At 42.4% G+C, this 144,179-nt stretch overlaps 2 protein-coding genes, 1 non-coding gene and 1 pseudogene across 3 annotated transcripts; 3 read left to right on the top strand and 1 right to left on the bottom strand.

Moving 5' to 3' along the window:
• The first annotated feature begins 28,948 nt into the window (after positions 1 to 28,948).
• On the top strand, positions 28,949 to 43,767 carry Bst1 (bone marrow stromal cell antigen 1). The gene is made up of 9 exons (XM_087909059.1): positions 28,949 to 29,152; positions 31,042 to 31,168; positions 32,176 to 32,311; positions 32,831 to 32,913; positions 36,062 to 36,138; positions 37,015 to 37,107; positions 37,996 to 38,082; positions 41,077 to 41,136; positions 43,362 to 43,767. The coding sequence occupies exons 1-9, from the start codon at positions 28,974 to 28,976 to the stop codon at positions 43,465 to 43,467; spliced, it is 948 nt and encodes a 315-aa protein (XP_087765185.1). The 5' UTR covers positions 28,949 to 28,973; the 3' UTR covers positions 43,468 to 43,767.
• Positions 43,768 to 71,560: 27,793 nt separating this feature from the next.
• Positions 71,561 to 125,178, top strand: Cd38 (CD38 molecule). The gene is made up of 8 exons (XM_087909058.1): positions 71,561 to 72,114; positions 112,431 to 112,560; positions 113,748 to 113,883; positions 116,078 to 116,163; positions 118,525 to 118,598; positions 120,416 to 120,508; positions 120,815 to 120,901; positions 123,145 to 125,178. Exons 1-8 carry the CDS (start codon positions 71,873 to 71,875, stop codon positions 123,218 to 123,220), a joined length of 924 nt encoding a protein of 307 aa, XP_087765184.1. The 5' UTR covers positions 71,561 to 71,872; the 3' UTR covers positions 123,221 to 125,178.
• LOC125387656 (U6 spliceosomal RNA) lies at positions 121,767 to 121,872 on the bottom strand. Its single transcript, XR_015002910.2, has one exon. It is a non-coding gene; the product is annotated as a U6 spliceosomal RNA (small nuclear RNA).
• Positions 125,179 to 128,129: 2,951 nt separating the features above from the next.
• Positions 128,130 to 131,522, top strand: LOC125387562 (DNA-(apurinic or apyrimidinic site) endonuclease 2 pseudogene; annotated as a pseudogene).
• The last annotated feature ends 12,657 nt before the right edge of the window (positions 131,523 to 144,179 follow it).

The raw sequence follows: 144,179 nt of genomic DNA, 5'->3' as shown, positions 1-144,179 counted from the left end.
CAGTTGGAACAAGGTCTGTCAGAAGAAGGAACGAGGGAATCACTGAGCATTCATGTGATTCTGTTAATTATGAACATTCCATATTGTGTATCTCATTCATATGTTTGTGTCCCTGTTGTGTGCCCGCACAGCCCTAGAACAAACCACATTTAATAGGTATATAACAACAACAACAAAAAAAGCCACCTATAAACTAAGGAACACCCTAACCCAGATTAGAAGGTTTATAGTCCACTAAGAAAAATAACAGCTACTCTAGACTTTAACTATTTCAAGGAATTTATTTCAGAGACTAACATGAACGAAGTAAGTGATTAGAAAATGAGGCCTATGGGTCATTTTCCCTTTCAAGGAAGCTGTTAACATTATCTCCATGTGCTAAGTGAATCATATGGTTAGAGATATGACTAACTCATGTTGAACCTTGGCCTAGAAGAGAAGACTGATTAGTGTCATGCTGTCACTGTAAGTTCCTATACCCACAACAGACGGGAATTGTTGCTGAAGTCCAGACTGGAAGTGTGGTCTCTCTGCAATCTCTTAAGGTATGATAACAAATCTTTTTTTTTTTTTTTTTTTTGGTTTTGGTTTTGGTTTTGGTTTTTCAAGACAGGGTTTCTCTGGAACCTGTCCTGGAACTAGCTCTTGTAGAGCAAGCTGGCCTCGAACTCACAGAGATCCGCCTGCCTCTGCCTCCCGAGTGCTGGGATTAAAGGCATGCGCCACCATACCACCACAAAGGTTGGATGGTGCACGTGAACAGAGCTGTGAAAGGCCACATGAAGGAATGCCTCGTTAGGTTGGTGCTTTCCCTTATCCTCACTCTAGTTCTTATAGGAAACAAACAACATGCAGTGGGCAGGGTGTCAGATGGTCTGGAAAACTGAAATATACTGACGCAAGGCCTGTTCTGAACATTTCCAGCTGTATTTTTGAAGGCTTGAAGAATTACTAGTCAGAATTGGTCAACTCTAAAAGCATATAACTTATAGTTTACTTGAATATATGACATAGTCCTTTCCCCAACAGAGTGTTCATTTTGAAAATAAGCATTGAAAACCAGGGTTGCCATTATGAAACAGAATCATAATCCTAGTACAGAACCAGAGCTGATCACCACAAGCGAAAATAGCTAATCAGGGCTAGAGAGAGGGCTCAGCAGTTAAGAGGACTAGTTGTCTTTTCAGATGACCTGGGTTCAGTACCATGCACCACAAGGTGGCTCATCTAACCTTCATGGGCACCAGGTTTGCAAGTGATAAACAGACATGCATATAGATAAACACCCATAGATATAAGTAAATAACTTTAGTAACCAATTGGCACCTGTTACAATGAGGTAAGTTGATGTAATGGTGCACTTAGGAAGAATGATGGTGCTGCCAAAAGAAAAGATCGCTAGTGAGGTAAGCAAAACCAAATGTTCTTGGGGCTTTATTTTCTCATTTTCGTTTATATGCGAACAGACTTCAAGCACACACACACACACACACACACATACACACACACACACGCACACACAAACACACAGAGAGAGAAGATCCCCTAAGTATGTACAGTATTGACTTTAATGAAGTAGCATTATTTTCCCTCTAGTTCCGACTACATAAATAAAGACATGTTTCTGTATGTATTTGTTTACTAGGACTGTCATAATGCCACATCATTGGTGACTTGAACAACAGACATTTATTTTCCCACAGTTCTGGAGACCCAGAAGTCCAGGATCAAAGTGACATCAGGCTTGGTTCCTTCTGGACCCTCTCTTTGGCTTTCTGTGGCCGCCTTCTCTAACTGTCCACACACAGCCTTTTCTCTGTAAGTGTGCATGAGGCCTGGCCAGAGGAAGTGACTCTGTGGGCATGGGCCTTACTTCCTGTATTGACTCTTCCTGCTGGTCTGCAGAGCAGCTTTGAATACTCCAGCCTCTGCGCCATTCCCACCATGATGGGCTCTGCCCTCAAACAGTAAGTCAAACCCTTCCTCATTTAAGTTGTTTCTTGTAGCCGGTCTTCCTTGTCAGACTTTCTTTTGGGCTGCCAGTCTCTAAATTAATGACATGGAGTCTTATCATTAATTATGAAAGCTTAGCCTTGGCTTAGACTTGCTTCTATCTAAGTTTTATAACTTAAATTAACCCACTTATAGTAATCTATGTTCTGCTATATGTCTTTTTATGTCTCCTTCATTCTGCATATCTGACTCCCTCATATCTCGCTAGTGTCTCCTGCATGTCTAGATTCCAACCCTGAGTTCCTCTCTCTCTCCAGAAGTCCCACTTATTCTCTCCTGCCTAGCTATTGGCCATTCAGTTCTTTATTTAACCAATCAGCATGTGCCTTAGGCAGAGACATGTCTTTAGAGTGTACAAAAAGTTTATCCCACAACATTTTCTCGTTAGGTATTTGGTCACATCAGCAATAAAAGGAACAAATACAGTATGCAATACCAGAGCTATGCTAATCTCTGAGACCCTTCCTTTCTCACAGACATCAGAGACTGGCCCAAGTGTCTTGCTTTCCTGATACTTAAGTCTCCCAGCTTGTCACTAGGAAACCACTCTGTTTTTTAGAGTAAGCACAGGACACACTACTATAGCAGGCATATGCCTACAAAGCAAAAAACAAACACATGCGATAAAAATATTTCCACAAAACTAAGGCACTCCCAGAAAGCTATTCTCAGAATCTGCCCAGAGGGCAGAACCTCCAGTCACCATTATTTCTGCCCTATTAACTTAACCCTTTTCGTAATAAACTGAGTTTTGCTCATCAACTCCCAGAGTCTGTGTCATAATACTCCATGTCCACTCACTCCCCTGCCCCCAGGACATTTGGGTGCAGTTGGGGACAACGACCACATCTGGTGTCCAACATAAGGTCTTCCTAACTACTTGAAGTAGGTATAAGCTCTCTTTAAAATCTATATAATAGAAGTTTGGGAACATGTCTCACCTGGAACATTTTCCTAATGGAGTCTCTTTTGTATGCAACATTAGTATCCATTTTCAGAACTTCAGGTTTGCATTTGCTATGATTTACCTAAGTATCATCCAAAGACCACGTGTTAAAGGTATGGTCCTGGATTCATAGTGCTTTGGAGAAGTTGAAGAGACTTTTAGAGGTATAACCTAGTAGGGTTTGTCCAGTCATTGGGGAGTGTAATCTTAAAGGGGAAATAGGAATTTTAGCTCCTTCTTTCAAGTTCCTGACTGTTGTCTGAGGTTTTTGTCCTGCCCAGTTCCCACAATTGCTAAGTTCCAAAGAATTCAAACAGAGGTCTACATTAGTTATAAACTGATTGGCCCATTAGCTCAGGCTTCTTATTAGCTCTTAGAACTTATTTTAGCCCATTATTCTTGTCTATGCTAGTGGCTTGGTACCTTATTCAGTGAGGTAGTCACATCTTACTTCTTCTGTGACTGGGTCATGACTACAGACTAGGACTTCCTTCTTCCCAGAATTCTCCTGTTCTCATTGATCCATCTCTACTTCCTGTCTGTCCCACCTATACTTCCTGCCTGGCTACTGGCCAATCAGCATTTATTTAAAATATAATTGACAGAATACAGATCATTGTCACACACCACTTCCCCCTCTTTTTAAAAACAAAAAACAAGAACTCTGAATCTAATATTCTTTGTTTAGCTTATTTCCTGACCATTAGCCATAACAACTTGTAACCAACATTTTAAACAAAGGAAAATAGCCATAGTTTATTTTGGGGGGGGAATGTGGGCATAGTTTTTTAGGCTACTTCCTGCTAGTTAGGAGCACTGATAATCTTATGGGGACCTAAAGAAAATTTAGAATTATGATCAAGTTCTGACTGGAGTATCCTGTGAGGTTTGATCATCTCAGGCAGCATCTTGAATCTATTTTGGATGTAGAACTCATCTCTTCCGATTGGAGATTTCTCAAGTGGTCTTCCTTGATCAAACCTGATTTTTCTGAACTCAAAATAAATCCATAGCCTCTCCTTTTCTGTGGAAACAAAAGCAAAACCTCTTCTCCAAAGTAACATCTTTTGACTTCAACTTTAAGTCAAAGTATTTTTAAAATACCTATCTTGGATTAATTCATCAGCATTTAAAGGAAATATCTTTGAGCAGCTGTTGCTCCTTCCTCAGCATTTTAACAATTCAAAGAGAGAATAATAACATACAATATTCAGACTCTCTGTGTATTTTTTTATCTTTATGTGGCTTTATTTTAACCTTTCTTTTATTTTTAATTTCCGACTTTTTGAGAAAGGGTTGAGACTTTTGAGACATAAGTTAAGTAGTTTTACCACTCATTGCCATCATGGTTGTAGCAACAGAGAGCTGACAGATGGAACATGTCTGTAGCACATGTTTCCCTTCTTATATGAAGGATATAGTTCATCAAATTGGAATATGGGTACTACATCATGTGCCCTTTCTGAAGGTGTGCGATTCTGTTCCCTAGAGGTAGCTCACTGATATTCAGAGAAAAAGTTTGACATATTTGAAGGCATAAAATAAAAAACTAAAGAAGGAAATAAAAAAAAGCAAAGGTCAGACTTGATAGAAATAAAAAGAGGAAGAAGAGTCAGTGAGATTACTCAGCAGGTGAAGGTGCTTGCCATCAAACCTGATGACCTGTATTTGACTGCTAGGTCTACATGTGGGAGGAAAAACTTGTCTCCTGAAGACTGTCCTCTGATCTCCACAAGTATTCCATGGCATGTGCATCAACACACCTGCACAAATAAACAAAAATTTTAAAAACTTTTAAAGATAATGAATATCAGAGCAGGGAACAGAAAACAGGAAAGAAAAATATACAGAACTAAAAACAGTAATTGCAATACAGCAATGCATGCCTCAGACATTTATGGTGTTTTCTATGTGATCATATGCAATTTCATGTCATTGGTTATATTTTTCCCACTAACCAGAAAGGAAAGATGATGTTCAAAGACAGACATTGACTTGTCCAATATCATAGAGTTAGTGAGTTGACAGTATTAGGGTCTAAATTTATACCTTATGCATTTAACCTTATGCTGAGATAATTTCTGTCTTTAGTTTTTATCAACATAGTGCAAACTTGATAATATGTGCTCTTAACTTCTGAACTGGAACCAAGGTTGACTGTTGTTAGCACTTAAGAAAATAACTCCTATTAGTAACCGAGTAAGGAGAACAAGGCCTTACTCTGGTTTCCAAAAAGGATCAAACTATGCAACAAATTTCTCAAGCGTCCAATGTGAATGATTCCTATTCCTTAGGACACCTTTCCCGCCTCCTGTTCTTTTCTTTCTTGGGATAGAATCTGGCTGTGCAGCCCATACTGGGCTGGAACTGTGGCAATCCTTTTCAGTTTTCTATGCACTGGGATTGCAAGCATGCACAACCATGCCTACCTTTTAGATCTCCTTTTGTTGAGAAAGTTTAGGAGATAAAACCATGGTTTGCTTTGTTTCAACTATAGAGATATGATATGTAGAGCAGCCCATGTTTCTTCGCAAACACTCCAGACAAGAACATTCCATTTCTTAAAGATAGCTGTGTGTCATCACACTTAGGCTTTTTGTTGGTGGTTGGTGGTTTTGCTGGTTGTTTTCGTTGTTGTTTGCTTGCTTGCTTTAACTGCTAGAATCTGAGTAGTCCATCCGCTGACCCCTGTCTTCCCCTCCCCACCTTGTTCATGCCAAGCAAGGACAGAGTAACACCTTGACCTGTCCACCTCTCCTATTATTTTAACATAATATCTTATTAATTCTTCTATTCATACATGTATACAGTGTACTTTAAAGATGTTCACACCTCTTTTTTTCTTTTGTAAATACGTTTTTTTCTTTGTTTGATTTTACAACCCAATCAAAGATCCCCCTCCCTTCTTCCCAACCCCAACTCCTACCGCCCCATCTACTCTGCTTCCACTGTTTCTCTTCAGATACAGCTGGGCCTCCCATGCACTTTAGCCAGCCATGGTATATCAAGTCACAGTAAGACTAGGCACCTCTTCTCCTATTAAGGCTGAATGAAGCAGTCTGGTAGAAGGTAATGGGTCCCCAAATCAGGCAATATAGTCATAGACAGCCTGTGCTCTCACTATTGGGAGTCTCACATGAAGACCAAGTTACACAATTGTATTATATGTATAGAGTGCCTAGGTCAATCCTGTGTAGGCTCCCTGGTTGCTGATTCAGTCCCTGTGAACTCCTGTGAGCCCAGTTTAGTTGGTTCTGTGGGTTTTCTTGTGGAGCCTGTGACACCACTGGATCCTACAATCCTTCCTCCTCTTTTTCCACAGGATTCATGGAGCTCCACCTAATCTTTGGCTGTGGGCCTTTGCATCTGTTTCCATCACTGCTGTGTGAAGCCCCTCTGATGACAGCTAGGCATCAATCTATGAATATAGCAGAATATCATTAGAAATCATTTCATTGACTTATTTTTTCCATTCGTGTTTTGCTCTATACTAGTTCTCTGGGGTATCTTGCTTCTAGGTTCTGGGCCTTAGGAGTTGAGCTTCCTCTCAGGCTATGGGCACATCATTAGTTGGTCACTCCCACAATTTCTATGACCTCTTTACCCCAGCACATCTTGAAGGCAGGACAAATTGTAGGTCCAAGAGTTTGTGGTTGGGTTGGTGTATCAATCCCTCCACTGGAAGTCTCACCTGGTTACAGGAGATGATTGGTTCAGGCTCTGTATTCCTCATTGCTTAGAATCTTAGCTAGGGTTACCCTCAAAGATTCCTGGGAGTTTCCATTGCTCTAGGTTTCTATAGATTCCAGTTGTCTCTCCCAGTACTCCCTCCCTTCATCCTCACTCTACCTGGTCCCTGATGTTCCCATCCCCGTTTCCCCTCACAGCCACTAGCAATGTCCATTCTATTTCCCCTTCCCAATGAGATTCTTACAAACTGCCCTTGAGCTCTCTTTGTTACTTAGCTTTGTTACTGGGTCAACATGGTATTTGCTCACTCCTAAGTGGATATTAGCTGTACAGCAAAGGAGAAACATCTTCTCCTTTCCTTAGTAAAAGTTGTCAACTCAATGCCAACTTGGACTTCCAATCAGAGCATCTGTTCTGGGCTGTTTGGCAGGGTGTGTGGCCTGAGGGAAGGTGGCTGGTCTCAAAGCCAGCTCAACCCAGCTCTTTTACCTTGTAGTAAGAAGTATCACAAGCAGCTAGAATGAAAGCGTGATAGATAAACTTCCTGTAAATTGCTGCATTTAGTCACTGTAATGATGAAATCTGGCAGATAATTGCCTAACCCCATCCAAAGAGGGAGGAGATGTTTACAGAAATACCCATCTGTTTCCTTTCTCGCTAGCTCTGACTGAGGTGGGGACGGACAGACAAATGGACACACACACACACACACACACACACACACACACACTTCAAACCAGAAAATATATAAAGTAGCTGTCTGAAAATTTACAAGGCTAAGAACCACGTGGGCAAAAAGGCAAGGATTCCTAAGGACTGACTAATCGTTGTTCTGAAGCAGTCATGAATGCATGAAACACTGTCACGATTCTCATCTCACCTCAGCCACGGCATGCACAGTTCCATTGTAGGGACTCATTTTCCTCAACTGCAGCCTTGGTCTGGGGAACTGCTGAGTGATAAGGGGGCACCAAAAAATTAATACTAACTAATCTTCAGCATGTGGAGAAGTGACTGTATCAGGTAAATACTAGCCTGTTCTGGGAAGTCAACCATCATCAATAAGCAGATAAATCAGTCAATGCTTATGTTATTTCTTAGTGTGACCAAGGTAACTGACTAGTTCATTCACTGTCCTAAAATATCCCTATGAAGGGGACTTTTTAAATTAACATAGTCTTTTTCATTGTATGCAAGATTATAATAAAACGGATATGTTTGGGATTGATATTTTTCTTTTAGGGGTTGGGTATAAAATTCAGTGACTTACTCTTGAATTATTTTAAATTATTTAGCCCTTGAATTATTTTAAAAGTATTTTTGTTATTGTTTCATTTATTATACTAGTTCAGTTAAGGTGGGGGCACACCACTCACATACAGTGAAACCAGAACAGGAGCCACATTGTTGTTAAGTCTCCATACCATACAAGAATAGGTTTCTATTTCTAGCTAATAAGTTTCTGTTTACTAAACCTAATGTACCCTGAAAAACATGTTTTCAACCAGCACCGAACTCATGACCCCATGATGTATGATTGCCCTTTGCCTTACAAAATACCTTTTTAAGATACCTTGATCTATACCTGTGACTACCTGCCCCATAATGTTTGACTCCTCTTCCATTCGATGCATATTTTTGCTTTTATTCTGTTCCTTTCATTGTGTTTTTTTTCTAACAGCCAATTATTTCACCCCTGTAAACATACAACTGTTTTCTAATAATCTTTAGCTTTCCCCAAAAGGGACCTAAAAAAATCCAGTAAGAGGCTGATCTCTCAAATTCACACTTAGGGTGAGACAGCAAGCTGACCAGTCAAGGAAGCACACATGAGTGGATCTTGGAGCCCACAAGAGAAGGATGGGACTGTTTAAATGCAGCAGGAGCACAGGACATGGACCAGGGTAGCAAAGCTATGGGTCAACCAAGAAGAGGAAATCAACATTCAGGCAAGTAATCTTGTTTTGTTTTTTATTTCCACCCAGCTCTCCTTCCCCACTATAGCTATTCTTTATAAAAAAAAAATTTTTATACATATCTTACTTTCCATGTGGGTGCTTTGTCTGCATGCATGTATGTATACTGGATGCATGCTTAGTGTCCATGGAGGCCAAAAGAGGGCATCTGGATGGCTGTGAAACCACCATCTGAATGACGAGCATCAAACCTGAAGCCTCTGGAAGAGCAAGTGCACTTGACTGTGAAGCAGCTCTACTACTACAGCTATTCCTATTTGCCAGCGTTTCCATTATCTCCAGCTACTTCTTATCTATATGGTGAAGGAGGGCACTGAAGCAAGACAGCACTGTCCCCTACTGCTTGTACACTTTTCTGTGTCACACACTTGTGCTGGTGAGCGCCCCCACCCCTTTCTCTGTCTCTATCTCCAACTCTCTCTCTTTCATTTTTCTTATTTTTCTTCCTTTCTGTTTCTTTTTTCATTTTCTTCCTTTCTCTTTCCCACACTCATTCCTCTTACTGTTACATCTCCCAAAGCCCAGAGGCTGACTCCCTCCTTATAGTCTACTATTAACCAAAATGCCATATGTCCATCCTATTCTTCCTTTGCCTCGATTGTTTCCTCCCCACGTATGTTCTTCTCCTCTACTTCCCATATCACCTATACTCTTCACTGGTCTCACAGTAATTGCTTGCCTCTTCTTTTCCTTTGTATTTATACTAACATATTACTGCACATAGTATCATTAGGGGCTCTTTACTTCCTAAACAAAGCAGCACCTACCAGAGTTTGACATAGCCTGCTACTCTACTATCAGAGTGGATTATCTACTGCATTGTGATGGTTGCTGCAGACAGTACTCAACCCCTAAGGGCAGAGTGAAAATGGACTCAGCTGCCTGGAATTCCAGTCTAAGAGGCCAAAATACCATCACAACTATACTGCAATCCAGCCTCTCTTGAGCACTACAGATAAATCCACAAAAAGAGAAGAAAAAAATCTTCACTAATCTAACCTCAGATAGGCAGATCCCAGCATAAAGACACAAGTAACATGAAAAAACGACAATGTCTCCTCCAAAATTTATAAAGCCTATACTAATGACCCTGATAAAAAATTACTTATATGAAATTCCAGAGGCACGTGTTGTTATTCTAGTATATGACAAAATAGACCTAAAGCCAATTCTTTTATTATTCTTACTATTAGTTTAATTTTTTTACAAAACCTTTTCATCATGTTTTCCCTTCCCCTAAGAAACAATAGTCCTTCCTTTACCCATAGCATGATATTTGTATTTTATTTCTCTCCAAAGTGAAAGGTGCATTATGCACTGATGATAGACATAGATATTGAAATATTGGCCATATACTAGTAAAATCTTAAAACACTGAAAGGGGGTTCTGCCAACAAATGAGCGAACATAAGTTGAGAGAGGCAGTAGGGTTTAGCCAATGCTCCCTCATACAACAGTTATTACGTTTATTTCTCACTAAAAATAAATCTGACCACGTACACTTGCCTAACTACGTGGTCATCCGTGGAAAGCAATCACAGCAGACAATAATGTTCCACATAGCAGGAGGCAAAGTACATGCTGTTCAAAGTTCCTATCCACGTGCTTGCTCTCAGCTTAAGGAATGATAGCAGATAAGAAATAAGATGTGATAACCTCTATGGTACTAAAAATGCCACTGCAGTAAACTCCAACCAGAAAGCTTAAAGGCCAAGAGTATGGACCTAGCATCCTTCAGACTGCACCTCAAAGTATGGTCCTCAGAGAATCCAAATCAGAACCTTAAGAGTCTTTAAGGATGTGGCATCTGAGTCTCACCCAGATGAGTTAATGCATTTGGAGCAAACCCCAGGATTCTATAATGTTCCTTTTGTAACTAAAGTTTGAGAAGCACCATTCCAGCTACTGACGATGCTTCCATAATTAAAACTTTTCAAACCTGATAAGGTAACTGTAAGGCATACGGCATCAGGATACCATGTGTAATAAGTACAGTGCCTGGTTCTGGAAAAGCTCTCTCACCTGACTCGAGAATACAGACGTCTCCAGATATTTACACTCTTGCATAAAATGACATCATATTTGAATTTATACTTCCACACATCCTCCTGTACCCTTTGAGTCATCTGGTTAATACTCCTTTTCTGTTGCTGTGACCAAACACCAATGCTTATGGAAGAAACTTGTAGAAGTCTATTCTGACTTAAAGTGCCAGAGAGATAAGACCATCAAGGCAGGAGGCATGAAAGCATGTGGCAGGCGTGGCAACAGAAACAGGAAGTGGAGAGATGACCTTAACCACAAATGTAAAGCAGGAAGAATGATGTGGAAGTGGATCAAGGCTGTATAACACTCAAAGCCCACCCCTTTGTGATGTATTTCCTCCAGCAGGCTGTACTGTTCCCAAAACTGCACTGCCAACTGGGGACCAAGTGTCCAAATACCTGAAACTGTAGGAGACAGTCTCTTTCAAACCACCACACTTGTTTGGGAAAGAAGGAGAAAAATGTCTGCACTGCTCAGTGCCAAAAGATTCTCACCCTCACAATCCTGAGAGAAATACATTATGGGAGAAAAGATTCATTTTGGAGGCTTCAGTCCGTTGTGGGAGGGAGGGTGTCGCTCATGTCGTGGAAGCTAGGAAGCAGATAATACCTGGGTTGGTGAGCTTCCTTTTTTCCTTCTTCCATCTAAGAGAGCCAGCCTAGAGGCTAGTGCTACCCCCATTCAGGGTAAGATTTATCTCTTTGGTCAATTATACTGAGAAAAACCCTTACCACCACATATCTAGATGGGTGCTTTACTAATATCCTATTGGGTGCTTTAATCCAAGTTGACATTAAAGAGTAGCCCTTGCAGTGAGTATCTTGATGACTGCACACACAAAGCTGTATGAAATAGGATACCTCTCTTATCTTATTTGACTCTAGTATTAAAATTATAAGAGCCGGTGGAAACATTTGGATTGAACTGTAGTATTAGCTCAACACATTAGCTCCAGAATCCAACTGTCTGTGTTAAAATTCTAGCTGGCTCACTGTCTCACCACTGGCAGAGTAAATCAGAACACTTTTGCCTCCTGGAACAAGGAAATTGCTAATATTGTCCGTCCACAGTGTGTGTGTGTGTGTGTGTGTGTGTGTGTGTGTGTGTGTGTGTGTGTGTGTTTAGCTGGTTTGTTTTGGAGGCAATACATAACCCAGGCTGACTTAAAAACTACTCTGTAGTGGAGGATGGCCTGAAAGTTCTAATCTTCCTTCCTCTATCTCTGCATTGCTGGGATAAGGCATGCATCACTAAGTCTGGTTTTTAAGGAGAAAGAGACTCACTGACTTATATTGTTGTTCATTTATTTGCCTTAAATGAAATAAGGATAGCAAATAAACTTGATTACAAGGCAGTTTTCCAAGGACTTTGGAACATGAAATCATTTCTACTCACAGAGTAAGTATAGAAGTGTTGATAATATTATCACCTGGAATTTACAGATGAAGAGAATAATGGATGTCATACAACTTGCCAAAGACTGTAGCTAACAGCTTTACAGAGCTCTCCACATTACCAACAGGCATCTGTGACCTCATGGACACTTTCTACATATTCAGCCCTAGACGCGTCACCGCTATGGCTATTGCCATGGCCTACATGAAAAGTAAGTCAATGTGTCTCTCCCATTCTTCCGAGTCCTACATTCTTATGCAGTCATTGCAAGTTCAGGTAGCAAGGTAGAAAAGAATGGCTTTCTCCTTTGTGAACATATTGTTAAGAATGTCAGTGAAGGGTTGCTTTAGCCCACATGTACAGTGAAGTGGTTTGTAGTCGCAGTCACTAAGAACCCTGTAGTTCTTTGGGTCTTGAAATACTTTAAGTGTTCTGAAACTTCAGGGTACATTGAGATATAATTGTATCATTTATGGTTTGAATCTAAACTATTCTCCACAGGCTTATGTGTTGTTCCCTGATTGGTCCTGCTGTCTGGGGAATCTGTAGAGCCACTGAGATGATACAGCTTAGGTAGCAGAAGGGGCACTGGGAAGACTTCTGAAAGTTAGACCTTTCCTTGGTTCAAGTCATTCTCCGTTTGTCTCCTGGCCCACTCTCATGTGAAGAGTTCCACCACACACTCCCATCCATGGACAAAATTATTCCTGTCAATCTTGCCTTCCCCACCCTAATGGGATGAAATCCATATGAAAATATAAACAATAATAAAGTTCTTTTACCTTAAGTTGTCTCTGTTAGGTGTTCTGATCACAGCAATGCAAATTTAACCCAATCAGGAAAAAAATGATACCAGAATGGTGGGCTCATTTCTGTTACGAAACCTCACCATGTGGTTCTTAAGATTTTGGAATTAATCTGCGGGGGGGGGGGGGATTTGGAGGAACTTGAATATTTAGGCCAGAGAAGTACTAAAATGCTGTGAGCTTTGCTTAAAGAGCCATTCTGGTAGGAATTCAGCCCAGGACACCAACAGATATGTGGGCAGTAAAGGCTGCCCATTAGGTTCAGATGGTATGGCAGTTTGAACACAACTGGCCCCCATAATGTCATAGGGAGTGGCACTATTAGGAGGTGTGGTTTCGTTAGAGAAGGTAAGGTCTTGTTGCTATGTGTCACTCTGGGGGAGGGCTTTGAGGTTTCCTATGCTCAGGATACTGCTCAGTGTCTCAGTCAACTTCTCCAACACCCCATCTGCCTGTATGCTGCCCTGCTCCATACCAAAATGATAATGAACTGAATCTCTGAAACTGTAAGTGAGTCACCTCAATTAAATGTTCCTTTATAAGAGTTGCCATGGTCATGGTGTCTCTTCACAGCAATAAAAAAAACACTAAGACACATGGGAATATGGACTTATTGGGAACTGGACTACAGCCTATTCATGATATACTCTAGAGAGCAATCTGGCTACATTCTGTCAGTTCCCTAAAGATTTGAGAGAGGCCAAATTCAAAAGTAGTAGACTATTGTTGGTGTAGGAAATTTCAAGATAGAATAACATTCAGATAGTGTCATGGCTATTGCTTGTTGCTTTTAGACAGTATTTCTGTGAGCGAACAAAAGGCTGAAGGAGCAGCTTTAAACTGTGCTGTTTTGTTGTGCTTTAACATCTGCAGACGAAACATCTATACCATAAGAGAGATTCGAGCTATCGAAAAGTAGCCTATGCACACTGAACTGGGGCAACAGGGAAAGTGCCTCAAATCCCCCATGAACGTCTTTTAACAAGTAATAAAAAAAATTACACCATCAGAGTAGAACTAATGCTTATGTGAGGGAAGGACACAACTCAAAAACTACACAGAAATCCTGCAATTTAAGAAAATTGGGGTGGGGGAGAGCAGAATGTCAGTCTACCCACATTTACATTCTAGAACCCTCTGGAAGAATCTGGGTCACAAGTAAGTGAACTGTCCAAGATCACATGCCACCATATCCACTTAAATGAAGCAAGAGGAAGCTGACTCACTTTCCTGGTGATGCGACGTACAGAATTGCCTCACTTTCCCAGCAATTGCATTTGTTGTTGTTTTCCCCTAACTTGTTCATTTAATAGAAACCTTTCCAGTTGGTTTGACTGCTCCAATTTTAAAACTGCAAGTATTGTCTTAATGATGGTTGCTGCTACTTATATTGTGCTGTTTTTTGATGAAACTCTAGATTATTGGGGAATAAAGTATTAATAGATAAAATTCACCCACTTCTTACTTTATTATGACTTTAAACAATGATAGTGTTTTAATCTGTTGTTATTAAGTAAACTTCATTTATAAATAAATTACTATAAGACAAGCACAGAAATGCAAATAATGCATGGTTATATTTACATATAGATTCTAAAAAAACACTTAACTGGAAGTAGAAGGCTGGAGGGGGGAAGAAGATGGGAAGTTGTTGACCAATTAGCACAAAGTTTCATACAGAATGAAGAACAGATCAGATGCTTCATAGAATTGTGACTATGGTCAGCAATAATGTATTTCAAAATAAGTAAGAGTCAATGTCAAATGGCTCACTGTAAGAAATAATAGAGAAGTGAGTTATTTCATTAACTGATTTAATCATTCTACATTGTGTATATACACGAAAATTCTTTATTACACTCCATGAATGTACATACTTATTAAATGCCAATAAAAATAATAGAAAATAAGTCAGTTGTTGAATATTTGCAAGTTTAATGAAATTATAAACCATGTTGGTAATTTTAGAAATTATACCTAATACACAACCTTAAACTTTGACCCCACACTCACCGCCTGGAATCCTGAGTTGTACAAATGCACTTGGAGGAATGTCACAGTCCTTGGTTCTGTCACTACTCTTTCACTACACACGGTCTTTTCGACTTTATGGCAGTCCAGAGAAAACACGTGACACATCTAGCACGACATTTGACATTTCCTACGGGCAGCATTTCGCAGTTATTAAAACAGAAACTTTAAATCACACTCAACGAATCAATGTCGTGTGAGTTATATAGCCACAGTACTCTCTGTTTGTCATAAAGATCTGAACACCTTAAACATCAAGTTAGACCGTTTAAGATGCTGTATTCCAAAACCTCTGCTCACAAGTGTGACGTGGATTGGAAGCAGTAATTCTCCCCATGCACACTGAGAACAGAGGTGGACATTATCAATGTCCTATTCTATCTCCACTTCATTCACTTGAGAGGGGCTCTTTCTACCTAGGGCTAGGCAGGTAGCCAGTAAATACCAGCAGTCCCACTGGATCTGCCCTCCAAAGCACTGAGGCGACAGGCATCTTTATTTATGTGAATGCTAGGGATTTGAGCTCGGAACTCCATGTTTATGCTGAAAATGTTCTTACCCACTGGGCAATATCCCCAGCCCAGAAACTAACAATTCTTTATAACAGAAACTCAGTAGAACAATCTGCTTGAGGTTTTAGCAAGGACTCCATTCTGACAAATACCATAGCCACCTGCAGCCACACTGAGAAACAATTAATGAAGAGGATATGTTAAATGAAATGTGAGTCGACGGGATATTTTGATCGCTATCTTCTCGGCGGAGCTTCTGTATGTCAGTATAACTATACATTAATGAAAACACTAACAGCTGTACAATTACATTTTTAGTTAGCGTAATTCAAACAGCTGCAACAATATCTGAAGGAAATGTCATTGCTACCGACCAGAGTCTCAGCCACATTCTCCTGATACCGAGTCTCTCACTGAACCTCAGGTTAGGCTGCCGGCCGGCAAACCCGTCAATTCTTCTGTTTCTGGCTGAGAGAGTCCAGGATTGTTCAGGGTCCAGCCTCAACAGGGCTCACATGTTCCAGGGTAGGGGTGTGTGAATTAGAAAAATTAGGTAGGAGGAACAGAGAAACGAAAACCTTACAGAGACATAGAATAGAACCAGGAGGGCAATCTAGTGAAGACTAAACACACCCATGTTTATTTTCCATCTGCTTACATACCTCAATCATAAAGGGAGGCGGGGGTGGGGGAAGGCAAAAGACTACAGAGTGAGTTCCAGGACAGCCAGAGCAGTTACACAGAGAAACCCTGTCTCAAAACACCAAAAAAAAAAAAAAAAAAAAAAAAAAGGAAAAGAAAAAAGAAAGAAGAAAGAAAGAAAAAAGAAAAGAAAGAAAAAGAAAAATAAGATATTATAATGAAGATAATTTAATCTATGAGTTCAAGTGTGTCAATGGTATTTTTTTAAGTAAAGGTTAAATATTAAAAATTAAAAGGCTATTTAGGAATTGGGTGTTGTAGTTTACTGCTAGAGCACTTGCCTAATGTGTGCAAGACCCTACATAATCTCTAGCACTGAAGAGGAAAGGGAGAATAAGTTATTTAATAAGAACTAGGAAAGTAATCTTCAAGGCTCCCACCTAATGTCTTAGTTTTCGACCGCTGTTACTAAAAAAAATCTTACTTTCATCAAATACCCACTCTTGAACAGAAAAGCAGCTCATGTATTCTCTTACATGTTTGTAGATGTATATACACTTTAATATATAAGTGAACTAACCAAAAGTTATGCAGGGTAACGTACAATCTAGCTCATTCGCATTTTCTTTTTTTAAAAACTAAGTGCTGGGAATCAAACCCTGGGCGTTGCACATGCCAGGAAACCATCCCACCACTGAACTGCAGCCCCAAAATAATCATAATTGTTTACTTTAGCATTGCAGAACACTTAAAAGCAACACTTGCAAGCTGTAAGATTTCATAATCCAGCTTTTGAGAACAAGTTACATAACACTTCGTTAGACATATGTAGAAAGGACAGTTGTAGAGGACATTATGTTGTTAACACATGACACACAAATTTGAATTAGATATAACTAAATACTGTTAGTTGATGCAAAAATTTTAAGATCTAAAAGACCAATTAAAAGACAAGTAATATGAAGAGATAACCCAAAATCTGTGGTAATGATTTTCTCTAGTTCAAAAGAATACAGTCTGAAAGGGTCACTCACAGGATATTTAAAAAGCTGCTTTAACATTCTAATTCTTAACTAGAATCACACATGACAGCCCAGGCTGGCCACTAACTCATGAAAATCCTGCTACCTCAGCCTTGCAAATGCTGGGATTGCAGGTATGAGGCACCACTATGTCTTGATTTCTTAACTTGCTTTCATTTTATTATCCATTTATGTATAATAATAATAATAATAATAAGTACTTGCTCTTTGTACTGGGTTCCTAGTACAGAGACATTTAAGTCCTTGGCATTTCCTGATAGGAATCCTTTCATAATTCACTCTTTCAATCATCTCTGAATTTATACTAGGGAGATGACACGTGAGAGATGGATTGTAAAAGAATCTTCGGTAGCTCCAGGTTATAGACTAGTCAGTAGAATAATTAACTAAGGATATGGAGTTGGATCATTCAACCCATCCTTCCTCTCTGAGAGTAGGAGAGGGCCTTGAGACAATTGAACATAGATACTTAATAAAGCTCATGCCAAACCTTTCAAGCAGTCATATTCAAGAACTTTCCAGTTGGAGACACAGATGTATTGGAAGAGAGGCACACAAAGAGGGCATGAAAGCTTTGTACCGAGGCTCCTATAGTTTGCCCTGTGTCTTTTCCATTTGGTGTCCCCAAAGTTGCATCCTTTACACTAAAACTGTTATTTTACATATACCACATCCTTGCACTTTATCATTATATACATCATCAAACCTTTCATGGGGAGGATAACTTAAAATCAGGAAAACCCTTAAAAAAACAAAACAAAAAGTCAACAATACCTCATATTCTCTGCTGAGTGCGTAGAAGGAACTACAATCTGTTAAGGGAAACTTCACTAATTTTTTAAAGGGTTCTTTACGCCTATATTGTGTGACTGTGCTGATTGTGTGCACCTGTGCAGTACCTTTGGCGGTCAGACGCCCTGGAGGTGGAGCTATGGATACTTATGGGCTGCTTACTGGATGATTGTGAGCCAACTCACCTGAGTGCTAGGGGTCCAACTCCAGTCCTCTGTAAGAGTAGCAAGTGCTCTCAACTGTGGAGCCATCACTCCAGTTAACTATTAGTCTACAAAGAAACAAGTTTCATTATGGCGTTTTCATGTCTGTACTCTTTGCTCTCTGTGAAGGACAAGTGTTAATATTATCACATTTGCAAGTACATCCCATTTTTGATCCAGCAGGTCTAAGAGTTGGCAGCTATACTTGCAAATTTAAGAAATAATGCAACAAAGTATTATTTTTAATATCCACAGACTAGAAACTATATAAGTGACCATATATAGGGCTTTCATTGTATTGACTCATAGGGAGTTCTAGTCCATGAGACCATCTCAACAAGAAAATAGCCAAAAATGAGTATATATTCTCTTTTGTTTGTATCTACAGGAAGAATGGAAAAAATAAATAAGATATTAATTTAAAAATGGTTCCCTGTAGAAAACTAGCAGGAATAGTATTGGATGGTGTGGTGGTTTGAATGAGAATGCCCTCCTAGACTCATGTTTGACTACGTGATCCTCAGTTGTGAAACTGCTTGGGAAGGATTAGGGGGTGTGACCTTGTGGGAGGAGGTGTGTCACCCAAGATGGGTTTTCAAGTTTCAAAAGTCCATGCCATTCTGAGTTAGCGCTCTCTCTCTCTCTCTCTCTCTCTCTCTCTCTCTCTCTGTCTCTCTCTTTCTCTCTCTCTCTCTCTCTCTCTCTTTCTCTCTCTCTCTCTCTCTTTCTCTGACCAGTGCTTGTGGATCAGATGTAAACTCTCAGCTACTGCTCCATGACAGCCTGCTGCCATGCTCCCCACCATGATGGTCATGGACTTATCCTCTGTAAGCAAGTCCTCAAATAAACTCTTATATGTGGCCTTGGTCACAGTATTTTGCAAAAGCAATTTTTATAAAAGTAATTAAGGTAAAAGTGGATTAGAGGAGGGTGAGCCTTCTCGGTGATTTTGTTTTTTACATAGTTTGAGGTACGTAAAATAAATATTTGCAAGTCAAGAAATGGTTTTTAAAATCAAAGAGTATTTTGCCTTTTAATTGACACATAATGGGTATGTATTTGCAGAGTCCACACAACATCTCAACATGTGTACACAATGTGTGATGCCAAATAAATTGGGGTTACCTGGTGTCTCCTCGCAGTAAACATTCACTATTTCTTTGTGTTGGGAATGTTTGAAGTCTTCTCTATGAGATATTGCAAAATATGCAAACACTGTCAACCATAGCAACCTAACAAACTTTAGAACACTGGAAGTTTTTAAAATCTCTGCAGTGAACCATTTAAATTAAGAAATTAGCAGCTCAAGAGAAAGAAACACCGTGAAGGTCATATGAAGTTTGAGCTGAGATTCAAACTTCTGTGCCCAACTTTTTTCCAGTTTTAAAAGTGTGTGGGAAAAAAAAGTGTGTGTGTGTGTGTGTGTGTGTGTGTGTGTGTACACGCCTGGAGGCCAGAAGAGAGTGTTGGTGGATCCCTCAGAATTGGAGTTATAAGTTATTGTGAACCCACTGGATGGTCATGCTGGCACCCAACTCAGCTCTTTTGCAAGATCAGTACATGCTCTTAATCGCTGAGCCATCTCTCCAGCCCCTCTACCTTTTTTAAAATTAATGTTTTACATACCCATCCCAATTCCCCCTCCCTCCTCTCCTCCTGCTCCCTCCACCTTACCCCTACCCCACTCCCTTTTTCTTCAAAAGTGAGGAGATGACCTCCCCTGGGGAAGTCAGCTAAGTCTGTCCCAGCATCTCATTGAGGGAGGACCAACCCCCCTCCTCAAGCCACCTTTCACCCCGCCTAGGCTGAGCAAGACCTCTCTCCATAGAGAATGGGCTTCACAAAATCAATTCATGCTTTAGTTAGATACTGGTCCCACTGCCAGTGCTTTTAAATTGTAGTAAAAGCCTTCAAACAAGTCAACCAAAAGATAATATGGGTTGTGACGGAGACGCATTCATTTGTACGGACTTGTTCGTGATTAAGAAATGTGTTTTATTAGAATCATTACAGAGGAAAATACGTATGTATGTCTAGTGAATGAATTTATTCTTTATTTTAAAAATCAATGGTCGGCTTAGCCTAAAGGAGCACACAAAGCTACTGTGATTAGTAAAAACACTACAGCACTCTGGAAAAGTTAACAAGATAAACCGGATTTCAATGTCAAAAATCTCGACGATACTTGTACAAGGGCTGAGGGTTACTCTGGGATTTGTCACCCGGAAGCAGAGCAGGGTCCAGCCTGTGCCGCCATCAGCCTGCGTGGCTCCGGCGCTGTGGCACCAGCAGAAAAGCCTCCTTCAGGGGCAGCAGCGTCTCCGCCGCAGTGAGCGACCGCCTCGTATTCTAGTTTCCAGTCTCCTCAGACTCGGATCTTAAAATCTCCATTACCGCCAGGGTCTTCAAAAAGCTCTCGCGAGAGAAGGAGATATCGCGAGAACATTGCCAGCGCCTCTGGATCCGCAAAGAACTGGATCCTGCCCGGCTCTCGGAGTCGCAGATGCGCAGAACCCCAGTCCGGCGGTTCACCCCAAAGGTGGCATTTGGGGATGAGTCAGGGATTTGGGGTTAACTGTGAGGTCTGCGGCCGGGAGAGTGAAGGAATGAGAAAGGCAGCTTATGAGAATGGACCAGAAAGAGTGACTTTCCGGATTTACTCAGGGATCACTAAGTTCTGCTGCAAGAATGAGACTGCAGTCCGTACCTCAGGAGACATACACACAGATCGGCTCCTTTAATGAGGCTGAAGTTCTCTGCAGTCCTAACTGGGTCCCTGGCGGCAACCTGTCAGGAGTCTCTTGAGAAGAGGGTTGCATTCTAATACACCTACAGCTGGTGCCTGGAAGCTACTGTCTTTAAGGTTTCGTGTACGAGAACAGTATAGGAAGATGGAGGGGAACGCAAGTGATGGAGGGCAGTTTTAAGTTAGTGGTTATATGAGAGATTTGCATTGCCTTTAGGAAGGCACCAAGTCTTACGAATGCTTTAAAACATTTTAAGACTATTCTAGAAAAAAGACAGAAACAAAGCTGTGTGTACTCACCCAACGGAAGAAACAAATGTTATATAAACAACTGACATCCGTTGTCGTTTCCACCCCATCCCCTTATTTTGCGCATGAATCTCTTATCATAGTAATTACTTTTCACACACCTTTATGCTTTAATTCTTAAGGTATGTATCCTGTGTGGAGTTTTTTAAACATAGTTTCAGATCAAGAATTTTTATTCTCTTTACAACTATTTTGTTCACATAGCATTATTTTAAAGATTTGTCACGTTGTAGTTCACACTAACAGCTGAGCATATGTTTATTGACATAACAGTATCGATTTTGCTTAGTGACTGTAGTGCCCAACACTCTTAAGTACTTATTTGTTGAAATCTATAGCATTTGAGCTAGGTTATAAACATGAAAAGGATTTCAAATTGTCAAGAAAGCAAAACAAAGGTCAGGGATGGTGGTGCACACTGGGTGGAATCCAAGTCACATGCAACATGGGCAACATAATGAACCATGTCTGGAAGAAGACAAGAAAAGTATTGCACGAGAAACGATATACTCGTCAGAACAGGACTGGCAACTACATTGCTTGTGTAGCGCTTCTTTCCTATCGTGTCTGTGGTCTTACACAGTTCAAGCATGCATTCCAGAAAGTTCTGTGAAAATATATCACTAACTCCAACATGATAATTGACTTGACCATGGAAAACCTCACCACATTTTCACTAGATTGTAACAAGCATTCTTCAAACTGTCATCAATATATTATATTGAAGAGAATATTGAAAACACTTTGAAAGAAGTAAAGTAAAAAAAAATATACTATATCTCTCTTCTCTGGCTCAAACTTTTAAGCATTTCTTTCCAGAAGAGAAATTTCAGTGCTTAGGGATAAGAAACTAGTTTCATAAAAGACCTATTTGGTTTTGAAATCCAGAAATCAAGACTTGAAAAAAGCCTGAAGAAGAGAGTGACTTGCAACTTCTTCATATTCTCCGGAGATGATGACTAGCCCTGGAGTCTGTGGGCACTGTGCATTAGCACAGACAGGACTTTCCTTTGCCAAGTAGGAAGAGGTTCCTGTTGTTTCTACCTCTCATAACAACTAGCCTGTGTGAAGCGGAGTTTTCAGTCTTAACCCAGTTAATATTAAAGAGGAAAAATAGATCGGATGACATAACAAACACATGAGTAATAAGTTTCCTGTGGTCTAGATTGGGACAAGTTTGTGAGCAGATGCATTCATCATGTGACCTAAGATCTTACCCACCTTTTGCATCATTTCATAATGTAAATGTTATTTTGTTACTATTTTTGTTATACTGATATTAATAAAGTGTGATAGCTTTTCTTGTTTAATTTTGTCAAATTTCAATATTAGTAAAATCAGCTGATTTTTGTCTTGATTGAACAACAACCAACAACAAAAACTAATGAAGTTAAAGTTAAAGGACAGAAGCTTTTCTGGAGACATTTGGGATACAAAAGTAACTGGGTGTTCAATATGTCTTTGACACAGAAGAAATGAATCAGTGCTTCCTAATGTCTGTGCTTTACAAAGTAAATCTGTGCAAATTCTAGACTTCTTTTTACACTATACCCCCAGCCTCAGTATAGCTCTAGTATGCCCAAGACCCGGGATTTGGTCTACATTACCAGAACAAACAAACAGAATAACTATCTGATTTTACCCAATAACCATTATAAGAATTTGAAATGGCAACGCCTACTGTTGTAGCCTCATGACGTCGCTGATTAAGCAAATTGTATTACATAGTATGTCTTCCTCAAGTGAATTCTAACTTTCCACTTCTCCCACACCTCGCCTTATTGCAATGTCGGATTTTGCAGGCCTTATATTCTATTGAAAATGAGGATAACACACACATACACACACACACACACACACACACACACACCTGTTGCTGCTCTAAATATGGTATTAGAAAATAACTATCTGTGAATGGCAGTATTTTCATTCGTGTTAAAAATGCTCCTATAAGGAGACAACCAAAGTAATGAATAGGAGATGTCTTCCCTAGAGACATCCCTGGAAACTAAAGGCCTGGGGAGACTACTCAATGGATAAAGCATTGCTGTATAATTATGAGGACATGAGTTTGGATCTCCAGTACTCTGGTAAAATCCAGGTGTGCCGATGTCTCAGTAACCCAGCTCTGGGGGCATGTGGGATGGATGGGATGGATGCGTGGTGCGGGAGAATTATCTGTATTCTGTCAATCATATTTTAATAAAACGCTGATTGGCCAGGCAGGCAGTATAGGCGGGAAAGCCAGACAGGAAGTAGGGGTGGAGCAAAGAGACTGGGAGTATTCTGGAAGCAGAAGCTCTCTCTCAGCCATTCCTGTACAGACCACCGAAGAGACAGCATGTAACCTGCCCAGCTGAAAAAGGTATGGAGCCATTATGGCTAACATAGATCAGAATAATGGGTTAATATAAGTTATAAGAGTTAACAAGAAGCCTGACCCTATGGGCCAATCAGTTTATAACCTTATGGAGTCCTGTGTGTAATTTCTCTTTGGGATTTGCCGGCTGTTGGGGTACCGGGCGGGACGGAAACCCCAACAAGCCGGCCCTCATGTTACAGATGCGAACTGCCTAAATTACAAACGAATGTAGCTCTGACCATACTGTATTCTGGGCCAAGGTTTTTTGTGCACTTGTAAAACTAAAGACCAAGACCCGTGCTCCAGAATGAACGAAGCAGGTGTCAGGTGATGTCCATGGACTCTGTCCCTCACAAAGGAAGAAAATGGAAGGCAAGCCAGTCACCAGACAGTTCAAAGTCTACCCAGACAAACTCCGTCAGGCTCAAAGTCTAGGAATAGCCTGTGATTCTTGTCTGTGCCCTCTATACCTGTGGCTTCATTCGAAGCCACCAGTTTTTACAAAGGGTAGCACATAACTGTCCTGGAATGAACTTAATAGTCTGTTTTCTGCTTGTAGAGTTTTGATAGCACAACTGCCTTCCTCCCTCTTGCCCCCCACTTCAGGTCTATTTTTAAAACCGTTTCTTTCTCTCCGTTTCTTCAGTTCTACTTAGTGTTTCTCAGCCTAACAGTTGTAAACACTTCGTGGTTCACAATGATTCACTCCGCTGCAAGGAGAGTTGCTTTCATAGATCTTCCTGAAACAACCCTGCACTGTCTTTGTTTTCTGAGATGTGGGAGGGATCTATAAATCATACCACTCTTCAAAACATCCACGGTTAGGACTAGACTTTTGGAAACTTTTTATTGATTCTTTGCAAATTTCATATCACACACCCCAACCCCGCTCATCTCCCTATCCCTCCATATCTACCCTGTGCCCTTGCAACCCCCCCCAAGAAAAAAATAAAAATTAAAATTAAAAAAAATGGAAGGAAGAAAAACAACATCTCACCATGGAAGTTGTGGTGTACCATGGTGTCAAAGTGTGTCACTCAGTCTGCCCTTTTGGCCCAAAAAGTTTTACTTGCAACTGTTCATTGCAATGAGTCATTGGTGTGGTTCGAGGGCTCTGGCTTCAGCTATACTAGCAATGCTGGATTCTTGGACTCCTCTCAGATGTCCTGTTGTAGTCCTGTGTCGTGGAGATCCAGCCACTTTGGTTCTGCAAGACTGGTCCCTTCACATGCTCCAGCAGTTCTTAGAAGGGGTAGATGTTGGAGTGGGACAACCCAAAGCCCTGAATCTGGGACTGATGGTAATTAAGTTGGACGCCCCACCCATTCTCCTACACCCACACCACCAGGGCCAGTTCTCTTGCTCTGCTAAGGTGAGGGGTGGGGCCAGCTCACCCACACTGACCAGGCAAGGAATGAAGTCAGCTTTCCCAAAGGCTAGCCTGTAAGGGGTGGGTCTGGCTCTGCACAGCTCTCAGACATCAACATGGCCCCAGGTGGAAGGTATCCCCGACCAGGGAATGCCCCATGGCCTTTGGTGGAAACAGGGGCCACAGACATCGACCCAGACCTCTGCTGCTGCAGGACCACGGACCCAGACATGGCTCTTGGTGGTCGTATGGGCCAGGGCAACTCTGTGGCCTCAGGGGACAGCATAGGCTGCTTCCATCAGGCTGTACCTCACTGCCCTTGCATCTCCAGTTCTGCCTCTCTTCACTGTGCACAAATCATTCCATTTCTCTTTCTCTACCATTTCTCCATGTACATGCTCATCAAAGTGGTGCCCACCCCACCTGTGCTGCATGGCTACAGGCAGGGATACCTCGGGTGTCTTCTGCCCTACTTGTGCTGCCTGACTGTGGGTGGGGGCCTCTTCAGTGTCTCTCCTGCTGGGCCCACACCACAGGGCTGTGGATGGGAGCATCTCAGGTGTCCTCTACCTCTCTAGTCTTCACAGCTCCAGGTGGGCTTGTGGGTATCTCCACCCACCCAGGCCCAGCAGTACCCAGTGAACTAGTGGACATCCTCCACCTACCCAGGCCTGGTGGTGCCAGATGGGCCTGTGTGGGTCAGGTTTTTTTTTTTTCTTTTTACTTCCTGTCTTAGTTAGGGTTGCTATTGCTGGGAAGAGACACCATGACCACAGCAGCTCTTATAAAGGAAAACATTTTATTGGGGTTGGCTTACAGGCTTCCTGTTTTAGAGGTTTAGCCCATCATCATCATGGCAGGACACGGCAGCATGAAGGCAGACATGGTGCTGGAGAAGGAGATGCGAGTTCTATACCTTGATCCACAGGCAGCAGGAAGTGAACTGAAACACTGGCTATGGCTTGAGCATATATGAGACCACAAAGCCCACCTCCACAGTGACACACTTCCTCCAACAAGGATGCACCTACTCCAAGGAGGCCACATCTCCTAATCGTGCCTCTCCTTATGGGCCAAGCACCAAACACAACAGTCAATGGGGGCCATATCTATTCATACCACCACACTTACCAAGCACTAAGATAGTGATGCTCATACTTAAAAATAACTAAAAAGATAAATTGTATGTTTATCTTACCACAGTTTAAAATGTTTTAAATATATATTTCCAAATAAGAATGCCCACCCACACAACTGTCTTCTTTTTGCTCCCCAAAGTGTGTATTCCTCATGGTAGACCTCAATTTCTGCATCTTTCACAGTCTGAACAGGCTTAAAATCCCCTATGTCATCAGTCCTGATTCTGCTTTTAGTGTTTTTTTCTTTTTCATTTTACACTTTATTCAGGCAACAGGGAACCATACCTTCAGTGCTTGGCTTGGAAATCTAAAGTAAGTATACAATTTTTTAAAAATACAAAGTGTTTCCTGTATAATTGTAGGAAAAAAATCCATCTCAATTTTCTGTCACCATATAACAAAAATCTCTCGTCTTCTAGGATTCAAAAATATGCTCCTCAGTTTATTTGGGGCCCTCCCTTGCAGTATTTTTAATATTTGTATTTCTACAGTTTATGATAACTTAGATATATCCAAGATGTTACAGAGTTTGTTATGTTCTTCACTTCTTGTTGAGCCTTTATCTTTGATACCCATATTTTTATTAATATTGAAGGCAATTTAAGCCTTTTTTCTCTCTCATGCTCTTGAAAAGTCTTCCTGACTGTATAACAGTTACTCAAATATTTTCAGTATTCGTTAGTACAGCTTGGGGCCAGGAAAAATATTTTTGACAGACTAAATTGTTCTCTAATGTCATGTCAGTTGGAGAGACTCTTCATGGTCTGACTGAGACCATCTAAGTGGAATAGCCTTGCTTCTGTTCTGAAAGGAAAATGAACAGAAAGACAGTTTGGGGTGCCAAAATCTGTATGTAATCTCTATTGGTGGCATGTTTATTAATTTAGTGGAATACACACATACACACACCACAAGCACCCTCTCTTTTTTGTGTCTGAAGAGCAGAGTGAGTCTTACTCAGCTAAAGATCTGAGAGCCTTTTATTTATGGTTGCTCTGGATAAGTATCTGTTTCTTTCCTTTCCAAGCCTGAGAAGCCCCTGTGCATCTGCCAAGTTAGTTTGTGACCCACCCAGGCTACACAGTGCTTTGAAGGCCAGTGGAGGTAACCTAGTGAGATTGTGTCTCAAAATAAAAAGCAAAAAGAAGGCTAGGAATATAGCTCGTTAGAGTACTTGCCTAGTATGAGTGGTGCCTAAGGTTCAGTCCCATTAGTACCATAAATTAATAATATATAACCAAGTGAATAACTAAATAATAAGCAAAATAGTGAATGGCTCCGCTGGTTGCAAAGACACTGAGTAAAAACCTTCCCCCAAATACATCTCTGAAAATTCAAACCCCACATGATTAAAAAAAAAATCCCCCAAACTACTGAGGCAGGAGATGGTAGATAAATAAAAGGAAAATGGTTTTCAGACTTTGAAGGGAAATTATTTCTAATTTAAAATTCTACATATTCAATTCTCACTCAGATGTGTAAAATCGCGATATTTTCTGTTATGCAAAAATCTTGGAGGCTTCCTAGTAACTTCTCAAGAAGCCACAAGAAATTGTGTTTCCTAAAGGGATCTAGCGATGAGAGTACATGACACAGCCGAGAGGGAGGGCTCGCTGGGAAGACAGTCACACAGCCTAAAGCAGCATGCTCATCTTGGAACAGGAAGCAGGATATTCCCAAAAAGGAATGATGACTGTTGGTTTTGAGTGAGAAACTTTGCATGACTTACAGAGGGTGAACTGTGACTTTCCGTGCACATTGAAGCATAGAATACCAGGGTATTCTATGTGCCAGGGTAGGGAAAAATGAGGCCAGGAAAAGTCATTCTCTACCTCTTGGCACTAATCTATACACCCAGCCATGAATAATGTTCACAAGTTCATACTAATGCAATATGGCAGAGCTGTGATAACACCTTGCTGGGAGGATGAAAGTTAAAAAAGAATGAATGAGGCGAGGGATGGGGAAGGAGGGAGATGATACAACCTACTTTTCCACAGTAGAAAGCCAGAAGATGATATCCAAAGCAAAACCACATAGAGACAACCCAGACAGTGTTTAGAACTATGGGAGCCAACTGGAAGAAGAGGATGGATGGACCGATTCTGAAGAACGGAAAATACCTGTCATTGGACTGTGACCTTCTGCTTAAGGAAAAGCTAGACGGGAGAATATAGGGTTTGGGTACCACAAAAAGGGATTCAAATAAAATTACACAGACACGTACGTGCCCGCACAGGCACACACGCACACACGCACAATCTCTCATGTCCCAACAGTCTGAGTTCGCAGCTGTTTTTGAAGTAAGGTCAGAGGACTTGGCACTCCACGTGGAAATCTCTTCTCTCCAGCCCTCTAGACTGTCTTTAGGGTTACGTGGGAGTGAAACTGAGCTGGCTGAGAAGCTAACTTTCCCAAGTTTACATCTAGAAACCGAAGGTAATTATAAACCCAGCTAGGAAGGACAGTGTGAACGGGAACTGAGTTTAAGTTGCTCGGTACTTACATACTAACATATGGTTGCTCTCTCTCTCTCTCTCTCTCTCTCTCTCTCTCTCTCTCTCTCTCTCTCTCTCTCTGTGTGTGTGTGTGTGTGTGTGTGTCCTTAAAACAAACAAAATTCACCCAAGTTCTTTGGCCCTTGGGAAAGAGGACGTCTGTCAACGGTGTTGCCATTTAAACCAGAAAAGTTTTTTCCTCGTATGTATGAAACCTGCACGCCCTTCAAACCCCCATCTCCTTTGGGACCCCTCCTGGAGGTGCCTCATGTTTAGTGTCTGTCGGAACAGAAGAGGAAAGGGAATGGGGTGGGGGTGGGGTGGGGGACAGGACTGCTGCGCTGTTAGGATGAGCTTCCAGCTAGTGGCCACCTAAGGGGAACCGCCTCCTCCTCAGGGGAGAAATTGGGAGGAGCCCAGGAGGTCGCCGGCTGGTGGAGTCACCAGTTTCCTCCATGGCTGCCCAGGGATGCGCGATGTCTCTGTGGCAGTGGCTGTCCCTGCTACTGTCACTACTGCTGGGGGCGAGAGCTGCGGGAGCGCGATGGAGAGGGGCGGGCACCACACCGCATTTGCAAAGCATCTTCCTGGGTCGCTGTGCAGAGTATACCACACTGCTGAGCCTCCAGCCCGGGTGAGCGCTAAGTTAGAAAGTGAAAAGGGAGGTAGAGGGGCTTTGGAAAGTCAGACAGGGGAACGTGTGGGTCTCTATGCAAGTAATTCTCAGAGATGGGGGCCTGAGTGGATGGGATCTCCAGGTCCAGGAGGAGAGTGCGGATGAGGCTCTCCTGCGGGTGTAGAGGTGAGAGAGGTGTGCGAGCCAGCACAAATACCAGTCTAGAGGTGAATTTGAGTGTGTGTGCCTCGGCAGCTAACAGAGGTCTCTAGCAGCAACTGCTGAAGTCCGCGCCCTTTGGGAACTTCAGGTCCTCTGATATAGAGGACCTGAAGTTTTTTCTCCTTGTGCCTGAAACCCTCACGTCCTTCAAACTCCTATCTCCTTTAGGGCCCCTCCACGAGGGGTCTTTTGCCAGAGGATGTCCCAAATTTAGTGTCTGTCTGAACTGAAGAAGAAAGGGGATGGAGAGGGAGCCGCCGTGGGTCATTAGGTTGAGCGACTAGAGGACTCTGGTTTCCTCTGTCTTGCGCACATTGTGCGTCCTACTGAAATGTTTTCCTCCTTTGAACCCGCTTTTGGGGTTGATACAATGTCCCTTTCTCGTGCCATTTGTACTTAATTGTTATGCATTTCAGTAGAGAGGGAGGACGAGTGGGAGGGAGAAAGGAAGACGGAGGGAGGGAGGGAGGGACGGAGGGAGAGAGAGAGAGAGAGAGAGAGAGAGAGAGAGAGAGAGAGAGAGAGAGAGAGAGAGAGAGAACTAAGGAGTGGGGATAGTCATCTCTCACACCGGGGAAGAAAAAAAAACATTACCATTGCATAGGAAGTGATTTCGAAAGGCGGTTTGTGTCTCAGGAGTGAAATTGCCCCTGGAGCACCTTCTGCTGAGGCAGAGGAAGCCACACCCAGCACTTGTCTTCCATCCACTTCTGTCTTCCTCCTGACCTGGCCTCCTGGATCCAGAGACCCACCCTCAAGGGCCTGAACAATGGGCCCCACTCTTGTGTCTAAACGAATAGATGAAAGCAAGAGATGTGGCTCCGTGGTAGAACACCTGACAGCATGACCCTTGATCCATGCCCAGTACATCCACCACACACACACACACACACACACACACACACACACACACACACACACGGCATCTGAAAACCAGAGGCACACAGTTTATTGAAATTGTCACCTTCTGCCTTTAATCCTAGCCCTCAGGAGGCAGAGGCAGGCAGAGCTCTGAGTTCAAGGCTAGCCTGGTCTACAGAGTGAGTTCTAGGATAGCCAAGGCTACTCAGAGAAACCCCGTCTCAAAAACACAAAGCAGCAATAACAAAAAAAAAAAAAAAACCCAAAACCAACCAAACAAAAACACGAAACAAAAAAGAAAAGGAAAGGAAAGGAATTGTCAGTTTATTGCTGTACTTCCCTCTGTGCCTTTTTCTGCCTATGCTGTGAGCCTGGGAAAAAATTACTTAGACCTGGAGAGCTCAGCTTTTCCGCTCACAGTGGAAAGGCTTCACACTGCATTGTGGTACACTTTGGGTTTTCTCTTTGTAACTCGCAGTGTGTGTGTGTGTCTCTGTGTGTGTGTGTGTGTGTGTGTGTGTGTGTGTGTGTGTCTGTGTGTGTGTGTGATGTTCCTGTACACAGAGGCCAGAGGGGAACACTGGGTGTCCCGCTCTGTAATTTTCCGACTCAATCAGCGTCTAGTCCCAAAGCTAGAGCTAGCCTGGCCGACAGCAAGCCCAGTCATTCTCCTGTTTCCGCCTCATGCAATGCTGGGGTTAGAGGTACAGGCAGCCACACATGGACAGGAGTGGGTGGGGGTTGGGGTCGTTGAGTTCAGGTCCACATGCTCCCACCACAAGAGCCTTACTGTCTCCGCAGTCCTGACTGGTACTTTTGCATAGGCACCAAAACTGCACAGCCATCTGGGAGGCCTTCAAGGTGGTGCTAGACAAGGACCCCTGCTCTGTGCGTCCCTCGGACTACGACCTCTTCATCAACCTCTCCAGGCACTCCCTTCCTAGAGACAAGGTAAGGACAGCCACCTCAGATACGACCAAGAACTAATGCTTAAATTTACGCTGCGTTTTTCTGTTTCTTTGTTGATAAAAAGCAGATATATAATTTAAAATTGTACATCTCTCCGAGGTTTAGTGAGCTTGTTGATAAACTCAATAAATAGCTTATCGGAATCCTTCTGTGTTCCTGGTGTTGTATTAAGGGTTAGAGATACCAAGCAAAAGACAGTTCTTGTAGCCTTCCCAGTCTATGAAGAGACTGGACTACTGAGGACCAGATGAGACAGCCACCAGGAATTTTGCTACCTGTGCTGGATGAAGATGTGATTTATCCTGGAAGGAGCCCAATGTGCTGTGAAGAGTGAGGCATTTCAAAGCACTGTGCATTCTAGGGAGGGCATCACACGATTGCATGCTATCTTCACCACGGCTACAGCACAAGGCTAAAGCTTCTGCTTTTTATTTTCCAAACCGAGGCACAGGGAGATGAAACGCCGTGTTCAAAAATCACACAACTAGCATGGGTCAGAGCTAGACTTCCAGCCCTGGTCCCTGAATCCTTTTTAATGCAGGAATCTTACCAGTGGTACACGTATCTCAGACTACTGGGGAAATACGTCGTTACCATCTATGGCAGTGGTTCTCAACTGTGGGTTGCAACCTGTTCCACAAACTTCTGTCTCCAAAATATATTTACATTGCGATTCCTAACAGTAGCGAAATTACAATTACAAAGTAACAATGAAGTTAATTTTACTCATGGGGGTCGCTATAACATGTGGAACTGTATTAAAGGGCAGCAGTATTAGGAAGGTTGAGAAGCACTGATCTATATGTGCGTGCACTACAGGGAGGAGGGAGGCAGCGCTCTTCAAACAGGCAGTAGCGACGTGGAGAAGGGGAGCAGAGGCTGGCAGCAGGTCCCAGTTCCACGAGGAGCGGGTGCTGATTTGTCTTGGTGACAACGGCAACGTGTTGGCATTTTCTTTCCCATTCCCACTCCTGGCTGTGTCTCACCAGTCGCTGTTCTGGGAGAATAACCATCTACTGGTTACCAGCTTTGCAGAGAATGCACGCCGCTTTATGCCCCTCTGCGACGTTCTGTATGGCAGGGTTGGAGATTTCCTGAGCTGGTGTCGACAGGAAAATGCCCCTGGTAAGACTTTTGCATCCATTGCCAGAAAGTAAGGGCCCCTCTACCTGCAAATTTACCTTTGACGCCACTTATTTTAATGTATGTTCATCTCATGTAATCCTTCCCAAATCCTCTGAGGTAGGTGACATCTATAGTAATAGTTAACAATAATGGGTAGAGTGTCCTTAGCTTTGCTGTAGGCTGTTACGTGTATTTAGACACATTAATTCCAGAATTCACACATTATCCTCTATGATCCTATCATTATTCATAATTTGGCAAGTGTGGAAACTGAGGCATGGCTTGATTAAGGAAACGGCTTAGGAATGTACAATCCAGTAAGCCGTGTAGTTTCACAATCTGACCTCAGAGTTGATGAGTCTAATCAAGCAGGCCTCTACTTCCATTTCTTTATTTCCCAGAGGAGACAGTAAATGCTTTGTGCGCATTGTTCCAAACCCATACCAAATACGGAGTTAGCAAATACTTTACGTTAATGTATTTCCGACATGAAATGCATTTGTGTACTTTTCCCCCAAGGACTTGATTACCAGTCCTGCCCCACGTCGGAAGACTGTGAAAGCAATGCCGTGGACTCCTACTGGAAAAGGGCATCCATGCAGGTAACCCTGGGAAGGGCGAGCAAGGGTGGAGCATGTGTGGATTCTATGAACTGGATCCCAGGCTGTTACCTCATCTCGGCGAGTTTTCCTTTCCACTGTCCTGATTTCTCTGACTCCTTTTCTCTGCCCCACAAAGATGTGAGGGTTTAAGGAGATAAAAATACTTAATGCAGTGGCTGGTGCAGAGAAAAACGTTTGGCAAGCATTAGCTATACATCATGGGGATAGTGCGTTGTCAGCATTCCTGGCACACCGTGATTGTGTGCAGTGCTTCAAAGTCATGGTACTTCATAGTGCTGTGTAAAATGGGAGCAATCTGTACTTTCCAGAAGAGCCTGGGGCTTAGATGTGGGAATCAGAGATGTCCACAGAGTATCATTAACGGCAGAAGAGCCAGTAGGTTCTCAATAAGCTGGCGCCGCAGAAATGATCCTAAGGTATTTCAGAGGATATTGCCACAGAGTTGATGGTGGCTGTCAGGAGCTATAAAAAATGATGTCATATATAGCGTACATTCCCTACCTCAAGCATTGGAATAAAGATTAGAAATAACGAGAGTTAAGTCTATAGCTAAGTGCTGATGATTAACTGCCAATCCCACTGATCAAGAGGCAAGTAAAGGACAGGGTACTTCCGCTACTCCTCTTTCAGAAGTGGTGTGTCTTGCCTCCCATCGCCACCGTCTACTTTGCTCTCCTGGTGTTCAGTGGGTCCACTGATTGGGTGGACCTTCCACCATGGCTAAGCAAAGGACCCCCTGCAAGCACAAGGCCTCATGCGGAGCACTGTGAGCTCCTGCCAGCTCCAGTGTGAGCAGAGTTTGTTCCTGCTTTCCCAGGGCCTCATCTGAAATCCAGGCTCCAGTAGCTGCCCAAGTTTCTTATTGGAGACTGGAAGGCTTAACACTCCTATAGACATATCATATTGCCATTGTCTGTAAAAGAACTGTAATGGACTGGAGAGATGGCTCAGCAGTAAAGAGCACTGGCAACTTTCCCAGAGGACCCATGCTCAAGTCCCAGCACCCTCATGGCAGCTCACAACTGTCTGTAACTCCAGCTCTAGTCAATCTGACACCCTCACACGTACATGCAGGCAAAACACTAATGCACATAAAACAAAAATAAATAAATCATTAGAAAAGAGAGAGGAGAACCCTGTAAATAGGTACTAAAGTTACATTTGAGCTGGGTAGAGGCAGATCTCTGTCGGTTGGAGCCAGTCTGGTCTACAGAGCTAGTTCGAGGATAGTCAAGGCTACACACACACACACACACACAAACCCTGTCTCAAAGGCAAACAAACAAAACATGCACAGAAAAAAGAAAGAATTGTAGTACATGCCACCATGAGCCTGTTTAACTTTAAAGTGTATATTTCAATTGGGTTTTATTATTGGAAACTAGTATCAGTGCCTCTAATTTTTTAGCCCTTAGAATATACTAGATAGTTGAAGCAGGAGCAACGCTAGTCTAATCTAGTAGCAACACAGCTTGAACCTCATAAGTAGTCAATAAATATTCTTGTTATTATTATTATTTGTGGTGCTGGGGATCAAACTTAGGGCTTGGCACATATCCAGCAGATGTCCTGCCATGAACTACATCCCCAGGCTAAATGTTGCTATGACTTTAAACATTTCATCTTTACATCAATTAATCCTTTGAGGTAGCTGTTTGTTCAGACTTGGAACATGGATTACAAAAAGTGCAGCCGACTTTCCTAAGTTTAAAATCGTAATAAGTGAGTGAACCAGGATTGGCAAACAGCCTCTCCAGCTTCGGAGACTGAATCTTCAGCCACTGTTTTCTTTACCTTTGCTGCATGCACTCTTTGCAGGTTTTTCCCCCTGTCAGTGCTGTCCCTGTTTATGATAGAGAATGACAAGGCAGAGGAAGACAAGCGAGATCACCCGCGATGTTCCTGCCACCCAAATGCTACCTAACCTTTAATCCAGAGGTTACAGACATCAGCCTCTGAAGACTAACTCCTACTGTTCGTACCTTTTGGAAGGGCTGGAGACAAATGGCACAAACCGTGCCTCTGCTTTGGAGCTCATGGTATCAGGTGTTCTCTTAGTAATGAGCAAATCTGTCCTGTGAGGCTCAGTGACACGGAATCCACCACCGCCTATGCTTTATTCTAGAACAATCATTTAAGAGGAAAATTGCGTGCACTGAATTAGAGCTCTGAGAACAAGACTACCTAGACACACATTTATTTATCTGTTTTTTTATTGATACCAGAAACTGAGCTCGAGACCTATTTCATGCCAGCACATCTGAGCTCCACCCTCAGCCTCGCTCAATTCTATTATAGCAAAGTGCATCTTTTGTTCATGTAACCTCGCACTCTGCTTGAGTGTAAATGCTCCCTATGATGTTGCATATCCACTGTAGATTCTTGCTAGTGACATGTTAATAATCCGGACTTTGGTTTTATATTGGTACGTAGTGGGAACTGTACACCAAACCCTTGCAGTGCCAAGCTGGTGAGCACGTTTTGGTCCTGTGAACCATGCCACAGTGCGCTTGCTTGTGGTGGGACTCTGTATTGTTTCTCCAAGACAGCCGGCTTACTTTCTGCACCTGTGGCTCGTACTGCTCCAGTTATTTACATGTGACTTGCATGGGCCAATGAGATGTGATGAGAGTGACGTTTGTGACCCGTAGGCCAGGCCACCAGCTCTTCTCTCTCTCTGGCAGTTAACAACTTTGCAGGTGTGGAGGCTTCCTCTTAGCGAGAACACCAAGTGCTAAACCACCAAGAGCCTGTGGTGAATGTCCACTGGGAGCATAAAGCGAATCTTCCTGTGAAGCCCCTGCAGTGTCGAGCCTGTGTGTCATGTCAGCTCAGCCTAGCTGACAGGATGTCATACATTCCGTATCATATCCTTAGGCTGAGGTACCAAATGTGGGATTACTGAGTAGGGGACTGCAAGTAGGGCTTTCAAGGTGATTTGTTTCTTCAAATGAAACCATCTGCATCTGCATCTCTACTAGCCTTGTGAAATGTCAATGCTACCCCCCACTGAAAACTTCAAATCAAAAAAAAAAATCTAAAGCCGCTTTAAAAGTGTGCGCGCACACACACACACACACACATGAGACTTAACTTCATTTTCTCAAAAATGTATTTCTTCTTGCAGTATTCAAGAGACAGTTCTGGGGTGATCAATGTCATGCTGAATGGCTCAGAGCCCAAAGGAGCCTATCCCGTGAAAGGGTAAGAACGGCAAGACCCCAGGACTAGAAAATCGTCCAGTACCAATTTAACGCTTGCTTTTGTAAAGTCAGGTAAAGAGAAACAGTTGAGTGATGTGGCAAATGTGGTAATGAGAACCAGGCCTCTACACTTAAACCATTAAGAGCTGCAAAGACACGAGCGAGGATCCAAATGTAGAGGTAAGAAGAGCAGCCGGAGGGATATAGGTCAGCGGTGGTGCTTGCCTGGCAAACACGAAGGCCTCTGTCTGATCCCTAGAACCCAGATGAAAAATTCAGAGGTGATGACACATTTGTAATCCAAGAGCTGGGGTAGCAGAGACAAGTGGGTCTCTGGGACTCTCTGTTCCAGCCTAGCCGACTTGACCAATTCCAGGCCAGAGAGACTGGACAGCACCCAATTTTGTCCTCTGGCTTACATATGCACACACACACACACACACACACACACACACACACACACACACGCATCTGCTCCCTCACACACATAAACATGGGCATGTACACAAAATGTCAAAAGAACCCTAGAAACTTTTAGGAGGGAGGGGAGACAGGGTCTCTCTGAATAGCCTTGGTTGTCCTGGAATTCACTAAGTAGATGAGACTAGTCTCAATCTCAAAAAAATGCACTTGCATCTATTTCACTAGTGCTGGGCTTAAAGGTGTGTGCCACCACACCCGACTTTCCTAGAAACTTTTAAAATAATTAATATCCAAATAAACTAACAGCCAAAATGGAGAGTGATCATGCTGTGTTAACACTTGAAATGATCTCCCAGTCTGGAGTCAGGGCTCGATGTCAGAGAGCTTGCCTGGCATGTACACATTTTGTGGAAGAACAAAGAAAAAAAAAATAAATGTCCTCCCTGTCTTTCAGGTTTTTTGCAGATTTTGAAATCCCATACTTACAAAAGGATAAAGTCACAAGAATTGAGATCTGGGTCATGCATGAAGTTGGGGGACCCGTTGTGTAAGTTGTGGGGATTGGGGTCATGGCTATGGTAGCTGTGAGATCTTGCTTTGCTTGGCTATGATCTAATCATGGCCCTTTTGCACTTAACTTTAGGGACCTGCCAGCCTTCCGTTTCTAATGTGGCTGGTAGCGGAGGTTGACTGTTGGGAATGCCAGTGTACTCCCGGCCAGACGCCATGCTGATCTTTATGAGTGGCGTGGGAGCTCGGGTAAATGAGTTTCTTACGCATCTGTGAAGGTCAATGCCAGTTTCTCTTTTCGTATCTCTTGAACACTCAATACCCTCACCAGGGTTTTCCAAATCAGCACAGTGCTCTCTGACGAAGCCTTTGCTCTCCATGGAGCGACCACTTCTGCAACGAGGTGCTGGCTAAACGGTGAGGACCAAAACTTGGCAGAACTCCATCTTCGCAGAAACTGCCTGAGTTTATATATAAGCAAGGGTGGAACTCTTTTTTTTTTTTCGTGAATGAATGCAACTACCAATCACCCTAAGATAACTTCCCCACTTTCTTGGCTCCTGGTTTGCAAACAGTTGTACCTGTAGCTTAAATAGTGCCGTTTGCTTCAGAAGCTTGGCGATGAGGCCACAGTCAGTTTTCGGCCCATGCGGAAGTTCCAGAGGGGAGCTGGGCCAGATTCTTCAGAGCCCTGATACTGCATGGAGGAGAATATTGCCAAACCCTGCGGCCTCATCGCTCTGCTTGACTATGTAGGTTTCCCAGAAGCCACAGCTCCCGAACCAGAAGTTTCTCCGTGTTCCCTTTGAGAGAAGAACATGAGGGAGTGGCCGAAAGATCTTTGGTTGACACTGAAACAGATTTTACTACGTTTTTCTCCTTCTTTAATCTGTTTGTTTGAAAAATGCATTGGTCTGTGTTTTAGGGAATCCTGTGGCGAAGGCAGTGTGAAAATCCTGGAAGACAGACTGGAGGCCCTGGGGTTCCAGCACAATTGTATCGATGACTACCGGTAGGTGGCGCTATGCATAACCACTTCGAAAGATGAAAGCGATTCAAAGGGTTGGTTTCGCAGGAATCCACTCCAAAGGCCAGGGTTGCCACTTCTGGGTTGCCTATGGATGTGTGGGCAGGGAGAACATTTCTGAGTCCCTTTTAAGGACAGTTGGGGGATGCTAAAAGCAGAAATTTATCATTTACTTATTATCCAGCCTCGGTGGACGCGTGATGGAATTGGAGACCAAGGGCTGTGGTTTCCATATCTTAGAACACAGGACACAAGCTACTGAGATGCGCGTTTGATAGATGGGTCTTGACCATAGATAGTATGAAAAATCATAATGGCTACTGTTTGTTGAGACACTGTGACCTACACTTCATATGCCTCACGTGTCATTGAGGACTTTCCTACACAGGCATTAGCAATGTTGACTCTAAGCCGGGGTAGGTGTAATCCGTCCCTGACCTCAGAATCCCTGTCTCCATTCCTCTCTAACCAATCTCCTCTCTCTCTCTCTCTCTCTCTCTCTCTCTCTCTCTCTCTCTCTCTCTCTCTTTCTCTCTCTCGATGGGGTTTCTCTATAGCCCTGGCTGCCCTGGCTGTCCTGGAACTCACTTTGTAGACCAGGGTGACCTTGAATTCCACCTGCCTCAGCCTCCTGGTGGCTGAAAGTGAATTTGTGCACTACCCCACCTCAGCTCCTAAGCGTTCAAGCCTAATGGTTTTCCAGGGACTCGAGTTCAACTCTGGCAGGCTTTCTTAGACTCTAACGGAGTGCTGTGTGGAAAAGGCACCAGGAGCATGCTAGCGCAACACCATCATCTTGCTACTTCTGTCTTCCTAGAGACATTGTATGAGCACTACAGCCCGGCACCTCTGGATGTGTGGTCATGCCAGCCCTGTTCCGGCCCCCTTGACCCTAACCAGTGTCCTTTAGCTCGTTGTTGCTCATGCTCAGGCAAATGCAAAGCTTAGGTGCTACTCACCATCCACTTTTAAATGTAAAACTAAGCAAATGCACACTTCTGGACAGCTAACCCACAGACAGGAAAATGTCCAGATTTACATACAACGTTGCATGATCAAGTTCAGTCTGCTGCAGCCCTCAGGCATGAAGTAGACGACTACAACCGGCCCCTGGGTGTCCGCCAGACTCCCTCTTGGGCACAGCTGTCTGCTTCGGTGATAACCGCCGGCTAGATTCGTTGTGTCATGAACTAGTTTTATCTGTCTTTGGGCTATAAAACTTGTCTGTTTTTAGATGAGTCACAGAGGTTAAATGACTGGCCCAAAGTCAAAGTTGGGTTTTGAACCCAGCTTGGTGTAGTCTTGAAGCATATATCCCCCAGAACCCCCTACTAATGTCCCTTCCTGAGTCAAAGCACTGTTATTAGAAACACAGCTAAATAGACAAATCTTACTGTATCACAGCTCAATAATAGGGACAGCTGTGGCTACAGATTTCAGAGTTACCACCTCTTTTCTCTGGCTCAAGAACTCTCTAGAAAGTCTCTTTCTCCAATCACCAGGCCATGCTGTATCAGCCAGGCCAGATCCAGCAGCTTCCTCCCCGATCACAGCTATTCTGGGTCCCAGCCTGTTTTCTTTCTCTCTCCTGTGATCCCCATTGCAGCTCGCTGCTGGTTCTTGGACTCCAAGTTTCACTCAGCTCCTGATGGCTGCTTTTCTGTTAAGGTTTTTCTATTGCTCCTGGGTAGCAAAGAAGCAAAGAAGCAAAACTTCAAAGACGAACCACACAAAGGTCAACATAAATGTAGGTGAGGGTCTCCCCACCCTCAGAATTCAGGGGAGCCACCTTTTGTCCTATGTCAGCCGGAGTTCACATTAGGGTTCTTGGTGGAGCCTTATCAACCCACAGAGACTCGCTCCTCCTGGTTGGACCTGCTAATACCACACTGGATCAGACTCGATGAGATCCAATGTTTGTCTTTGGTAAAAAGACAATAACAGCTACATTTAGCTTTTATAAATATGTGTTGACCGATCATATCTGTTGTCCCAGGTACCCATGAGGCCAAGGTGGGAGGATGTCTAGACCCCAGGAGGAGTTTTAAGACCAGCCCAGGCAGCATAGTGAGGCAATACCTCAGAACTCACTACTAATAAAATGTATGTATGTACAATAGACTTCACTGCAGGGTAGATGAGTCTAAGTGGGAATCGTGGGGCAGGCACTGAATGACAATGTACCCCTCCTTCTCTCAACTCTTTCCAGTCATTGGGATAGAGGCATTCCCTTAGCCTGCCTTGTAATTCATGACTTCTATGTCACTGTTGCCTGCTCCTATTTCCTTTGCTGTTTTCCTTCCCTCCTGGGTGCCCCAGAACTTCACATTTTCTCGTTTGGTTGTACTAGGCAATTGAGTGTTCTTTGCTGGAGCCAGAGCATGGCCATCATCCGTCATGTGTTTTAGGTTCAACCTTCTGTCCAAAGTACACATCAGAAAGGTTTTCCTAATGAAGAAGGATGTGCCTGCAGAAAGGGTTTGGATGACCTAAAAGGTTCAAGGTTAGCACGCTAACTCACGGTGTTTCCCATGTTGTGAGAATGTGGGAGAATCACTGCGGATAGTTTTAGCTGCAACAAATTGTAGTTGAAAATAAGATCAACTCCACTGGATGGTTGAATAATTGAATGAAACAATCAAAATTTCTGATACATAGTAAGAGCTTAATAAATGCTAGCTTTTGTGAGAAGGGTGTTGAGACAGGGTCTCACTGTGCAACCCTGGCTGCCCTGGGACTCTCTATGTAGACCAGGCTGGCCTCAGATTTACAGAGGTCTCCCTGCCTTTACCTTCCTCCCTAGTGTTGGGATTGAAGGTGTGCACCACTCCCAGCCTACCTAGTATTGTTTATAGTGGAGTTGCTGGTGCGATCTTCAGAGATGAATTTTGTGTTTCCAGTGCTTCTCAGACAAATCATACATGTTTAATGGGTGGACGTTATTTGGGAAATCTCTTAAGGATTGTTTTCCTCCTTTAGACCCGTGAAGTTCTTAATGTGTGTGGACCACAGCACTCATCCGGACTGTGTCATGAGCTTGTAAGTAAAGGTCTTCAATCAGAACTCAGGGGAACTGCAGCGTGATTCTCCATGCATCTTCTAAGTCGCATACTGTAACATGAGGGGCCGGCTTGTTGGGGTATCTGTCCCACCCAGTACCCCACAACCGGCAAGTCCCAAAGAAAATCACACGGAGTCTACATTAGGTTATAAACTGATTGGCCCTTAGCTCTGGCTACTTATTAGCTCTTATAACTTACGTTACTCCATTATCCTTATCTACATTAGCCACATGACTCAGCTGGGCAAGTTACATGCTGCCTCTTCAGTGGTCTGTGCAGGAATGGCGGAATGCGCTTCCTCCTTCCTAGTCTTCTCCTGTTCTCATCACCCCGCCTCTACTTCCTGTCTGGTTGACCCGCCTATACTTCCTGCCTGGCCAATCAGCGTTTTATTAAAATACATGATTGACAGAATACAGACAATTCTTCTGTACCAGCTTACTACAGACTGGGTTGTTTCTTCACTGTAGCCCCCCCCAATCTCTGAGTTAGGTGGGTGCAAATTCCACAGACATTTACAAGCTGAGCCAGCTCTCCCCAGACAGCTCAACGCCATGCTTTGCCTAGCAACACTTTAGCAGACATTCCTTCTTAATCCTAGCTTTTCAAAGTTAATAGACATCCTTGAAGCAAAATTTGTAATTATCAAAAGGGTCGAGGAAGTGAACACTGTTTTTCCTTTATTCCTATGCTAGTTAGTTTCCTTACTCAAAGTAGATAGACCACTGTTTCTATAGTCTCATGTGTCCTTGTAGATTATGACATTCCTCTCCTGGTCCATGTGTGCATCTGTACATGTTCATGGATGTGCACACACACACACACACACACACACACACACACCAGACTAGATCTCTTAGATTAGTTATAGTAAATGATACTATAGATGTGACTCTGGGATTTGCTCTTTTGCCACTTAACAATATGTCTGGTAGATGTTTTTGTTATTTTTTAAGAAAATAAAATTTAGGGCTAGAGAGATGGCTCCGTGGTTAAGACTACCAGCTGCTGTTCCAAAGGACCGGCGTTTGTTTCCCAGCACCCACATGGTGTTTGACAGCCATCTTTAACTCCAAAATATGCCAGACCAACACTCTAGCATAGACACGGAAATATAGTGCAAAGAGAACAAAGCTGCATGTTTAGTTTGTGGGTGGCAGTGGGGCACACAGGAGACAGGGGTCTGGGAAGATGAACTCCAAAGCACCAATCATAACTTCTCGATAAAAAAGGAGGAAGTGTAAAAAGATGAGGGGAGGCCCTCATCCTTTCTTGCATTTTGCTCTGTTATTTCATTTTGTTGAAAATAAATGGAATATATTCAGATATTAGCTAGTTAATTATTTTAAGGCAAAAGAAGAGAAAACTTGGAGGGACCAATTTTGAATGATTCTAATATGGACATGCACTGAATCAGAAATGCAGCTGGAGTGAATGTCCAGCAGAGGGAGCCATTCATTGGCTAAAAAAAAGGACTTGCACGTCCTAAGGAAGTTGTCCAGAGCAAGTTTTTTTTTGGGGGGGGGGATTTGTTTTTGAACCAAGATAAGATAGTTTTATAACATTAAAAGTTTATATTTAATTGGTTGAAAAGAATTCAATAATTTCTGTTTCCAAAACTGTGAAGGTCAGACCTTCTTTAATTTGAATGGGATTTGGCCAGGACTCTGCTAAGTATTTTAAAGTCAGAACAGAGTTTTCTTAATCAGTTAAACTCTGATGTTACACTATTCACAACAAGGAACTTGGCTAACACTCTTGAACATCCATACAATAAGAATTCATACACAAGGAAAAATGAATTGACTCCGTGTGAACCAGCATGGACTATGTCCAAGAGGTGGAGCCAGGCAAGGGAAGCAAATTACATTCTGTGTTTCTACATAGAGGGATGTGTGAGAGTGTGTATATGTGCATGTGTGTTAGTGTGTGTGTGTACATGTGTGCAGTGTGTACGTGTGTGAGTACATGCCTGTGCATGAGTGTGTGTGTGTGTGTGTGTGTGTGTGTGTGTGTGTATGGTTTTCTTGAAATGACAACTTAAATTATTAGCTGTGATTCTCTGGGATAGGGAAATTAATAATTTTTACTTCTGGCTTTATGAACTTTCGATTCTATTTAAACATTTCTGTAGTGTGCTTGCGTGATTTTGAAAGCAGATGTCACACGCTAACACTGTCTCTGTTTCCTCATTCCTTTCAGAGCGTCAGCCTCTCTGCGGAGGGAAAGCCCAGCTCTTTCCACAACAAGGGATGCCAGCCTTGTCATTTCTCTCTTAGTAGCTTTGACTTCAAGTTCTCAAGTGTGACTACAAATTCACCAGAGTGTTCTAACGGAACCCAGTCTTGCGTCCACCCTGCCTAGATCAAGGGCTCCCACTGTCTAAAGACACTTTTTTTCTAGGAAAACAATGTAGCCAGGCAATAATCCTGTTAGACTTATGCTTCTGATGCAAAAAAAAACAAGGCATTTAGCTAGTCTTGCTTACCAGGCAAAATGTGCTACAGATTAAAGTTTTTGATTCTTATTTTGATAATAATACAAAACACAGAGACCTGGAGTATTGTATAATCTCATATAATTAAATATATTTTTGGAAGCAACTGTATTTTCTATTTTCTGTATGTTTCTGTTTTAAAAGACACAATATATGCTTGTTAAGACCTTCAGATACATGTTCAGTATATAAAGTATATACATATATAGATGCTATGCAAAGATGTGTATATAAAGATGTCTATTTAACAGCTACTTATGATAATGGAACAACTTAAAATGTCAAACACACACCTGCACGTGCGCACACACACAGAACCACTGAGGCCAGCTACCTGAGGTTTTGGCTATCCATAGAATGGAATATTCTGACTGGTGAACAGTTGGAATAACCATGGCTCATCTGTACTGGGAAATGCCACTCAGCGATCCAAAGAGGTTAGTGTTGATGTATGCAAACATATGCATGGTGTTGTGCTAAGGGAAAGAAGCCAGACCTAAAGGTTACACACTAAAAGTTAAAGATACAGAGTCTCCCCAAAGCTATGGAAAAAGAGAGGAATGTAGTGGACTCCAAGGCTGGTGGGAGGGATGCATGAGGAATGGGAGTGGGACCAAATTAAAGAAGCAGTGGGAAGGACCAAGGTCCAAGGTTCCCAATTCAATCTCCTGAGGGTGGACTATAGAGCGTAACCTCAGACCCTCCTTAGGCTGGCTCTACTTTCTCCCTCCCTCTTCCTTTCCCCTATCCCTCTTTTCCCCCATCTCTTTATCTCCCTCCCACCCTCACTGTGTGTGTGTGTTATATAATTACTTTCTAACTTCCTCTGCCTTCCATCTCTGACTCTTGATTCCTCCTCAATCTCTACCTAACTCTGTCCCTTTGGAATCCACACACAAATTGGCTTCATGAGGCTCCATCAGGGATTTTCCCTCCAATGTCAGGAGATAATAGGCCACTTGATCACTGCCATTCGCTGTGATTTTCTTTGTGGACTCATGCAGGAATTTAAGACTCAAAATTTTATGTTAGTATATTAAGAGAAGGAAAATGAATCCAACTATTGTGTTCAGACTCATGCCCTTTGGGAAGTAGATTAGAGTAGGTCATTGAAGACTAAATCCTGGTGACTCTCTAAGGGAAGAGAGAAAGGCCATGTGGTGGTATGAATGAGAATGACCTCCATAGACTCATGTATTTGAATATTTGGTCATCAGTTGTTGGAACTGTTTGGGAAGGATTAGGAGGTGGGAATTTTTGGAGGAGGTGTGTCACTGCGTGTGGGCTTTGAGGTCTTAAAAGCCCATGTCACTGCCGTGCCCAGTTAGCTCTCTCTGCCTTCTCTATGTGCAAGGATGCAAGTTCTCAGCTGCTGCTCCAGGGCCACACCTGCCTGCCTGCTGCCATGCTCCCCACCATGGTGGTCACAGACTCACCCTCTGAAACTGTAAGCCCCCTCCATATTGTTCCTTCTATAAGTTGCTTTGGTCATGGCAACTTTCATTACAGCAGTTGAAAAATGACTTAGACAGATCACACAGAAATATAGATTCATACATGTTCTCCCCCATGATAGGATGTATACTTGGGGACTCTCAGGAGAATTTGTATCATGATGCTAGAACCTGACACCCCTAGTGCTTGAGCCCAAATAAAATTTGTTTCTTTATAGAGTTGCTCCCTGAGTCGTGTTGCAGTAGTCGAAAGATGGGGACCTCCACAGTCACCTTCATCCTCATCACTACCATCATTACTATAGCTAGCATGCCTTCCAGTTTCTATACCCAGCACACACACAGGCACCTGGTGGGTCCATGGATCTCTCCTTTTATACTAGGACACTCTGGGACTGAGTCACAGTCCAGATAAAAGTGGCAAACATGGTCGGGTTCAGGAGGGTGAAGAGAACAGTAAGCAAGGCAGTGTAGAGGAACCGGGACCTGTTGCATGGCAGAAGTTCCATGTGATACAATCACCGTGGCTTATTGTAAAATGCTTCTTAGATAAGCCACGCACAGTGTGACATCACTTAATTCACTTCATTGCTATAGCCCAGATTTGCCCTGCTTTCCCTTCTCCTGGGTCTTTGAGCGTGCTTCTCTCTCTGCATTCATTTTCCCTCCTGCTCTGTCGTCAATGTGGCTGATATTACGCCCTGCTTATGTATTAGACATCACTTCTCACCTAATACCATTTATTTTTAGAAAAACGATAATGCCATTTTCTCTCGTCCCATTAGAGTATTCCTATTCTTCACTCTTTTTGTTTGTTTATTTGTTTGATTTTTTGGTTTTCTGTTTGTTTGTTTTTGTTCCTCTGTGTAACTCTGGCTGTCCTGGAACTCACTATGCAGATGACGCTGCCCTCGAACTCGGCTCCCTCTCTCTCTGTCTTCTGGGTTACAGAATTAAAAGTGTGTGCCACCACCATCCAGCTTTCTCTTCACTCTCTTTCTCTTACTTCCTGTCCCTTCAAGAAATCCACTAACTGGGTCGCTTACCACTGTCTTACTACTGCTTATGTCTTTTCCTGACTTTACTGCGTACTGGGTCTTCACTGAGGACTTACCCATCTTTGCAGCCCTGGCTTAGCTGTGCCTGAGAACTGTAGACAACCTACAAGTCTTTGCATGAAAGAATGGCTACATATGTGAGCTAAACTTTGAGAAAAAGCACATGGCGTGAGTCTCCCTTGTTGGAAGAGACCAAGAAAGGGAGGAGACAGCTTTGAAGCATGGTGAACCACACTCTTCTTTACTTATTTTGTATTTCAATAAAACGTTTGAAGTGTGTGACATTTCGTGTGTGTGTGAAGGAAGGAGAGAGAGGGGGGGGGAGAGAAATGATGATGATGATGTTGAGAATTACTGGGCCTCAGGCAAAAGGGGAAGAAAGGGCTCAATTTACTTTGGGACCAAACAACTCCTCAGAATGATCTCAGGGGTGTAGCCGCCAAGGGGTGTCCCTTAGACTGGTTTGGAGAACATAGTGCCCGATCGTTCAGGTTGCCTGGGTTACAGGGGGCCTTGCACAGTCACCCACAGCACACTAACCTGTGACTTAATTAGATGCTGCCTTTTGGAATTCTGTGGGGGAAAAAAAGCCTTTTTGTTTTCGAAAAATAAAAGCAGGGTAACATGAAGTTCACTGCCTGCTTGAAAAAAAAAAAAACCAATACAGAAAAATTGGAGAAAAGACAAAAAAAATAAATGTTATTATCTCTTAACCTATGCAATATATCACTTTCTCCTGTGTGTGCTTGTGTTTTTAAATGTTTGCAACACTAGCATCACGATGACAGTCTAACACAGACTCAGTTTCTGACTCTTGCATAACCTACAACTCTACCACTGAGCCATATGCCAGCCAGAAGGCCATACCTTTTTTTTTTTTTTTTTTTTTTTTTTTTTTTTTTTTTTTTTTTTTTGCTGCTGTTTGTTTTTCCAAGACAGGGTTTCCTCTGGCTGTCCTGGAACTTGATTTGCAGGCAAGGCTGGCCTCGAACTCACAGAGGTCTGCCTGTCTCTGCCTCCTGGGAGCTGGGTTTAAAGGCATCCAAGATTAAAGGCACGTGCCACCACCACCCTTAAACCACGCCTGTCCCTCGCCTGCCTTCCCTCAGTACCCCATTCTTGGCACAGCTTGCTGTCCATCCGTTAGCAGGTACGGCCTTCACCTCAGCACGCACAACGAAGATGTCAGCTCAGAAATAACAGCGGAAAAAAAGGCAGATCTCACTCCATAGAGAGTGGGAGACGGTGGGGTCTGAAGGGTGTAGTGGCACACTGGGCTGGGCAGTGAGGATTTTCGGGAAGTCTTACGATAATTTATGAGGTGAGTGGTGTATTTATAAGGTAAGGTGGCCTCCCCTCCCCCACCTCTGAATAAGGGATAGACTGGATATGGCTACTGGGGAAATTCTTCCCATGATCCTCTGGAAAAGCCCACAAGGGAAGGGCTCAAAACCACATGCACATGTTTCTATAAGGAAGCCGGGGCTCTCTGAGCCTGCAGATGTTCTGTTTGTGTGGTCACTGGGAAGTGCTCGGGCACCAGTCTCTGACGCTGTTTAGCCACAAAAGAGCAAGCCTGTCAGTAGACACAGAGCCACAATGGTCTCTTTGGTTACCTCCCTCCTATTTAACCCCTTCCTCTCCATCTCACACCAGGCAGTTCTGCCCCTCTTGTTTTAAGTACTAATTGTAAGAGCTCCCGACAAGGCGGCATGCAGAGTGGACCCAAAAAAGTATGAAGCATGTCTTCAGCATTGTGTAAGCGCTGGTGGTTGGTTTTATCACTACAGATCTAATTGCTTTGTAGTTGTCTAGACATTACCTGCCAGAAGAGCACACAGGTGAGCTGCTCCTTGGAGTACACGTAGGTGAAGCCTCTCCACACAGGGTCTTCTTTACTCCTTTCTTAACCCTCTGAAATCCTTGCAGTTATGATGCTGTTTTGCAGAGGAACACATAGTACCACAAAAACCCTATTATTTGGTCAAGGACACCTCCCATGGCCTCAGCTTTTCCCTTTCCAAAGCAGAGGGCAGCAAGCCTCAGTAGGAGGGACCCATCCCCGTGTTTCTTTGTTAATGCCCCAGCACCACCCTGACACACAGAGGATGGTATAATACAGACTATATATATGTATATATATATATTATATATATGTATATATATATAATATATATAATTCAGACTCATGCTAAATGAATGAATGAATGACAAGCATTCGGCCCAAGGAGAAATACTTTTGGAAGTCCCCAGAGCATAAGATGGGGAGACACTTGGACACCTCATAGAATTAAGTTTTTGTTTTGTTCCTACTCTGGTCACCAGGTTCCCTTCCTGGGCTCCCTACATGTGACTGCCTTCCCTCAAACACAACAGACTTGATAGCAAGAGAATCCCAGGACTCCAAGAGGAAAGTGTGGGGGCCCGTAATGGTGAAGATACTGAGCACGTGAAAACGCCTTCAGCTCAGCAGGGAGCCCTTCAGAGGCTCTGGTACAAGGGTACCCAGCTGCATGCCTTCCTACCACCATTTGACCCATGTACTGCAGGCTTGATGCTCAGTCTATTGACACCGCTGAGAGGTGATGGAGTCTTCAAAGAGTGCAGCCTAGAGGAGGGAGATGGGCTATGTCTTGGAGGGGATGTTCTGAGATCTTGACTTCTTTTCTCTTTTTGCTTCCTGGCGGCCGTGGGATAAGCAGTCTCTTCTATCACGGGCTTTCATTCCAGTGCTCATCGGCTCCACAGAGAAGGCTCAGACAACCATGGATGGAAGCCCCTGAAACCTTTTCTCTGATTCAAGCTGATCGTCTACATCACTTTATCATAGCGACGCTTTACTAACAAACGCAGTCTTCCCTCACCTCCGTATATTGCTGTAGCTGCCTTAGCAAACAAGTGAAACGGTGAGTGTTTCCACTGTGAGGACAGGGTCACGCCTGTGCTACGGTGACCCCTTTCTCGATGAGGGTGTGGAATGGAAGCGGATGGACAAGCGTCACTTTGGAAAGTAGTCACATTCCGCTCCAAAGCAAGCTGCACTGAGCTGGTTTTCCCACTGATGGAGGCTATTCAAAACTCTTCAAGGCAGAAAGCAGGACCCATGAAAATGAATCTCGGTTGAAGACTTTGCAGTGGCTGGAACTCCATAAACAGGCTTGCTTTGAAAGCAAGATCTCAGACTTTTCCTTCTCAGGAGACTTTTGGCACCAAGGAAGGGCAAACTGAAAGAGCGCTGGCGGCCAGGACGGAAGGATTGTTGAGACCGGGAAACTGCTTTTCAAGACCTGGCGAGGGTTCTGAAGAGTCACATTAATAATCAGCAAGGCAGGCTCTGAAGAGTCACATTAATAATCAGCAAGGCAGGTTGTGCTAATTCCAGCACAATCCCCATGACTTGAAGCCTTACTGGGTTTCTGTTTTCTTGGTAAAGCCAGTGAGAGGTTATCCCAGTAGTAAGAAATATGTATTGTTAAATTCTTGGTATTTTGTAGTTTGTCTTTTCCCTCAACGACTCAAAAGTGCATCATTTTGTTCTAATGCGTATTTATTCATGATTTCATGATTCTGTCCTTGGGAAGCTTTGCCACATGGCAGCTGCTAAAATTACCCAAATTTCTCCATGATAATGGCTTATTTATTTGGGGAAACTGTATATTGAAAAGTTGATCAGGTATGTGTACCTACCCCATACAAAAGCAGGATAGTTTACTTTGACTTCTCTCAACTTAACCTGCAGGATTTTGCATATTTTAGAAACCCTGAATGATTTTGCACCTTTTAGAAAATGCGGCACATTAATTCTATCTAAATGTTGTTTTAAAACTTAACAATTGCTGCGCAGAGGTGGCTCATACCTTTAATCCCAGGACTCAGGATTCAGAAGCAGGCCGTGAGTTCGAGGCCAGTCTGATCTACAGAGCGAGTTCCAGGACTCGCTCCATAGCTACTGGGAAACTCTGCCTAAAACAAAACAAAACAAAACAAAAAGATAAACAATAGATAGGCAGATAAGTAAATCTTAATGACTTGAGACAAAGCTCAGGCGTACGAGCGTTAAGAGCACATTAAGCTTGTTTGGGCTTTGTGAAATACAAATTTACAAAAAATCGTACCAACAGAAACCCTATTTTTTACAGTTGTGGTTACCAGTGTAATTCAGGGGCAGATAGAGCAGGGAAGCAGGTGTGGGGGAGAGGTGGGGCAAACATCCACTAATGGATAAATAACCTCACAATTAACATCTCTTTGTGTAAGTGATGAAGATGCCTCAGGGATCCGTGGAAGACTCAAGGTTGGAAGACTCAACCCAGCCTAACATCTCTGAGAGAAAAGCATTGCATAAAAAGTGATGGAGCCTGGCGAAGGTGAGGGTGACACGGCCAGAGGACAGATCAGATGCACGGAGTGCATGGGACACTAATGTGAACAAAGTTTGTGTTCTCAAATGCTGAGTCTGCACGGAACATTTTTACACTAGCAGATTTACTTAGCCCTAATCTGCTGACTTTTTTGATTGGAAATCCTGTGAGGGGTATGCAGTGCTATGGCAGTATTATACCCAAGGACATGGCATTGAATCTGGCCTGCCATTCCTTCCTTCTCCAGTGGAGTTGCCTAATAAGATTGCTGTAACTAATAAAATCATTGACTAGAATTCAGTTATCCTTAGTGCTGTAGTTTGATCCTGAATGCCCCCTTATAAGGCCTCTGTGTTAAGAGCTTGAACCTCAGGGTGTCAGACTGGGAATTTTGCAGAACTTTTTAAGCAGGGAGGCCGAGCGGGGAGGCCTTTAGGTTACTGGGGGACAGGTCTTGAGTGTGTCTGTAGGACTCCAGTCTTCTATTCTCCTTTGCTTCTTGAACACAAGTGAGGTGAGCGACTCTCTTCTGCAGCATACTCCACAAAACCCTGCCCTGCCATGGGCACAAAATCATAAGAACAATCATTCATGGACGATACCTCCTCAACTATTAGACAAAATAACCCCTCACCAAAACTCATTATTCCAAGTGTTTTACCACAGCAATGGAAAGCTAACACGATTAGCTAGATATTTTAACTTTGCACTAGGGCCTGTTCCTAGCTGAAATGGCTAGGCCAGGGATGACATTATACTTACAGCATGATACCCTTGCCCAGGTGGAGAAGAGATCTTGGTCCTTAGAATGCTATTAGGTGCTCTTCTTAATAGGCATACCTGCTGAATGGAAAAGAGCTGAGGCACTTAACCAGGGTCAAGCTACTGAAATATCCTGTTTACACCCTTGACATTCTCATGAAAAACCACTGTGCTGGGTGCTAGAATCCCCCAAGCTGTGAAGTGAGTGGCTTATAATGCATGTTGAGAGGAAAAATAACCAACAACACTGTAGAGAGTAGGTCAATGGCTCTTGTAGTGGTTTGAGGAAGAACGATCTGCATAGGTTCGTACATCTGAATGCTTGGTTTGCAGTTGGTGAGACTGCTTTGGGAAGGGCTAGGAGACATTGGAGAAGGGAACACTGGAGATGGACTTTGGAGTTTCAAGGGACCATGTCCGGCAGGCTAAAGCTGCCTTTCTCTGTCTCTCTGCTGTATCTCTCTGCCTCTGTTTCTGTCTCTGTCTCTCTTTGTCTGCTTCGTGCCTGTGGGTCATAAGTAAACAACTCTCAGGTACTGCTCCAGGGTCATGCTTGTCTGCTTGCTGCCAAGCTCCCCACCATGACATCAATGAACTCTATCTGGATCCATGAGACCCAAATTAAACACTTTCTTTTATAAGCTGTGTTGGGTCATGGTGTTTTGTCGCGATAAAAAAGTGACGAGACAGCCTGCAATGGGCAGAATCTACTTCTTTCTTGCTTTTGCATGCCTACAGGCTGTGAATGAGGTCCGTTTTCTTTCATTATTTTAAAATCACATTTAATTAATTAATTCAGTGCTTGCGATGCGTGCGTGTGTGTGTGTGTGTGTGTGAGACATGCTTGTGGAGATCTGAGGACAATGTTCAGGAGTCTATTCTCTTATTTCACCAGGCTTGGTAGCTAGCATCTTTACCCAGTAAGGCATCTTTTCAGCCTATAAGTGGGTTTTACATTTTGAAATGGTTGAAAAAAAAAACATATAAAAAACACCATTCTATGCCTTTCCGAGTCCACGAGCACAGTTTGATTGGAGTGCAGACACACTCCTTCCTCTTGCGTCATCTAGTGCGTTCTGTTAAGATGGCAATGTCGACAAGATGCACAGAGATTGGGAAGCCGCCAAAGCTGAAAGTACTCATTTCCTGCCCAGAAAGTGGTTGCTGACCTGCGGCCTAAAAGAAGCAGGAGCTTAAGAGGTTCTGTCCCATTTTCTACATGTGGAAAGTAAGGCAGGCACAAGGGTTCCCTACTGCTGTGGTGTCTCTCCAAGGGACACACAGCCAATTATTATTTTAATACTCTCAGGCTCGGCGGCTGCCATCACTGAGGAAAGCCAGAGAACAGTATCTCTAGGCTTGAAGATGCCCTTCCCCCATGCTGATCATCAGGAAATCCCCTTTAGTCCTTAATTAAGAAGAGGTTGATCAGTTGCATTTCTTCAGAAACAGACCCTGTGACAGACAGTAAGTCCACTGTGGGAAGGATAGGGGAGTGAGACAGTTAGAGCAGCAAGCCAGCGCTGCCCGTGGAACCTGCATCACAAGACAGCTGAACCTACTCCTGCTGCAAAGTTCTATAGGGGGTGGAGGCCACACCTGAGAACTGCTGCTTCTGAGACAGGAAGAGGCTGAGAGAGGTCAGAAGACCAGCCACCAGGGCATCTGCATGTCAGTGGGGAATCTGACTCCAGAGCCCCGATGAGATAGACACAAAAGAAACAGACTTTACATCAGGAGTTCCTCGTGAACCAATTATTAACAAGGAAGGTGAGTTCTAAATACACCAGTCTTTGTGGTTAAAGGTACAGACAAAGAGTGCATAAAGAAGCCTTTCGGAATACATACGGGTCACAGAGCACAGAGGCTTTATGCTTTCTCCTGCGTAAACCCCCGCAAATGATAGTGTCTAAGCAGGTAGCAAGTGCTATTGTACACTTAAAATCCCATTCAGTCTTAGCAAGTCGTCTGGATGCAGTCAAGTGCTCTTAGAAAACTTGTTTTTGAGCCGTCGGTTCTAGAAGCACAAAAATTTGCCTCAAGACCCGCCAGATTTATTCCAATGCTATAACCAATGCTTAACATTACCAGCAACACTTGTATTAGCAGAGAATCCTCTTGGAATTTAAAATTATTAAACATATTTGCACTTTTCTTGAGTGTCACTTCCAAGATCCCGGACCAATAATTATGGTGGTTTAGATGAGCGATGTCCCCCATAGTTCAGGTATTTGGACACTTGCTGCACAGTTGGTGGCCCTGTTTGGGGAAGTCATACAGCTTTGTAAGAGGTGTCTGCACCATCTCTCTCCTGCTGTGTTCTGGCATGGGGCTATGGGGTGGTCGCAAAAGCATGAACCCCGAGAGAAAGGGAGGTGCTATCACTGTGTTGTGAATGCCAGAAAGGGACAGCCCTTGATCCAGAGGGATCCACTATTCTTAGGAACAGCACCTGATCCAGAGGGATCCGCTCTTCTGTAGGTCTCTCTAAAGTGGGTGTTTATAAGCTTGCCTGGTGACAGGCAACACCAGTTATTTTTCAAAGGCCCATTGTTATTGTCTAGTATAAATAGATTTGTTTAGATTACAACCACTGATTTTTAATGTTATTTTTGGAAAGCCAATGCGTACATATATTTAAAAGACAAAAACCTTTGTAAAAACACATTTCATCTATCTTGGCCTCATTTCTGTGGCTATAGAAGAATACCATGCTTGTAATCTTCTTGGTCAAAAGACTGAGGCAGGAGGATTGCTGGAAATTACAAGCCCAATTTGGCTACATAGAAAGTTCCAAAATAGCTCATACTACAGGTTGAGACTTGGTTATAAATATACAAATGAAAAAACTAGCACACCAAAAGAATAATTTACCTGGCTCGTGTTTCTGGTGGCTGGGAATGTCAGGAACATAGTATCAGCTTCTAGTCGTGACTTCTGTTGTGCCATGACATAGCAGAAGGGACTAACCAGTATATACAGACAGAGAGAGGAATCAAGATCTCTCTTTCTTATCAGGTGCACAGTGGACGGTAACTCACTCCCACAGTAACAGCCTCCACTAACTCCCATGACATCACTACACCCCACAAGTCACCTGACATCATTTCAGTGACAAGTACGTTTCAGCATGAGGTGGGGCGGCCACAGCCAGCCTGGAGCCTCACTTTCATTACCTCTTCTGATCTGTACTTGGGCCATCCCTGTTTAAAGATTCACACGACCAACCAGGGGGTCTTTGTGAAAAATATAAGCAGATATGAACACCCATTGTTGCTTTTCACCTTTTCTTACATAAAGAAGAAGGCGTTCAGCACAGACCTCTGCACCTTGCTTTTCCTCCCATTAATGGATCTTAGAGATTACTCTGCACGGACACAGACATTTGTCACAATATTTATGTCAGGAGTCAAACAACTGTACAAACAAGAGTAATTCTTTGTTGGAACTCTCTGCTGGCCATCAATACATTGGGCAACTTCATTGTGAGCAAGAAATTCCAAAGAGAAAAGCGAAGTGGTGAGTTGAGTCACCATGGAGGGCTGTGCACCAGCTTCGGCCACTGTGGAGGGCTACATATCGCTCAAGATGACTGTCTCCATTTTTATGCAAGTCTGTATGTGCTCGTGTGTGCACTTTGTAAATCCACCTGACTGTTGCTATAAACAAATGCCTTGCCCCACAGAACGTAGCTTCTTAATTACAGCATAGACTGAACTCTGCCTACCAATTCTTTTTTTCCACAATGCTCAGTCACTGGGGATCAAGACCCATCACTCTTAAATATGATCATAGCAGACAAAAATACGATACCTCCAAATATACTCGGTATATTTGGAGCTGGTTTTGTAAGAAACTGCAGATCCAGCAGTGACTCTGGCAGGCTTTCCTTTTGTAAACCCACAGATATCAGTAAAGGAAATGTACAAAGGTAAACTCCGTGTCAACTAGAGGACAGTCCCCAGATTAACCTTTCTTTCTGGGAGACATATTTGCAAGGCAGGCGATCAGGGCATGCTTCCTTCCCATGCCACCATATCTTGAGCAACTTCCCACTTCCTCAGCAGCCCCAAGCCCGCATCTCTTTCTGTAATGAGGATGTGTTGCATAAATTACCATCTGCTCTCTTCAAGTTACACATTCTTCTGGGACTTTCAGATACCCTGTATAATTAATTGTAGCCCCCCCCTTTGTTAATTTGTTTGTGTCCATTTAATCTATCGTCCAGCCAAAGAATTCCCAGGGTGAAGGGAAGCCAGCTTACCAGCACTGTCTTTAAGGCATTACTCTGGTTCAAATCAAACACCAACCAGTTCTGCTGTTCCTGAAGATTAAATTCAAGCTCTTGAGATCATAGAATCTCTGCAATAAAAAGACCAGGAACGGGGATATGTTTGTGCAAGGATGAGAGCAGTTGACAAAAGTTCACTGACCAGAGTTAGATCAACTTTTAAAAAAGGAGATCTGAGAGATTCAGACTTAGCTAGTGGTTCTGAACCTTCACGGACACAGAGAAGGGCTGTAGCCCTATGCAAAGTGAGCATGGGGCCACAGAAATTCAGGAAGGGAGGACAGTTCCTCAGAAGCATTTGCTGTTTCTGGATTGTTGTGGACAATGATGGGGAACTCATGGCAGGATTTGAAGGAAAGCTTTAACATATATTCAAGGATAGGAAGCCTGCTATGTTCTCAGTCCACAGTTTACTAACTTACTAACTCCCCACACCTCTCTTCTCTGCCTTCCAGCCTTTGTAATTACACTTAGGGCACCTCAGACTCTTCCTGTTATCACAACTTTAACTGAACAGGATTTCCCTGTCTTTAAAAGAAGACAGATTATCTCCTTCAGTAAGTTCTAATAATGCATATGTACGTGCATGTATGTGGGCGAGTGCACACATGTGTAGTACTGGAAATTGAACTAGGGCCTTGTACACTCTATTACTAAGTTATATAGCCAGGACAAGAATTTAACTCTAATTTGTGTATATATGTATGTAAGCTTCTCTCTGTTTCTCTCTCTCTCTCTCTCTCTCTCTCTCTCTCTCTCTCTCTTTCTCTCACTCTCTCTCTCTCTCTCTCTCTCTGTGTCTCTCTCTCTCTCCTCACACATGCAAACACACACACACACACACACACACACACTTAGAAAAATAAACATGTACTTGGTTGTCTTGATGTTCTTCAGTTATGGTGGTTTTTTCTCTGTTTCCTGTAATATTGTATATCTCCCCTTTTTCTTGTGGTTGTGGGGATTATACCCAAGGCTTTGCATGCAGGACAAGCCCCCATCTCTGAGCTATAGTCCCAGCATTGCCTATCTATTTTAAAAGGTTTATTCTATTATAAAATACTTAATAGACAAAGATTGGATATCCTTAAGGTGTGCAAAGTGCTGACTCAGCAACACTGTGTGTGATTATCACAACGAAATCATTAGTGACCCCATCAGCAACTGTGTTTAACACACATTCATATCACAAATCACAGTTGGCTCCTTCATGTCCCAGCTCACTGCTCCTCAGCTCCTGATAGCCCCTATTCCCCTCTCTGACTCTTTGACTTCAGTGATGTTAAGATTCTCTAAGTAAGTGAGATTTTAAAGTATTTACCTGGCATATCTCACTTGCATAGTGTCCTCTACATTGTTTTGTGTTGGTGAAAACGACAGTATTTCCTTTCTTGTGACGGAATAATGTTCGACTGTCTACACACACCTCAGTTTCTCTAGATCTTCATTCACTGATGGTCACCTCAGTTGTGCTTCCTGATAACTGTGAACAATGCTGCAGGGATCACGGCTGTTATTCTCATTATTTTGGGGAAGAGATGTACCACACTGCTATATAGTAAAGCATATGCAATACATGAAAATTTAAAAAGAAAAGGAATAACATTTCTGCGGTTTTTTTCTTATTTTGAGACAAGTTCTTATGTAGTCCAAGGTAGCCTTAAGCTTACTACGTAGTTGAGGATGACCGTGAACGTTTGATCCTCCTGTCCCTGCCTCCTGAGTGCTGAAGTTACAGGTGTGCACCACCATAGTTACAGGTATGCACCACCATATCCAGTTTCTAATGGGACTGGGAATCAAACCCAAAGCTTTGTGCATGGGGGGAGGGGGCAGGCACGTTACCCATTGCATGCCACCCTCAACATTCCCTGACATCCAGGTTCTTGATCGCTTCTTTGCTCAGTGCTGGGAGCCGCACTCAGAGCCTCAGGCTTGGCAGGCACGTGCTGACACTGAGCCACACCCTAGGCCCTTCTGCTCTTGTAATTAATGTACCTTAAGTAATCAAGCGATGCCATTTTTTTTTCTACATGATTTTTTAATAAGTAAAGGTTTAAACATTTTAAAATTGAAATTGCTAGTTCCTTTTAATTTTTGTTACCTTTCACCTAACAACAAAATAATAGTTTTATTAAAATTCCAGAAAATTACTGTAAGAAAACTTCGAGGTGTTAGTTGCTGGAGGTTATAATTACAATGTAACCATGGCACAGCAAGAGATTGGGAATATTTGAACACAAGATAGTGATTAAATAAATAACCACACAGGACCACTCACAATTACAATTCTACTTATAAGAGACACCTAGAGAGAAAGTAAATTGTTTATAACTTTAACTTAGAATACTGGGACCTAAATTTTGGGAATTATGTTTTATACCAAAATATTAGCATTACTATTATTTATTTCTGAGTAAAGGTACATAATTTTCCCTTCATATTATTATTTTTCCAGTGATATATGAACCCAAAGTTGAAAAAAAATATCTGCAGAGACTGTCCTTGTTTAAGAAAGGGTATCTTTCTAAAATATAAGGTCAAGTTTTACTTTGACTACTAACTACTTAATAAAATAAACAGGATTTTGTAATTTATTAGGTTGGTAAAATTTTAGTCTCAGGAAAAAAATAACCCAGATATCCTACAACAGATGAATGCAAAAAGAAGCAGTGGTATATCCAACAGTGCCAAAGAGAAATGCATTCTTTGATCATAAAATTCAAAGGTGGAATGGGGGAGCTAAAGGGGAGCCTCAAGTGTATATATAGCTATGTGAGAGAAGTCTGTCCAAAAACACAGCCTACTAGGGCCGGAGCTGTCTCAGCAGTTAAGAGTCCCGATTGCTCTTCCCGAGGCCTGGGCTGGAGTCCCAATAACCCTCACAGTGGCTCAAAACTCACTGTAATTTCAGTCCCAAGGGCATCTGATACCTTCTTTTGGTCTTCACGAGTATCAGGCATGGAAGTGGCCCATAGACATATATGTAGGCAAAATATTCATACATATAAAAGACATAAAATAAAAAATTTAGAAGGCAACCTATTGTATAATCCCAACTATTATATTATAGAAGAAAAAAAATCTATCAAAAAAAAAAAAACCAATGGTCACCCAAGGTTAGGGGGGCAGCATGATTAGGTGTGCAAAAATGGGAGGCACGCATCATTTCACCTCTGTGCAACCCCATGGGATATAGGGTGACAGGATTCAGCCCGAGTGTGGATAGTAGACTTGGGGTGATTATAATATATTCATGTCTGCTCGTTAACATATTGAGGCACTTTTGTGGGCAATGCTGATGTCAGGGGTTATCGTGACTTCTCTGGTTGCTTTGACAAAATACTGAAAGAAAGCAATTAAAGCAAGGAAAGGCTCATTTTGACTCATGGTTTGAGGCAGAATCTGGTCAATCATGGCAGGTGTGTAAGGCGTGGTACACACTGCATTCACACTCGGACAAGTGGGAGAAGTAGATGCCGGGTCTCAGCCTCTTTCCTTTTTCCCTTTTAATTCAGCTTCAGAATCCACCCAGGCGATGCGTGGTGCCACCACCCGCACCCAGTCAGCCTTCTCTCCTCCGCTAAGTCTTTCTGGAAGCTCTCGCAGAAACATCCAGAGGTATGTCATTCAGGTAATTCTAATTCCTGGTAAAGTGCTAATAAATATCGGTCCCTCTAGCAGAGATTTGCATGTGGAAGGATGAAGGAACGTGTGACAATTCCATTTCCTGCTCGTTTTTGCTGCGAGTGTGGAAACCCGCCTCCACAGGACGTTCACTGCTGAAATGAGAGTTTAAACGTCAGAGAGTGAGCATGTTTGGGGTCAAAGTCTTCAGATGGGTTCCATTCGGAACTTTCTCTTGATGTGTGTTTCATTTTTTGCTTTTAATTTGCTTCAAATGTACTGGGCAGAGAGAGCATTACTCGGTGTTCCCTCAGCTATTCCAGAATTCTCCAGCTAAGATATTTGACCTTCAGCCTTTGGCGGTGAATATAAGAATGGAAAGTATAAATATCCCCAGAAATGAAGTAAACATCTTCTAAGGGAATCTGTTGAGAAAAAATTGGCACACATTGGTACTCGGGGTGGGTTGACAGTGCTCGCTCGGAATGGCTAATGTGTAAACTTAGCCTACGTGCCATGAGGGGGCTGAACTTGACATTCATAGTGAGTCTGGTGGTTATGATAATCCACATCAGAGCACCTGATTTTCCTCCAGGGAATAGTCTCTCACCTTACCCACAGTCCACTTGGGGCTCCACTTCCAAGGTCAGGCTATAGGATTCGCTCAGATTTACTGTAATCAACACACTCCAGCCATTGGCCGAGTGCTAGGCTCAGAAATCAGCTGGAAGGTGATGCCAGGGTCTTAGCTGCTGGAATGAAGTGCCAGTGTGTGTGTGTGTGTGTGTGTGTGTGTGTGTGTGTGTGTGTGTGTGTGTGTAACCTCACCGTGCTCAGTCACAAGGTGGCACAGTGTAGAGAAGCAGGCACCCTGTGTCCATCCTAGGGGTTTAAACACATCCCAGTTCTCCTGCTCTACCCACTACTAATAAACCAGACTTTCCCTCACCACCTCAATCAGATCTACAAGTTCTGCCTCTCTTGTGAACGTTTATAGTTGAATGAGTTAATATTTGTAAAGCCTGGCATAAGTGTTTGCGTTCTCAACATTTCTACTTGTGGAAGTAATGGGCTTCCCAAACCGGGGCACGGAATGAATTTTCCTTTCTTCCTTTCTTCCTTTCTCAGCTCAGCAAGCGACATCTTGATCATCGCAGTTGTTCAAGCCCAAACCATGACCGCCTTTGACGCTGCTGTCCAGTCCAGCAGCCAGTCCTGGTAGCCACACCCAGAATTTAATCGAGTCTGCTAAAGCTAACCCAGTTCGGGACACCATCATCTCTTGTCTGGATCCAGACACTACAGACTTAAACGATCTGGCTGCTTCTGGCCCCTTTTCTGTTGCTTTCCAGCAAGGATTCTAATAAATTCCAAGCCGGCAGGTGCCGCTCCTCTGTATCTGTCTGCTTGTCACCCACTGCCAACACACAGGCAGCGACATCCTTGTTCTTAGTTCCCACTTCTTCCCCCTGAATCCTGGCTCCAGGATCCTCTCGTTGCTCCTTACTGTTTCTTGAACACACTCGTCTTGCTTCTGCCTTTAGACCTTTGCCTGCTCTGTGTGTCTGTGGTCTATGACTACCTCGCCTTCTTCAGATCACTGCCTAGTACTGCCTTCCGCATGAGACCTTCCTGAGTCTGGGCCCAATCTTCTAATTCCGTATTCCATTCCCTGCTCAGTTGGTCTTCTGGTCCTCATCACTGCTATGTGTGGATAACTTATTGAGTGTGTCTATTCCATGTCTGCCTCCATTAGACTACAGAACTAAATACTTTTAGCTTTTGGATACCTGGTACTTAAAACAGCTCATAAGACAAAGTAAAGGCTCAATAAATATTTAATGACTACTCGGGTGAGTAAGTAAATAGAAGGGGAAAACATGGCAATGTGAAGTGTATTTTTTAATGGTGTGTAGTGCCTTCTAGATACCTGTGACTTTCTAGTTCCTAGGAACAGAATTGAAACAAAGACTTCTTTGGTTTCCATCCATAGTCTGGTGGAAGAGCGGAAACTGCCAGATATTCAGAGTGGGTGTTGGAAAGATGACTTTGTAGCTAAAAGCACTCACTATCCTGGAGGCCTGGGGTTCAGTTCTCAGCGTTCACATAGTAGCTCACAGATTTCTATAACGCCTGTTCCAGAGCCTATGACATTGTTTTCTGGCTTCCCCAGGTACCGCAAACATATATGTGCAGGCTAAACATCCAAATACATAGAATAAGTTTATTTTTTTTTTGTTTTTGGCTTTTTTTTGGGGGGGGGGCTTGAGACAAGGTTTCTCTATAGTTTTGGAGCCTGTCCTGGAACTAGCTCTTGTAGACCAGGCTGGCCTCAAATTCACAGAGATCTGTCTGCTTCTGCCTCCTGAGTGTTAAGATTAAAGAATTCAGAGAGTATAGGGTGGGCGCAAAAATACATGACAAGGACTTGCCGTATAAGGGAAAACTTATCAAACTTGTCAAGACGTAAGACATGTCACAGGCAGTGCATCTAAGGGGTCATCTGAAGGTTCAGGAGAGCAAGGGCGGAGGGTGAGGATGTGGAGAGACGTGTAATGTCACTGAATTACAAAGGCTGAGGTTAGCACTTGCCCAGGAAGTATCTGCCGGCTTCCTCGCACTCTGAGCTCTACGCACACCAAATAAACAGGCACCCTGCAAGGAAGAGCAGGAGGCCCAGTGAGTTGGAAATATTTTGAGGTATTAGGCCAAGTTCTCTTTCCCTGTTTCATTGAAAATCTAGGAAAGCAAAAGCCACTGGGAGACTGGGCCTTGCTCAGTTCCAGGATGTGGGAGGAGAAACATGCAGCACTCCTCTTGAGTTGGCTAGAAATAAAAACCCAGGTTGTGACCTGATAACATCAGTAAGGAGGCCTTCCTGTTGTTTGTGAAGCTCAACATCTCTTTATGGTCCTCCTGACTCAAGGATGCACAAAACATACTGAAGAGACAGAATCCTGCCAAGAAAAATGACCATCCCTGAGCTTTCTGAGGTCGCAAACATCTTCTTCTGACAGCTGCCAGGAGCCACAATCCAAGAATGTCCCCAGAAGTGTCCACTCTGGGTCATAAGTCCTTTCCGGGACACAGTCAGCTTGTCCACTCAAGGTCTCTGGTGTCTCGTCCATAACGTGCCACTTGTAGATGTTCCCGAAACGGCTTTATTGTTCACAGGGGGCTCGGCACTCTAAGAGGCTAGCAATCATTGTCACAGCAGGAAAAGAAGATAACTATGCAACTGATTGTAGCATCTCTGTCTCCTCTCCCCATCGCTCTCTTTACTCCCAGAGGATGAGTAGCAGGTGCTTGTCCTTAGACGGACTTCAGCTGGGGAACTGGAGAAGAACTTGGATTTTTGAGCTAATGCTCAGCCCAGTGCCGTGAGCTAGGCAGCAAGAGAGCTTCCTTCTCCAGGCATTGCCCAGGTGCCAGCCACATGCTGGGCACTGTCTCGGTATTGGGGGTGCAGTGTACTTGTGATGGTTGGCAAATCAAGGCAAACAATGGCCCTGTCCTAGAGGAGGGGACCTGCCAGTGGGGGGAAAGAGGAGAGACGCCACCCACATTTGGAAACTGAACCCAGGAGGTGTATGTGCTCTACATGGACATGTTGTACAGCAAGCCTGGGTGCGGGGTGAACATAGGGCACTCATGTTCAAGAAGCTGAAAAGCTTCTGGGTTCTTCTGTTGCAGAGGGGAAACAGGCCTGGTGGGGACCACATGCGCAGCACACACATTAAGAAATGTGTAAAATTAAAGAACATACCATCACTACCTTTTCACTTTTATTTTGATTAAAATACAATTGCATCATTTCTCCCTTTTCTCCTTCCAACTCCTCCCACAAACCCTCACTCCCTCCCAAACTCATTTCATCTTTATGACTGTTATTATTGCTTCACACACACACACACACACACACACACACACACACACACACAAATATATAAGTATAACATGCAGAATTCATTTAGTATTGTTTGTATGTGTATAATTTCAGGCTGACTGCTTTGCATTGTTCAACCAGGTAGGGAGTTTCTCCCTGGGGAGAATTAATTCTCCTCTCTCAGCAGCCTTTAGTTGCCTGTGGTTCTTTGTCTGAGGATAGAGCCCCATGTGATTTTCTCCTTCCATGGTATCATGCCTATCCGTGTTGCCATTGTTCAGGTCTTGTTTAGGCAGTCATATTGTTTCAGTATCATGAGTATTTGCTTCCTTGTCATTTCTAGGGGACAGAATTTAACAGTGGACTTCATGGTTCCCTGGCTTCATAACAAAAAAAAAAGAAAGGAAAGAGAGAGAGAGAGAGAGAGAGAGAGAGAGAGAGAGAGAGAGAGAGAGAGAGAAAGAGAGAAGGAAAGCAAACACATATCAAAATATTCATGAGAATTTTATATGGCCTCCAAGAGTAACTCCTCTGCCCACGCCCAAGGCATCCTCAGATCCCCTCCATTGCTTGAGGCTGTGTTTAGACGCCCATGCCTCTCTTCTATATACGTTGCTTGCTGTTCACAGTCAAAGGCAGTAACTTGTCTTCTCTAAGCTTCTCTTAAAGCTGCTGGGCTCCCTGGCATCCCTGGAGCCAACCACGCAGCTGCTGCAGTGTCTGAACTTACCCTTTGAACTCGTGTTGGAGGTAGTACCTAGCGAAGGAACTCTAGGGAGTCCAGAGACTCGTTTAATCTCATAGTACAGAAGAGGAATTTGTGCTTCAGAGCAGATTTATAATCTGCTGAAAAGACTGAGCCCTCTAACCTGACCACAAAGCCTGTGTTTTTCTTTGTGTGACACAGAGATCAAGGCCCCTTTCACAGAGCCTTGCATGTGGTAGGTCCTCAATATTTGTTGAGTAAATGAATGAATACCACAATACACTATGTTTTGAGTCTCAGTGTGTTAACTGTGTCCAAATAAGAACATCATAACAGGACCGCGTCCATTTTAGGTGGGCTGATTCTCTCCCATCAGCCCCCACTTCAGTTTGATTAGATGTACCATGGGTATTAAAGCTGAAGGGAACCAACGCTTGGTTATGGGTGGAAGAGAGGGACAATTTTTGTGCAGATGTACTTTTCTTCACTAAGTATGGATCAGTGTCAGACACTGTAGCTGACCATCGTTGAGAAAGATAAAACACAAACTCAGACGGATTTAGTAGCAGTCAGGGTTTTAGGCTCCTTTTTGGAGCCTTTTTTCTCCTTTCTTCTCCTGTGCTTGTTACATTTGACAGAAAGAGGAACTAAAAGCCAAAGTTTCCTCCTCTCATTGAGGATTAATGACAGGAAATGAAGACATTGAAAGTAGCAGTTTAACTCATGTGAATGCTGGGAAACCCACATTGGAGACATAGTGTGCATTCACTTGGTACAACCCTTTTGACTGGCAATCTTTTCAAAGTATATTCCTACTTTGTGCCCTCTGATCATAAAGTCTACTTTTCAGAGGATGCATGCACTCGAATATAGAAAAATATACTAACCCAAGGAGGTATACTGTAATGTTTAATGTAGCGACAGAGATGTAGCTCACCTAAGTGCCCATGACTATGGGTCTAGGTAAGCTAACCGTGGAGTATCGTATACTGGAATATCAGAGGTCATTTAAAAGATTTTGGTTCAGTAGTCAGTGTATTGAGTGCTGTCAATGTAAGCAACATGGAAAGAAATCATGTAACCAATAAGACATGGTATGTTATGTTTTTGTGACATGATAAACATCTGTCTATATATGTGTGAATACGGTGTACATGTGTGTAAATATGTGTATATGTAAATATGTGTCTTATTTGTTCTTTACTATAGGAAGAGGCCAGGGAAGGAAAAATTTATTTTCTACATCTATCACTTTGCTCCAAGTGCATTCATCATATTTATTGCCAAAAACAGTACTTAGGGCAAGAGAAATGGATCAGTGGTTAAGAGTACTTGTGAGAATCTGAATTCACACACCAGACCTCAGTTTGGATGGCTCACAGCCATCTTATAACTCCAGCTTCAGGGAATCTGGTGCCCTCCTCTAACCTCCACAGGCTCCTGAACACACTGGGTGCACACAAACACATGTAGGCTCATGCACATACATATCAATAAAAAATAAACCTGTCTTGGAAAAAAATTAACAATACTCTTTGTAAATGGATGGTCGTGGGTGGGTGGGGGGAAGGTCTCATTTTATTTTGCAGGCAAGAAGGAAGCAAAGAGCTGTTACACAGTAACTATTGTTGAACTTTGCACTTAGAGGCGACATGAAAGAAAGCACAGGGCACACCAGTGAAGGAAGGTGGGGCGGCAGGGTCAGAGATAAGGAAAGCAGACTTGAAACAAAGCAGGACCAACATTTCCTGCTGGCGAGTTAGGTCGTTACGATAAGTAACCAGGCTAGCTCCAGAGTAACAGGAGTACTTTAATGGTTAAAGAGGGGAAACTTACACTATAAGAATGGGAGTTCCGAAATCCGGTAGGTCCGGCGGGCACAGCGCAGAGAGAGCGCGCACCTGCGGGCACAGAGCAGAGAGCACACCTGCCTCTCTCGGTTTTTCTACTTGAGCTCCAGGCGGCCACATGCTAACCAGATGTGATTGGTTGAGCTTCCCCATCATCTCCCCTTTTGTCTAAACAAGATCAATCCAAACCCAATACAACTATATACAATAGGAACAGATACCAAATATAAAACTGCAAACAATAAACAATATTAAGCAAGGAAGGCATAACAAAAGTTTTACTAAGCATTCTATTTCAAGGAGTCTAAATAATGTGTAGAAATTAAGTTTAACTAAATCATGAGGAGGGTACCTACAATTATCTAATCTTCAACTCCATTAAAGATCTGAGAAGGGAAGCAATATTACTTGAGTAAACAGAAAGTACAGTCGAGAAACTTACAAAATGTGCAACAAATGACAGAGACAACTGACTACCTGGGCAATCACCTGAAGTTGTTTTTCTACATGGGCTCCAGGCAGCCACACCCTAACCAGATGTGATTGGTTGAGCTTCCCCATCAATTTCCTGCTCCACTTTCAGGTCTATAGCTTAGATCTGTCATGAAGAAATAACTCTTCAGTTCTCAGGAAAAAATGGATACTGGGGGTAAGCCGGAGCAACACACATTCATTTGTTTAACAAACACTTCAGGACTTCAAGCTGAATCCCAGGATACTAAGAGGAAAATAAAAAAAAAAAAAAAACACCCAGATCAATCCTTACCAACCACACCTTAGCAAATACCTTGTCTAGTGGGAAGGAAGACTAGGAGAAACTCTCCAAAGTTGTGTTTGGTGGCTGGGTGGGTTATTGTTAAGCTTCTGAGATCTGTCTTGTTATTCATGCAAGAGAGTGGACAACTTGGAAACCCACTGTGATGGTTAATTTCAACTCTAAAATCATCTAGGGGACAAGCCAATGGGCCTGTTTCCGGGAGATTTTCTGATTGGGGTAGCAAGATCCACCCTAATTATGCACAGCACCATACTATGGGTGGGGACCCCAGTCTAGAACTGAGTGCTAGCTATCACTGCTCTGCACTTCCTGACTGAAGATGCAACAGGACCAAGTGCCTCATGCTACCTCCGTGCCTTCTTTGCCATGGTGAACAAGACTTCCAAGTCACGAGCCCACATCAGCCCTTTCTGTTCTGAAGCTATTTTTGTCACAGCAACGACCAAAGCACCTAATATGCCTGGCTCCATATGGGAAGGCTTCCTGGAGAGTGTGCTCTGAGGCTGGGACCTGATGGGTCGGTAGCATATGACACCTGTGGAGGTCAAAGGCAGAGGAGAATGTGGGCTGACTGGGGACAGAGAAGGCCAAGGGCACTGGAGGGCCCAAGGTGACTATGGAAGAGGGGTGCGCTGAGAGGGGCCCACATGCTGTGGGGAGTGCCTAGAGCAAGCTGGGAAGCGAGAAAGACAATTGTGTTGGGGAAATTACCTCTTAAAAATCATGACACCCGGACCACCTCCCCAGCTGTGGTGTGTAGAATGGATGGGGTCTGAGCAGGCTGGATTTGGGAAAAGAGTTGATAGCTCATTCTGAGGTAGAAAAGAGTGGATTAAGTTGGATTGGAGAGGAGGAATATAGTATCTCATGACTCGTTTGCAGGCAGCAGGGACCCACCTCACCCGGGGTTTTGTGGTTTGAGGGAGGGGGAGGCCTTGGAAGTTCTCAGTTTAAGCAATTGTGTGCCCAGGATATTGATGCTCATTACTTAAATAAAGACCAGCAGGAATGCACATTAAAGGAGAAACTTCATGCTGAGTTTGACCTACTATGTCATACAGGCATAGATGTTCCTGCTCTAATAGCCCTACAGGCCCATCAGTATCATGGTAGTAATATCATGTCCTTTCACGGGTTCTCATTGTCTGTTCTCACTTCAGTTTCTGTAGGACTTAGGAGCCTTGGGCTACGATTTAAATCCATCCTCGCTCACATTTTCAGCTCTCTGTGTTTACCCAGTGTTAAGGACGGCAGGGCTTCATGTTGACTCCCCCAATTCTTAGGCCTAAACCCTAATCCCAGTGGAGATAGCCCAGTTACCTGACTAGAATTAATTAAGATGAGATCCTTGAGGGAGGGTTCAAATGCATCGTCTGGTGTTTTTATACAAACTGCAAACTAGGCTGTTGCAGGGAGACCTCCCCCGCTAACACAGACACAGAAGAAGGGGCAGCCTAAAAGCCGAGTGGAGAGGCCGCAGCAGGATCACCTTGGTCATGAACTTCCCGCCTCCAGAACTGTAAGACAATAAGCTTCCTTTGCTGCAGCCATCCAATGTATGGTGCTGTGCTGTGGGCTCTCCAGCGGATGACTACCGACCCAGCTGTGTCCCCCAGCTGCAGCCCTTTTCCGGTTTTTGTCTAAGCAGTGGGTGTGGTTGGACAAACAAACACTAGCCTTTCTTTGAACTTGTGACCATTGAATGACACCCTGAGAACTTGACCACCCCCCCCTCCCCACGCCTTCAGCCTGAGGAGTCTCCACCAGTGCTCCGCTGTGCCTGCTGGAGCTTTCCTTCTCCTCCGTGGACAAGCAATCAGGAGAGAACGCTCTTGGGTCATTATCACCAAAACTTCTAAAATCTCAACCCCCGCAAGCCGTATTCTCCACTCCCACCCCCACCATGCCTCGGATTCCTCGCCCCCCTCTCCTGCATTTGTCAAATGTTACTGGACCAGTGAGTCAGCTTGTGGGCCTCCAAAAGTGTGCGAGAAGTCTAATCCCAGAACAGCATGCTCTTTCCTGAATCCCAGAGTGTTACTTTCTCATCATTGTGAAAAAATAGCTGACAGAATAACTGAAAAGAGGAAAAGTTCACTTTGGTACAAGCTTTAGAGGGGTCAGTTCATGATCTCTCGGCCGCGTGCTTTGGGTAGAATATTATGTGGTGTAGGAGAGTTGTTCATTTCGTGACTAACCTGGAAACACAGAACTGGACAGCAAGTTGCCAGGGATAACACAGCGTTAAAGATCTTTATTCAGTGACTCAATTCCTCCCTCTCAACCTCGACTCCTAAATGTACACTGTCTTCCAAAATAGCACCCCTGCCTGAGTCCCAAGAGTTCAAAATCAATAACCTACAGAGGATGTTACATATCCAAATCACAGTGCCAAGCATGGTCCACTTGGGTCCTTATTTCTCTGTCCCCTTTTGACCCAAACAAGCACACAACAACCAAACTCCCCATTTTAATATAGTTGCACTCTAACTCTCTGATATCACATTCACATTCTCTTGAACCCTCTGTGCTGGGCTGTGTCCTCATTCTCTGAAAATGATCCCTCTTGAGAATGGGAAGAGGGGTCAGCATTTGAGTGTTTGCTGCTCTTGCACTGGACTTTGTTCCTAGCATCTATATCAGGCAGTTTCCAATCATCTACAGCTTCAACTCCGGGGCACCTGATGCCTGATTTTGGCCTCTATGGGCACCACGCATATGAGCCTGAATACACACACACACACACACACACACACACACACACACACACACACACACACGATTTTTTTTTTTAACTTTCCCTTTGTCAAAAAGAACTTTTGAGTTGCTCTTCTCTCTTTCAGGAGGCATCCTTCCAAGCTCCCTTTGCCGAGATGCCTGCACTTTCCTGGCTCCTGCTTCCAGCATGTCCCACAAGACTTTGAAACTTCTGCCTGTCACACAGTCTCTCTGTGACCTTATGATCCTCTCTACAAGCCTTTACTGAAGCTCAGCTGAAGAAGCCTCATGTACCAGGTCTACAGCACTGGTCCCTCATCATCACTCCATACTTGCACCCAACTCAGTGTCTCGTGTTGGGATCTCAAACTTAACTCCATCTAAACAGAATTCTCCACTTATGCCTTCTCCCCCAAACTAAAGCCACTTCATTCCAGCTTTCCTATTTCTATATCTAGCAGTCAGGGCCTTCCTTTGATCAGTTCTCATACTGAAAATACTGGTGGTGTCTCTGATTCCGCACATCCTTGCAAACCACATCCTACTCGGCAAATCCTGTTGCTTCTACTTTAGAACCATATCCAGGGTGTGATTATTTTTAGGTTTGTCATTTTGTTAATACCCTACAGGTTAAAGTCATGATACCTGGTCCCTATGTTTCCATCTTTGCCCTCCAAAGCCAGGCTGAGCCTTCCCCTTGTCACGTCAGGTGACTCACTGACCTTGAATGCATTGAAACTGAAAGATGGCTGGTGAGGTGGCCCAACATGTACGGTCCTCTGTTGCCGGGTGTTGGGGAATATCATGCTACGCTGGGTTACTTTCGTTTATGCTACATTTGTTCAACTCTGTGAAGCTGTAATACTTTGCCTGTCTAAAACACCTGATGATCTAATAAAGATCTGAACGGCCAAGAGCGAGGCTGGAGAAAGGATAGGTGGGGTTGGCAGGCAGAGAGAATACACAGGAGTAACCTGGGAGGAGAAAGAAGAGCCAGAGAAGGAGGAGGACATCAGGGGCCGATCATCCAGCTCCACAGCAATGCACTGAGTCAGAGTAAGATTTACAGAAGTAGGAGAATGGGAAAAGCCCAGAGACAAAAGGCAGAGAGGATAAGATAAGTTGAGAAAGCTGGCAAGAAACAAGCTAGGCTACGACTGGACATTTATAACTAAAAATAAACCTCTGTGTGAGTTATTTGGTTGCCCTCCCTCAAAAAAGCCAAAAGAAGTAAAAAGGATCATATTACTATAGTCAGGTCTGATGACCTGAGGTCAGCCTCTGGGACACACATGATACAGGGAGAGAAAGGACTCCTCAGAGTTGTCCTTTGACCTCCACTTGCATTTGTGGCATATATTCACTCTCTCTCTCTCACATACACACACACACACACACACACACACACACACACACACACAGAGAGAGAGAGAGAGAGAGAGAGAGAGAGAGAGAGGTGGATGCATGACAAATGGAGAAGCAAAATGGCAACAAAAATTTTTTAAAAAATGAAAATCAGTAAAAAAAAGAATCCTCCTGTCCCCCAGAGCTGCCCTGCTCCCCTGCTGCCCTCAACACTACCCCCTCTCGATTCTCTAGTCTGGCTACAATGGCTGCTCTTCTGTACCTTGAAACAGGACCAGTGACTTTCCTGCCTCAGCTTTTACACCTAATATGCCCTATGCCTGGAAAATGACTGTCCCATGGAAATCATGCGGTATGATCCATTATGTGACCAGTCTATATGAGCAATAGATGTCTTCTGGGGAAAGGGGGGCAGGAAGAACCACGGTATTTTGGGGTTCCCACTCGGGATGAAGTATTAGTACATATGAGACGTGTCTCAAACATCCCATCCAGCATAAATCCCATCACTTCAACAGCTTCCTGAACAAGCAGTAACAACTTACATTTCCCGAGTAATCACTAAACCCATCTCTCCTTAGCAAGCCTTGACAGAACAAATGTGAGCCCTGCTTCACGTCTAATTCTCTAATTCAGAGACGCCAGTTAACTTGACAACACATTAACAGCCAGGGTTGGGTTTGAACTGAGACCCCTGGAGAGCAGGCGCAGACCAAAGCTGCAACTTTAAAGATCTTGGGGCAGGATTTTATCAAGGCTCAGAAGTACAGGTTAGGGCATTCATTGCCACTCACAGGGTGAATAGAGAGAGGGAGGGAGGGAGAGAGGGAGAGAAAGAGAGGAGAAGAGGGAGGGGGGAAAGAGGGAGATGGGGGAGGGAGGGAGGAAGAGAGGGAGAGAAAGAAAGAGAAGAGGGAGGGGGGAGGGAAAAAGAGGGAGATGGGGGAGGGACGGAGGGACGGAGGGAGGGAGAGAGAGAGAGAGAGAGAGAGAGAGAGAGAGAGAGAGAGAGTTGGAAGTTGGACAGATTTTACCCTCCAGGGAGCATCAGATGCACAGGTGACAGAAGGTGCTGGCCCAGGAGTGTTCCCAAGCTGTTTGTGCACCTGAAGAGGCTCAAGTGCCAGCTTCCCCTGGAGAAGGAGGCTCCGGAGTCTGGAAGTAAGCAGCTGGACTGCCTGTTGACATCCTTAAAGTCTTATTCGTCCTCCAGTCACCCCTTGAAACTTTAACGCAGGGGTAGAGGGTGGGAAAGGAAACCGATAAAAGGCAAGTGAAAGAAAGGAGGAGGGACAGTCTTTGACCCTGTCAGCACTGTGCCCTCTTCCTGTGTAGCCTGGACTGATCTCCAAGGAGGTCCATGGCCAACTACGAATTTAGCCAGGTGTCTGGAGACAGACCCTGCTGCCGTCTCTCTAGGAAAGCCCAGATCTGTCTCGGAGTGGGTCTCGTGGTCCTGATCGCCTCGGTAGTGACGGTGGTCATAGTTCTGTGGCCGCGCGCACCCATGGTGTGGAAAGGCAAGCCTACCACGAAGCACTTTTCCGAGATCTTCCTGGGACGGTGTCTCGTTTACACTCAAATCCTCCGGCCTGAGATGAGGTGAGTTGGCATTGGAAGCACATGCTGGTCACGGCGGGGCGCATAGCTGAACTCCGGGGAGGCTGGCTGTGACTCAGCTGGAGCTCGCGCGGGGGAGCGTTTGGACTGTTCCAAACAAAGAATCTTGTGTTGCGGGTCAGCTGGGATCCGAGGGGGCAGTGATGAGGATTGGGATGAGCCCTAAATTCCCTGTGCAAGTTACCAGAACACAGCCCCTCCCACAACCACCTCGGGGGGTTGCAGGGCATGTGAGGTGGGTGTTGATTCATGCTGAGCTCCCCAAAGATTCTTGACTCCCACAGCGGATCCTGAGCTGGGTTTTGGGGGGCCATCCTTGGCCACAGCTGCACTGCAGGAACAGAATATGACTCGCAGGCACAGGGACTCGACACTGTCACTTGACTTGTGGTTTCGATCTGCCACCGTCCATGCCTGGAAAGTTATGGTCACAGGTGACACTTGACTAAGTAGCTTACTGAGCACGCTGTGGTGATGGAGGGAGTCAGAAAGGCCAGATGTCTGTCTTGAGTTTTATTTATCTTTATAAAACAGCATCCTGGGGTGGCAGTTTATGCGTGTAACCCCAACACTAAGGAGACGGGTACAGGAAGATTGCTGTGAGTTCGAGATTATCCAGGGCTGCATAGCCACATTGTAAATTCTGGGACAGACTTGAGTTGCAAAGGGAGACCACCCTTAAAATAAATACATTAATTAATCAAAACACACACCTAACAAAAACCAAACTGAAACAGCATCGTGACTCTTCTCACTTGATCTTAAATGAAACAAAGCAATCAGGCTGTAAAAACTGAAATATTACCTATCAGATAAGCTGAATCTACCTGGTGGACCTGTGCAGACACAGCGCCTTCATCAGCCCAAAGGAATCAATCCTCATACCCCCTTCCACCAAAGGGATGGAGGGTTTATTGCATGTCTATCCCCCAGCCATCTTAGTGTAGCACTGATGTCTGAAGCCAAACAGAAGCAGCACAGGCTGGGAAGGCATGCCCAGAGCCTGGTTTCACATTGCATCTTCAGAGGCACAAGCTAGATACTGTGGTTTGGGTCCTGGTTTTACTTGAAAGTGTACATGTAGAATTACTTTCAGAGTCCTGCTAAGTATTTTGTTTACCGATTTTTAAATGACATTGGTTGTTAGATCATTTTGGGTAAATTCACTGTGCCTAGCAAACCAGATGTGTGGCATTGGCATGATGGGTGATTAGTATTAACCCCGCGGAGTGTAGATTGACAAGCGCTGGCTCAGCCAATCCACTCACGTGTATGTATAAGTATTCAGCAAGTATTAGTTATTTGTGTCTGTCAGATCATAATCAATCTAAAAATAACAGGATTAACTAATAAAATTGTGTATATTTACTTCATTTCATGTGTGTGTGTGCATGTGCATGCATGCAGGTGCGTGTGTGCACATGCCCCACCACATACATGTGAAGATCATGACATCAGCTCTCTCACTCACAGTGTAGATCTGGGAATCAAATCCAAGTCGTTGGATTCAGAAGCAAGCATCCCTACCAACTGGTCCACGTTATTGGCCTAACCTGTTAATATTGTGATGATCGTCTTTTCACACACACATGCCCTCATACACATACACACACATGTGTTTCATATGAATATATTAGTGATAGATACTTACTGTGTGCCAGGCACTTAAAAACAGCCAATTGTGTAGTCCTTTAGCAACCACATTGAAGCTGAGAGGCAGCCCAGTGACAGGGGCTCTTGCTCAGTTTACACAGTGTGTTGGGTTCATCCCCAGCATCACAGTGAATGGATGAATGGAACAGAATAGAAGGAAACAGAAGGAAATCGCACAGAGGGAGTTACAATTGGTATCTCCACGTTACAGATAAGCAAACTGAGTCAGAAAGTTTGAGTAAACTATCAACACATGATTGTAGGGTTTGAATTCCTGTTTGTAGGTAGAGTGGCTGTGAAGTTTATAGGCCATGTATAGAGACCTTGAAAGAAGAAAGAAACAATATTATAAGCAAATTTGCCCATTTTATAGTTTTTTAATCCCATTCATTCATTCATTCAATAAATCTTTTTGTGCCCTTCGTGTGTTCCAGGTAGTGATCTGGCTACTAATGGCACAGGAATGACAGGGCTCCAATTGTTGTGACACTTTTGCTCTGCAGTGAACACCTTCAACTTTTCATGTTTATACTGGAGTGTTCTGTATGACAGATGCCCAGAGATGGAATTCCTGGGTAAAATGAGATATTGTGCCTGCCTTAGATAGGGTTTCTATTGCTATGAAGAGACACCGTGACCACAGCAACTCTTGTAAAGGAAAAAAATTTAACTGGGGTTGGCTTGTAGTTCAGAGGTTTAGGCAGTTATCATCATGGTGGGAAGCATGGTGTGTATAGGCAGACAAGGTTCTGGAGAAGGTGGGGAGAGTTGGAGAGTTCTACATTCGAATTACACAGCAGGGAGAGAGAGAGAGAGAGAGAGAGAGAGAGAGAGAGAGAGAGAGAGAGAGAGAGAGAGAGGCTGGCTTGAGCTTCTGAAACCTGGAAACCCACCCCCACAGTGATACACTTCCTGCTACAAGGCCACACCTCCAACAATGCCAGGTCTCCTGCTAGTGCCACTCCCTATGAACCTATGGGGTCATTTTCATTCCAACCACCACAGTGCCTGTTCTAAGTTTTAATGGTTTTTGAATTCCAGATGTTTCCGAATCCCTTCTGAAATAGCTTTGTTATTTCACACCTGCTCACCAGCCTACAGGGCCCACTTCTCCACAAGCTGACCACTCTTGAATGTCTTAAACGTTTTTTGTAATTATGAGAAAAATAGAAGAACAGTATCTAAGTTTCCCTGCTTGCCAGCAAGTCCTTTTTCTCATCTGTTTTTTGTCCATTTAAACTTTGTTCAGATTCTCACTCTTTTTGTTGAATTACTTACGATGTATTTGGGGGGTTCTTTATGTTTCTAGATAATATTTACACACACGTATACAAAGTGTCCCACAGCCACATCGCTGAGACCTCTGCTCTGCAGACACAGTTTACTGACAACATCCTGAGTTTCATGCTTATCTTGGGATTGTTTCTTATTTTGATACCCTTCTCAAGAAACACAGAATGGCAGTTTTTATTTTCAAACCTAGCAAATTGGAAATGTTTGCTCTCGATTCTGCACTAAGAATTCAGAATTCTTCGCTCTCTATCTGCACTTTCTCTTGTACAACCAAACAACCAAAAAGATTAAAAAAAAAAAAAGACTGGACTCTTCAGGTAAGGCTTTGGAGACAAAGCTTTAGGTTCTTGAGGGGTGTCGCCTTTGCAGTTACAGGGTTGCCACATCTTATATCACTTCTGCCAGGGACTGCCTTTCTATTGCCAGTTCCAGCAACCACTTCCTGTGTGTCCATCAAGTCAATGTGAACAGTCCCCCCTTGAGACCTTTCTTCTTCTGCCTGACATCCAGTGCCAGTGCTGATTTCCAGAGAAATGGAAATAGTGTGTGTGGGGCGTGGAGTGGGTGGGTGGGTCGAATTGGTCCATGTAGTCATGGAGGCTGGCAATCTGAAACACTTACAGTCTGAGATAATAGATTGGAAGCTCTGGAATTGCTGACGCTACAGCTTAATCTGAAGAAAGACCGGCATGATCCTCTTACTTCCTGGAACTTTAGTCTTTTTCTTTAAGCCTGGTAAGGTGCGAGCCACTCACAAATATGATGGGTAATGTCCTTCTACCAGCGATGTATTTTGAGCTCTCTGATTAACGCTATGCACACACTCTATGGATGAGTTACACTCCATGCCCCATGGGAAGGTGGATATCAAGGCTTGACTTTGAAAATGAAACTCAACTCTCTAAGTTGAACCAGGGACATTAAATGTAGAATATGCTTGAAGAATCACCCTTGGTTCCCCTATCTTGAAGGCTACACATCGGAACTATCTTCTGACTAATATGGCCCTCAACAAGCTGAGAGACACACGTCCAGGATTCGCCAAAGTGTGCACAGGCTGTCAGCACTGACAGTGGCTCTTGGCACTGTGGGAGAGTGTTAAGTGTTCATGTGACAGTCAGGACTTAGAGTATGTGAGGAGCGAGGTGAGAGCCTGAGAATGGGATGGAGATCCAGCACACAGACCAAGATGGCTCTCTGGAGAGGGATTTGGTTGGTATGACTTAAATCCCATGACTCTCACATCTTGGTGAAGATCGGCTTCCTGCATGGATGTTGGGGATTTCAGTCATTTATTGCGGTTACAGAAACTGGAGGTCCAGGTAAAAGTATAGGGATACAATTTTTAAAATTATCCTTTGCTCCTGCTTCTTCTTCAAAATGTCTGGATTTTCTCAGAGGCCAAGTCTGGGCATTTTACTTCCCTATGATTTCCACTTTGATAGTCTCAGCATTTATTTAAGTCATGATGAAAGCAGAAAGTCAGTACAAACACAGGGTAAGGATTTCCTGATCTTGGATGAAACTGTCATACCCCTGAACCAAAGTAAACTCTTCCTTTTTACATAACATTGTGTCAGGCATTTAATTACAGTGACAGAAAACTGATTAATCAGGGAAAAGTCTAGAACAACTGCCAGATTCAACAGCGGGTGACCCATCTCGTGACAATTTGAAAACATTTCCAAAGTGTTAGTTTCTACAAACAAGTGACATTCATAGCTCAGAGAGCTACACACATTAGATATCTAATTATTTATTTGTGACAGGCTTGAAAGTGACCAGGTAAAATGTAACAAGAACAGTACTTGGAGTCAGAAAGACCTGACTTTAAATATTCATTTATTGGGAGGTCAATAAAGCAACAAAGGCAGTACAAAGCAGAAACTCTGAGATTTTTCTCATTGTTGCACAGAAATTATCTGTATCTCTAACAGACAAGAATGACAAACTACCATCTAACTTAAAAGTTTGGAGCTATAACTTCATATGAAAATCATATTCCACCAGGCAAGAGTTTTTTGGGTAAGTTTTTCCACCAGTACCTGTCTTAGTCTTTTGCTGCTAGTATAATAAAGTACAGGATGTTTGGAAATATATGAAGGAAAGACAAGTTTAGCTCACAATTTCACAAGTCTAAGAACATAGCACTGCAACTCCTGGGCTCTGGTGGCAACCTCTGGCTACGTCATAGCATAGCAGATGGTGTCATGATGATGAGAACTGCAGGAGATATGGTTCAGTCATCCAGAAAGTCAGAGACCAGAGAAGGGACTACCCAATCCTTAAAGAAATCAACTCCTACTTTCAGAACAGAATTAATTTATTCCAAGAGTGTTGCTGATGACTTAGGCATCTTCTATGAGATTCCATCTCTTAAAGGTTCCACAAACTCAACATTGCCACATGGTGGACCAGGCTCCCAACATGGAAACTGTCAGGGTGCAGACACAGACCATATCCAAACTATGGCAAATTATAATATGACACTGCAAACAAATGTTGTCTATCTTTTATGTAGCATGACTAATAAAAGACTCAGAGACAGAAATTGGGGTTCAACATGAAGACCAGAAAAGCAAAACAGTCGGTCACTGTTTCTTACCTTGATCTCAGTCCAAAATGGTGATCCTGCCTCTAAGAATCTCAGAATAAGACCAAAAGTGAGATCTGCCTCTTCCCATTTTATAATCCTCTCCAGGACTTGGATTAAAGGCATGCACTACATGGTTTCTATGGCAAACTAGTGTGGCTACTGGGATTAAAGATGTATGTCACACTGCCTGGTCTCTAAGACTGACCAGTGGGGCTCTTTTACCCTCTAATCTTCAGGCAAGCTTTATTTATTAAAATACAAATGAAATGCCACTACATTTCCACCTTTAATCTAAAATAAAAAAGAAGACCATAGCTAATATAAGAAAAACTATATACAATAAGTACAATAATTATATACAATATATACAGGCAATAAACACATCAACAATGTCTTGTTCATTTGCATTTGATAAATTCAGAGAAAATATTTCATATCTATTCTACTTTGGCAAGTTCAAAGTCTTATGCCTAATTACTTTCTATCACAACTTGCTTTTTGTATCAGGTAAACAAGAAAAACTATAACTATCTAGACTTCAACTCCCTCAGAGACCCAATAAGTCTCTGTTGACCCAGTGCCATTCTGTTGACAGAGATTTCTGTCCCACCCAGTCCTGCAGTCATTCAGTCCCAAAGAAACACACAGAGGTCTACATTAATTATAAACTGGCTGACCTAGTAGTTCAGACTTCTTATTAACTCTTTTAACTGATATTAGCCCATAATTCTTGTCTGTGCTAGCCATGTGGCTTGGTGCCTTTTTTGGCAAGGCAGTCACATCTTGCTTCCTCTGAGGCTGGATCATGACTGTAGAATGAAACTTCCCTCTTCCCAGAATTCTTGTTGCACACCTCTATTTGCTGCCTGATCACTGTCTCCTTGCCTATACTTCCGGCCTGGCTAATGACCAATCATCATTTTATTAAAAATAATACAAGTTACCGGATAAAAGACCATTGTCCCACGGCAAATAATAACTGAGTAAGTAGGAAGTACAAGCAAGCAACTTCCAAAAAACATGAGTAATAACAGAAACAGCTGGCTGCCTGGACAGTCACCCAAAGCTCCTCTGCAACATTGGGGCATCCATCTTCAGCATACAGGCCTATCATATTCAACAGACTTTTCTGTGAAGCAGGATATTCTGAATGACTGCCCCTCCTTGTCTTGACAATGTTTTGTGGTCGCTTTCTTTTGTGTCCTGTTTGTCCAATTAAAAAATTATGTATATATATATATATATATATATATATATATGTGTGTGTGTGTGTGTGTGTGTGTGTGTGTGTGTGTGTACACATATATATCATTTTTCACAATACATACCAATTCAAGTTCTCACTCCCTTCTCTCCCCCCCGTTCCCTCCACATACCCTCCCAACCCACCCCTTTCCAATTCTCAAAGAATGCAAGACATACTGCCCTGTGGAAGGTCCAAGGCCCTCCCCATTTCCCCATTATATCCAGGCCAAGCAAGGTATCCATTCAAAGAGAATAGGTTCCAAAAAAGCCAGTACATGCAGTAGGGATAAATCCTTGTGCCATTGCCAGTGGTCCCTCAGTCTGCCCCAGCCATGCAACTGTCAACCTACTCAGTTTGGTCCCATGATTGTCCCTTCCCAGTCCGGCTGGAGTTGATGAGCTCCCACTAGCTCATGTAGACTATTTCAGTGGGTGAATCCTTCATGGTCTTGACCTCTTTGCTCACATTCTCATTCCTCCCACTCTTCAACTGGACCGTGGGAGCTCAGTCTTGTGCTCTGATGCAGGTCTCTGTCTCTATTTCCATCAGTTGCTGGATGAAGGTTCTGTGATAATATTTAATATCCATCAGTCTGGCTACAGGACAAGTCAAGATCAGGCCACTTCTCTATTGCTTAGGGTCCTAGCTGGGGTCATCCTTGTGGATTCCGGGAATTTCTCCAGAGCCAGGTTTCTGCTAACCCTATAATGACTCCCTCAATCAAGATAGCTCTTTCTTTGCTTTTATCTCTGTCCTTCCTCCATCTAGACTATTCCATTACCTCAAGTTCTCCTCACCCTTCCCTTTCTCCCCTCTTTTTCCCCTTCCCCCCTGCCTTCTCCCTCCACCCCCATGCTCCCAATTTTGTCAGGGAATCTTGTCTATTTTGACTTTCCAGATGTATCTGAATATATTTATCTTTGGTTAACCTTATTACTTAGCTTCTCTAAGATCATGAACTATAGGCTCAGTATCCTTTGTTTATAGCTCACTTATGAGAAAGTATTTACCATATTCATCTTTTTGGGTCTGAGTTACCTCACTCAGGAGAGTGTTTTCTAATTCCATCCATTTGCATGCAAAATTCAAGATGTCATTCTCTTTTTATCGCTGAGTAGTACTCTAATGTGTGTATGTGACACATTTTCTTTATTCATTCTTCAGTTGAGGGGCATCTAGGTTGTCTCCAGGTACTGGCTATTATAAATAATGCTGCTATGAACATAGCTGAACAAATACCTTTGTTGTATGACTGAGCATCTTTTTGGTATATGCCCAAGAATGGTATTGCTGGATCCTGAGGTTGGTTAAGTCCCAATTTTCTGAGAAACTGCCATACTGATTTCCAAAATGGTTGTACAAGTTTACATTCCCACCAGCAATGGATGAGTGTTCCCCTTACTCCCTGTCCTCTCACACATAAGCTATAATTGGTGATTTTGATTTTAGCCATTCTGAGAGGTGTAAGATGGTATCTCAGAGTTGTTTTGATTTGCATTTCCATGATGGCTAAGGATGTTGAACATTTCCTTAAGTATCTTTTGGTCATCTGAGATTCTTCTGTTGAGAATTAGTTGTGTACCTCATTTTTTAATTGGGTTATTTCAATTTTTGATGTCTAATTTCTTGAGTTCTTTATATATTTTGGAAATCAGTCCTTTGTCTGATGTGGGGTTAGTAAAGATCTTTTCCCATTCAGTAGGCTGCTTTTTTTGTCCTATTAACTATATCATTTGCTTTACAGAAGCTTGTGATAGGATTGCCATTTTTACTATGTTGATCCTACCTATCCAAGAGCATGGAGATCTTTCCATTTTCTGGTATCTTCTTCCATTTTTTTCTTCAAAGATTTAAAGTCCTTGTCAAATTGGTCTTTCACTTCTTTGGTTAGTGTTACCGCAAGATATTTTAAATTATTTGTGGCTATTATTAAACTTGATTTCTCTAATGTCCCTCTCAACTTCTTTATCATTTGTGTATAAGAGGGATCAATTGAGTTGATCTTGTATCCCGCCACATCACTCAAGGTATTTATCAGCTGTAGGAGTTCTCTGGTAGAGTTTTTGGAATCACTTATATATGCTATCATATCATCTGCAACGAATGAAAGTTTGATTTCTTTCTTTCCATTTTGAATCCCCTTGATCTCCTTTTGTTATCTTTTGTTATAGACAAAACTTCAAGAACTATGTTGAAGAGGCATGGAGATAGTGGACAGCCTTGTCTTGTTCCTGATTTTTCTGTAATCACTTTGAGTTTCTCTCTATTTAATTTGATGTTGGCTGTCTCACTTTGCTGCATGTTATTTATTATATTATTATATTTATTATATTTATATGTGTCCCTTGTATCCCTGATCTCTCCAAGACCTTTGTCATGAAGGGGTGTTAGATTTTGTTCAATGCTTTTTCAGCATCTAATGAAGGGATCATATGTTTTTTTCTTTCACTTTATTTATATGATGAATTACATTGATAGATTTTCATGTGTTTAATCAGCCTTGCATCTCTGGGATGAAACCAATTTGATCATGGTGGATGATTTTTTGACGTGTTTTTGGATTTGGTTTGCCTGTATTTTATTGAGTACTTTTGCATCCATGTTCATGAGTGAGATTGGACTATAATTCTCTTTCTTGGTTGAGTCTTTGTATGGTTTTGGTATTAGGTAACTGTAGCCTCACAAAAAGAGTTTGGCAATGTTCTTTCTGTTTCTACTTGTGGAACACTTTGAGGAATATAGGTATTAGTTCTTGGAAGATTGTAGAATTCTGCATTAAAACCATCTGGCCCTGGGCTTTTTTTTGGTTGGAAGGTTTTTGATGACAGCTTCTATTTTCTTGCAGTTTATCAGTCTATTTAAATTTCTCACCTGGTCTTGATTTAATTTTGGTGTATGGTGTCTATGTAGAAAAAAATGTCCATTTCTTTTACGTTTTCCAGTTTTGTGGAGTGCAGGTTTTTGTAGTAAGACCTAATGATTCTCTGAATTTCCTCAGTGTCAGTTGTTGTGTCTCCCTATTCATTTCTGATTTTGTTAATTTGGATGTTCTCTCTCTGCCTTTTAATTAGTTTGGGTAAGGGTTTGTCTGTCTTGTTGATTTTCTCAAAGAACTAGCTCTTTGTTTCATTGATTCTTTGTATTGTTTTCTTTGTTTCTATTTTATTGATTTTAGACCTCAATTTGATTATTTTCTGTCTTCTACTCCTTCTGGGTAAGTCTGCTTCTTTTGTTCTAGAGCTTTCAGCTGTGCTGTTAAGTCACTAAAGTGAGATTTCTCCATTTTCTTTCTGTGGGCACTTATGCTATAAACTTTCCTCTTAGCACTGCTTTCATAGTGTCCCATAGGTTTGGATACATTGTGCCTTCATTTTTGTTGACTTCAAGGAAATCTTTAATTTCTTTTTTTATTTCTTCCTTGACCCAGGGGTGGTTCAGTAGTTCACTATTCAATTTCCATAAGTTTGTAGGCTTTCTGAGAGTAGTATTGTTGTTAAATTCTAACTTTAATCCATGGTGATCTGATAAGACACAGGGGGTTACTCAATTTTTTTTTTATATCTGTGGAGGTTTGCTTTGTTACCGAGTATCTGATCAGTTTTAGAGACAGTTCCATGAGGTTCTGAGAAGGTATATTTTTTTGTGTTTGGGTGGAATGTTTTATAGATGTCTATTAAGTTCATTTGATTCATGACATCTGTTAGTTCTCTCATTTCTCTGTCAAATTTCTCTGTGGTTGACCTGTCCATTGGCAAGAGCGGCATGTTGACATCTTCTACTATTAGTGTGTGGGGTTTGATGTGCGATTTAAGTTTTAGTAATGTTTCTTTTACATATGTGGGTTCTCTTGTAATAGGGGAATAGATGTTCAGGAATGAGACTACATCTTGATGGATTGTTCCTGTTATGAGTATAAAGTGTCCTTCTCCATCTCTTCTGATTGATTTTAGTTTGAAACCGATTTTATTAGATATTAGGATAGCTATACCCGCTTCTTTCTTTGGTCAATTCGATTGGAAAACCTTTTAGGACAATATTATATTCAATAATCTGCCCTTTTATCCTATTGTACCTTTATCACCTTTTTTTCTTTTCAAAACAAGATCATATCTACATCCTCCCCTTTTGCTTTCCAAAGTAGATTTAATAATCTACTCCTTTATCCTAACATATCTTTATCCCCCTTTTTTCTTTTCAAAACAAGAACTCTGAATCTAATCTCCTTTGTTTAACTTTTTTCCTGATCATTATCTATATCAACTTGTAGTCAACACACTAAACAATGACAAACATCCATAATCCAATTTTTGGGAATGTGGGCATAGTTTTAGGTTACTTCCTGCTGACTGGGGGTGCTGATAATCTTATGGGGACCCAAAGTAAGTTTAGGATAATTGTCAAAAGTCCTGATTGAGGTATTCTGTAAGTCTGGATTATATCAGCCAGCATTCTTGAAACTGTTCTAGATGTCGAACTCAGAGGAAACTGCAACAGAGGTACTCTAAAATGTTGGACCATCTGGGTCATACACTCCTATTGGAGATTTTTCAGGGTGTCTTCCTCAATCAAACCTCACTTTTCCTAACCAATAATGAATTCACATACTCTCATTTCCTATGGAAACAAAAGCAACACCTCTTCTTCAAAGTAAGATATCTTTTGACTTAAATTTTGAAGTCAAGTTATTTTCAAAATATATAGGTTAGATTAATCAGCAGCATTTATAATCAAATGTCTTTTAACAGCTGTTCCTCCTTCTTTAGCAGTAAAACAATTCAAAGATAACACAATAACACAGTGTCCAGATTCTCTGTGTATTTTCCATCTTTACATGGAAGCTAAGCCTGGGTGGATGGGAGCTAGGAGCACTAGTTTTTTTCTCCCGTACCCAGGTGACTAAGTTTGGGTCCAGCTCTGGCCAGAGCTGGTGGCTAAAAAGCCTCAGGCAAACGGCTTTTTTGAAATCATTTCCCAAAAGTTGGGTGCCAAATGTAGCATGATTAATAAAAACTCAGAGACAGAAATTGGGGTTCAACATGAAGACCAGAAAAGCAAAGCAGCCAGTCACTGGCTCTAACATCAACCTCAATCTAAAATGGCGATCCTGCCTCCAGGAATCTCAGAATGAGACTGTGTCTGAGAGCTGTCTCCTCCCGTTTTATAAACCTCTCTAGGGCTTGGATTAAAGGCATGCATGCACCACCTGGTTTCTATGGCAAACTAGTGTGCCTGATGAGATTAAAGATGTATGTCACACTGCCTGGACTGTAAGGCTGACCATTTGGGCTGTTTTACTCTCTGATCTTCAGACAAGCTTTAAAATACAAATGAAATGCTACCACAATCTTTTGTCCTTAATTTGGCCTTCCTTCTAAGTTTTAAATATTTTGTAACATATTTCTTCATGAAGACTGTCATTCTTCTGTACCTATTGGGAGCGGAACTGGTCTTAGGATGCCTAGGACCTTCAGAAGGCTACCGAAATCTATGTCTAAAGTTCTTCTATAAAATCCTGAGATATTTGCATATAATTTTCACTTTGTCACTCATATTTCATGTCTTCTCTGGATTTCTTAAAAACCTAATACAATATTATATTAATTGTTATTATGTCATGTAGTCCAGAGAATGATATCAAGAGGGAAGGTACATACATGCTTGGTATGGAGATAACTTATTCTGACTATTTTCAATCTCCAGTGGTTTGTGTTTACAGCCACGGAAACCTCATGTACAAAGGGCCACCTCTATTTCTGAACTCTTGCAGATCCATCTGGCTTCCAGCAGTGAACAAAACACACAGATTTTTTTTTTTTTGATTTCCAGATCTTACATTCTTACAGGAAGAAGTAGACATGAAACAAAACAAGAGCATACACACTTTAGCAAGTGGTAGGAGGTGCTGGAGAAAATGTGGAGGAAGATTTCTATTTTCAATTATAGGAGTAAAACCAGGGTGGCTTCCCTGGAAGGTGACATTTTAGAAATTTCCAGCCTGTGTTTAATCTTCCAGAATTTTCTTAAAGACACAACATAACTTTGATTTGTCCTAATGCAGAGTCATGTATACTCTGTATATATGTATAGTAAGTTTTTTAAACTTATTACCATTTTCTCTTCATTTACAGATATCAGTCAGTATATGGAACAGAATGGCCATTCGGCTAAGGATTTTCCACCCCCTGGGTTAGGATGGTTACATTCTGGTGTTGCTCATTGCTTATTTTTCTGCTTTGATTTGATTTATTGCTATTGCATGTATGTGTATGAAGTGTGTGAGCACATATGTGCATGGGCACACAGGTACCATGGAGCGTGTGTGTAGGTCAGCTTTCTCCTTCCACCTGCATGTGGGTACCATGGAACACACTCGGGCTGTCAAGCTTGTGCAGCTAGCGCTGTGATTGCTGCGTCACCTCACCGGAGCCCAGTGAGTGCTGCTGTTTAACATGCTCTTCCAGAAGCAGTGTTGCCTGTGAACTGACAGCCAGGTCAGAGTCAGTTAGACTTGGGGATGGAGCAGGAATATTTCACAGAGGTAGCTTCCCTTGCAACATCACATCCAAAGACCTGTGATGTCATATATTGTCCCACAGTTTGAAGGTGATTAGAGCTGGACACTGCACACCTGGGGCATCTGTTCTCAAGTTCCACAGTGACTTTTCACTCCATTAGTTTGGTAGCATCTGATGATCGTGGCCAAGGTTGACCAGTTCCATGGGGGTTAGCAATTCACTATTTTCTAACTGGGAGAGTCCTTTGACATTTATTTACTTTATTTCTTCTGAGGAGAGAGCTTTTGCCATTGGTTGTCTTGAAAGAGAGTTCATTAAAAAAAAAAGGCTGATAAGTGCTTGATTCTTTCTCATTAGTCCGATGGCAAATATATTAGTCAGGGTTCTTTATAGAAACAGAGCCAGTGAAAAGCTGTAGATGGGGAGGCAAGAGGAAAATTTGCTAGTAGAACTGGCTTGTGTAATTACAATGACTGGGAAATCTCACAATAGACCTTTGCAGGCTGGTGACCAAAGGATGCCAGCAGAATTGCTCAGTCCCACATCTGAGACCTTAGAACCAGAGTAGCCAACGATGTGACACAATCTCAGACCAAACTCCAGAGGATCAATCTGGCTACAACTACTGGTATAGAGCCTGGACTCCCAAGGCCGTAGAACCTGAACCGCTGATACACAAGGCAGGGGAGCACTCTCAGGGCAAGAACCAATCCTCAGTGTCCTAAACATACCTTTTAACTATCCTGCCCTAGAGATGGGACTGTCTACTATTCTGAGGAACCATGCCCACTGCTGGTAGAAACAAAACTTAGAGAGTGTGCCAGGGCTACTCCCTGCCATCTGGCATGGGTTTTCTGGACGTTAGTGGCTAGTTCTAGAAGATAGTATTTTTAATATTTTGTTTTTGAAGTAATGTACATGTGTGTGTGTGTGTTTGTGCGCATGAGTCCAGTGCTCTTGGAGGCCACAAAAGAGTGCTGGATCCCATGAAGGTGGAGTTTCAGGCAGTTTTGAGCTGCCCGACATGAGTGCTGGGAGCCAAACTCAAGTCCTCTGGAAGAGCAGTGTCTGTTCTTTAACAGCTGAGTCATCCCTCTGGTCACTAGAAGGCAGGAGAGACATAAAGGTTATAAGTTCACATCTTTACTTCTCTCCTACTGAAAAATCTTAGCTCCTAGTAACAATATAATTATGTGTTTGCTTTATCTCTGGTTATGCAACATCTAATTGCTATACATTTGTTTTATGCTCATGTCATTATTGTTCTTGTAAACACTCTGTATTTTAAGTGATGTGAGCTATCTTCAAGGCTATTTTTTTGACCTTCACAGACAAGATAAATGCCACTAGTGTTGTGTGTTGAAAGTACTCTGTACTGACATGTCGCTGTTTAATTAAAGAAAAACCATACTGTCTGTCTCACTTAGTGTTGACTGAATTTTCTGTCCTGCCCAGTTCCTGCAGTTGTTAAGTCCCAAGGAAATCACACAGAGGTCTACATTAGCGATAAACTGATTGGCCCATTAGCTCAGGCTTCTTATTAACTCTTATAACTTATATAGCCCATTATTCTAGTATATGCTAGTCACATGTTTGATATCTTTTTTAGCGAAGCAGTCTCATCTTGCTTCTTCTGTGGTGGGCTCACAACTGCAGAAAGAGCTTCCTTCTTCCCAGAATTCTCCTGTTCTCGTTGACCTGCCTCTGCTTCCTGTCTCGTTGTCCCACCTATACTTCCTGCCTGGTTACTGACCAATCAGTGTTTATTTAAAATATAATTGACAAAATACAATTGTCCCACACCATCTTAGAACAGACAGTAGCAAGACAAGAATGAAACTAAGAAAGTCATCCAGAGGCTCTCATTAATTTTTCTTTAGTTCATTTCAGTATCGCTACCACTCATCTTAAGTCAATCTTACCAGATTCATCAATCTACTGTTAGTTGTCTGCCTTCATCTCACTGGACTAATCAGAATCACTAGAAAAAGTTGACCTCACACCCTCCTTGTGAAACATTTTCTTCCCCATCTTTCAACAGTTTGCTTTCAAATTCATAGCTTTACCCAAAACTTCACATCCCCAAGACTGTCACAACCCAACTTCCTATTGAAAAATGCCCACTTGGACAGCAGCGGGAGTTACAAAACTCATTTGTACAGATCCCAATCTCTGGTGCATTTCTCAATTTGTTTCACTCTGTTTTTTTTCCCTATTTGAAATAGCAACTTATTTTCCAGTAGCTCAACTAAAAACATCTCAGCATCACTTCTTTCTCCTTTTTCCCCTTCACATTCCATGTACACTCACACACTTAATGAAATGGTTCTACTGTTAAATATATCCAGGTTGTTGTGGGTGCGTATGTTCATCCCATCATTAAGAAGCCGAGGACTGCTCTTTAAGGTTAGCTTGGGTTATATGGTGAGTCTGAGGACAGCCTGGGCATGAGTCTTGTCTATCCTCTGTCCCAAATGTACCCAGAGTATATCCACTTCTCTCTACATATGCCGCTCTCTCTCCAAATCATAGTACTTTTGCAACTGCATTTCTCTGGGAAGAACAGAAATAGGTAACAGCTGGTATGCAAAAATGGAAGAAACTGAGGAGTCACTGGAGAGGCAGAACCTTTTAAGTAGGTTAAGAAATCATCTAAGCGAGGAAGGCCTCCAGAAATCCATAATGTCCAACAGTCATTACAATTGGTATTTCGATGCCAAATGTAGCATTTTTTCAATAGATTCACAAAGTCACACTCATTTTTTTTTACTGAAACAAGCACTTAATGTTCATAGGAAGCATTGTTTTTATTTATCTCTTACCCAATTTACTTACATACAATTTAATAAAATTATATAATTAAAAATAGAAAGCACAAACATATTTACAAAGAGGTAAATACATATCCAAGTGGGTGGAAACGGAAGTTCTTGCCTGTACTCCCGAGGTGTCTGGGAATTGCGGTGAAGACAGCTCCTCTTATAGAGAAAGTGTCAGACAATGGATATCCACATGGGAAAGATGGGTACTATGTCTATGACTGCCCTCCTTTGCTTTCTGTTGCTGGGATAAACACCATGACCCAAAGCAACCCGGAGTGGGAAGGGTTTCGTTCACCAAGTTGGTGTGGACGTGGTTTCTGGGAAAATGACTCCAGAACTGAGCAGCTGTCAGTCTTGTTCTTGGAGAAACTACGTGGAAATTGATCGTGTCAGGATATTGAAAAGATCAGCTTCCTCAAAGGAGAAGTGGGTGGCAAGAATAGATTTAAGACATTGAGAAAAAAAAAACAGGAAAGATGAAGAATTGGTTTCCTGTGCACATGTGTTATGAAGGGTCAGAAAGAGAAATGTGGTTATATTCATATGCCAATATGGATGGAAATGCAGAGATAGTTTTAACCAATAGGTACCCACTCTGGGAGAGGTGATGAGGAAACAGGAGACTGAGAGCTGAGTCAGAAATAGGGAGTCAGCCAAGCAAGAGACTAATATTTTTATTCCCTTTAAGGACTGATTTTTCTCAAACAATGAAAAGGAAGTATGCCCGCTGTAGAATGCACAAGATAAAGAATGTGAAGCCAATGAACCCCCAGTTAGAATCCTAAATAATGGGTGGCCCCACCACTTAAAAAATGAATAAAGTTTAAAATAAAGGACAAAAGCAGTCCGTGCCTGCTTAACCAGATAGATGGTTTCCACACTGAGTAGCTTACACAATGCCGTTAAAATATTTTGTAATAAATTAATTTTTAATTGTATGGTGTGTTCTCCTTACCATAATATGTCAGATATGGTATGCACACATGGGACAAGTTTGACTTTACATATTTATTAACGAATCAATCCCACACCAGTTATGTTTTAAGGGGTTATTTATTTGGCGGGGGGGTAAAACTTACATACACCATAAACCGTCAGGAAGGGAGCCTAGTCGCTGGAGCAGCAGCTGAGACCGAGCACCGGAACCAAGAGCCGGAACCAAGAGCCGGAACCAAGAGCCGGAACCAAGAGCCGGAACCAAGAGAGCCTTATCCGGAACTGCTTCTCTTTTTAAGAGAGAAATATACTACGCCCCAGTGGGCTGGTATTTCAGCAGCTATTGGCTGACGGAGCGGAAGTCGCTCCCCGCTGCACTGTGGGCTCCTGCTTCAGTGATTATTGGTTGAGGCAGCGGAAGTTACTCCCACAACACCTCCCCCTTTTGTTTAAGTAAGAGAGTTCTAAGCCTACTACGAAATTATATACAGTAAGTACAAACCTACACAATTATATACAATAAATACAAATATCCTATTCTAACTAGCTTAAGTCTTGTATAAGAAATAACTTGGCCACGTCATAAAAGGAAAGTAACTACGTTTATATAATCTTCAATCCCATCAAAGACCTGAGAAGGGAAATAATGTTACCTAAGTAATTAGGAAGTGCAATCAAACTTCCAGAACATGTAACAAATCACAGAGACAACTGGCTACCTGGGCAAACACCCAAAATCACGTTTGCAGCGTTGAAGCAACCAACTTTGGCTAAGGCCTAACGTAACTGACATACCATTTTCAAAGGCAAGGAACTTTTCAAAACTATCTTATTCTGTCTTGGCAGGATATGACAGTCCTGTTTTATCCATTTACGGATACTCTGCAACTCTGTCAGTAGTTGAGGTATGGGCATTTCTTTACCCAAAGGCCAGTTCTACCAAGAAGAAAGGCTCCAGGTGGAGTGTCTTTGGTGCTCAACATTCTCTCGGGAATAGATCAGTGTTGCCAGGAAGGATTGTGTCTCCCTACCACAGAACTCTGAGTTAGATTAAAGGCCATTTTCTACAGCTCTTTGAAGAGGTTGAAGATTATCTATCTATACTGAATATAATCTCTATGTATCTAAAGAACCTGATTAGTCTAATTATAAATGACAAACTTAGATGACTATTGATCTATATTATTCTCAATATCTATCTAACTTAAAGACTGAAATAGTAAACAACTGTGCAATAAATGGGGACAATATGACCTCCAAATATAAACAATGTGCAAGTATACATTGCAATATGGTAAATATATATATCAATACATAAACAATATATAAGTATCTTAATCAGAGGTAGAAGTGTACAATGCAATATGGTAAAATATACATATATCAATACAATATATATATGTCAATACATAAAAATGTTTTAAACAGAGGTAGAAGCATGTATGCATAAAATAGTCAACATAATTTAACTTTGTATCAATATATAAGAATCAATACCAATATATTTGTCAAAAACAATAACTCACAAGTACAAAGCTATTATCCCATAATCCAATTATCCCTCTTTTTTTTTTTTTTGATTCCTGCGCTTATAAAATTTCTCCCCCAACCCTCAACCCTATACTAATTATAACCAACCCCTAAATGATTTCCCTAAACCCAAGGACAAACTTTACTGGGAGAGGGGACGTCGTTCTCTAGAATTACTTCCAGCTGTCATGGGGGCGATGTTCTTTCTGGGGGATCCTGTGAAAGTAAAATGATGGTTAAATTTCAAGATCAATGTCTTTTAAAATTGCAAATAGTCTCTGAGTATTTTGTGGAGGTCTGGCCAGAATGTTGTACAAGATGTGCATCATTTCAGCTAACCACGTTGGCATCGTCTTGTGCATCTGGTACCCAAAACAGGTCTTGTAGTAGTGCTATCAGTATCATGATGTCATCTCAACCAGGTGGAGTTGTTGTTATGGGGCCCCATCTTCTTCCTGGAAACTTCAAATGTCACTGCAGGAAAAACTTATTGTTCATTGTGGAAAAATTAAACATTAATCATATATATTAATCATATATTAATATCATATATTATATGATTATAATAATATATAATCGTATATTAATCATATAGACATATACAGACATACATATATTCAATGAAAGACATGATAGATATATTCACTGAAAGGTATGATAGATATGAAGAAAAGTAAAAATGTTTTCTAAACTCATATTTCTTTCTGTCCCATATCATGGCTCTTGACATGAGACAGAAACTCCAGAAATTCTGGGTTTTTCTTTTAACAACAGGCTTGGAATTAGAGAGGGACTGAGCCAGAGTCCAACTCTAAAACCAGCTCTATAAATTTAGAAATATGATTTAGTATATTTTACTTACAGAACCTATTCAGTTTTCTTGATAGTCCTTATTGTGCCATTATTTTCCATCTGTCAGTATTCAGATATCCAGGGTCCCTTGAACTTTTCAAAAATCAGTGTTTTCCTGTGGAGATAAGAACAGAACCCTGCCCCCATTCTATATGTTTTTCTTACCAACTGTATGAATATCATCATTGTGGATGAGCTGTCATTTCTCCTTTCCAAGAGGTTTCTCCTCTTCAAATCGAACCTTTATTAATTTTGATGGTATCCACAATTTTTCTTCTCCTGTGGAAACAAGAGCAAAACCCCTTCCCCAATGTAGCACATCTCCTGGCCTCCATTGAGAGGTCAGCACGTCTTTGAAATAAACAGGTTGGTTTAGTTCAGAAGTTTTTTCCATTATCCAATGCCTCTCTGCTGCTGTTGTTCCTTTCTCATTAGCATTAAGAAAATTCAAGGTTAATAAAGCATTATGCAATCTATTTCTGGGGGTATCTTTCGTCCCTTTCTGTTTGTTTAGCATATCCTTTATAGTACGATTTGATCTTTCTATAACTGCTTGACCTGTAGGATTGTATGGTATACCTGTAACATGCTTAATATTATAATAAGCAAAAAATCGTTTCATTTTCCTAGATACATAAGCTGGACCATTATCTGTTTTTATTTGTGAAGGTATACCCATAATGGCCATAACTTCTAATAAATGTGTGATTACTGAGTCAGCTTTTTCTGAGCTTAAAGCGGTTGCCCACTGAAAGCCTGAATAAGTGTCAATGGTGTGATGTACATATTTTAACTTGCCAAATTCTGGAAAGTGAAACACATCCATCTGCCAAATTTCATTCCTTTTAATACCCTTTGGATTAGTCCCTGCAGGCAATGGTGTTTGGTTATAAAAAGAGCAAGTAGGGCATTTCTTTACAATCTCCTTAGCTTGTTGCCATGTAATAGAAAACTCTTTTTTCAAGCCTTTGCTATTGACATGATGTTTTTTATGAAATTCAGATGCCTCCAGCACACTACCAATTAATAATTGATCAATATCTGCATTACCTTGTGCTAGAGGACCTGGCAGACCTGTATGGGATCGGATATGCGTTATATACATAGGGCAGAGCCTGTTTCTGATCATGTCTTGTACCTGGATAAACAATGAGGTCAGTTCTGTATCATCAGGTATAAATTCAGCAGTTTCAATATGCAAAATAACTCTTTCTGCATATTGTGAGTCAGTAATTATATTAAGAGGTTCTTTAAAATCCCTAAGCACCATAAGGATGGCATATAATTCTGCTTTCTGGACAGAATCATAAGGACTTTGTTCCACTTTACTCAATTCTTCTGATTTGTAACCTGCTTTCCCTGATTTATTAGCATCGGTATAAAATGTATGGGCTCCGGTTATTGGAGCATCACGGACAATTCGAGGGAGGATCCAAGAAGTTCTCTTTATAAAGTTAAGTCTCTTGCTTTTTGGGTAATTGTTATTGATTTCTCCCAAAAAATTAGCACAAGCTCTTTGCCATGGTTCATTGTCTTCCCACAACTTTTTTATCTCATCAGCAGTGAAAGGCACTATAATTTCTGATGGGTCTATACCTGCTAATTGACGAAGTCTCAATTTTCCTTTTATAATCAATTCAGAGACTTTTTCCACATAAGTTTTTAATTTTTTACTTGGTTTGTGTGGTAAAAAATCCATTCTAAAATAGTATCTTCCCTCTGCATTAAAATTCCTGTAGGAGAAATTCTGGAAGGCAATATAACTAGAACGCAACTAAAATTTGGATCCACCCTATCTACATGTGCCTCCTGTAATTTTTCCTCAACCATCATCAGTTCCTTTTCTGCTTCAGCTGTTAGCTCTCTGGGACTATTCAAATCTTTGTCACCATCTAAGGTTTTGTTTAAATGAATTATTAGATCAGGTGTTATCCCAACAGCTGATCGTAGACTGGAAATGTCTCCTAATAATCTTTGAAAGTCGTTAAGCGTTCGTAACCGGTCTCTCCTGATTTGTGCCTTTTGAGTCTTAATTCTTTGTAAGCCTATTTTATAACCTAAATAATTAACAGAATCTCCTCTCTGAATTTTTTCAGGAGCAATTTGCAATCCCCATTTAGGTAATACTAGTTTTACTTCTTCAAACAGCCTTTCTAAGGTATCTTTGTTTTGATCAGATATCAGGATATCATCCATATAGTGGTATATTATGGACTTAGGAAATTGTTTGCGTATAATTTTCAATGGTTGGCTTACAAAATATTGGCACAGGGTGGGAGAGTTCAACATTCCCTGTGGGAGGACGGTCCACTGGTACCTCCTTGCAGGCTGAGAGTTATTATAGGTAGGCACTGTGAAGGCAAACTTTTCTCTATCTTTTTCTTGTAATGGTATAGTGAAGAAACAATCTTTCAGATCAATAACTATAAGAGGCCATCCCTTTGGTAACAGGGAGGGCAGAGGAATTCCAGATTGCAGAGGGCCCATAGGTTGAATAACCTTGTTGATAGCTCTAAGATCTGTTACCATTCTCCATTTACCAGATTTTTTCTTAACAACAAACACAGGAGAGTTCCAAGGGCTGGTAGATTCTTCTATATGTCCAGCATCTAATTGCTCTTGTACCAGCTGTTCTAAAGCCTGTAACTTTTCCTCAGCTAAAGGTCACTGTTTAGTCCATATTGGTTTCTCAGTCAACCATTGTAGAGGCATGGCTGTTGGTACCTCTGAAGAGCCATCAATTGTGTTGTGTTCTTGTATAGCTCTAATGGCTGGTTTCCGCCATCTGTAATATCTTGTAATATTGTCCTCAGAAATATGGGCTCTGGAAGCAGCAGGAATGTTAATTTGGGTATTCCATTGCTGCAATAGGTCACGGCCCCATAAATTCACTGCAATATTTGCTACATATGGCCTTAGTTTTCCTATTTGTCCGTCTGGACCTATACAATTGACCCATCTCGTGCTTTGTCTTACTCGAGATAGGGTTCCAATTCCTAAGAACTGAATATCTACCTCCTGAAGAGGCCAATGCGGATGCCAAGACTCTGGTGTAATGATACTTACATCTGCACCTGTGTCCAGTAAGCCAGTAATAAGTTTGCCATTTACACACACTCTTAGCTGTGGCCTTTGTTCATTTATAGAAGTCTGCCAGAATATTCGTTTACTTTGTCCTCTTAGATTTCTTGATTCATTCACCACATTTAACTCATCCTTCAGGCCGTTATTGCTTTTAACAGCAGGCATGGGGCATTCTAATTTCCCTGAAGAGGCATGTTCTCTGCAGTGATCGGAAATGACTGGACCACATTTGCCATGGGGGCCTTCGAGAGGCCCCCTATTGAGTTTCCCGATGGCAACGGGTTGCCCTGTTTATCTCTTGTTGACCTACACTCATTCGTCCAATGCCTGCCCTTTCCACATCTCCTACATAAACCTGAAGGCTGAGTCCTCCTATTCCTGTTATTCCTAGAAGAGGCATTATTCCTGGACTTCCATTGTCTGCAGTCCCTTTTCATGTGTCCCATTTTGCCACAATGAAAGCATTTTGTAATCTGATGTCTCCTTTTACCTTTGGAAATTGCTTCTTGTACCCATGTTTCATTGCCATAATCAAATGTATCAACATTCATTGTATGTAAAACCCATTCGTCCAAAGGCACTGATCTGAGCTTTAAAGGCCCCAGGATCCTTTTGCATTCTACATTGGCATTCTCATAAGCCAAAGACTCAATTACTATATTTCTTGCTTCTGGATCAGGTATCCCTATTTGTACAGCCTTAGTTAGTCGTTGCAAAAAATCACTAAAGGGTTCTCTCTGACCCTGTTTGACCCTGACATACGATTCTACTCTCTGACCTGAGTCTTGAACCCTGTCCCAGGCCCTTAGAGCTGCTGTAGCACATATGGATAAAATGTTTTCATCATAAAGAGCTTGTTCCTGAGGATCAGAGTAAGGTCCTTCCCCTAGAATTTGATCTAGAGAAACCTCAATTCCTTTCGCTGATTCTTGTTGTTGTAAAAGTCTGGCCTCTTGTTTGAATAGGCATTTGAAATGCCATAAAGGTCCGTTCTCAAGGACAGCTGATGTGAGCTGGTTCCAATCTTTAGGGGTGGCCCTGTTGCTCAGAGCCCAGGATTTTAACATCTCCCTAACAAAGGATGAATGTAGTCCATAATTCACAATTGCTTGTTTAAATTCTTTCAGATCATTCATACGTATAGGCTCCCATGTATGTTCTTTAACGACCTTAGGGTTTTTGGAGCCAGTTATCTTTTCTGATGTTATTACTGGAAAGGCAGGTATAACTCTATGTAGACTGAGAGTTTTTTGAGGTGAAGGTTGCCTTTCTACCTTTTGCTCCTGTTCATCAGAGTCTATGATTTCCTCAATCTTATTAAATCTGCTCACCATTGCCTTCTGTAAGTCCTGAATCTCCTGTCCAGTATTATGCTCCAAAGCCTTCATTAACGATTCTAAGGCATGGAGCTTGTCCGTCAGAGACACGATATCCTCCTTGGACATAATCCTCATGGCATGTACTGTGCCTTCTTGTATGGAAATCCTGTCAATTAATCTATCATACCCTTTTGATAAAGTCCGATTTTCACATTCAATGGTTATAATCCTCTCAGCTAATGTTTCAGCACTTACAGTCATGGACTGGAGGTTATGCGTCATTTTGGCTGTCCCCTCCTCCAGGGCAGTGACGCTCCCTTCTAAAGAAGCAATATCAGACTGTACCTTCTTGATATTTTGGCCAGTTGACCGAGTCATATCAAACAAAGATCTATTCTCCTCCTTGAGAACTCCAAACTCTGATCTAGTCTCCTGCTTGAAAACTCCAAACTCTGATCTAGCTTCCTCCTTGAAATCTCCAAACTCTTTTTTGAGGAGGTTGGTATCAGTCTGAATTGTTCTTAAGGTTTTAATCTCTGCCCTCAGCATTGTAGATTCAGTCTGTAAGGACTGTATCTTTCTTATAAAATAGCCAAACACCAGAAAAGCAACAGATCCCAGGAATAACAAAGTAAGAGGAATATCTGAGACATCCTTCAGAATATCCTCCATAGCGCAACTGAAAAAACCATTGAACTTTTGGATAGTAATATTTTCTGACATTTTCAATCAAAGGAAATTGTACTTGTATGTATGTGTGTATGTATTTATTTTCAACCGAAAAGAAAAATCTTACCTGTAATGACCGTTGCCTGCCAGTAGGAGGTGGGGCGCACCTGAATCCACGTGGCAGTGGTATTGATTGAGGAAGTAAACTCTAGAATATATACACTCAAATTCAGAGGTTAAATCCACAGATCACAAAAGGTCAGAGAGCTTCTAGTGGCCAATAAACAAGGCAATAAACAAGGCCTTGCTGCTCTGTTCAACCGGATGCAGAGGGTCGTGACACAGCCACTGCGCTGTTGCTAAAGAGGCCTAGTGCTTTGGGCCCCGTGTCCCTGTGCTGGGATTAAGGGTCAAGCTGCTTTCAGCACTCCTAATCAGTTATGGGTTTCAAACAGCTTGCTGGAACTTCAAAGGGAGCTTGCGCTGTGAGCTCTTTGACTCACGTTGCAAGGAGAAATTTAAAAATCCGTGCCGAACAGGGCAAAGTAAGCCGGCAGAGACTGTCCGGACCTGTGTATCCTGGGAGGCCGAGCTGGGGGTGGGGGGGTGGGGCGGTTCTTAAACCAAACACGCTGGGCGCCAATTATTAACGAATCAATCCCACACCAGTTATGTTTTAAGGGGTTATTTATTTGGCGGGGGGTAAAACTTACATACACCATAAACCGTCAGGAAGGGAGCCTAGTCGCTGGAGCAGGAGCCGGGAGCAGCAGCTGAGACCGAGCACCGGAACCAAGAGCCGGAACCAAGAGCCGGAACCAAGAGCCGGAACCAAGAGAGCCTTATCCGGAACTGCTTCTCTTTTTAAGAGAGAAATATACTACGCCCCAGTGGGCTGGTATTTCAGCAGCTATTGGCTGACGGAGCGGAAGTCGCTCCCCGCTGCACTGTGGGCTCCTGCTTCAGTGATTATTGGTTGAGGCAGCGGAAGTTACTCCCACAACACATATTTTACTGTCCTAGTCTGATTTCTGTTGCTGTGATAATCACCATGACCAAAAACAGTTTAGTGAGAAAAGGGGAATATTAGCTCTTCCAGGTCACAGTCCAGTACTGAAGGAGGCAGGAACTCACAGAGGGACATCAAAGCAGGAACTGAAGCAGGGCCTTTGAGGAACACTACTTACTGACTTGTACTCTGACTTGCTCTGCTATCTTTCTTATATAGCCCAGACCCATCAACCCAAGGTGGGACTGTCCACAGTGATCTGGACCCTCTCACATCAATTAGCAATTGACAAAATGTCCCCGAGATGTTCCCATAGGCCCAATCTACTGAGGCAATTCCTTAGCTAAGCTTCCCTCCTCCCATCCCTGAGATGTTCCCATAGGCCCAATCTAATGAAAGCAATTTCTTAGCTAATCTTCCCTCCTCCCAGGTGTGGATGGCGTGTGTCAAGTTGATCAAAATTAATAAGCACAGTGATCGTGGAGTCTTTAGCAATGATTACTTTAATTGAGTTTGAAGAAGGAACTTCACTCAAGGTATATGTAAGGGATACCCTCTCATGGCAACCACCAGATTCTCCCTGCACTGTTCAAATGCTCTCTCTTCTTTTCCTCTCTCTCTCTCCCTCCCTCCTCTTATTATGACTGTCAAACAAATATTATGAAGCCATTTCTGCATTCATAGGTTAAATAGAATGAAATTAATATTAAAGCTGGCCATCTTGGTTCCTTGGAGTAGGTGTTATTACAGGTTGAATTATCTGACATCTGTCAAGGCTTCTAAGCTGCCAGTGATGAAATCTCCTTGGAAGTCCTTTAAGGACACAGGCAGAACACACACACAATTGATAGAGATTTAAAAGGATGCTCAGACAGAGGTAAGGGCAGACAGTTGTGGTTTGGGACCTACTTTCTTGCTGTAACCCTTTTTTCAAAGGCATTGTGTAATCTCAGGGTGGGAGCAGATCAATTCACAGCCAAGAACTGTGTGTTTCTCCTTTACCAAGTTAACTTTTCCTCACTCTTAGTATACCAAGGGATTCACTCCTAATTTCATGCACCTCAGCCAGAGTCTTCTGTCAATGTCGTAAAGCTAAAAAAGTTAAGTCGTAAATATTTTAAACATATTGAGATGTCCATGGGATATTAGGAACTTCCCTTTTTGATCAATAACACAATAGAAAAAATGCCATACCATGTCATAGCATTCTCTCAGTTTTTTTAAAAAGTAGCTAGTTGCAGACTCAGCTCACAAAACACCTCTCTAAATTTCTTTCCCCTTTTCTCAGAGACCAATCCTGCCATTTGTTTCTTCTCAGAGCTCTCTAGAAGTACTCCCAACACAAGGCAGCACAGACTCTTGTTTACTCTCTGCGTCTCACTTTCCTCTTCCTCTGCATTGAACAGGGTTCTTGTCGATGAGCCCAGCTGGTTCTCATTTCCACAGTTAATGGAGTCACACTTTATGAATTTTCTATACACTAGATTTACATGGGGACATTTTTAGTGCTTTAATATTTGTAACAGTTCCTAAGAAATGCTAGGATAAAGCTTGTGTGTGTGTGTGTGTGTGTGTGTGTGTAAGATAGAAAATCCTAGGAGTAAGTTTGCTAAGTTAAGACATATATTATTTTGCAATTTAAAAAAAAATGCCCAATTTCTCTTCTTGGGGTGGTTCCCTTCTTGATACAGTGAGTGTTTCCATTTTCTCACACCCCCAACTCTGCCAGGTGTCTGTAGCTTGCTGATCACCAGTATGATGAGAAAAGGTACCGCCTCCAGGCCGTTCTGATTTTGTGTTTATTGGACACTTTGGTTCTATGGGGTTTACTGTGTTTTCCAATGAATGGTATTTTACAATTTCGATGACATTTACCTGTGTACAAATATGAGTCACAGAATGTGCCATGGTTACTTTCACTGGCTTCTTAAATTGCTAGAGCCGCCCTAACAAGGTATTTACTACATGTATGGCTTCAACAACAGAAATGTACTATCTGACAGTATGGAGGTCGGCAGTCAAAAGAAGAGGTCTATGCAGGGCATCTGTGCGGGACTCTGTCCCATGCCCTTCTCCCAAGTCCTGGGATCTATAGACATCCTTGACTGAGTGGAAAGGCTTCCCTGGAGGGTGGGGGTAGGTCTTTCTACTGTATTCTCTCTGTACATGTCTATTTCTACATCTAACTCTTCCTGGGTGCGTGTGTGCGTGCATGCACATGCGTAGACCAGAGAACAAGGTATTTCTATTGTTATTCATTTTATTTTGTGAGACAAATCCGCACACTGAACCTGGGTTTTGGTTAGACTGGCTGGCCATTGAAGGCTGGGGTTCCTTGTCTCTGCTCCCTTTATGCTCCTGTGCCTAACTTTGACACGCATGCTCAGGGTCTCAGGCACTGCATGTGCTTTACCCACGGAGCCATTTCTCCAACCCCAGTTTTTTCCTTTCAACATCAGTCCGGCAATATGGGATGTGGAACTGCCCCAGTGACTTTATATAAAATTGATTATCTACAAAGATGGTTTTTAGCTGTTGAATTTTTAAAACTTTATTAGAATTAAAATGTCACTACATCACATTTTTCTTTCCTTTCTTCCCTCCATTTCCTCCCATGTTCCTCCTCTAATATCCCCTCTCCAGTTGATGGCCTCTTTGAATGAATTAGCCTCTCCTTTAAATGAGGCCCCAATTGGTTATCCAGTACAAGGTGGCCAGTCCTGAAATAATGTAGTCCCAAGCCACACTAAATGTACTTAAAAAATGTGTGTGTGTGTGTATTCTGTGTTGTGTGTGTGTATGTGTGTGTGTGTATTCTGTGTTGTGTGTGTGTATGTGTGTGTGTGTATTCTACAAAGCTCTTCTTTCTAAATAAGGTTAGATTCAGAAATACTAGGGTGAAGGTTTCAACATCTTTGTGGTACACACACACACAATGAGATACCCAGAAGTGAAATGACCCCACAGTCAGGAAGAGTCAGACCCTTCCTTTCTAGTCTTTCATCTCCTGGGATGTGGTTTGTAACCTCAAGCTTCAGAGAACGGTTGCAGCAACTGTAGCCATTGTCCTCTCAAAATCACATCTAGGGAGCAAAGGTCAGGGAGACGGGGCTTGGTTTCAGGACTCTTCTCATCAGATAAGAATATTTTTCTCAGAATCCCTCCTTCATGCTTCTGGTCTCTTCTTAAATTTCATTGGTCAAAAGTGACCCACATGGCTAGACCAGTGTGTAAGGAAGTTTGAGAAATGTTTTGAAATCTTCACTGGAGACATGCTATCCAGAGAAGAAGGTGAAGGAAATCTGTTTGGCCAGGACCAGCTGTGCCTGCCACATCACATGGGGACGCAACATTGACATATATATTCCAAACTTGCAGAATCAAGTCTCTGCATGATTGCTCTGAGCTTTCTTTGGAATTGTGGCACTGAGTTTTGGTTTCATTTCCCTGATCAATTAGGTCAACTGATCCTCTTTTTTGCATCCATTGATCATCCAGACTTCATCTGCTTTGCCCATCTTTCTACATTCAACATCCTAATCTCTTGTCAATTAAATTAATGGCAAGCATAATTCTCCCAATCTGTGGCTTCATTCTTGACTATCTGTGGTACCCTTCATCCTGAAAACCTAAATGTCATTGCAATTATGTTTTCTCTTATGGCTGTGCCTCTGTATCTTACTTAATAATAGATTTTTGTAATGTGACATTATAAAGAGTTGTATGACTTTAAAAATGATAAGCTGCTACGTTTCGCAGTTAAATCCTTTAGCTATCTGGAATTTGTCTTCATGTATTGCGAAACTAGGAAATTCATCCTCACCTTCAGGTGTATAATCAGTTATATGAATGCTATTCATTGAATATTTCACTTGACCCAGAGTTGGTAATGTCACCTCTACTGCCCATTTGAGCTAAGATTCCAACACATGTGAGAAGCTAGATGTGGCTCCACTAGGGGCTATAATCCAAAGCTGTGGGGAGTGGAGACAGGGGATCACTGAGATTTGCTGGCTGTAAGCTTGGCTTCAGGTCAATGAGAGACCCCATCTCAAGGGAATAAAGTGAAGGATCACGGGTCAGGACACCTTGTCCTCCTTGAGCCTCTGTGTGTGCAAAAGTATATGCATCTGCACACGTGCGCATACACTTCACGCATACACACACCAAACTTGCACATTCATACACACTTACTTCATTTTAAAGGTTGGTTACTTTTTATTACAAAGTCAACTATATGTGTATACCATAATTTGCTTATCAACTTACTGGATGGTGGACACTTGACTGCTATTCACATTTTGAATATGATAAATGAAGGTGTTCTAGACATTAATATGTAAATTATTGTATGAGCATATAGTTTCATTTGGAGGGAGGGCAAATATCCAGAAGTAAAGAGTTGGACCAAATGGCAAAAGACTGTTTAACTTTTTGAGAAAGCACCAAACTGTTTTGAATGGTGCTGGGATAGTGTTAAAGGTATGGACACATTTTTAAAGGATAATGTTTTCGAAGGGATAGATAAGGTTTGCGCACATTGCCCAAGAGCATATGCTCAGAACTTAGCCCACACTGTGGTGATGTAAGGGGTGGGAAAGGCTTCAGGAGGCAGGGCCAAGTGTAACTGACTAAGTCATTAGGATACTCCTCATAGAAGAGACTGTGCACATCTCCTGTCAAGCGTTAGTTCCTAAGATAGGGTTATGGAAAGAACAAGACTAAGCGCTGGGGATGTAGCTCTTTCAGGAGAGGCTTATCTAACATGTACTAAGCCCTGGGTTCTATTATTAACACTCTATAAAACTTGATGTGGGATAATCACAACACTTGGGAGGTTGAGGCAGGAGAATCAGAAGTTAGAGAGCATCCTCAGCTACATCATGAACTCAAGGCCAGCCTGAGATACATGAGACCCTGCCTCTAAAATGAGAAGAGAGATGGGAAAGAGACTCTTTATGGGCTCCTTTATCAGGATGTGATCTTTTCCACATAAAAAAATCAAATTATACTGTACTGATAAAGTGTAAGTATAAATTTGCTTTCGTGACATTGGAAAACTGCTGTGCTGTTTGTTTTTTCAAGACAGGGTTTCTTGGTAGCCTTGAGTGTCCTGAAACTCACTCTGTAGACCAGGCTAGCCTCCAACTCACTGATATCCACCTGTCTCTGCCTCCAGAGTACTGGGATTAAGGGCATGTGCTACCACTGCCCAGAAGACATTGGGAACTTTTCGGAGAGAATGATAAGTAGGTTTTCAGGAATACAGGAATTTGAAGAGGTTGCAAATGACTGTCGTAGAATTGCTTAAGTCTAAAATTTTTTGATGTGTCATTCTGATTTACGCTTTCAGGAAAATTTCTAACCAAACTGATGACTGACAAGGAAGTTTAGTTATTATCCTAAAAGAAAACATGCTAAGCTTTGAAATGGGCAAGGAAAATGAGGACATGGCAGGTGTGTTTGGACATGTTGCTTTCTTCATGACACATGTACGCTATATTTAAGTGAACGTAGTGTTCTCCCAAATAAATTCTCAAGATACAGTATTTGATATAAGCAAAGAAACAGATTCTCTCTGTGCCTCTGCTCCATTACATGTAGAAGCCATGCAGTTTTTGGCACAACTTCCTTTCCAGTACTTGAAACCCTCTTTCCGTTTTCCTCTTCCTTTGGTATCAGGTGGGCTTGTGATGTGGAGCCCCTCTTTCAGCTTGACGCGTTGTGTTCACTAAGCATTTTTCACAACTCTTCATTTTGCTTTTTGATGGCGTGGGTGTTCTAGCTTCTACGGTCTTCACGTTGGCAAGCCTGAAAGCTCAGTCTTTCCATTGAGCCCATCATCAATCATCATCATCATCATCATCATCATCATCATCATCATCATCATCTCTTCGTTGCCCTTCTCACAAGCACCTTTCTCTGGTCTATGACTTCCCGTGGACATCTTATGGGAATTTCAAGCTCCAGCTGTCCCAAATTGAACCCATAGTCAAGGCCACTTCTGCTGGAAACTCTCTTCTAATTGACGGCCTCTCCATCTTTCTAGTACCTCAGTCACAAGCCTTCTAGTTACTGACCCGATAGCTTGTCCAACACCATATGATCACATATACTCCATTCACTAGAAACCCACAGTGGACTTGGAATCTATCATTTTTAAAAATTTTTTTCTTTTCCTCTCCTTTCCCCTTTGTGTTAGCTCTGGCTGTCCTGGAACTTACTCTGTAGACCAGGCCAGCCTTGAACTCAGAGGTTTTCTTGCCTTTGTCTCCTGAGTACTGGGATTAAAAGTATGCATCACTATGCCCGTCTGCTTTTCCCCATCCTGACCAGGTATCTTCCCTTCCCCCACCACAGTGCACAGTCAGCTCTTCTTGTCAGGAGTTCTGATCTTCCTGCCTCTGCCCCACCTTCTTTCAGACTCCAGCCAGCAAAAAGGGCAGAGAATTCTCTTGAACTTCAGTGATCTCTTCTACTTCCTGTACACAAAGTCCTCTGCTGCCGTAACTCTACCCTAAGTAGGAGTCCACAATGAAGGTCAAATTTGCATTTCTTCCTTGTTCCCATCAGTTCCTCCTTGCTTGCTTTGCTCCAGCCAAAAGGTTCCTTTTAACACATCAACTACTAGGACCTTCTTTCCAGAACATTGTTCCTGTGAATGTCAGCGCTCTAAGCTTCTGTCTTCCTTCAGGTCTTTGTTCAATGCCATCTAACGTTTTCCCCCCTCCCCTTATAGAAGGCTGAACACTGTTTGCCCCTACCCCAGCACTCCCATGGCTTTGTAACACGCTTTATAACTTTCATGGTCTTTATCTCGTTCTCGGATTTACCCTCCACACTTCTCACATGGCAGATTTTAACTAAGCATTTTTCAAGATTTCTGATTTGGCCATTTCCAGGAACCCCTTAAAACTGGAGTTTCCTTTTTTAAAATTTTCCCATATATTACATCCTGACCAAAGTTTCCCCTCCCTCTTATCCTGCTAGCCTCCCTCCCCCACACACCTCTCATCACCCCCAGATCCACTCCTCCTCCTTTCCCTTCAGGAAAAAAGCTGGCCTCCCAGGGATCAATATCAAACAAACATGGTTTATCTAGTTATAATAATAAGACTAGGCACATCCCCTCATATTAAGACTGGATAAGGTAATCCAGTAGGACGGAAAGGATACCGAAAGCAGACAAAAGAGTTAGACAGTCCCCACTCCCACTGTTAGGAGTTCCATAAGAATATTAAGCTACATAATCATAACGTATATACAGAGGACCCTGGGTCAGGCTCTCTGTTTGGTAGTTGAGTTTCTCTGAGCACTACGAGCCCTGGTTAGTTGATTGTGTGAGCTGTTTTCTTGAGACCCTCTTTAGAAATTCCTCATTGCTTCCTGTGTCTCGCCAATCACTCACTTCGCCCACAAGGTGGCAGTCTTTCCTTTAAATTCAGGCTAGAGTGTACTTAGCAAATGTGTTTTTCTTTTTTATTTTTAATTAATTAATTTATTTATTAAAAATTTCCACCTCCTCCCCGCCTCCCTTTTCTCTCCCCCTCCCCACCTCCCCCTCCTTCTCTAGTCCTAAGAGCAGGGTGCCTGAACGTGTTTGTTTCTTTGAGCAGAGACAGCTTGACCTGGAGGACTAGACAGCTGAAAAGTTCATAAAAAGTGTATCCCTACTCCCTCGAGAGCAAAATGTGTTGAAGGAATGGGGGCGTAGGTGTCAAAGCCTCCCACAGGAGTGACACATTATGGAGGTAGAAATGTCGTTCTTATGGGAGTGGTTTACATTTAGAGTGGAGATGGATACCCAGTGCAGGCTGTCCACATAAACCGGGTTTAACAAACACACACATATATGTGTCTCCCCTCAGCATAACACTTTGCCTTTTCCTTCCCAAGTCGTGTTATTCTAGCACCTAGAAATGACGGTCCCGTTCTGTTCTTGAATATCTCCTGTGGTCTAGAGACGCAACTGCCCTGGAAATCAAACTTTTTCTTCCAGAAGCCGATTTTGAACGTAGCTGCATAGCTTTATTTTTCCTGTGGGAGGCAGCATTGTCTAGCAAAAAGAGAAGATCTGCTGCTGTGAACACAATGGAGCACATGTCCTTATGGTATTAATAGTCAGAACCTGAAAACAACCTAGATGCCCCTCAACTGGAGGATGAATAAAGAAAACGTGGTACACATTACACATTAGAGTACTATACAGTGGTAGAAAATAGTATCTTCAAATTTGCAGGCAATGGGTGGATCTAGAAAAAAACATATTGAGTGGGGTAACCCAGACCCAGAAAGACAAATATAAGTGACTTTTAGACATAAAACAAACAATAACCAACCTACAGTCCACAGTCTCAGAGATCTTAGACAACAAAGAGGACCTGAAGAGAGACATACATGGATCTATATAGGAAGGAGAAAAAGACAAGATCTCCTGAGTAAATTAAGAGCGTGGGGGTCATGAGAGAGGGTAGAAGGGAAGAGGGGAGGTAAAGAGGGGACTGCATAAAATGTATAGCTCAATAAAAACATTTAAAAAAAGAGAACATTTGACCTGCAAAGCAGTTCTGTAGCTGGCTAACTGACCTTGGCCAAGGCCTAAGCTGCTCTGAGCTCTGGTCTCTTCTAAGAGATTAGAATCCCCCTCAGTAGCTGGTGTGAGACTCTGATGTAAGCATGAGCCATTGACATCTTGAGCAGCATCTGGCTCGCAGGGGCATTATGCCATGGTCACGACTGCCCTTCTTTTCCCCTATTGCTGCTTTCCAACTTTGGCCACCTGGAATCAACCAACCCTGAGTAACTTAGTGGAGAGGGAAGGAGCGAGGGGTAGACTATAAGAAATGACCCATGGGGGTGGAAGCAGTAGAGTGAGGGCCATCGACAAGAGAGGGGTAGGAAAGAGGAGTGCGCACCATCGACCTGGAGGCCTGACATGCAGGCTAACTTACTCCATGCCAAGCCTGCAAGCCTCCAGCTTGAAAGAGAGGGGAAAAAACTGCCCTAAGACCAAGATTCTCCTCCACCAGAAAAACCTTCCTTCCATCAAATCAAAAGGCTGCCTGGGGCTTCTTGCGGAACTTCTGTTCAGCTCACACACTCATGAAGGCATTCCAACTGTCATCGACTTTTAGATTCTCTGGCGCCCCAAGATAGTTCATTACTGTCTAGACCTTAACTCAGGACCACTGGGAGCATTCTAGGATTGTGTGAGTTGGGTTTGTTGCCCTCTGTGAGAGTCGAAATACTTATCATGAGGCGGCGGGGGGCTGGGGGGGAAGGCAGGTGTGGTTTCCAGGAAGCTTGCGGGGTCTAACTTGGTTTTACCGTTCAAGAGAAGATTCAAGGAGACTGGCTTTACCTGCACAATGTCAGGGAGATGACGGGATGCATCTAAATTCTTTGATATAAAATCTTGATGATTCTCTTCACCAGGCTGTAAACATGAAGCTCAGGTCGGTACAGGTTAAGATGTGGCTGTCACTTCTATCAGCCATGTGCAAGGATGGTTCTACATCGTTTCCTCATGTTTGTGATTTCTCTCTGTCTGCATTTGAATTACAATCTACCATTGCTTTATCTGATGTTGGTGTTCTGTGGAATTATTTATGATGAGCTGAAGAAACTTAAGATGTGGCTTAGGTATGAGGTCACATTGCTCTATCTCTCTAAAAGCAGAGCTGATTCCCATTTATATACTACCAACCATCTCCACAAACAACCTATACATTTCCTGTCCAGGGGAGGAGGAGCTAAGGCAACCAGCTTGCCACCAGTGACTCAGTCTGGGGAGGAGTGTTCCCAAGGGAAAGAAAGAAACCTGGGAACTTGCACCGTTTCCTTGTCATATGGACCCTGGGTAGATAGACTGACCATAGCAACCAGAACAGAACCTTATTTTTGTTTTTTAGACCCTTAGCAGAATGCCCTTGAGTGTATTATGCTTCTAGCATCATTTCCAGAAAATAAATTCAGAATCTGTAAGGTATGGCTTTCAGAAAAGTCACACAAAATGAAGACCTCTTGGAGAATGAAATAGAACCATGTCTTTCTAGCTAACGAAGAACCACACGATCTTACCTTCTATTCTGGTCTAAAAAGCATGTACCATAGGCAGGCTAAAAAGGGGGACTCAAGGGACTTAGCAGAGTGGCCCATCTTTTCTTTGTTTTGTCTGAGATTTTTCATTACCCATCTCCTTGGCCTTGTTGACAAAGTCTAGCCCTGGAGTCCATTTGTGTTTTGTGTGTGATTTAACAAGGAAGTATTTTAAAGTTGGAGGAAAAAGTTCATTGTAAAAGGTCTGCAGGCCACATTCCTTACCCCAGGGTTCACATCCTTGAGCTTCAGGATGAAGGATGTCAAGTATTAACCGATTCCGTGGTCTTTAACTGGATAATGCATGTGAAAAGATAATGGGTTCTGGAACCAAAGACCCTGTGGCGAGAGCTAACATTCAGGTCAGGACCAAGCATATTTGCTCCAATACTGAGTAATGTTTTTCTTGTGTATGTTTAAGTGTCTCGCGGACAGAAATGTTTAGCTTTCTTAATAGCAGCTGGGACACACTGTAGAACTTATGGCAGCCTCCCGGAAAATATGAAATGAAAGAACGTATAGAAGAAACAACCTACATGCCCACTGACTGAAGTCAAATTGATACATTACACAATGGGGTATTGTTCAGCCATCCAAGGGGAGAAGAGCCAATACATACTATGCGGTGTTTTGAATGGGAATGGCCCCCATAGCCTCATATATTTGAATGGTTGGTTCCCAGTTGAACTGTTGAGGAATGATTTGGAGGTGTGGTCTTATTGGCCTTATCGGTCTTGCTCTCTCTGCCTGCTGCTTGCAGATCAGGGTGTGCTCTCAGCTACTGCTCCAACACTGAGTTTGCCCACCTGCCCCCATGCTTCCCGCCATGATGTTCATGGACTCACAGCCTGAAACACTAAGCCAGCCCCAGTTAACAGCTTTCTTTTATAATCTGGTTTTATCATAGCAATACCAACTCTAATTAAGATATATACAGCATGACTATCCTAAGAACATTATGCTAAGTAAAGTCAGCCATATATAAAGATTCCAGTTGCATGAGATACCTTGCATAGTCAAATTGAAACAGAAAGAACTGTGGTAGCCAGGGGTAGGGTAGAGGAAGGTCAGGGCATTAATGCTAATGGGTTGCAAAGCGTAATGACCCTATATATCTGTACGTGTAAAAATGGTCAGGATGGACTGGAAAGTGAATCTCAGTGGTAGAGCACTTGCCCAGCATGTGTGGTGCAGGGAGTTTAATTCCTACCACTACAAAAACCAAAGCGAAATCACCCAGTGCCACCACTGTCGTGGTGTTGTGTGTCTGTAGTCCCAGCTACTCCGAAATTTTGTTGCTATAAGAGAAGAGGAGATTGAGCCTTGATGAGTACAAATTAAAGACAAGCATAACTGAGAAGGTTGAGGAGAGATTCACCGCAGAGAGCAGGTTCAAGAAGAAAAAAGATGGTGCACACAGTCTGGGGACATGCTTAGGTAAAGACTATGAAGCGTATGTTTGCAGGGTTAAAATGGTGGACAGGAGCACTTCTGGTCATGCTTGGCTTGAATGATAAAGATGACAGCCAGTAACACCTCTGGGCAACCTCAGTTTGATAGATAGATAGATAGATAGATAGATAGATAGATAGATAGATAGATAGATAGATAGATAGAAAAGATAGATAGATGCTACATCCACGGCTGTCTCGCCAGTGTAGCAGAAATGCCGACTGGATGGGCAAATATTGCCGGAAGGATTGGGATTCGTGCTTCTCGGAGCTGTGTGTTCCAGGCGGTCCCTTGGCAATCAGTTGTGGTGTAATGCTACCTGAGTCGCCATTAGTACTGACTCGACCTGGCTGTCCTTGGAGCCATATGTCTGTCTTTCCCCTTGTGTGTGTGTTCTTTGTGATTCTTGCATATTGCTAACAGATCAGACTATTCCAGGCAGTTGTGGATACAAACAAGACTGCTAAGGACATTTTTGAATTCTGCTCCACTATTAATTAAAGCCTTAAAAAAGTAGCCAGTTCTGGGAATTGCCAGAATCATCATTAGAACAATTCCTTGATGATGTGGAACAAAAGAAATTAATTTTACTAGGAAAAACCTTAGAAGCTTTAGGCATTTGCCTGAGAAATATGTACAGTTGTAAATTGAAGGCCTATGAAACCTTTCTTATGGGAAGAAAAAGACCTAGCCTAAACTGACAATATCTGAGCCTGAGAATTGAGAAGGGAGGAGAGTTGAAGTTAGTAATATAAAGTAAACTTCAGAGAGATTCAAGACTATGTATTAGAAATTTCCTAGCAGAAAGCTTTCCCAGGGAGATAGTAGCCTTTTTCTTCTCACCCAGGCACACAAGGTCACTTATCTCAAACCAACCAGCCACCTGCAAGCTGATAAAGATGGTCTAGCTCAAGGGCAGTGATCTCTTTGAAGGCAAGAGGAGAGAGTTTGTTTTGTAAAGTGTGAGAGAGCAGAAGTCCTTGTGCCCAAGTCAAAGCATCTTCAAAGATTCTTTTTGTAAACTGTCTTATGCTGTTCTTTTCTGTTTTATGATTTGATGATGTATGCCTTTGCCAAGTTCTTTGATTGTAAAAAAAGAAATATATAATCCTGCACTGAAGTAAGTAAATCGCAACAGCATGTCTCAACATTGAGAGTGTCTGTGTGTCACTTTCCTCGCCGTATCCTGATTTCTCCTGTGCCTTCGCCCTGATTCCCTTACTGTCTGAGTGGCTCCCCTGAGCCAGTCCGTAGCAGATAGATAAGATAGATTAGATAGATGGATAAGATAGATTGTATAGATAGGTAGGTAGATAGATAAGATAGATTAGATAGATAGGTAGGTAGATAAGATATATTAGATATATTAGATATATAGATAGATGATAGATAGGTAGATGATAGATAGATAGATAGATGATAGATGATAGATAGATAGATAGATAGATAGATAGATGATAGATATAGATAGATAGATAGATAGATAGATAGATAGATAGATAGATAGATAGATAGACAGAACAACAACTAAAGGTTTCAGCAGTAAAGGAAAGGACACTTTTGAAAGTGTGTTTCTGTAGGGTTTGCCCCTAAAACTTGAATCCTAACATTATTTTTATTTGGCTACAAATGAAAAAAATGGGTAAAAAGATTTTGAAAACAATTTTTATGATATATGCAAGATGATGCTTTTGTTTTTCTCTTTGAAATACAAATTCTTCCGAGCAGAATCAACTCTTTCATGTCAGATCCAGCAGTATTGCTCCAGTCTCCACTCCCAAAAAGAGACCTTTCCTCAGGTTTTAGCCCCGGGTTTCTCGAATCTTTACTGTAATTTCAACTGGAGTACAAGACCTAAGAGAAGCTTAAGAATAATGTGGGAGCATTGTGAGTTTTGATGATTAAATAAGAGCTTGCTGATGAGAAATTCTGATGTGTGGCAGGTTCTCAGTGCTGATAACTTCCCTTTCCACCAGGCCTTCTTCAAAGTGAAAAACACTCTCAGCCTTGCATCTTCTTCTGCTTCAGTCTCCCGTCTTATTCTGCCTCAAGTGCTGCAGATGTTCCAAGGGGGAAGTAGAGGAGGTCGACAACAGCTGGAGTTCAGAACAGAGAGTGCTTGAGAAGGCCACTGCAGTAATTACTGGAATTAAAGCATAAACCCTACTGAAAGCAAAGTAGCTGCCAAATGTCTATTTTCTAAATTGCTCATGATAGTACCCCATAAATTTTGATTGACATTAATGTACATAGCATTATAACTTTTTCTTTTCATGTATGTAAAAGAAAGAGCCCTAATGATTTTCTGGCATAGGTTTCAAAGGCAGGTGCTAATGAACTTAAACTGCTCTGGTCTAAACTTTGGATAGAAATGTTATTGAACCTTTCACATTTTCATTTGTGTCCACAGATTCTCAAACATAACCAGGGTCAGCATTGCCTGAGGTCAAGGGAAGCCATGAGAGCACAGACCATTGAACCCTGTCCTACGTTAACAAGTCCAACTGCAATAGCCGTACTTATTTGAAGTTTTAGTTGACACATAGTATTGGACATATTTATGGGCACAACATGGCATTTTGGTCCACATATACACTACTATATAATGATCAGATTAGAGTGATTGGCATGTTTATCACCTCAGGCATTTATGACTTTTCTGTGTTGAGAACGTCCAGTCCTCTCTGCTAGGCATTTTGAAATCTTGTCCTTTCTGAAGGCACTAAGAAACCATAAGTGATTTTATATAAGATATAGGATGAGAACAAAAAAAAACAGTTTTCTTTATATTTTCTTCTTAATTTTATTCAGCACTTGGGCCATTTTACCCTCAGTGAGCCTTTGCATGGAGGCTGATTTCCATCCCGGAGGATGCGATACACATCTGATTGGATGATGTACAGGACTGACTGCCCTGAGTGTGTGGTTCCCAGAGGAGGAGAACTTCTGGCTATTATCTATGCTCCAAACATATTTCTAAGACTTATTTTTGTTTTACGTGTCTTGTTGTTTGGCCTGTGTGTATGTTCATGCACCGTGTGTGTGCCCTGCCCATGGAGGCCAGATGAAGGTGCCGGGACCTCTGGAACTGAACACACAGTTGTGAGCCACTGTGTAGGTGCTGAGGACCAAAACCAGGCAACAAATACTCTTCACTGATGAGCCATCTTACTGGACCCTTCCAAAATATTTTAAAAATATGCTCTCCACATTTCCTTTTATAGTGATCACGACTGCAAGAAGATACTGAATACTTTCAAAAGAGCATTTGTTTCCAAGAATCCATGCAACATCACAGGAGAAGACTATGAGCCACTAATTAAGTTGATTACTCAGACCGTACCATGTAACAAGGTAACAAGTTATTCCTTTCACATTTGAGAATAAAAGTCAAAGGGAAGAGGTCCCAGGACTAGAGTTAGGACGCAGAAAGAGAGGAAACCTTGGCATTGGGCATCATTTGATATGGTTGGCGGGGTGGTGTTGGTAGAGCGCAGTCTTTGGAGAACTAGGAAGCCCTCAAGGTTTAGGATATCTAGGGAAGGAGGGTAGGAGAGAGGAGATGGGAAAAGAGAAAAGAGTCTAACATCAACCCCACCCCATAAGAACAAAAGTAACCCAGACTTATATACTTATTGAACTTTCCCCTGGATTCTGATATAATAGACAAGTAGATGATAATACAAGACCCATTTGCTCTTGAAGAGTGACTGAGTTTTACTCTCCCAGCCCTCACCTTCTTAGTTCTTCAGAGCCACCCTATGGAGTAGGCAAGCCAGGGGTCAGTCTTTTTTCACCAGCGGGGAAACTCAGGCTTGGTGAAAGTTGGTGAAGAAGTTACCTAAGTATAAGAGGCTTTAAAGAAACGTAAACCAGCTGAAGGCCAGATGGTGGCACATGCCTTTAATCCCAACATTTCGGAGACCGACCTCTGTGAGTTCAAGGCCAGCCTGGTCTACAGAGCGAATTCCAGGACAGGCTCCAAAAGCTACATAGACAAACTCTGTCTTGAAAGCAAGCAAACAAACAAACAAAACCCAAAAAAATATAAACCAGCTAAAATGTAAATAGAACAAGCCCTAGAATCATAGAAGCCTGGTTTTCAGTCCTTTGAATATGCTGGAGAAGGTCATAGTACAACTCTTTCAAAGTCTGTGTTTAAAGCAAAATTTCACCATGTCTGAAACTAAGTGAAGCCCTCAACCCACTCACGGTTATCACTGCCCGTCCCATTTTTAAGTGAGCTGGAGACTGCTGTGTCTCCTACCCCAGCAGTACCAAGTGCATTGCTCTGAGCAGAGGACGTGGAGGGCAGACAATAACCAAACTGACTTCTCTGAATATTTAGTGGGTGGAATTTACTTTGATAGTTTCTGCTTTCTTTTATTTAGAGAAGGCTGATTGATTGAATGGTTGACTGCTGTTCTGGGGAAGGAACCCAGAGCCTCATTCATGCTAGCACTCATTCTACTGCCGAGCCACATCCCCAACCCTTGGATTTATTCTTGGACCTACAAAATTGTGTGCTTATTCTTTCTCAGACTCTCTTTTGGAGCAAATCCAAACACCTGGCTCATCAGTATACCTCGGTCCAGGGGAATATGTTCACCCTGGAGGACACGCTGCTGGGCTACATTGCTGATGATCTCAGGTGGTGTGGAGACCCCAGCACTTCTGGTAAGGATCTCAATCACCTGGGATGGTTCAGGGTGCAGGGGAATGGGTCCTTGAGCTGGGCAAGGGACCTTGAAAGGTCAGTAGGCACATGCCCTAATGCCATCGGTACCCTTAATGGCAATCCCTGTCGTCTGGAAATATCAGCTTCGGAGTTTAGGACTGCAGTTAGCCTCTGAGAGATGGGAAGTAGTATATGTGGAGGAATGGACTGATTGGAAATCATCCCATAAAGAAGAGAGAGAGAGAGAGAGAGAGAGAGAGAGAGAGAGAGAGAGAGAGAGAGCTGAGAAAGCCATTATTTATTATTCATTTTTGTTGCAGCCAATCTTGTTCCATGAGATCTAATACAGTCCAGAGGAAAATAACCCAATCTCCATAACAGTCATGAGGGTAGATTCCCTCATAATCCCAGTTTAGAGGTCCCATCAGCTCAACACATTGAGACAATAGAGAATTAAGGTAATGTGAGTGTTGGCAAGGCAAGCTGGATCAAAGCACAGTCTAATTTATAATGCTGTTGAGGTCAGACATCCCCAAATCCAGTTCTCCTTCCTACTCTCCCCCTTCCCGGTCCCTCCCGCTCTCCTCCCTCCTTCTTCCTCCTCCTTTCCACTCTTCCTTTCTCTCTCTTTTTCTGTAAGTAGTGCCCCCCTTAACCTGTATACATTAATGCATCCTTCATCATGTATTCTTGACCATAACTCTGGGCCACTTTTAAAGTTATTTTGAAACAAAATTATATATACTTAAGGTGTGCAGTGTAATGTTTGGTTAGAAGTCGACACGGTGAACTGATTATTATACATGGAGATATTTAGCATGGGCATCTTAAGGTGTCATCCCCGTTCTTTATTGTGAGCTCCCTTTCTTTTCCCTATTTGTCTAGAAACCCATCTGTTCTTCATCTCTGCTCAGGCTGCCTGAGTCCAGTACCCTGATACCCGCTCTTGCTGGGAATGCTGTAATGCTGCACTGTTGACTCTTTACCCCTCTGGATCAGTCTCCATTAGATCTGACACCGCAGAGTTTTTCTTACAGTGAAAATTTGACTGTGTCTATCTTCTTTTAAAACCTACTTTTCTCTCTTCACCTCTAGACTAATGGTTAAATTCCTCAGCTTGGTGTGGCCTCCGTATATCAGGTGCCTCATCTTTCCTTGTTCCCTTTGTCTGATCAGAGCCCAGCATAGCTCTTTGCCTCTGCACGTGCTATCTGCATAAGGTGCCCTCCTCTTTTATTAAAAATAATGTTTACTTTTTTCTCCAAAGATTTATTTATTTATTATGTATACAGTGTTCTGTCTGCATGTATGCCACCAGACTAGAAGAGGGCACCAGATCTCATTATAGATGGTTGTGAGCCACCATGTGGTTGCTGGGTATTGAACTCAGGACCTCTGGAAGAGCAGGCAGTGCTCCTAACCATCTCTCCAGCCCCCAAGGTGCCCTCCTCTTTAGAGTCTGTCTGAAGACAGTGATTCTTGTCCAAGGCAAAATTCAACCTGAACTTTTTCTGGTAATATTTCACAGGAGAAGTTAATCTTTCTCTGGGTATTTGTCTTCGCTACATCACATGCTATAGGAGGCAGGGCTCCCACTGATTCAACCCTCTATCTCCAGAACCTAACCCTCAGTAAATGTTTATATACTAAGGTAGATAACCTTGAGAATAGTGTTATAGAAACTGTGTAGCCACACTATGCTTTGTATCACACTAAAAGCTGAACCTGTTCTGATGGGGCTGGCTGTAGAAAACCTGAGACCACCTGAGTCCCCAAACTTCTGGGGGTTGAGAAGGAAACTCTCCACAAGAGAGAATTGCCAGAAACCAGTGAAATGTCTGGCGAATATGTCTTCTTCCGGCAAAGGCCTGGCCTTCTCTCTAAGTGTTCCTGGACTCGAGGGGAATGATGGGGGTTGGTCTCTTTAGGGCAAACTTTTGTAGTCATTTCCCAGAATAATGAGTCAAAACCATCACACTGTTCCTGTCTGGGATCTGGAAGGGAAGGCAAGCATTTGGAAGGAATTCAGGGGACACTTAGTCAAATTGGGTCGAGATATGTCCATTCTCCAACCTCAGCCTTGGCGAAGATGTCATTGGAAAACACTTCCACTGTTATTGGACAGCCAAGAATGAGCCCAAAGGTACATTTCCATTTCCACTTTAATTATTTCCTATAAACTATGTGTTTTAGACCTGAACTACGGCTCTTGCCCACACTGGAGTGAAAACTGTCCCAACAATCCTGTCACGGTGTTCTGGAAAGAGATTTCCCAAAAGGTAAGTTCCAAGTAGTTCCATTCCAGAGTTTTGACTGAAGGCACTGTCTGGTGGGTTGATTTGGATCCTTTTTGGGTCACAGAACTTTGTAGGTGTGAAAGTGTGGAAACCTTTTCTGAGAACAAAAGCTCAGAGATACATGCTAGACGACTTTCCCATGCAATTTCAGAACAACCATAGAGGTTTAGCAAGCTCAGAAAAAGAATCCCTACCCCCAACGAGTGCATAATATTCATTGACTATGTCTATCAGGAAGCTAGGTTTGGTTTAATCTTAGGACTCAGGCTTTGCTTGGATTTCTGGGAAAGTTTTAGTAACCTGCGTTTATGGACCACTTAATAATTTCCCAACTCTTTGCAGGAGTTAAGAGCTCTGTCTTCACAATAGCCAAATAAAATATCATGAATACCATGGCCACTTTGGAGAGGCACCATGGAGGTGCAAGCATCCGTGGAAGCTACTAGTTGATTCCAGATCTCGAGTCTGGGCTGAGAAACACTAGCTCCCTTGCCTCCCACCAAACAGATAACTTCACTTGAAACTGCATAAGCATATTTACTTTTTCCCCTATTAGTTGTGCCTCAGCAGTAAAAATTCCTTTGTAAGTAGACCAATGGGGAAAAAATGAAAATGATCAAGAAAAACAAGTGAAAGGAAAAGAAAAAATCCAAACATATTTGTTGACAGAGATTTCTGTCCCACCAGATTCCACAGCTGTTCAGTCCCAAAGAAACACACAGAGGGCTACATTCCTTATAGCTGGTTGGCCTAGTATTGTTGAACACTTACTACAAGTTTTGAATACTCAGAGACACTGTGTGTTTCTTTTTTATTCCTTTTTAAGAGAATGCTTTTTCACTTATGCTATCAACTCTGGGGTATGTTTTACAGCCACACCATCATTAAAACCTTCTACGACAGGTCATGTGAGATATATATATATATATATATGCAGTGCTTTCTTGTACTCCCATTTCAACCCTTGGTACTAAGAGTTAAATGGTGAGGGTGACTGAGGGTGACTGCAGCACTGGCACCTTGATCCTTGCCTCATGGAAGAAGGCAAACAGTCCAGTCCCTATCTTTGACAGTAAGGGTGGTTCTTCTTACAGGTTTGAATCTCCAGGTCATCTTGCTGCTAAGTCATGTGACCTCGAGGTCAACTGAGCCAAGCTTTCCTTGTGTCAGGGACTTATGAAAATTGTACTTTGTGGGGTCCAGTGCTCTTCTGGGTCGGTGTTTAATGATGACTCATCAGGGTTAGGGGTGCACCCCTACTTATCTCCCTCTGTAGCAAGGCAAGCACCACTGAACTTCATAATTCTGCTCCAGATCACTCAGTGGTGTAGAAGTCAATGCAGAATAATATCCAGTTTCCTCAACTGCATACATGGCCTTCCGTGAACTGACTTTTCAGCATCTACTGACGCTTCCCTGACAAACACCACTGCTTCCCACAACCTACAGCCCTTTACTGTCACAGCTTCATTTGAAATCCCACCTAGTCTTTGGGACAGGGATTTTGTCTCCTATACGGTACTTCCGCTTCCTTGTTCTTTCCTAATCTCTAGTTCAAAGAGAGATTTTTCCTGCCATCTTTTCTTTCCTTGGAACTTTACCGAGCAAAACTTCCCCTCCGCCACGTACCAGGTATCGATCACTGAAGACTCTAGACGACCCTGGGAAGTCAAGCTCTCATTTCTCACGGAGCTCTTCATACCAATGGCTAAAGCTGTTCCACCCATCGTTACAATGAAACGTGTGCACAGATGTCACGGAAGGAAACCTAGGTCCCAGAGGTCTTGGTCTGTCTTCAGCGGAAGCTGCACAGTACTCCATTCACATGGTTCACTCCAGTTCTTAATGAATTTTCCAGATGAAAGTTGGTTGCTTGAGGAAATAAAACTCTCTCTGTTCAAAGTCCAGCCTGGTCTACAGAGCGAGTTCTTCAGGCCGTCTCCTTTTTCTCTTGGTGCCTTTTTTAGAGCCTCGGGGTCATTGGCTCTTACCTAAGTTTCTCTTTCCACAGTGTTCCATTCCCCTTGCCCCTAAATTGTCCATCTTGCTTCTGCTAAATAAGGTGAAGCCTCTACAGTACATGACACCAGGCGAGCGCCTTCATTTCCTTCTTTTAGAGATACTCTGTTTCCCACTCTAGACTTTCAACTTCCACATCATTTACAGACTAGCAAGGCTGCATCAAGAACTCATGCAAAACAAATATTTCCAATGGCTTAGACTATTGGATAGAGTCACCATTCCTGGGCTGAAAGCGTAGAGGCTATTTTCTCCCTCCTAGCTATTACTGCATACTCTTTTGAATGGAATTACTGTAGAATAATAATGGGTTTCTTTTTTAAGTTTGCAGAAACTGCCTGTGGTGTGGTCCAAGTGATGCTCAATGGGTCTCTCAGTGAACCATTTTACAAAAACAGGTACTTCTTTCCTTTCCTTGTAGCCTGTTTGCAAGGGTTATGTATCACCGTTACTATAGTTATAATGGCATTTCATTTACAGTTTAATAAATAAAGTTTGCCTGAGGATCAGAAAAGCAAAACAGCCATACTGACCAGTCTTACAGAAGAGGCAGCAATGACACACACCTTTAATCTCAGTAGCCACACTAGCTTGCCATAGAAACCAGGTGGTTAGTGGTGCACGCCCTTAATCCCGGACCTAGAGAGGGTTATAAAACAGGAGGAGGCAGCCCTCAGTCTCAGTTTTATTCTGAGATTTCCTGGAAGCAGGATCACCATTTTTGGATGGAGGTTGAGGTGAGAGCCCGTGGCTGGCTGCTTTGCTTTTCTTGTCTTCAGGTTGAACCCCAATATCTGTCTCGAAGTTTTTATTAATCGTGCTTCACATAGTCGTCTGTTGGACACGGCATTCCTCAAAAGAATGTGCCTTTCTTTCGTTCCCGAAGAGCTGAACTTAAAAAGGAGTTTCTGCATTCTCAGAAGATGTTTTTCTTCCTGGGTCAATGTTTGCTCTGGTTTCTCCTTTGTCTGAAACCCTCCAACGTTCCTAAGGGCCATTATATGGTTACCAGCCATTGCTCTTCACTTTCTGAGGTCTCACATAATCTTCTCAGCTCTCTTTCCCCCTCGCATACCATCCTCCCATTTCACCCATTCTGTCTGGCCTGCCTCCCCACCATTCAGGAATAATGGCTCACTTGTCTCTCCTCCATGTGAAGAGTGGGAATCCCACTTCAGCAGCAGAGATGTCCTGAGACATCAGAACCCGCGCTGGGCTCTGATCTTCACTCTTTTATGGCAGCATTGTCAGCAAAGCACCAGTGGTTTAACAGGGTGGATACCAGCCCAGCGGTCATTACACATACCCTGTGTGACCTTGGGCAGGCAGCTAACCTCTGGGAGTCCCTGTATGCATAAGTGATAAGGTGAGGATGTTACAGAGATAAACCAAGAGAGACTTCCACATTTAATGAAAACTCCCCATGGCATATCAGCTATTATTTTCTCATTTATTCCTCAGGACTGAATTGGCCCACCCTCAAGCCTCCTGTACTGGGCGGGCCTCCTTCTTGTCTTAGTTTTTATCACGTCAATGGCCTTTGTTCTCTAATTTTTCTCTGATAAAAATACTTCTGAAGATGGAAGCATGTATAATTTTTTTCCTGGACACTCTAGGTACCCTCTGTTAATTGTTCCTCTCTTCTGTTTCAATCTTAATTTTACAAACCAACATTAACTCTTTTGTCTTCTTCTGACCCTCTTTTCCCATGGGTTTTGGGTGAAGATGCTAGCTAGCACTCAGAATCTTGTCATCTGATATTAGAGAGCTAAGTCCCTGCCACAGGGAAAGTCGCTGTCCACACTAACAAGGACGAATCTAAAAAGGCATTGGTGAGCAGAGATTCCGTGGTTGTAAGCAGCTCTCTGGTAATGCTACATCAAGTATCTCATATGTATTAATCAGCACCAAAGTATAGTTAAAATCTCATCTGGTCTGGGCGGTGGAGACGCAAGCCTCTGATCCTAGTATGGGAAGCAGAGGCAGGCGATCTTGGTGAATTCCAGAACAGCCAGAGTTGTAACACAGAGAAACCCAGTCTTGGGAAAAAAAAATCTTATCTTGAAATATGGAATCCAAGAGTCATGTCAAATGGGGAAAGGTAGGAGGTGAGGTATGATTGCTCAGTGGTGTCCAGCTGTGTGAGTTCTGACAGGTCTGAATGCCCTGCACGCTGGTCTGGGATCAAGGATGTTTTTTATCTCTTCTGTTTTAGTACCTTTGGAAGTGTGGAAGTCTTTAATCTGGACCCAAATAAGGTTCATAAACTCCAGGCTTGGGTGATGCATAACATCGAAGCAGATTCCAGGTATGTCACTGTCTGTAGCAGACTGATAGTCTCTGAGTCAGCCTGTGGAGAAATGCAAGATCACAAGAGTACAGCGGGGACAGACGGGCATGCCCACTCTGCTCTGAGCCCTCCTTCTGATGTCTTAATTCTGTCTTCACAAAGGACAGTCACAGTTTCCCACCTCTGCTCCTGCTGACCTGAGAACCCAAGAGGTGGACTTCTGGTCCACCTCTACTCAATGCTGTTCCCAGGAGCACTCATGCAGAGGACACTCAGAGGGTGTTTGAAAGATCTTATTACTTGAGTATTTTCTTTCTTCCCTAGTGACTCATGTTCAGGATCCTCCATAAATGAGCTGAAGCTGATTGTACAAAAAAGGAATATTGCATTTGCCTGCAGGGATGACTACTGGTAATTGATTTCTCTTATTTTTTAAGATTTATTTCTTTATTATGTTAACAGTATTCTGCTGGCATGTATGTCTGCAGGCCAGAAGAGGGAGCCAGATCTTATTAGAGATGGGTGTGAGCCACCATGTGGCTTGTGAGAATTGAACTCAGAACCTCTGTAAGAGCAACCAGTGCTCTTAACCTCTGAGCTATCTATCCAATCCCTCTAAATATTTTATTTTTTAATGTATGAGTATTTTGCTTGCATCCATGTTTGTGCATGACATTTGTGCCTGGAGGCCGATGGGGGCATTGGGTCCTTAGAGCTGGAATTACAGATGACTGTGAGTCACCATGTGAGAGTCTGAAACTGAACGCGGATCCTCTGGAAAATCAGTCAGTGTTCTTAATCACCGAGCCATGTATCCAGGACAGTAAATGATTTGTTGTGAACAAAACAGCTGTGTGACCTGAACGGGCTTCAGCGATACTTCTCAGGCCTTGGTGGTATGTGATCTGTGGTAGCTTCTTCTGTGCCACCAAACCTAGCTGGTTTCCCTAGACAATGGCTTCCATCTGGCTGCCTGCCCATTCATCCTCTTCCTCCTTTTGTGCCAGCCCTAAGCAGTGACTTGCCCCAGAAGCTGGCTGACCCTTAGAGGACACACTTCCTGCTTTACTGCTGGCCTTTAGGGGAACAGAAACATGCCTCGCCAAGACTTTTCTCCCAAGTTTTAAGATTCCGTGACTGGCTATAAATTTGCATGTGAAATCTCCTTGGTTAGATTCAAATGTAAATGCCTATTATTTGGTAAATTTCCACAGGGCAGTCTACAAAGACTTGTCTTTTCTAGATTAAAACCAAAACCAATGTAAATTCTTTTTTTTTTTTAATCAAATGCTTCACAATTTGTGTGTCATCTTCCCGTAAGGGCCATGCTAATCTTCTCTGTATTGTTCCAATTTTAGTATCAGTGCTGCCGAAGTGGGCACCCAATGTAAATTCTTAACAGAAATTTACTGTTAACCTATGGGCTGGTATATATCTTTAAAGTCACCTGTAACTCCAAAACTGGGGGTTCCCTCATTGTTTTTGACTGGTTACAACCAATGATACAGACATGGACAGCCAGCCACTTCTACAGCACTTTTGAAGCTTTCCCATGAGGAACAGCTTCAACCAAGACCAAAGCCCAAAGCCCAAAGCCCAGACAAAGGGCTCTGTAACGTACACACAGGCTGAAGGGGCAGAGTAATTTTTATGCCTCTTCACATCGCCTACCATATCTCGAAGGCAGATTTAAAGAACGGATGGCTCATTTTCCAGATGACCTGAATTTCCCATCAATCAAGCTGGCTCTTCTTTGGAAACTGCCAGGTTAAAAAAAAAATAAATTCAACATGCTGCAGAAGTTAAATGAAAAAAAAATCAGTGCTGGCAGGCTGGAGGAGGTTGAGGAACATAGACTCCATGGTTTTGTGAGCTCACATTTATGAAAATGACAGTCTTTTAAATTTACTAGTTAGATCCTAAAGCATGCTGCGTGTAGAGGAAGCATGGCCCTCTGACAGTATCCCTACCTCTTAAGGACAGTCCCTGAGTTCTGTGCTATCTCTTGCTTTCCCCCAGAAGTCATCAGGAAGCTCCCTAACTGGGAAAGATAGAACCCTCAGGAATGTGGGTGGGCCTGCTTTCTGTGGTCGCATCTGCTATCTTGTGATCAGTAGCTGTCACAGACTTGTAATGCATTTGAACCAGAGGTTCGCTTTTCACCTCCATATATTTCCATTGCACTCCCTCCTTGGTATGGATTTCTATGGTCTTACAAGTGAATGGGGCACCCTTTCAAGTCGTTTACTCCTGGGCTAGACAGTTCTCAGTGTTGTTGCTGGGGAGAGGCATGTGTGTGGCTGGCCAGTGGTCCATTTTCCTTTGGTTGCCGAAGGGTCTTCTTTCATTGATGAATGGACCATTGGTACATCGTTCAGTCTCTTTCCTCTTAAATTTTGTTACATTTTTGTTACATTTATGTTTATTTGCTGCATGGATGTACGTCTGCATGTGTGCGCACATACCATAGCTTTCATGTGAGCATCTGAAGACAACTTGTAGGAAGCAGGGCTTTGTTCCACCGCGGGATCTTGGGAGATCAAGCTCTCCACTCATCGGGCATGGCTCGGCAGTGAGTCCCTTTACCCCACGACCCATCTTGCCAGTAGTCCTCATCCTGTCCCTTGATTTCCTTTCTTGCTTCTTTCCCACAGGCCTGTCAGGTTTATTCAGTGTGTGAAGAACCCTGAGCATCTGAAATGTAGACGGTATGGATCCCATGGATCCTAGACCCTCTGTTGCGGGTCAAGATGAGAGTCTCTCGGAAACTACCCTGGCACACAGCCAGAGCTATCAGAGTGCGCTCTTGTATAATGCCAACGCATGAGATGGAAGGACTTCCCAACAAAGTTTGCCAGCGTTCCACGATCGGTTTAGTTCTTACCATATATTACCACTACTCAAGAAAAAAACTACTCCATGAAACCTAGCTAAACTTGTATCTTGTTATTTCACTTTTACTTTCTCATGTGGTGCTGTGTTTCGTTCATATATTGTTAACCCACTTTTTCTTTTCCCTTTTAATGAAACTGAGAAGCAAACCCGAAAACTTTCACACACGGTAGTCAAACCTGTATGCCATTGAGCTCCATCCTCAGCACAGCTGGTAACATCATTTTTATTGAACAGTTGACAATCCACGGGGGAGCAGGAGGAATGGGTAGGAGGACCATGGAATGTAAAATGAAATTAAATAAATTATCAATGAAACCTCCCCAGTCAAAATGGGCAAAAAAAAAAAAGAAATATCAAGCTTTTGAAAATGAATGACCTTATTTTTTTCAATGTTTCTGAATTTTTCCTACAAATATTCAAATGGTAAACCTGAGGTCATGGGTCATTACGGGGAAGGTGTTCTGTGGGAACTTGAACATGCTTGCTGTTTTAATCTTTCACCCTTCCAGCATGTGCCAATAAGTTTGGCTATTGTTTTCCTTTTTTAAAAAATATGAGAAAATGGAGCTTAGAGAGGTTATAAACTTTCCTAAAGTCACATTCTGGGGATTGTGATTAGAGCTGGTGCTGACTCCGTTCTTTCAAAGCTCACAACATATGAGATTTCTTCTTTTCTAGGCCTTTACCACCAAATTGATAGTAGCCTGTATTATTGTCCAGAGAATGTTGTTGTACTAAATTGAATGTAATAGAATCTGAAATGTGATTTTTTGTTTTGTTTTGTTTTGTTTTGTTTCTTGGGACAGGGTTTCTCTGTGGAACAGTCCTGTCTGTCCTGAAACTCACTCTGAAAACCAGGCCGGCACTGAACTCACAGAGATCTGCCTGCCTCTGCCTCTCAAGTGCTAAAATAGATTAATGGCATGTGCCACCACTGCCCAGCCTGAAATGTGAATTTTATGGACACTTTCAAAACTAATTCAGAGCATCCTATTTCCTTTCCTGCTCATACTTGGTGCCCTTTATAGGTAGTAAAATGTTTTTGTTGAAATACTGAGTTAGTGAGTCAGGCGCTGGTAGCACGTACCTGTAGTCCCAGACCCTAAAAGGCAGAGGCAGGCAGATCTCTGAGTTGCATGCCTACTAGTCTACATAGTGAGTTCTAGAACAGCCAGCACTGTTACACACAGAAACCCTATCTCAAAAAAAACCACAAAAAACCAGAAAAAGAAAAAAAAACAACAAAAAACCCAAAAAACAAAACAAAACAAAAAAAATTGAGTTAAATTTGAGTTAAACTACATTTGTTGCTGATATTGGCAACTTATTATCTATCCTTTTTCTCTTAGATCAGCCTTGCTTTGGGATTACCAATTGTTGTTGCTGCTGTTTTCAAACCTACAATCTTCAGCTTTCTTTCTTTATTTTATATAATTGTGCTTTTTTCTCTATTTTTAGAAATATAAAGATGTCTTATTTCTTCTAGCTTCCTTGGATATCTTTGTTCAACTATTTTGAGACAGATGTTTAGATCATTGATATCGCCACCTGTTTTCTTTCCTAACACGTGTATTTTAGTGCTGTGGGTTTTCCTCGGAGTCCCACTTCTGCCACAGCACTGAAGTTTTCTGTACACCTGCATGGGTTACCATTCAGTCTAAAATCGTTCCTGGTTCCACTGTTATTTAGAAAAGCATTATTTACTTCTCAACATCCAGAGAATATTTTTAGTTTGTCTTTAAAAATAAGTGTATTTTGTAGCTATTAATAAAACTAAATTGATACAGCCTCAATTTGCTTGGTTTATTCAAACTAGCATAAATGTTGGAGACAGGCACTACCCAAGTCCCAAAAATCAAAGTGGAAGGTATCTAAGGGATGACAACTGAGTTTTTTTCTGTAGCCTTTTCATGTATGAATACACATGACCCGACACACATATGCACACACAGAGAAAGAGAGAAGTATGGTAATAGACTGTATAAGGAAAATGAGCAATATTTCATAGAGCCTTAACAAATTTGCATTGTGTTAGTCAGGATACATACATACATTCTAGTAAATCCTAAATGAACACACCAACACACACACACACACACACACACACACACACACACCACACGGGATTTATTAAAATAGCTTGGTTTACAGGCTGTGGTTCAGATAGTCCATCAGGGATTCAGATTGGTCCCAACTTTCAAGTAGTTCCTACGACAGAATGTCCTCAGAACCAGATCCCTGCCAATGAAGCCTGTAGCCGAGAGCTTTTACATGACACTCTTCTGCTTTACTGTGAAGGGTGGTTACCAGATTCAGGGTTCACTAATGTCCTTGCTCATGAACATACTTTGGAAATGGCTGCTTGTGTCAGAAACTACTTGGCCTTTCCATCCCCTCCAAGATGGTGTGGATGGTGTAAAAACCAACTTGTAAGGCAAGCCCATGAAGACTCCTCTGAGGTCAGGTTTTAAGCCAGTGGAAATCTCAGAGGAGACAAATTACAAGGTTTTCACCTGCTGCTGAAGAGGGTCCTGGGGTGGGGGGGGGATGCACAGAGGTGGCCTGGGGCTAGGGTGCTCCTTCTCTTTCCCCCCACCTTTCATCGCCATAGCACAGAACCCTGAATCTGTTCTCTCTGTAGTTCTAACTTTGAGCATTTAGACCATTGGCCCTGCAACCATTTCCAGCCCTAAGGGCTTGATGACCTACATGCACAAAAATATTCTGTGTTCTTCTCCTTTTTCTTTAAATTGATTTTATTGAGCTCTATATTTTCCTCTGGTCCCCTCCCAGCCTTTCCTCTCTCCTTCAACCCTCTCCCAAGGTCCCCATGCTCCTAATTTACTCAGGAGATCTTGTCTTATTCTACTTCCCATGTAGATTAAATCCATGTATGTCTCTCTTAGGGTCCTCATTGTTGTCTAGGTTCTCTGGGATTGTGATTTGTAGGTTAGTGTTCTTTGCTTTATGTTTAAAAACCACTTATGAGGGAGTACATGTGATAATTGTCTTCCTGGGTCTGAGGGACTTCCCTCAATATGATGTTTTCTAGCTCCATCCATTTGCCTGCAAATTTCAAGATGTCATTATTTTTTTCTGTTGTGTAGTACTCCATTGTGGAAAAGTACCACATTTTCCTTACCCACTCTTCAGTGGAGAGGCCTTTAAGTTGTTTCCAGGTCCTGGATATGACAAACAATGCTGCTATGAACATAGCTGAGCACATGTCCTTGTGGTACAATTGAGCATCCTTTGGATATATACCAAAAAATGGTATTGATGGGTCTTGAGGAAGGTTGTTTCCTAATTTTCGAAGAAATCGCCACAGCGACGTCCAAAGAGTGTGTACCAGCTTGCATTCCCACCAGCAATGCAGAAGTGTTCCCTTTACCCCATAACCTCTCCAGCATAAGTTGTCATCAGTATTTTTTAACTTGGCCAGGTATAAGATGGAAGCTCAGAGTTCTTGTGATTTGCGTTTCTCTGACGACTAAGGATGTTGAGCATTTCCTTATGTGTTTTTCAGCCATTTTAGATTCCTTTGTTGAGAGCTATCTTTTTAGGTCTGTACTCCATTTTTTTTATTAGATTATTTGCTCTTTTGATAACCAATTTCTTGAGTTCTTTGTATATTTTGGAGATCAGACCTCTGTCTGACGTGGGGTTAGTGAAGATCTTTTCCCATTCTGTAGGCTATCATTTTGTCTTGTTGACTGTGTCCCTTGCTTTACAGAAGCTTTTCAGTTTCATAAGATCACATTTATTAATTGTTTCTCTCAGTGTCTGTGCTGCTGGGGTTATATTTAGGAAGTGGTCTCCTGTGCCAATGTGTTCAAGTGTACTTCCCACTTTTTCTTCTGTGAGGTTCAGTGTGACTGGCTTTATGTTGAGGTCTTTGATCCATTTGGACTTGATTTTGTGCATGGTGATAGATGGGGTCTATTTTTATTCTTTTACATGTTGATATCCAGTTATGCCACTTGTTAAATATGCTTTTTTCCATTTGATATTTTTTGCTTCTTTGTCAAAAATCAGATGTTCATAGGTGTGTGGATTAATATCTGGATTTTTATGCCAGTACCAGGCTGTTTTCAGTACTGTAGCTCTGTAGTAGAGTTTGAAGTCAGGAATTTTGATGCCCCCAGAAGTTCTTTTATTGTACAGGATTGTTTTGGCTATCCTGGGTTTTTTGCTTTTCTATATGAAGTTGAGTACCATTCTTTTGAGGCCTGCAAAGAATTTTGCTGGGATTTTGATGGGCATTGCATTGAATCTGTAGATTGTTTTTGGTAAGATTGTCATTTTTACTAAGGTAATTCTACCTACCCAAGAGCATAGGAGAGCTTTCCACTTTCTGATGTCTTCTTCAATTTCTGTCTTCAAAGAGTTAAAGTTCTTGTCATACAAGTCTTCCACTTGTTTGTTTAGAGTTACTCTGAGATATTTTATGCTATTTGTGGCTATGTGAAGGGTGATGTTTCTCAGATTTCTTTCTCAGTCTGTTTATTATCTGTATAAAGGAGGGATACTTTTTTTTTAGTTTATCTTGTATTCTGCTACGTTACTGAAAGTGTTTATGAGTTGTAAAAGGTCCCATGGTAAAATTTTTGGGGTCATGCTCCTCTTCTTTGTGACTGATGGATGATTGTTTGCTCTCAGACCTTCTATTTTCTTTCTCCACACTCTTTTTTGCTTTATAAACTTCTCTCACTTCCCCTACTGTGTCTTCTATCATATCTAGCCAAAGGATGGAGAAATAACCTGAGACCTCATGTTCCTCTTCCAATTTCCTTAGGCTCATCCTTTTCCTACTGTGGTGACTTCTGATTTTACAGTATTTGAAGTACAGTTTCAAAGAGAGTTCTGAAGTGGTAAACTGAGTGCTTGAAAGGGTGTGTGTGTGTGTGTGTGTGTGTGTGTGTGTGTGGCAATGTACACTAATTATATGAATCAGTGTTCTTAGCTGACAAGTAAAACTACCAAATATTTGGATGAAGTACATATTTTTCTGACCTTTGTCTCTGCTACCCTCCGTGTTGTTCTTCCACTGTGTGAAAGCAGCCCAGCTCAAGTCTGCATGCTCTCAGATACAAAAGACAACACTACAAGCTAAGACTGCCTCTTCACTGACTGGTGTCTCCCAAAAAGAAATTCTCATGTTTGTAACTTGGGTGTCTTGGGAAGACTCTGCTTGGTTGATTGTTCAATGTTAGGAAGAACACTGTTTGCTTTTTAGTCATAGTCTTTGGAAAGCCAGTTGTAACTAAACTGATGTATCAAAGGGACTTTTGAATAGAGGAGGAAGGAAATCGGGAACTCAGGAGTCTGGTCTGTGTTCAGCCAGAAGAAAAGGACCATAGACATTCTTCTCGCAGTTCACTCTTCCCAGGATTTTGGATATGGTCTGACTGCGTAGTCCAGGTAGGTCTTGTACTTGCAAACCGTTGCATCAGTTTTCTGAGTGCTGACGTCACCAGCCTATACAACCCAGCCTTCCTTCCTCGTTGGAATCTGTTCTCACCATAGTTCATCTCTCACCAAAGAGAACTGAACTTGAAGCCCCCGCGAGCAGTCCGGTGCTTTGGGGGATAAGAACACCTGCGCAAACGCACGAGGAAGGTGGGAGCCAGTTAACTTCCGGATAACAGTTTGACTATGCCTATACATACAGTCTGTGAAACGGTACAGTCTACCAAAATGTTGCGCGTGGTAAGCTGGAATATCAACGGGATCCGGAGGCCCCTGCAAGGTCTGGGATGCCAGGTACCCAGTAACTGTTCAACGGTCTTGCGACACGTTTTGGAAGAGCTGGATGCCGATATTGTCTGTCTCCAGGAGACCAAAGTGACCAGAGACGCACTGATGGAGCCCCTGGCTGTCGTTGAGGGCTACAACTCCTATTTCAGCTTCAGCCGCGGCCAGAGTGGCTATTCTGGTGTGGCCACTTTCTGTAAGGACAGTGCTACCCCAGTGGCTGCTGAAGAAGGCCTGAGTGGTCTGTTTGCCACCCTCAATGGGGATATTGGTTGCTATGGAAACATGACTGAGTTCACCCAAGAGCAGCTCCGGGCTCTGGATAGTGAGGGCCGGGCTCTCCTTACGCAGCATAAGATCTGCACGTGGGAAGGCAAGGAGAGGCCCTTGACCCTGATCAACGTGTACTGCCCATATGCGAATCCTGGGAGGCCTGAGCGGCTGACCTTTAAGATGCGTTTCTATCGCCTGCTGCAGATCAGAGCAGAAGCGCTCCTGGCAGCTGGCTGCCATGTTATAATCCTGGGGGACCTGAATACAGCTCACCGCCCCATTGACCACTGCGATGCTGGCAATCTAGAGTGCTTCGAAGAAGACCCGGGGCGTAAGTGGATGGATGGCTTGATCAGTGACCTGGAGTACCAGGCTGAGTCCCATGTAGCGCCTTTTATAGATAGCTACCGTTATTTCTATCCAAAACAGGAGAGAGCCTTCACCTGCTGGTCAGTGATCACTGGTGCCCGCCGTCTCAACTATGGTAGCAGAGTTGACTATGTACTAGGAGACAGGACTCTAATCGTAGACACTTTCCAAGATGCCTTCCTGCTCCCTGAAGTTATGGGCTCTGACCACTGCCCTGTGGGAGCTGTTTTGAATGTGTCCTGTGTACCAGCAAAACAGTGCCCAGCTCTGTGCACCCGTTTCCTCCCTGAGTTTGCAGGTACCCAGCTCAAGATTCTTGGCTTCCTAGTTCCTCGTGAACAAGCACTCAAGCGGGGGCAGCCAGTCCTGCAGCCCAGCCATGAAGCCCAGGTCCAGAAACAGCAAAAAATACAGGCCCACAGGCACTCATCCAGGCCTCGAAAACGTCAAGGTGGCTCCAGAAGACGCCAGAAAGACCTGCTGAGTTATTTTCAGCCTTCTGCTAGCCTTTCCCAAACTTCTGATGTAGAACTACCTAGGCTGCCTCTGGTGGCCACCCTTCTTACCCCAAAGCCTCCAGAAGAGAATATGACAACCACAATGGTGGATGAGCAAACCAAGGATTCTGAGGTCAAAGACGAGAAGGAGGTACAGACCTCATTCTGGAAGTCTGTGCTGAGTGGGCCCTCACCCGCACCCCTCTGCAGAGGCCACAGGGAGCCATGTGTGATGCGGATTGTGAAAAAACCAGGACCCAACCTGGGTCGCCATTTCTATGTGTGTGCCAGGCCACAAGGTCCTCCTAATGACCCGTCATCAAACTGCAACTTCTTCTTCTGGAGCAGGCCCAGCTGAACCAACTGAGACCTGGAGATGTCCGGCCTGGTCACCCATGCGCAGGATCTGATGCCAGGTCTCCATCTCCTAAGTTTCCTTCTCCCCCGAGGCTGGCTTGCTTACTTTCTTTCTTTCTTTCTTTCTTCCTTTCTTCCTTCCTTCCTTCCTTCCTTCCTTCCTTTCTTTTTTTCTTTCTTTCTTTCTTTCTTTCTTTCTTTCTTTCTTTCTTTCTTCTGCTTTCTCTTCTCCATTTCCTGCCCTAGCTTCTCTTCTCCCCTAAGGCATTTCTCTTCTCACTCCTTCCTCCTTTCCTCTTTGTCCATACAATAACCAACCTCCCAGAAAGCTGTAATGTTAAACCCCAATGCCCTCGATGTGCAATGTATTTGTTCATAAACAAAGTTTGTGCCTTTTTTCAGTGATACAAATCAAAGAGTCTTTGGTTTGAGAATCAAACAATGGTGCATCTTTTCTCTTTGAAGAAAATTCACTATACCCTCTAAGGATATTGTACAATGACATAACAAAGTGTGTGCTTTTTGCCAAGTGACACCAATGTGGGACCACAGTTAAACACCTGATGCAAAGAACAGACCACCAGAGAAGAGAAAACAATCAGTTATTGCACTAGGCACTCCAACTGTCAGTCACCTCCTTCACAACAACAGAATGCTTTGGATGGATATAAAATTTCTGCTATTTGGATTTTAGGGGTTCTTCAGGAGGTCAATAAGCAGTTTTGGGAGTCACCCAGGCAAAGATAACATCCCCAGGTAGTCCACTATGCAAGAGTGAGATAAAAGACTCTTCGTTTTTCCTTCTAGACAATGAGAGATCCTTCAGTGCTAGAATACAGTCATGACTATGTCTGGGAATAGAATTAAAAGAGGTGGATGGCATGCAATGGATGGTCCTGATACTTGATTGCTATTTCAGTCTCAGATTTACTGCATACAACTGTCTGATGTGAAGACGTGATGTAAATTACTTCTTAGAACAAGCTCCAATTCACCTTTTAAAATGGCATTCACAGTAATGCCCACTGTCATGGCCAACTTCACGTGTAAACTTGACACAGCCTATAGTCATTTAAGAGAGGGGAGAACTTTAGTCGAGGAGCTGTGGGCATATCTGTGGGGATTGTCTTGATCAATAATTGGGCCTACCCCCTGTGGACAGCACTATTTCCTGGGCAATATTTCCTGTATTTCCTGAACTACATTTAAAAAAAAAACTAACTTAGCATAAACCTGTCTATGAGCTAGCAAGCAGTGTCCCCTGTGGCTCCTGCCACACCTCTTTGTCTGAGAAGTGAGTTCCTTTGTTGAAGGTAATGCTGCTTGGAACAGCAAGTTCCTGCCTTGAGCTCCTGCCTTGACCTCCCTCTGACTGGAATTGTGAGCTAAAATAACGCCCCCCAAATCATTTTTGGTGAGAGTGTTTCATTACAGCAACAGAAAGGAAAGCAGAATACCTTCCTGTTGTATTGTTTTATCCATCCTGTAAGAAGAAATGTGTAAAAGTTTTATGAACTGTTTAATTAACACTTGTGGAAACACTTATCAGTTCTGATTTTCAGAAGGGTGTTGGTGCTTGTGTTTGTCTAGAGACAAATCCCTCAACAAGCAAACTTAGATACCTTAGTATAGTAGAAGGCTGTTCATTCTTTTCCTGACTGCCCTGACTCAAAATAATCACACTGAAACTATATTCTTAAATTGCTTAAGCATATTGTTAGTTATCTCATATATCTTTGGTTAACCCATTTCTATTAATCTGTATATCATCATATGGCTGTGGCTTACCAACAAGGTTCCATCCAGTGTCTGTCTCTGGTGGGGCTACATGGCTTCTCTTGACTCCACCTTCTTTCTCCCAGCATTCAGTTTAGTTTTTCCTACCTAGCTCTACTATTCCCTCTAGCTCTACTATTCCCTATCACAAGCTAAAGCAGCTTCTTGATTCACTAACCTATAAAAGCAACATGTGTACAGAACTTCTCACACCATTTCTCATTTTCTGTCTAAATAAAAATGAAGGTTTTAACTTTAACATAGTAAAATTACATATAACAAGACAGGTATTAAATAAGAATTACAGCTACAGCATTTATATCTACTTAATCTTTTATCATGACTAAGGAAAACTATAACTATAGCTATCTATTTTTTCAACTCCATCAAAGACAGCAGAAAAATATAAGATTACCTAAGTTAGCAGGAAGTGAATTATAAGCAACTTCAAAAACTCTAGAACTGACAGAGATATCGTGCTGCCTGGACAGTCACCCAAAGTTCTTCTGTATCATTGGAGCATCCATTTTCAGCCTATAGGCCCATAGTATCTGGAAGACTTTCCTATGAAACAGGAAATCTGACAGACAGTTCCACCTATATTGGCAGTTTGTCAGTCATCTTCTTGTGTCCTGGAGAATGTTTGGCAGACTCTTTCATGAAGTAGGAACCCTGAAGGACTGTCTCACTTTCTTAAGGCAGGTTCAGCAGTCATTTTTTCTATGGGTACTGCAGGTCCAGTAAAGCAGTTTAAACAAGAGCAGTTTCTTGCCCAAATGGATAGCAAGCTCCATGAGAAGCCTCTTCAATGATCATCATTCTCTTAAAGTAAATTGGTGCTTATTGTGCCATGAAAGTCCTAAGTTCTTAAAACATTTTAAGTGCCATATTCTTGTAGTCTTTGAAAGATTTGAAGAATATCTATCCATCTGAAATATATCTCTGTATCTAGAAAACCTAACTAACATGACAAGCTTGATTATTATAGATGACTATTAACCTGTATTTCTTAATTATACATTACATTTTCAAATGAGCTGCATAAACCTTAACCAAGAGCAGAAATACACATATAGCAAAATTGATCTTAAATTTGTATCAATAAACCAAGATCCATACCAATGCAAAGTATTAATCTCTATATCATATCCCCCTTTAAATGTAAACAAACATTTATAAACAATATTTGGGAATTTGAGCATAGTTCTTTCTAAACTACTTCCTGCTTTTTGTTGGGTGAAGTAATTTTGGGGGGTGTTTGCAGTGACTTTTCAGGGATCCGTAGTTCATCAAACCACATTAGTCTGGAAGAAATTCATAGGTTCTCATCTTCTGTGGAAACAAAAGAAGAACCTCTTTTTCAAAGTAACAAATTCCCATACCCAAATTCTGGAGTCAATTCACCTTTAAAATATATATGTTGGTTTAACTTAGCAGCTCATACACTAAAATGTCTTTTGTACTTAACTCCTTCACAGTCAAAGAATTCAAAGAAAACACAATAATATACACAATTTAGACTCTCTGTGTATTTTCCATATTTATGTGACTTAGTTTTTACTCTATTACTTTTTAATATTTATTTTATTGTCTTTACTCTTTTAATCTATGACTGTCTATACTGTCTCTTTAAAGACTTTGTCTTATTTTATAAAACCATTTACATTCATTTATAACTGTCTATATTCTTTTTCTTCTTTCTCCCAAGCTTACTTACATTTATCCAACACTGTGACCCATTTAGAGGTCTATATCTGTCTGAATCTCTTTTTAGTGTGTATCTGTAATTATTTCCCGACCATAAATGCTTTTTTTTTAATGCTAAATGGGCATGATTAGGGCCAACATGGTCCTGCCTGCTTGCTCCACCCAGTCCAAAATGGCAGAGGCATGTTTGTTTCATCTGAGAACCATATACATTGCCCCATTTTTAGACACACAGAGGATCTATGTTGCCATTAAGCAATTTGTAGCACTCTGCTCACAGACCCTGTTTAAATGCTCTATAGCCAGATATCCAGAAGGAGTCAGAGTTGTCTATGCTGGCAGCATGGCCTAGGAAGCCACCATTTTGAAGCCACATTTTATTTTGGTTTTGTTTTTTTCTACCACTGAATCAGGAAGACCTCTCTTAAAGGAGCTGTGGTACACCACCACAAAACAGAGAAGAAGCTGTGTTAAACTCTGGTGTTTTCATGTCTAGAATTCCTTTTTAAGCTTCCAGCTTTTATGTGGATATAGTCGACCACATTGGTGTGCCCATTGTAGTAGGAGGCCACTCATTCATTTCCTGACCCCTCCGACTCAAAATAATAACACTGAAACTATATTATTTAAATTGCTGCTTGTCCAATCCTTAAGCATATTGATAACTATCTCTTAAATCTTTGGTTAACCCATTTCTATTAATCAGTGTATCGTCACAAGGCTGTGACTTACCAGCAAGGTTCCATCCAGTGTCTTTCTCCAACAGGGCTACATAGCTTCTCTTGACTCCTTCTTCTTTTCCCAGCATTCAGTTTAGTTTTCCCCACCTAGCTCTATTCTGCCCTATCACAGGCCAAAGCAGTTTCTTTATTCATTAACCAATAAAAGCAACACATATACAGAACCACACCACCTTAGTACCTTAAAGGGTAGGGTGGTAATGAAAAATAAAGATTCATTCTCTTGCCTACCAGAGGGACCACTGCTACAAGCCACAACATTATATAGTAATTGCTCAGCCATTGTTTCATGAGAGACTTATCAGAACCAAGGGATCTGGTTCTGATAAGTAAGCCTTTTTGACATTATTGCTTTGTGAACAAGTGACTATCTTTTGCTGTAGATTTTTCATTGTAGTTGACTCCCTTTATATTACATAATTGAGAATTAATTCCCTAGTTCAGAACAGTTTCCCTCTGCAAGGCGTTGTTCCTCTCTTCTAGGTAAATGCAGAGATCTGTCTCCCTGCAATTATCTTTATCAGCAGGCATTTGGTCAGTGCTTAGGGTCCAGGCATTAAACATTCCATTTAAGATATTTACAGATCTTCAAGGACATAGAAATACTACCCAAGCTGCTGTTCTGGTTTTACCTCACTTAAAGATTCTTAACTCCTTACACTCACCTTCACCTCGGTTTACTGATGATTTTAATTCAGGATATTTATGGCTTGTACTTTACTTTCAGGGAGAGCAGAAAAGATAATTAACTGCAACTCAGAAAAAGACCCAACAACACCCATGATCAGAACAGCTGTTAACAGTACAGCCCGGAACTGATAATCTAAAGGTCTGGGTCTCTTGTTTGCTTAGAGAAGTAAGTCTAACTCTAGACTTATGCCCATAGAAACTGAAGTGTCTGGTGAATGTGCTAATCAGATCAGGAGATGTGGTTTTCCCCTGACTGTTTATGTAGGTTGCTTGGGTACCCAATCCTAAGCATGCTGGGAGGAAAAAGGCAGCACACCAATTTAAACAATATGTGCCATATTCATACTTTTACTGAAAAATAAACCTTTTAAAAGATGAAAGCATCTACTACCTATAAAGGTAGTATAGCACACTAACTTTCCCTTCTAGAATCCCCTGATGATTTAATTCCTTTCTTAGCTAACTTTCTCCATTAAGGAGTTTACTGGGTGTGCACAGATCTCTCTCTCTCTCTCTCTCTCTCTCTCTCTCTCTCTCTCACACACACACACACACACACACAGAGAGAGAGAGAAAGAGAGAGAGAGAGAGAGAGAGAGAGAGAGAGAGAGAGAGAGAACCCTTATCTCATTTTATATAGGACAAAAGAATTCCAACCCCAATACCTGCTAGGGCTGAGGAATTGTTGGTTTTAAGGATATATATGACTGGGAACATTTGTAATAGGTAGAACAAGGAAGAACAAGAAGAAACAATAAGGAATGATGGATTGAAGAGAGAAGAATAAAGAAACATGGAGACAGAATCTGTTGTGAGCACTTCTTTATGCTCAAACTTTTAGCCCCCCTTTAGCTTATCCTAGTGTCTTTAATTAAACCCTAAATGGAAGTCTTAAAGGCTAGAACTTTTAAGGCTCCCGTTAAACCAGCTACAGTTTTTCACCGGCTTTGAATCACGCTAAGTGGTTAATACTTTCCCAACCAAGGGAGAAATATTCAGCTATTCTCTGAGAAGATTTTCTTTACAGTTGGCTCCATCTCAAGTGAGATCCCCTCCAAATCCCTCCTCCTTTGACAAAGACAAAGACAGAACTCTCCTACCCCATTATCTAAGAATTTGAGATCTGTTATTTTCATTCCTTAAGACAACAAGGACTTCCGCTGCCTGCCTCGGCATTTCTAATTCAGTTCCTGCTCTCCTAACCATGACTGACCACTCTGATAACATTAAAGGTCAGCTTGGCAGCTCACCTTTGTAGGACGAGAAATCCCCTCATTCTTGAACATCAGGAAGGGTGACTAAGACCAGCGGTGACAACTGAAGGAAGCCTGCAGCCCTCCTGTCCTTACAGCGCATGCTCGTGCCTCATTTTAATTTTTCTTGACCTATCGTCTCACTCCTTCAGTGTGGTCATTCCTCAGGACACAGTGCTTGCTGCCTGACACATGCAGGTCTGGCAGTAAAAGTCATTGGTCAAGTAAGACCAGGTTTGGATTCCATTTAACCTTCATGAGTGTGATGTTGACCTATGTATTTAGCTTCTCTGGTGTTTGGTTTTGTTAAGCAGAACATGATGCACATTGCAGGCCCTAAGAACTGGAAGAGGGTAGCTTTGATAAAGAGTGTCATGCGGTGGGGAAAATGAGGGTGAGAGGGAGAAGGGAGGCACTAGAGGGCAGCAGAGGACCTTGTGGGGGAGGCACGCTGTTAGGTTTGAGGATTCCAATGCTTCTACTGCAAAGGACAACTTTTTTCATTCACTGTAAGATTGTACAATGCTTACTTTGAAGGGATCCTGGAATCTGAATAAGAGTTAATAAATACAAGGGTAAAAAAATGTAAAAACTCATAGTTATTGGCTAATAAAAAAAAAAAACATTGTCTCTCTCATGTTAAAAAGCCCAGAAGCATCTAATTTACCACTCAACTAAAAAGATAGGCTATTTTAAGCCATAAAGACCACAGATGTGTCTACTCCAAAAATATCATTACAAAGAGTATATGCCCAAATATATAAGAACAGTACAATTTTGTTGATTCTTCAATTAATTTAAAATGCCTAGATAACTCCTTCGTGAGGATGCCTCGTAGGACACACCTTGCCTCATAGGCACAAGACTCAGGTCAAAGTCCTTCTGGGTAAGTCATTCATGGTAATATCTCTATTTCTATCTTTATCTGTCTATCTATCTATCTATCTATCTATCTATCTATCTATCTATCTATCTCTGTCCTAAGGATTGAACCAGAGCCTTTCATATCTGGTTCCCTATATGAGACAAGTGCATGCACATGGATAATAATATTGAAGATGCTAATGGGCATTTGTGCATACTTACTGCATAATGAGGACTCAGTGGTTGTCAAAAGTCTGTTAACCTAGCTGTTTTTGCAACACCCATTTTCACCTCTGTCTAAAATAATACCATGCTTATCTAGTTCAAAACAACACCATCTTGCCTCTTTTACTGCTGGGTGAATTCACATGAGTTTTAGTGAATGGTGTCAGTAGAAGTGTTCTAGGAAACTTTCAAGAAGCTCCCTCAAGAGATAAAGCAGAATTATTCCTTGGTCCTCTGTCTTCCTTTTCCTCCTTCCTGCTACTTGAATCACAAATGCGATCTTGTAAAAACATTCTGGACCATGAAAGCAGAGAATAGCCCTGCAGTGCTGTGGTAGGTAGCCAGGTATCTGAGGATCCTACCTGCCCCAAATCACTGTTAATGAGAAGATGATCAGAGTATTCTATCACAGCAGCCCTGTGGTGTGGGGCAATTGTCTATATTCTGTCTATTTTAAGTAAACACTGATTGGTCAGTAGCCAGTCAGGAAGTATAGGCGGGATAACCAGACAGGAAGTAGAGGTGGTCAATGAGAACAGTAGAATTCTGGGAAGAAGGGAGCCCATTTCTCTGTAGTCCTGTCCATCCACAGAAGAAGCAAGATGTGACTGCCTCACTGAATAAGGTACTGAGCCACGTGGCTAAAATATATAAGTTATAAGAGTTAATAAGAAGCCTGAGCTAATGGGTCAATCAGTTTATAGTTAATGTAGATCTCTGTGTGGTTTCTTTGGGACTTAACAATTGTGGGAACTGGGCAGGACAGAAACCCTGACAACAGATCTGTAAGCCCTCATATTGAGCTTCTGATAGAAATCACTGTACTAGACACAGGGTCACTTCATTTGTCAAAATTTTCCCAGAGCTGATATATTTTAGCACCAACAATCTCATATGTAGGAACTACTTTTGGTCAGGTGGAACAATTAGTTATGTAACTTGAAGGCAGAGATTGTTATAAATTTTCCTTTAGCTAGTTGTAATAATCTGGGCATGTCATGTGGTTTCTCAGGGAGAAGATGGCCCCTCTGTCCTGGGGCTGCTGTGGGGATCGCATGTGGGAACTGTGCCTGGGGTCGAAGGAGAAGTTGTGCTGTAATTCATATCTGCTTTTGATTTTCTGGTATCAAGAAAGGCTATGCTTCCAGGGAGGGCTCTGGTCTCCCACTCAGAGAGGTAGGAGTCCCCACTCCTCAGATATGTGTAATCCAAAGTCTCCTATTTCTTATTTAACCAAAGAAAATTAGACCAAGGAAACTATACTTTCTAGTTTAAGGTGCTGCCCAACATTAGCCAAGCATCTGGTTTTGCATGTGAATGAACTGTGTGCTTGGTTGTGATGCTGTGGGATATTGTTGAATTTTTAATGTATGCAGTGTCGTATCAGAGATTTGTGGGGCAGGTTGCTGATGTTCAGTCATTTTCAGAAAACCATGCTTTTATAGCACAGTTGCCACTTGATTTTCAAGAAATTTGGGAGAGGCCAGGCCAAATCCCAACCTGATGAAGGAAACTGAGATTTTTTCCCCCCCATCTTCTGAATTATTAAAGGCACTGAGCTGGGTCCAAGTCAGTGATGGAGGAGACCTGGGAGCCTTTTTCCTGGTCTGCTGAAGATATTGGGATCACATGAAAGGGCAGTTGGCCAATTTTTTTCCCACATGTTCTGTATTTTGTTTCCTTTCTTTGTTGAAAGCTAATCATTTGTCTTCAACAAAAGCATCTAAGCATGAAAGAGAAGAGAACAAGTGTGACTGATTAAATGATCCGAACGTAAGGGTACTTGGTGTGAGAATGTCTTAGAAAGGCAAACTCTTGCCTCATTTCTTTAAAATCCAAGACGCTCATCCATTTCACAACATCCCATTTCAACTGGGGATATGTCAAGATGATGGCTTCTTTACTTTTTTTGAAAAGCTGTTATTTATTGATTATGCATTTACTAATGAATAGCTGGGTACTAACCTAAGCACTTCTCAAAAACCTTACTTAGTTCTAACAAAAAAAATGTAGATCATGTGACTCTCAGCATTGTGCAGGTAAGGTCACTATGGTCTAGAAAAATTGTAGCTTGATGGGTGTGAGCGTTAGCGTTGGGTGTAACCTGACTTCAACCCTGTGGGTCCAGCTGTGCATTCAAACCTCTAAATCAAAAGTCTACATGATGCTTCCCATTGCACTCGGGACCATGTGCTACACTATTGGCTATTCTCTGTCTCCTCTAGTGAGAATGTGAGTTCTAAGGAGACAGAGGCTCCTGTTTGTTTTATTCTGTGCTATACTTCTAACATGTTAAAAAAAAAAAGCCCCAGCATGTACTAGATGTTCAGTAAGCACATACTGAATGAATTAGTAAAGCAATTAATTAAACTACATACCAAATAACAGATAAGGTCCATGCGATGGGGACTGACCATTTGTGATGAGGTCCTTATATCTTGACAAGTGTTTGTTATCGATCAGACTCTCAGCAAGTATGCCTGAACTGGGGGATAGGTTTTGGTTTTTGTTTTTTTATCAGTGAATGAATCCTGCCAAACACTAGTCTTTTGTCTAGCCTTTCGGTTCCCAGTGAGTGACAACGAATTAATCCAAGGTCAAAGGATTGTGTTAGAGGAGCATTGTTTGCTGGGTGGGTTGCATTGTGGGTAGAAAGGGACAAAAGCCACAGGAGGAACCATGTGAGATATGGATGAGAGACACATGGTAGGAATCTGGACAGTCTGCTTTATTTTAAGTGCATCTATTTACACATAAATAAAATGTTATTTATAAAATGCACATGCTCAGAGCATCTAAGATAATGTTTGACACATATGGCATTATGACCCAACCAAACAGACAACAAACATAAGCCACTATCAAACCTCACCATCTCATTCTTGTCAAGACCCCAAAACATAGATTATTGTTATCATTTTATAGATGAGGAAACTGAAGTTGTATGATTTATTCAAAGAGTCAGGAAGGAACAAAGCTGGAATTTACCATAGCTTGAAACTCATATTTATATAGTTTTGATACTTTATTATTGTAGAAATTATGTTACTGTTGATGAGGTTCTGGGGAGATGAGGTTAGTCTATAAAGTGTTTGCTACACAAACATGAAGACAATGTTGGACAACTAGCACCAGTTAATAATTCATGAATAATGGCAGTTCCAGGTCTGGGGAGGATTCCTGGGGCTTCCTGCCAGTCAATCTAGCCAAATACAAGAATCTGATTAAAAAGTATGGTGGAAAGCAATATAAAAAGACACCTGACATTGATCTCTGACCTTCACATATATGCTCATCCATACATGTATACATACACACACACACACACACACACACACATATATATATATATATACACACACACACAAAGAACAGAGTAAGTTTGTGTTAGATTCTAAAATTACAAAGGGCTACAGAAGCCAAGGCTCTCGTGTGGAAAAGCATCAAGCATTCCACAAATGAAATATCAGAATCTAAACTCCATTTCCCTAGATTGCAATATCGGAGCTGCTCTCTTAGAAACTGTCCACATAAGGGAATCGCATACCTACATCTGGAGAGTTTGAAATTGTGCCTACACTTCACCCATCAGATTCTGGGTGCTTCCCACGTGCAGCCCTAGTACTAGGGCTGTGCATTCAGTAGTGTATGGGACTTATTCTCGGCATCAAGCCTGTGATGTTAAGCTGGTAGTAACTCAAATGCGGAAGCAAGTGAAGAGCTCTTCGTGGAGCTCCATGGGTTCTGGCCTCTGGTTCCTTGGACTCTACATTCTGGATATCTTCTTGAATTTTTCTAGCCTTGAAATCTGGCACGCTGTCTACCATTTTCATAATAGATATTTTAATGAGTCCTGAATGTCTATGTTAGGAATGGCTACATGGAAATTTTATGTTTACATGTCTGTACCATTCACTAGACTGTGATCTCCTTATGAGCCAGGAAAGTAGCCAAAAACAAGGTCTTGACTTGGACCATCTTAAGTGAAATCCTAGCTATTCCTTTTTACTAGATGTGGACAATGACCTTGCCACAGCTTAAGCTACTCGCCTGTGAAATGGTACTAACCAGAGAGCCCAGCCATGCAGCTGCGAAGAGGATCAATGGAATGATGAAGTGAACATAATAAGTGGAGTGCTGGCCACAAGCAGACTTAGTGGGCAGTGGCTACAGCATTGCCAAAGTCATCACTGATTTCTGAAGCCTTCCTGGTACACAATATATCCCCAGACAATCTAAATAAATAATAATAGATATACAGACAGATGAATAAGCAACTCGTATGGGGTTACTCTAGTGGTTTTCTCAGACCACCAGCTCCCAAATCATGACACTGAGACTTATTATTAATTATGAATGCTTGGCCTTAGTTTAGGTTTGTCCCACTAGCTCTTATAAGTTAATTTAACATATTTCTTTTCATCTACATTTTGCCTCAGGGATTTTTACCTTTCTTTCATTTGTATGTCCTTCTCTGTGGCTAGCTGGCTGATCCTTGGTGTCTCCTTTCCTTTCTCCCTTTTTCTATCTTCTCTCCCAAGCCTAGATTCTTCTTCCTACTTATTCTTCCTGCCTACCAGTACCACCTAACCCTCTACTGCCTAGCAATTGGATGTTTAGCTTTTTATTAGATAAATCAGGTGGCTTAGGCAGGTGCAGCAACACATCTTTACATCATTAAACAAATGCAGCATAAACCAATGTAACATACCTTGGCATAGTTAAAGTAATATTCTACGATATAAACAAATGTAGCATATCTTCAGTTAGTTAAAGTGATATTCCACAATATTTCCCCCTTTTAAAGTAAATGTTTAAATAAAAAGAAAGGGTTTTAACTTTAACATAGCAAAACCATATACAATAAGAACAGTTATCAAGTAAGAATTACATTTACAATAGCCAGTCTATTTGTATATGGCAAATTCATAGAAATTATTCTATTTTCTATCCTATCTTGAAGAGTTCAAAGCTTTGTATCTAATTTATCTTCTATCATAGCTAAGAAAAACTGGAACTATAACTCTCTAGCCTTTAACTCCACCAGAAACTCCAGAAGAATATAATATTACCTGAATAAATAGGAAGTTCAGTGCAAACCACTTCCAAAACTATAGAAATGACAGACATTTGGCTGCCTGGACAGTCACCAAAGGTTCTTCTGTAATGTTGGGTAATCCATCTTTGATCTACAGGTCTTGACTATCTGGAAGACTTGTCTATGAAAAAGGAATTTTGAAGGACTGTTCTACCTTGTTTTGGCAAAGTTCAGCAGTCTTTTTCCTTTATGTACTGCTTGTTTAGTTTGTACAGCATACTGTCAGCAGTCAAGGCAAAGGCAGTTCCTGTGACTCCTGCCTACAGGAGTAAACAACTTGTTTTCCTATGCTTGCAGCTGCTCTGAGAAAACAACTTGTTTTGCAGCTGCTCTGAACATGAGACCCCCAAGAGTTCCTGATGGCAGGGGAGTGGTTTCTGGAGGGCCTCCAGGTAAGGGTTAGGGTATGGCCATTAGTCAAGGAGACCCTATATAAGTTGCCCTGGAACACGATAAAGTGGGCATTCTTGAGGCATTCTTGGCACCTCTCTCTGTGTGTGTGTGTGTGTGTGTGTGTGTGCGTGTGTGTGTGCGTGTGCGTGTGTGCGTGTGTGTGCGTGTGCGTGTGCGTGCGTGTGTGTGTGTGTGTGTATGTTTCAATCTCCAGGTCCTTGCCTGACTCTCAAACTGTACCATAGTGTGTGGTGCACAGAGCAGGCATTGCACTACATGGGGGATGATAGTATCCCCAGAGGATCCTGAGAAAATTGAGATAGCAGTCAAGTCCTGGAAATCTGACAGTAACATTTGTCATACAGTCTCAGAGCTGTTCCCATGCAAAGGGATTAGCACATATGTCACCTGTCTTGTAGTTTTTTTCTGGTTTATTTCATTATGTCTGTGGTCAAGATTTTCAGGAGGTCTTTCCTGATCCAGATTGATCTCTACTAACCTTGAAGGAATATACAACAATATATTTTCTGAATTACATTTTAAAGTTAATATATATCTAAATTATCTAGGTTGACTTAATTCAGCAGTCACTTTTACAATCCCATGTCTCTCAGCAGCTGTCACTGACTTATCAGTATTCAAAGTCAACACAACACCATAAAGTATAGAGACTCCCTGTGCATTTCCCACCTTTATGTGACTTTTTTGCTTTATGATGTGGGATTTCCCTTGGTATGCTGTAATTAATGTTAATGAATAAAGAACTGTTTTGAGCCTATAGCAGAGTAGGGCGGGGCA

The sequence above is a fragment of the Myodes glareolus genome, chromosome 8 (genome assembly GCF_982192425.1).
Source record: "Myodes glareolus chromosome 8, mMyoGla1.1, whole genome shotgun sequence".
Classification (NCBI taxonomy): Eukaryota; Metazoa; Chordata; class Mammalia; order Rodentia; family Cricetidae; genus Myodes; species Myodes glareolus.
This window is presented reverse-complemented; position numbering and strand designations above follow the sequence as displayed.

Coding starts and splice junctions, on each gene's coding strand:
- Bst1 (XM_087909059.1), top strand. CDS start 28,974: ATGGCTGCCCAGGGATGCGCGATGTCTCTGTGGCAGTGGCTGTCCCTG. Junction 31,169..32,175: donor ACTCCCTTCCTAGAGACAAG/GTAAGGACAGCC, acceptor GTGTCTCACCAG/TCGCTGTTCTGGGAGAATAA. Junction 32,312..32,830: donor TCGACAGGAAAATGCCCCTG/GTAAGACTTTTG, acceptor TTTTCCCCCAAG/GACTTGATTACCAGTCCTGC.
- Cd38 (XM_087909058.1), top strand. CDS start 71,873: ATGGCCAACTACGAATTTAGCCAGGTGTCTGGAGACAGACCCTGCTGC. Junction 112,561..113,747: donor AGACCGTACCATGTAACAAG/GTAACAAGTTAT, acceptor ATTCTTTCTCAG/ACTCTCTTTTGGAGCAAATC. Junction 120,902..123,144: donor GCCTGCAGGGATGACTACTG/GTAATTGATTTC, acceptor TCTTTCCCACAG/GCCTGTCAGGTTTATTCAGT.